Here is a 141,670-nt window from a genome sequence, read left to right as displayed (position 1 = left end):
TCGTATTTTCTCCCGTCGGTCTTTCTCCTCGCTCACCGGTGGACACCGCTATGGCTTGCGGGGCACTTCTTTTATCCGTGCTTGGCTTTACGGACTGGGCAGTTTTCTCACCTTCTGTAATAACTGCGCAAAATGGGAGATTTCGAGGTTTTCCAGAACTGCCCTCTACTCCCTGATATGTTCGTCATACACATCTCCACCAGTGTCCTTTCTTCCAATGGTCATAGTAGTCGAGTGCTATGTCCCTAAATCTCTTGATGTACTCCATCAAGTCTTCACCACTCCTTTGCTTAGTTGCTTGCAGCGTTACAAGTATCATCATTTCTTCTGCGTGGAAGTACTTGGTACAAAACACATCTACCATATTCCGTGTATAGCACTCATATTCCGTGTTGTTTGGACTTCGGAGGCATTTGCTTGCGAGGGCTCTTGTCCCTGAACTATTTCTCAACTCCCCAACGGAGTCGCCAATTTAATGTAGGGGCCTTTTTTATCGTGTTGGGCTAGGCCCCCCTTTGTGGTCGTAGGTCCAGTGTTCTGGGTTGCGGGAGTCGAGACCGGTCCAATTGAAACTCAACTTGGCCGGCTTGTGCACAAGCTAGGCCTCGTTTGCCAGGCGAGTGCTTGTGGCAGGCAGTGCTGTTTCAGAAAAGCTTGCGGCAGACAGACATAATTGATAAAAACAGAGCAAATTTATTCTGGAATGACCAGATAATTATTTTAACAACGAATGACCGAATGGTCCATAATCACAATAATATGAATAATTTTGACACATAAAGTAGTAAGAGCAAAATGAAAATGAAGATTAATCAATGAATAAAGGGATAAACTCAGTTGGTCCGCGGGGCAAGGTCAGGGAGGGAGAAAGCCTCTTCTCAAAAACGATTAACCTCCGAGGAAAAGGAAATTCCTGCCGTGGAAATTAATGGGTTTGAGGGAGGCGGACCTGAATAGACAATGCCCAGGACGATTCTAGAAGAGAGCAGGGATTTGAGAGGGAGAGAAGGGAAGGGACCTATTGGTGCATGCCACTAACACTCGCTCTTTTTCCCTCTTTCTTTCTTACTTTTCTAGTTCTTCTTAGTGATTTCCACAATGGTAGTTTTTAGTATTATACTCCTCTGTTTTTCTAAGTCTGTTACAGAGTGTTTTTTTTTTCCTTTCGTTCTTGTATTCTCTCTTGCTTGTTGTGTATCTTGTACACGGCAGAGGCTTCCTTTATAGTGCCTCCGTGACTGAATTTTACCATTCTACCCCCTAACCGTCTTTGTCTGGTCTGGGCGCACTCGCCGACCATTACTGTTCCGTCTGCGAGTTCCCTGTCACAGGCACAGACAACCTTTTGTCCGTTAGTCTGCCGGGCGCCTCTTCCTACCGTGGTGATATCTCTCTCTCTCTATCCCTCATGACATGCACCTATTGGTTCCTACTCAGCCTTGCCTTTTTGGGTGGTATGTCATCCCAACAGGACGTATCCCCAAAGAGCTTGAGCAGGAACCTCAAAACAGGCCTTCCCCTCTCCCCACCTCCAAACCATGCCCTCTTACCTCTGACCCACGACCCCACCACGTCCTGTATTGGCTAGGTTCAGGCTGGTGGTGCCTAGGCCTTGCGCGTGTGTATTTCTGAAATCTATCTGCTGTTCATGCATCTGCCGTGTGCTGGACACTTTGCTTGTATTGCATGTCGTCCCTTCTTGGCTCTTCCCTGGTTGTTACTCTGGTTTCCCACTCCCATAGGGTCTGGGCTTTACGAGTACTGGGCTTCGTGTTCTCTTCAGCCCAATTCTTTAATTGTCTTAGTTTCCCACCATGTTACTCAGCCTTTCCTGTCGCGGCGATTTGTTCCTGCTGGCCTCTTTTCAGGCATGCTGTTCCTTTCTTTCCCCAGTGGCTTAATATGGCCACTGGTGTTCTCGCTTGTGGGCTCCAATGTCCCTTTCTTTTCACTTGGGCCTATCTGGCCCATTTACTTCCTTTGACTTCCTTGGTCTATTTACTAACTTTGCATCCCATGGGCATTTACTAACTCAATTGGGCTTCCCAAAAAAAAAAAAAAAAAAAAAAAAAAAAAAAAAAAAAAAGGAAGGAGGCCCAATCCAGGAATACAGGCAGCAAATAGGAGTGGCAAGAATAGAATAAAACCATTAAACCCAAGCAGTAGGAATAATGAGTCACAGGTCCATAAAATAAATAAATGGCCTTTGAGGAAGCAAGTGGGCTCGAAAGGCCCGGAAAGAGAGAATAACAAGCCCATGGGCAGTGTATGATGTGAAAAAAAAAGTAAGAATGAGCCGCGGCAGGCTCCAAGTAATGTAAACAAAGAGAGTAGGGGATTGTTGGCAGCCCTACAAACCCCAAGGATGAGTATGAAGTAATTGGGCCGGGAAAGCCCAATGAAGTAAGTAAAAGCCCATGGGAACACAAAGTTAGGAAAATGGCCGAGGAAGCCCAAAGCAAGTAAATGGGCCAAGGAAGCCCAAAACAAGTAAATAGGCCGAGGATGCTCAAGGGGACACAGGAGCCCCTAAGAAAGGAAGCCCATGGTCATGCAAGGCCATTTGGGGAAGAGAAGTAAAGCGGTAAGTCTAAAAGTGGACCAGCAGGACCAAGTCATTACAGTAGGAATGACAGAATAATATGGCAGGACATGAAGGCAACCAAGAAATGGGTTAAAGGAAATGTAAAACCCAGTATCAAATGAAGCCCAGCCCCTAAAGGAAACAGTAAATTATGAAACGGCCCACGTAAAAGAACAAAGAAGCGCGGTAGACTGTGCAAACAAAGCTCTAGATTGCGGTAAACGCATGAGCAGCAGACAGATTTAAACATACATGACAGGAAAGCACGCGCAAAACCCAGGCACTACCAACTTATACCTAGCTAATATGGGACGTGGTGGGCTATGGGCTAGAGGTAAGAGGTAAAGGGGTGTGGTTTAGTGGTGGGGAGAGGGAAAAATATCTATTTCGCAGCTCCTACCCAAGCCCTTTTGGGAGGTACATCTTGCTGAGATGACAGACCATCCAAAAAAGGCAAAGTTGAGGGGGGGCCGTTAGGTGCATGCCATGAGGGAATGAGAGAAAAAAACATTTACACCGTGGTAGGAAAGAATGCCACGACGCACTAATAAAACAAAACAAACTTGCCTCCGTCTGGCAAGGGTAAGTGGTACACAGACGAACTCCTTGGTGGTTGGCAAGTACGCCCAGACTAGACAAAGGCGGTTAAGGGGTAAGGTGGTAAAATCCAGTCGCGGCAGGCCCTATAAAAGGACCCTTGCCGTGCCTTGTAGAGGGGATCGAAAAACAGAGTATTACAAAGTAAAAAAAAAAAAGAAGGAAAACAAAAAACAGAGGGAGATAATACAATAGGCATGCACCAGTAGGTCGATTTCCTTCTCTCCCCCTCGAAATCCTACTCTCTTTGCGATAAGTAAACAAAAGAGATTCCATTGGACACTAATCATTTAGGACCAGTTCCTTCAAAGTCGTTAATCCCCACGGCAGGACCTTTTTTCCTGGGAGATTAGTTTCATTGAGAGGAGGTGTTCTTCCTCTTTGATCTTTGCCCCCCCACGGACCCAAACTTGACTTACATTTATTTTTCGATTAACTCATATCATCACTTAATCCTTTATCTCTTTTGTAAAGTTATTGTTATAACTATCGTTGTCATTACTGTGATTGGTATAAGATAGAGATTACTTGGTTATTTTTTTCATTAAGAAAAGGTCACTATATTTTTGTTATTCTGCTATTGTTTTATCTGCCTGCCGTAAATTATTTGCAACAGCTTTGCCTGTAGTAAGTACGCTCCTGGCAGACGAGACTTAGTTTGTGCATAAGCCGGCCTAAAGTGAGTTACAGTTGGGCCAGTCTCAACTCTCCTACTCAGAATACTCGGGCCCATCACCGCAGGAGGCAGCCCAATCCAACCCGCGACGCAAAAAAGGCCCCTACAACAGAAAACAAAGAGAGATAATACAATGGGCTTGCACCTGTAGGTCAATTTCCTTCTCTCCCCCTCAAAATCTTACTCTCTTTGAGAAAAGTAATGAAAGGAGGATTCCTTTGGGCATTAATCATTTAGGTCCAGCTTCCTCAAAGTTATTAATCCCCATAGCAGGATCTTTTCCTAGTAGATTAGTTACATTGAGAGGAGACGTTCTTTCTCTTTGGTCTTTGCCTCTACAAACCTAAACTAGACTTGATATTTATTTTTTGATCAACACATATTATCACTTAATCCTTTATTTCTTTTGTAAAAGCTATTGTTATCACTGTGATTTTCATAAATAGAGATTACTTGGTCATTTTCCATTAAAAAAAGGTTACTGTATTTTGTTTTTCTGTTGTTATTATATCTGTCTGCCGTAACTCATTTGAAATAGTTCTGCCTACCACAAGTACACTCCTGGCAGATGAGGCTAGTTGTGCACAAGTCGGCCCAAATTGAGTTGCAGTTAGACTGATCTCAACTTTCCTACTTAGAATACTCGAGCCCATTACTGCAGGAGGCAGCTCAGCCCAATGCACAATACACAAAAAAGGCCCCTACAACATATAAATGATCAACTCAAGAAGCAACCATGCCCAAACCACAAATTAAATATTACTTAAGCATTACTAAAGGCATTCTAGGAACATTTTTGTTCAATTATTATATAAATCCTCTAGAACAATCCACATCAAACTTGAACACCAGACTGAAATATACCCACCATTAACCAGGGCCAATGTCAATTTCTACTTATAAAATGATTTTTACATACTCTCAATTTCTTCTTGTGCTCTTACACCCACTTTAACTTTTTTTTTTCTTTTTTTTTTTTTTTTTTTTTTTAAGAAAGTACCCACTTTGAACCTGCATTGTAAAATAACACAAACTAAACAATAGCGAAGTTTGTAAGCCAGCGACCCTACGAGCAAAGCCCTCAAGAAAAGAAGCATTACCCATTAAGATGACCAAATGCCACAAAGTTAAAAATAACGATTTACATGCTTTAAGGAATCGACAGCTTCACCAAATGCTATTTTTGAGAGGAATTTTCTATTTCGTTTAATGTTAATTGTTAAGGAAATCTTGTTGGAAATCATTCCAAATGAAAAACTTAGGGTATGTTTGATAACTGTTTTTTGCCCTTATTTTCTATTTTCAAAAACAATTTTTTATTTTTAAGATTAAAAAACTTGTTTGACAACACAAAATAAACATTGTAGAGGCCTTTTTTGTTATGTTGGGCTGGGCTACCTCCTGCGGTATTAGGCCCAAATGTTCTGAGTAAGGAAGTTGAGACCGGTCTAACTGCAACTCAACTTGGTTCGACTTATGTGCAAATTATGCCTTGTCTGCCAGGAATATGCTTACGACAGGCAGAGCTATTTTAGATGGGTTATGACAGGTAGACATGATAATGAAACAAAAAAGGAATACTTTGGCTTCTCAACTAAAGTAAACAATTAATCTTTAATTTAAAAGAGATGATCACAATAATGATAATTATTTTTAATAAAGACAATAAGTTAATAAATGGTCAGCTCATGGGTTAATCAAGAGAAGAATGAAATTAGAGCAAATCCAGTCTGCCGGACCAAGACCAGAGAGGGAAGAACACTTCTTCTTAACGCAATCAACCTTCTAGGGAAAATCCTGCCGTGGAAGTTAATTATTTTGAGGGAAGCAGATCTGAATGGTTGGTGCCCGGAGAAAAACCATTTTTTCTTGCTTTTGACAGAGAGCAGGATTTTGAGAGGGAGAAAGGAAAATCGACCTATTGGTGCATGCCTGCCGGTCTAACTCTCAGTTTTTTCCTTTCTTCTTTCTTTGTTTTTAGTTTTCCTCTTATCTTTTCTTTCTTTTCTTTTACACTTGTTTTCTATTTTGTGATTCCTCTCCCCAGATTCTTGCTACCTCCCCCCTCTGGGCACGGCAAGAGTCTCCTTATATAGTGCCTCCCATGACCAGATTTTACTATTTTAGCCCTTAACCACCTTTGTCTAGTCTGGGTATACTTGCCGACCACCACTGGTCCATCTATATGCCACTCTCCATTTCCAAACAAATGAGAGATGTTTTATTTATTAGTCTATCGTAGTACCATTTCCTGCCACGGTATGGGTGCTCTCTCTCTCTGTCCCTCATGGCATGCACCTAGCAGTTCCCCTTCAACCTTGCTTCTTTTGGGTGGTATGTCATTCTAGCAAGACGTACCCACCAAAAGAGCTTTGGCAGGAATTGCAGAATAGGTTTTTTCCCCTTTCCCCACCGCTAAACCATATCCTCTTACCTCTGACCCATGACCCAATCATATCCCATATTGGCTGGATACAGGCTGGTGGTGCCTAGGTCTTGGGTGTGCCTCCCTTTCATGTATGTCTAAAATCTATTTGTTTTTTATGCGTTTGTCGCGGTCTAGAGGCTTGCCTGCATAGTCTGCCGCCCTTTTTTGATATTTTATGTGGGTTGTTTTACAATTTCCCGCTCCTCTTAGGGGCTGGGCTTTATTTGATACTGGGTTTTATATTTCTTTCAGCCTATTCCTTGATTGCTATCATGTCCTACCATATCACTCTGTCATTCCTGTTATAATGACTCGATCCTGCTGGGCCTCTTCAAGCCTGTCGTTTATTCTTTACCTAGTAGCTTAGCATGGCCATGAGTTTTCTTACTTATGGGCTCCTGTGTCTATTTTATTTTCTCTTGGGCATCCTTGACCTATTTGCTTTTCTTGGGCTTCCTCAGCCCTTTTCTTAACTCTGTGTTCCCATGAGCTTTTACTAACTTCATTGGGTTTTCCCGGTTCAATTACCTCATACTCATCATACACTGCCCATGGGTTTATTATTCGCTATTTCTCTCTTTTCGGGCTCCTTTAAGCCCATTTACTTTCTCAAGACCCATTTATTTATTTTATGGACCTGTGATCCATTATTCCTGCCGCTTGGGTTTAATGGTTCTTATTTCTATCTATTTGCCAACTTCTTTTTGGTCTGTGTTGCTGGGCTCCCTCTTTCCTTTTTTTGGCTTCCAAAATGATCATCAACAGACATAAAATAAAAACTGTTCTCAAAACTCAATTTGTGAAGGAAATATAAAAACATACAAAATGATGTTTTCAGTTTCTAATTTTCAAAAATTAATGAAAACAACCATTTAATTGAATGAATCTATCACATTTAATTTAGTATTAGAGTTTAAATCTTAATAACAACATAATTTAGTATTTTCTAGTTCTTTTATTTAAAAAACTATTTTTTTTAATTTCAACTAACCAAACATATTTTTGGTCTCAAAAATACAAGGAAATTGTTTTTTTTTCTTTATATTACCAAAAACAAGTTTTTGAAAATAGAAAATAAAAACTGTTACCAAACATAACTTTAGCGTGCGTTTGGATTGGTCATTTTGCCCAATCTGCACATTCAGCGTTTTTTTAGTGGGTCTCATGAGTACTGTTCACGTACCAACAAACTCAACAAAACACAGATTTTTAGATAAATTTGGGTCCTATAGTACTATTCACACCTTTAAAAATTATTTTCCTACAATATTTCAACAATAAGTTTTCAGTTTTTAGCAAATAAACAATATCCAAACACACCTTTAAATCCATACAATTTCATGTTAACATCATGACTCTCTCATGCACCAAATGATACTTCTGATACCACCTTGGCTCCCCGTCGCTTGGCAATGTAAAGCCCTATGTGATGCATGAGCTCCTGCCGTGACAAACAAAACGACAATCAAGAAGGATCTCATAAAATACATAAGCAGGTCAGGTTTAAGTTTTGAAACTGACAATTGAATCTAAATCACTCGAAATTATGCACCTCTACATTATTGTTACCCAGACTGAACAAGAGATTGCAAAGTTCAACCACAAAAGGAAGAAGCGTCTATTTTGAAATAATTCTTTAATCACATATTCTTCTGACCACTACAACACGTCAGGCGGGTCCATAGTAGTCATCTCCATCAAAATCTATCTTTTTTATGACTAGCAATCCAAAGAAACCAATTTTTACTATTATTCTAACAGCTAATATTATGTTGTGTTCAATCTCAAACATGTCCCCCTGCCTATCAAAAATATTTTGATCTATAGCATCTCCTAATGGTTATGCCTAGAAATAGCCCTACTATAAGTCTCATCATCAGAACAAAAATAAAGCTACTTGTATCAAAGGAACCACATTTTTCTGAAAAACCATAGAGTAAACACTGAGGTAGGGAGAGAACTTGATGCCAACCCTTGATGCAAGCTTATCTGAACAGCTCTCCAGCACTTGAAATTTAGTTTACTAGTGTTGCAAAGGTTGTATGTAGAATCTCAAAACAATAACATCAATATAACCATCTTTTTTTTCCCCTGTTTGGTGGCTAAGCAACAAGAATATGATCAATTGCAAAGAAGGTTCAACAACTGAGGCATGATAATATCCAGGTTTAACTTCATCAATTGCATCAAAGTGCATGGTTTAACTATCATTTATTGGATAGTTTACTTACAGACCAAGATAACCATTATTACAGCTTGGTGAATTTCAAGCTCCTGTTTGCATTTTATATCTAAGCAATGAAATGAAAGATAACAATACACATAGATTCAGAAATAGTTGTACAAAACAACAATAAAGACAACCATGCCTTAGTCCCAAAACGTTGAGATAGGCTATGGATCCTCTACAAACTAATCAAGGTGGTCAAATATATTAGGGGACGTCCCAACTTGTATTTGTAGTGATTCATTTATAAGAGCATCTCCAATGGCTTCTTTAAAGCCAAATTTAGAGTATCAATCCCTCCAAAACCCACTCCAACAGCTTCTCTATCTCTATTTTTTAGAGTAGAGTTGCTACAGTGCTTCTTTATAAGCAGAGAACACTGTAGCTTTTACTATTCATCCTTCAAATATTTTTTTCTATTATAATAATCAGGTATTGAATAAAAAAAATGTTGGAAAATGTGTAGTTGTTAAAAAAAGAATAAAGAATTAATAAAGAAATAATATTTAAATGAGATAAAGAATGGGATAGAGAATCTGTTGGAAAATATATTTGAAAAAGTAGGAAGTTAAAGGTAAAAGTCACTGTTCATTCTTCAAACAGTACAAAAATTTAGAGAATCTGTTGAAGATGCTCTAATAAAGTGACTAAATTATATGTTGGGCATCAATCTACTGCAACCCCCATTCTTTTTTTGGCTTGGGACCGGCTGTGAATAAAATATATGTCATGCAGCAACTTGTTTCTTTATAAAACTATTATTTCCTTCCTCATTGAATATATAGATTAGATTGTCTTTTTATGTAAGTGCTTTACTAAACATACAGAAATTCCTAGGCCTAACAGCAAGCATTTACTATGAGATCCAAGTAACTAGGTCCTCCACATACAAGTTTGAATAGTTATAAGGATTTAAAAGAAACTCAAAAGTTTACTGCAAGCCAAAAGATAATTATATAAGTCAAACTACCTGTGGATGAGCAATAGCATCCTTCATTGTTTTGGCAACATGAATCGGACGATCAAAAGTGGCACATCCATTTGAATACACAATCACATCCTCCAAAGGAACAAGTAAACCCCGATTTCTTGCAGACAATGTTGAACACACAAAATCCAGCACACATACATCGGTGCATATCCCTACCACCAAAATCTCAACAAACAAGAAAAGTTACAAAATTAGTTTGATCGTTGCACTATTAATTGAAAGTATTACAGCTCATATACACACCACAAATTCCCTTTAATCATTCAAACAATTCAATCAAAGCAGATGATCTTTTGTGGGAACAGGAAAAGCCTACCTTTTTTATCTGGTTATTTCTCACCCAATCTATAAAGAAATTGGAGCCATCTTTTTCAATAGAACCGAGAAACCCATCAATGCAATCTTTGCATCTAAGTGTTACATTTGGTTCATTCTCTAACCATTGCAGGGCTGCAGATTATAGTAAGAAAGCAAAATGAGTAAGGAAATTCGTAAACCGTTCAAGGCAATGCAAATATGTTCAGCTAAAACAGGAAAAGTATAATAGCTAATGATAGGGATGGGAAAAAAAGAGAGAGAAAATCAAGTACCAGGAACCAGTCTGGCCTCATCTGTTCCGGCTATACAATGAGGTGGAAATGGAGGTTCAGGAATATCCGGGTGATGAGAATCAAGGAAAGCAAAAATAGGCCATTTCTTCTCACAGAAAACTCTGGCAAGTTTCACAGACTCATCCACCATCCCAGAAACTTGTTCATCAGGTTGTGTTGGAGCCTATACAAAAATTCAATTCCACACAATTATATTTGCATAATACATCCTACGAGTGCCAAGTCAAATATTAAGAATGTAAAACCATCCCACCATAGATATAAACACGGGAAAAATATATAAATAGCCAGTAAAAGTAAAGATTGTTCTTCATCTCATTCTTTTTACTATCTTCGTGGGGTAAAAAAAAAAATTCTTTCTTTTTCTTTTTCTTTTTCTTTTTCTTTTTTCTTTCAAAAAAAAAAAAACCTATAGGAATTGTAAATTTTCCAACAGAAAAGGCCAATTGAAATTAAAACCGCAAGAAATAATAACATAAACTTCAAAAAAAAAAAAAAAAAAAAAAAAACCGAATACGACAAGAAGATCTAACCAACGCATGTAGTATTAGTTTTCTGATGATATTCAACATCTCGACAAGACAAAGCGAACTCAAAAAAGGGTTGTTAATGAAATTAAGAACGAGGTATCATGTGATGTTTGGGACTGACTTGACTGTATTGTTGTTGTCATGATTGAAATCAAAGCCTCTAAATTACCAAATTGCCAGAGCCGACGGTGCAAAAGCCATTAACGATATCGACAAGGACGAGACCAGTCTTGACATCCTCAGACAAAACCAGAGATTCTTGATTCACTGGAAGTTCGTCCTTCAACAACTCTATCGTTGACGAAGCCATTTTCTCTCTCTTTTTTTATCGTGGCTATCTGATCAGTTTTCAATCTAAAAAGAGACAGACTCTCTATTTGTTTTGGTTTATTATTATCTGGGGAAATACCGTTTCGGCTTTGACCAATGGGTGCATACTTGGACTGTGCTGTAAAAGAGAGAAGAATAAGAATCACAATAATGGTTGGAAACAAACAATTCCGAAATGCCAATAAAATTGCTAGAGCTGTTGGATTCTCCATTATTTTATGGAACCCATTTGGATTTGATTGGGGGAAGAAGTCTAGAAGAAGTTGTGTTCTATCACTTCTATGAGAGTGAGTGATAACTACGCAAAATGTGTGCGTGGCTTGAAAAAAAAAAAAAAAGTATGGCCCACTTCAAAGTGAAGTACCTTACTATGTTGTCGATAGAGACAAAAAAGAAAAAAAAACAACTGAGATTTCATCAATCGATTGGCAAAACTAGTGGAAGCGATGTCCTCCTGGCATAGGTTATTAGTTTTGGGATGGGCTCCTCTCCCGTTCCTTTTTCTCCTGTTCCCTTCAGTTTTTAAATAAATGCATGACATCTGGCAAAGACTGAATCTAAGGATTATTATCAAGCCACGTAATATTTCCCAAATACTCCTTCACTCCTTCCATCATCTGCTTCCCACTAAAACTCTGCTTCCCGCGCTCAAAATTTTCACCAAAACCCATTCCGCTAAAACCTTTGAGCAACCCGCTAAAATATCTAACAATTGCAAAATCTTCCAGCCATTCGAATTCCGGCCCAGTAAAGAAGATTTGCTTTCTACTGAGTGTACCCAAGATAAATATCTTTACATCATTCCAACTCTAGTGAGAGCAATCCCCTGTCTAGTGAGACTACAAAACAGGGGAGAGAATCGTTTTTGATTTTAACAGCTCGACTGGAATTGAAAGTTCCGAATTCCAATAGGTGCTCAATCATTCTTTGCATTATTTATTTGTGTTTTTTTTCCCTCCGTAGTTTTTATACTCTTTTGCTAAGTCTTTAAGTGATCTCCTAACAAATAATTGAATTCCCTGTTTGATTTGGATTTGTTTTTCTTTTTGCTTCACTACTATTTTGCTTCAATATTTAGTAATGCAGCAAGTAAACATGGGTATTCAATTTCTTATTATTTGTTTTATTTTTATATCATTGACTGTTTTATCAACAACACTAACTTGTTTTGCTTTAATTTGGTTTTTGAATTTCTCTTTAGGTGCTCTTCTTTTCAAAGTTACTAGTCAGTATAATGCCTATAATTAGTGATGAACAAATATGCCCTGAAGGTGATAAAGAAAATGAAGATATTTATGCTAATATTATGCAGAATTCTGATTGTCAAGGGAAAATATCTGTTTGGAAAATGGAGTTTGACTCAGAAGAGCATGCTCACCAATGGTATAATGAATATGCTAAAGAAGTTGGATTTAGCATTCGAAAGCAATGGAAAAATGAGGATAGATTTAGTGGAGTAATATCAAGTAGAAGATTTGTCTGTTATAAGGAAGGCTATAGAAAAAAAGACAAGCGAGTGGATGTGAAAAAGCCGCGAAAAGAAACTAGAACTGGCTGCTTAGCAAGACTAACCATTTCTCTTCAAGCTAATGGAAAATATCGGGTCATTGATTTTGAATCAAATCACAATCATGAGTTAGTGGATAAGTCATGTGTACACATGTTGCCTTCTCAAAGAATTATTACTGATGTTCAAGCTATTGAAATTGAGTTGGCAGATAATTCAGGTATACCACCTAAACTGGCACATGAATTGATGAGTCGTCAAGTTGGAGGTAGAGAAAATCTTGGTTTTACTAAGCAAGATCATAAGAATTATTTGAGGACTAAGAGGAAAAGAGATTTGCAACAAGGTGAAGTCGGGGGTCTTTTGAATTATTTTCTTAGTCAAGTATCAGAAAATCCATCATTCTTTTTTCGAGTTCAATTGGATGTCGAAGACCAAATCACTAACATATTCTGGGCTGATGCTAAAATGATTTTCGACTATGGTATATATGGTGATGTGGTATTCTTTGACACAACTTACCGGACCAATAAAGAGTGTCGACCTTTTGGAGCATTTGTTGGAGTAAATCATCATTATCAGCTAGTTGTATTTGGGGCCTCTTTGTTATATGATGAAACTACTCAGTCATTTGAATGGCTATTTCATACATTTTTGGAGTGTATGTCCGGTAAAAAGCCAAAGACAATATTTACTGACCGAGATCCTGCAATGGCAAAGGCAATATCTTTAGTGATGCTAGAGACTTATCATAGACTGTGCTTATGGCATATTTATCAAAATGCTCTTAAAAATCTTAATCATCTATTTAAGAGCCAAAAAACCTTCAATGCTGTTTTTAGAAGTTGCATTTATGATGGTGAGTATGAAGAGGAGTTCATTAGTGCTTGGGAGAATATGTTGGAAAAATATGATCTTCAAGAAAATGAATGGTTGCAAGATCTATTTAAAGTGCGAGAAAAGTGGGCTATGGTGTATGGGAGAAATACCTTTTCTGCAGGTAAGAAAAGTACACAGCTTAGTGAGAGTTTCAACTCTCTTTTAAAAGATTATTTGAAGTCTGATTTGGACATAGTACAATTTTTCAAACATTTTCAAAGGGCTGTTGATGATGTCCGTTATAATGAAGTTCGTGCAAACTACGACATGAGCCAAAAAATTCCCACTTTGAAGGTCAATGTTCCTTTGCTGAGACATGCCAGAGATATCTACACAGGAGCTGTTTTTTCTATGTTCCAAGATGAGTTCGAAAAGTCATTGATGGTGGTTGTTGATACTTTTCATCAAAGTGGACTAGTTTCTACATATAAAATTCATAATTGTGAAGGTTCTAGGCAACATACAGTTACATCTTCAAATGGTTTGATTACATGTAGTTGTAAAAATTTTGAGTTTGTTGGAATTATATGTAGCCATATTTTGAAAGTACTAGATGAGATGAAGATTAAGTTGATGATTCCTGAACAATTCATATTGAAGAGATGGACCAAGAATGCAAGGGCTGGAATTGTCTTGGATATTCATGAGTGTGAGGTACAAAGTGACCCTAGGCTAGAAATGCGAGCTCGTTATAGAAATTTATGCACCACTTATGTTAGATTGATGGGTAAAGCTGCTGAATCTAAAGAGGCATCTGATTTCCTTCTAAGTCTTGCAGCTGAGTTAGATGCAAAACTAGAAGAATATTTAAAGATTGAATCCCCAAGTGAGACCCTTATGCCTTCCTCAACATCTTGTGAAAATCAGGTCGTCAAGAGCACATGTACCATACAAGCAAAAGGTTTAAAGAGAAGGGAAGTTTCACGTGGGAGAAAACGGTTGAAAGGTTGTCTTGAAAAGGGAAATAAAAAAAATAGAAGCAAAAAAATCCAAACTCTCACATCTGGCTTAACTCCTCCAACCACATGTTCCACCACCATGACATAAACCTCAGGTACTTATTGTGATTTTATATCCCATTGTTGAATTTGTCACTAGAATTGTGTGTGTGCAAGAAACTATTGCTCACTTGATACCACAACATAAATTTTCTCTTTAAAAAACATAACATTAAGAAAAAAAAATCAATATGGAATTGAATTTTTGGACTGTCTTAGATGCTACCATTCTTATAGTTTTACTCATTTAAGTGACTAATAAGAGGTTGGATGATTGCAGGGGAGGGAGTGATGCCCAAAACAAAATCCTTTTTTTGTACAGCCATGAGCTCCATCTCCTTCAACTTAGAAGCATATGCCATAGCTAAACTACTTGCATCCTCTGGCTACCTCAAGTTGTGATAGTTAATGTAGTGTGGATATTTGTAGATATTTGTAAAGGTATGGGTGGATATTTGTAGATATTTGTAAAAAGGCTTGTGATAATTGTAGGCTTGATATTTGTAGATATTTGTAAGTCACAGCCGGTGCGTATAATGCTGCAAGGGTGTGTGTGTAGGTGTGAAAGCTGTGTGTGAAAAGGGTGCAAGGGAGCGTGTATGTGTATGTGCACAGGTGGTGCATCTGTTGCTGTATGGGGGTGCGTCTGTAGCTGCATGGGGGTGCCGTGACTGAATTGTACTGCAGAATGGATTGTGCTGCTATTGTACTGCTATTGTGGACTGTTAGTTGGTTAGGCCAGGGTGTCAAGTCAGTTTTAAGCATGAGAAGTAATCTATTTTTGGCATTGCTTATAATATAGCTTTTGGAGAAATTTTTGTAGCATCCAAGTTGAAGAGATCAAATGACCCATTGTTCTCTTTCTTGTGTCTTGAGAGAAATTTCTTTAAAGTTTCTTGCAAAAATATTCCTTTTCTTATGCTCTCTTGGAAATTAATGGAGTATTGGCTATATCTTTAAGTAATTTTGTAATCAATTGCTTAACTCTTTAAGCCAATATGAGATAAGCAATTGTGTAGAGAAGTGTAATATTCCAGTTATTACGATGTGCTTATCTTGTAGCTCATGCAGCAAAGTATTTCCCAAGGCTTGCACTCAAAAAGAAAAGCAAATACAACATCACTGTCACAGTGATGACTCTAGAAAGGCACAATGAAGAAACTGCAAGATTCAAACAAAAAGTCTAATGCATTTGCAATTCTAGAAGCAAACAAGTTTTGTCAAATTGCTCCATGAAAATTTCCTGCAATTGATATTTTTATACCTATTCTATAATATCTCACGCAAGAATACAAAGAAAAAACAAATATAGAGAGACCCCATTTGTATTGAACTCCAACAAAAAAATTTCATTAATCAAGATAATGTACAATGGTTACATGAGCAGAAAATACAGAACAAGCCTTGCATTCACCCAACAAAAAAAAATGACCCTACAGCCTTGCATTCACCCTTGCTGATGAGGTACTTCTACAAAAAATACAAGCTACCACCAGCCTAAGCATTTTCACAAACACCTTTACAGCATTTCAAGGGTTACTATTGTTTCTCTTCACAAGTCGCTCAACTTAGTCCTCAAGGGTAATACATTTCAATCAGAGAAAGGAAGCTTTCAATACAATTGTTGTGCTACAAAGTAATGCAAAATGAAGGAAGTCATAAGTATACTCAAATTTTTGCCACATGTATTCCACCACTATCTTTTCATTCTCTATAGAAATCATTAATAATTTAACACAAACTGAAAAAGGAGCTCCAGCTTTAGCAAGAGATGACTTCTTTGATCAAATTTCTCCATTTCGGAAGAGCACACGATGCGAACGGTCTCCCCAATAGATTGATGAAAACTGGTTTCGGAAGAATTCACTATCTTAGATCTTCTCATTTCAAAAATTAAGGAAAGGAAAAAGTAAGAAATTTCGTGCAAGAGTGATGTTGAAGCTATATCAAAAATCTGAGAGAGACGGAGAGCAATATTACAAGATTTTAGCGGAAATGAGATGATGGAAGGCGTCAAGGAAAGCAGTGAATGAGTTTTAGTGGGAAGCAGATGATGGAAAGAGTCAAGGAGCATTTGTGAAATATGACGTGGCTTGATATTATCCTTAGATTCAGTCTTTGCCAGATGTCATGCATCTATTTAAAAACTGAAGGGAACGGGAGAAAAAAGAACGGGAGAGGAGCCCATCCCATTAGTTTTAATTTATTTTTTTGATGTGCATGTGTGGAGAAGAGAAAAAGAAGCGTGTCATGCTAATAAATTTTTTTTTTTTTTATAAGAGCTAATGGAAGCACTGGGGTAGTGATTCTTAATGCTGTAAAGGCACTTTGGGAAGAGAAATCTCTAGTGACACTGTTAATGATTGATTGATTGATTGATTGATTGAAGGTAGCACAATTGCACAGTTATAATATATGTTAAAAATAAAGTAAGCAAAGTAGAACCAACTAAGAAGTGTGTCATGCTAATGGATTTTTTTTTTTTTAATTTTTTTTTTTTATAAGAGCTAATGGAAGCACTGGGGTAGTGATTCTTAATGCTGTAAAGGCACTTGGGGAAGAGAAATCTCTAGTGACACTGTTAATGATTGATTGATTGATTGACTCAAGGAAGCACAATTGCACAGTTATAATATATGTTAAAAATAAAGTAAGTAAAGTAGAACCAGCCAAGAAGGCAGTTATAATCAAAGTAATTTAAAGTAAATAAAAGGCAGTAGGACCAACTAAGCAATATATATATTAAAGCAGTATAGAATCGTCCAAGATGGCAGTAACAAGTAGTATATTAAACTGAAAGCTGAAAATACTTGTTATTGAAAATAAAACAAAACATTTACAGTAGTAGTAGTTACAAGATCTCAACAGAACAAGTTAACAGTTACAATGTTTGGAACTAATTCTAGTTACAAGATTGTAGGGATAGTAGTATATTGAAGGTAGCACAATTGCACAGTTATAATATATGTTAAAAATAAAGTAAGCAAAGTAGAACCAACTAAGAAGTGTGTCATGCTAATGGATTTTTTTTTTTTTAATTTTTTTTTTTTTATAAGAGCTAATGGAAGCACTGGGGTAGTGATTCTTAATGCTGTAAAGGCACTTGGGGAAGAGAAATCTCTAGTGACACTGTTAATGATTGATTGATTGATTGACTCAAGGAAGCACAATTGCACAGTTATAATATATGTTAAAAATAAAGTAAGTAAAGTAGAACCAGCCAAGAAGGCAGTTATAATCAAAGTAATTTAAAGTAAATAAAAGGCAGTAGGACCAACTAAGCAATATATATATTAAAGCAGTATAGAATCGTCCAAGATGGCAGTAACAAGTAGTATATTAAACTGAAAGCTGAAAATACTTGTTATTGAAAATAAAACAAAACATTTACAGTAGTAGTAGTTACAAGATCTCAACAGAACAAGTTAACAGTTACAATGTTTGGAACTAATTCTAGTTACAAGATTGTAGGGATAGTAGTAGGAAATCCTAAGGTGGAAACAATGAACTCTCTCTCAAAGAAAGGCTCTAAGGTTTCTAAAAGAAAGAGTTCTGGGGAATTGAATTCTGAGTCAAAATAGGCAAAAATTTGAAGTGAATAGTACCATGAACAGTAAACAGTGAATAACAGCGAGTAGTGAACAGTACAATGAATAGTAAAAAGTGAAATTTTTGTTTTTGTCTTCAAAACATCCGTAGCAAAAGGCTTGTCCAATTCTTGTCGAAAGTAGTCTTGGAATACTCGAAAACATTATCATTATTGGAAAGTAGTCTTGGAACTTCATCATTATAGCATTGGCAAGGGTGTGAAATAATAGTAAGAAACCTTGTAGCATTTTGGCCGTTATGCAAGCCAGAAAATAGGGGAATCACTCCTTAGTCAGCTGCTAGATCAAGAGTAACATGACCAAATTGTTTCTGACTGTAAGAGTAACATGGGGAATGAACTTTATCAGTGGGAATCATCAAACTGGCGGGAATCTCTTGTCAAAACAATAGTGCTTTAACAGTAACAGTTTAGCATTATCAATGAGCTATAGAGTCTAATTAGTGATAGAAGTAGCAGTAGCCTGAGGAGGCCATTCATTTATAAGTGGAAGGATTATCGGATGGATAACCATCATACAAGTTCCCTGGGGAGTCATCATTACATTCATGCTCATGATAGATGGCATATTGATTGCAGAATCCGTAGTCCCAGAGTAAGAAACCTTCTTGCATCATTATGACCAAATCTTTCTAAATGATGTATGGTAGAAACATAAGGCCTAATACCGAAAACATAAATTCTATCCATGTTTCCTATGAAATGGTAATCTCTCCATAGGTCTTGGATAACATCAATAATTTCATTATTGAAATAATTTCTCCAACATTCTGCAAGTGAAGAAAAGGAAAGAATTTCCTTCATACCATTGTCCTTGGTGAGTGAAACCATTAATGAGAACGAGATGTTTTGAGGGCTGGACATTCATGCCGTTATCTCTTTAGAAACATAAGGGCTAGTAATCTTTTTAACAGCTTCTTGAATTATTTGCGGGAACTAGCTAATTTGATCATGGCTTGTCAACTTAAGGAGCCTGATGAAGCCATACTCAAACATTTGGGAAAGCCAGTGGGGATCCTTATCATCATCATCTGAACCATCCTCATAGTTGACTAGAAGGCCAGGAAATGGATGTTTCTTTTCATACACTTTGAGACTACTCCCAAAGTGTTCTTCCCAGTCTAGCTAAATAAAGACATTGTCACCTTCATCTAAATCATCAGGATCAGGAATAGTGGCTGTAACAAGTTTTTTGAAATATTTGAACCATAGGTTAAAAGACTTAAACACAGCCTTGCTTTCCAAAATATGAGATTGTATATCTGTTGGCAAGTTGACAATAGCACTTCTTAACAGAAATTGGGTTTTAAGACTCAATCTAGCATAATTAGTGCCCATTATAGTCTTTTTATTCATTGAATGGGTTTCCTCTTTGCCATAGAATTGACTAATGTAGGCTTCAAGATGGCTTCTAAAAGCCTCATTTTCTGAAACAATGTTATTTTTTGAAACAAAGTTGTTTTCTAAAACAAGGTTATTTTTTGAAACAAAGTTATTTTTTGAAACAAGGTTAGCATAGTGGCTCATATAAGCCTCATTTTGTGTAGTAAGATTAACAAGGTGGATCTCAAGTGCTTTGAGGGTTTTCTGAAACAGGGTGTGGCAATTTAGGGTAAAGGCCGCATAAAGGTTGTCAAGAATAAATTTAATAGAGTCTAGTAGTTCACTATAAATTCCATTATGAAATTGCAAATTTATGGATAAAACTTCTTGCAAAGCAATAACCATATCACTATTGGAATAAGTCACCTCTGCTAAGACAAATTCTTGAAGGGATGTTGATCCGCTGAGTTTTACCCCAGAAGATGTGCATTCATGCATTACCAAAGGTTGTTCCACTGGGAGCCTTTTGTCTTAAGAATGGCCCTGTGCAGGTGTTTTTTCCTTGTTTCTCCTCTCTGTCGAGGAAGCCATAATAATCCACTTAGTAGTGGTATAAGTAATATTAATATTCCACTTAATAGTGGTATTTCTCTTAATAGTGGCTCTGATACCACAGTTAGACGCGGCTTAGGTGGGCAGGCATACCTATCATTTCAAGGCGCCGCCACCCCACTTGGGCCGCCATCAGCACTGCCTTTAGAGCACATGCCGACAAAGGATCTAACCTAATACCACCACTATACACGCCAAGGCACCGATCATACAAGAGCTGTTCCTTAATCCCCATCAGGGACGTGTGAACTCTGACCACAGGACTACCCGATATAATAGTTACAAGATCTTAACAGAACAGGTTAATAGTTACAAAACTTGGAACTAGTTCTAGTTACAAGATTGTAGGGATAGTAGTAGAAAATCCTAAGGTGGAAACAAGGAACTCTCTCTCAAAGAAAGGCTCTAAGGTTTCTAAAAGAAAGGAGTTCAGGAGAATTGAATTATGAGTTAAACTTAAGGGACAACCCCCTTTAAATAGGCAAAAATTCAGAGTGAATAGTACCATGAACAGTAAAAGTGAATAGTAAACAGTACAATGAATAATAAAAAGTGAAATTTTTGCTTTTTATCTTCAAAACATCTGTAGCAAAAGGCTTGTCCAGTTCTTGCCGAAAGTAGTCTTGAAATACTTGGAAACATCATCATTATAGCATTGGAAAGTAATCTTGGAATATTTGAAAACATCATCAATATAGCATTGGTAGGGGTGTGAAATAATAGTAAGAAACCTTGTAGCATTTTGGCCGTTGTGCAGGCTAGACAAATAGGGAGAATCAAGCAATCAATCCTTTGCTAAATCATCAGCATCTTCTTCATCATGTCCAAACCACTCCTAATTGTAAGGGTAGTAAGGGTCTTTTGTAACAGAAGCTTCAGAGGACCGTTCATCTTCTGAATCAGCAGCTTCTTTTTCCTTTGAAATCATCTTGATGAGAGCATATAGAGCATCAGGATCCTTTCGAATTTCATCCAAAGGAGAACCCTTCTTTCTAGTCTTAACAGATGGTTTAACAATTTTAGTAGATGAGAAAGCAGGTGCATCAGCTAGTTCAGCTTTTTGCACTGGGGTAGTGATTCTTACATGTATAACAAAATCTAGTACAAATTTTATGTTTTACTTACGTCACAATCCTATGAAGTAGGTGTTGATAACATAATAACTTAAACATAAATAATTTATTATTATGTGCATATTTATATTATTTAGATAATTTATTTTAGGGGAAATTTTAATTTCATATCCTCAAAATTTTAAAATAACCAATTTTTTTTTAAATTTAAAAAAAAAATCATTATTCAAATATTTTTTTTTAAATTGTCTTAATGTAGATTTTTCTACACAAACAACTTCTCCCAAAGTATCATCGAAGTGGATCAAATGGATAAAAGTGGATCGAAATGAACTAAATTAGATGTTTTGAATGGCCTAAACATGAAGTAAATGTAAGCCAATCCATCACTTATATTAGAAAAAATATATTTAACATATAAACAAGCAACTCAAGAAGCAGTCATGCCCAAACCACAGATTAAATATAACGAAAGCATCACTAGAGCAAGGTTGTCAAAATCGGGATCCTACATAGGATTGTGAAAGGTAGGTGAGATCGTGGATCGTAGGATCAGACCATGGATTGTAAGATCCTACATTATTTGAGAAAAAAAACAAAAAAAATACACATTAGTATGTTAAATAATCACATAAATTATACATTCATTGATATAATTACCATATATCATTATATCCATTTGTAAGTATCATTTAAGGAGGCCGAAAACCTCAAAACATGACACTCTATTGTGATTTTTTTTTTTTATTTGGGTCCAACTGACACTCTCTACATTAGAGTGGAAAAACTTGATCCACTGGAATTTTATTTTTCATTTAGGTCCAACTGAGTCTTCTATCAAGTTAAAGAAGATTACAAGAAACTAAAGTCGTTTGGGATCGTCAAAATTGTAGGATCCTACAGATCTTGAACGATTGCAAAGACCCTTGAAAGATTCGGATCGTTTTGGGCAAGTGGGATCGTAAAATCGTAAAATTATAGAATTCAAATCGAGATTTGAAAAACCATGCACTAGAGGCATTCTAGGAATGTTTTTGTTCAATCATTATATAAACCCTCTAGAAGAATCCACACCAAACTCAAATACACCCACCACTGGGGCCAATGTCAATTTCTACTTATAAAATGATTTTTACATACTCTCAATTTCTTCTTGTGCTCTTACACCCACTTTGAACTCTTTTGTTTTTTTGTTTTTTTTTTTTTGTTGAGAAAGTCTCCACTTTGAACCTGCATTGTAAAATAATACAAACTATGCTAATGTTGTTCTAATTACATTATTTGTATTTTTTAAAAATACGTGTAGGTGAAAAAGTGTGTAAAAATACATGTAGTATTATTCAAAAACTAAAAACTCCTCTAATCACCTAAACAATAGAGAAGTTTGCAAGCCAACGACCCTACGATCAAAGCCCTCAAGAAAAGAAGCATTACCCATTAAGATGACCTCCAAAAAGAATTAAGAAAAACTCCCAATCTGATTTTGTTTGACCACAATTTGAGTACTCCATAAAGTGGACATTGTTCTAATTAAGAAATTTCCAGAAATTGCTAAAGTCAATCATGTACGGGTTCTCAGGATCCCATTGTGTTCCTTCCAACTTTCTGTGCCAACACGAAGCCAGTACAAGTTGCTTCTCTAGCTGCATATTGTCTCTCAGCATCCTTCAATTTCTGAAACATTACCAGAACTGAAAATTCTTAGAAATTAAGAAATCCAAATAATAAATACTGCCAAACGAGTGTGTCAAAAAATTTTCCCAAAGTATAAACTAATATACAGCAGGGACTACAAATTCTGCAAATTATTATGTTCCCTAAAGTTACCATGCAACAACATAAGTATTAATGAAAAAGTGAATATAATTTACTTAGCTTTTCCATTGTCCCCTGTTTCAATTAATATATACATAAACCAAATTCTAGCTCTATCTTTTACATATATCTAAACCCAGAACAGATAAGAATGTGTGGGGAAATTTTTGGACCAAATAGGATTATAGAAAATGGAAACTAATCAAATTTCTCATTTAGGAAGAGTAGTCAGGCTTGAACTCGAAATATCTTGAAATTAATACCATACATTAATAATAATACAACGGAAATATCTTGAAATATGTTAAAATAGAAATTATAAATTTCTAAAACCAAAGACAAAAAACAAAAGAAAAAGTCTTTCATCTCTTTGTCTCTCCATCTAAATTCTCACCTTTCTTTATCTTTTTTTATAAGTATTCTTTCATTCTTTGCAAGAGTTTCACAATGGTGGACGGTGTGCTGCGTGTGGGCATAGCAGCTTGAGGCTTGAGCTTCATCTGAGGTAACCTCTCTCTCTCTCTCTCTCCCCGAAATGGAAGACATGAAATGAGAGTAATGGTTTGTGATAAATCATAAATGTAGCCTTTTTACTCAATATTTCAATTTTCTTTAATCGGTACACTGCACAGCCGACATGCACATGGTTCACATCCCTAAACACTACTCGCATAGCTGACAACACACTGCACATAGCAGCACACACAGCCACATGGCCCACGGCTCCACGCACTAACACCAACTTCCGCAAGACTAAAACCGTTACTCACCCTATTACCCACGGTACAAACTGTAACACACGTAGGGATGAATAGTCTTCTTTTTTTCATTTTTTTTTTTACTTTACCAATTATTATAAGTTATCAGCTATCACACTGATTGATAATTTAATGATAATTTAACATGTATCATATGAACCCATCTTGTATAGAGTGATATTAATTTTGCATTTCAAAAAGTAAGATTAATAAATTTTAAATAAATAAATAAATAATTTAATAATAAATTATTACAAACAAAATTCTTGACTCCTATCTTTTTATTTCAAACAAAAATCAATAATAAATTATTGACGAGTGTATTTTTCTTTTAAAAATATATATTACAACTCATAATTATATATTTATAATTCTTAAGTCTATACTATTAGGTTTCTCAAAAAAAAAAAAAAAAATTCTATACTCTTAAAGTACTTGTTAATAAGACCATTACTTTAATAAATTAAATCAATGAATATCTAAAAATTACTTTACATAGAAGAAAATTCTATAAGTATCAATCCCCAAAGATTTATCCACCACACAGGTAGAGGAGCCAATAGTCAAGGGCCATTGGCGTGATAAATACTCTTATCAAATAGTCATGTACAAGCTTGGATGCATACAAAACATTTAAGGTAAATTGCAAATTACGCCCTTGAAATTTGAGAGTGTTTGAATTTAACACCCTAAAATTTCAAAATTTAAATTTTACTCCCTAAAATTTGGAAGTATTTGAATTTTATACTCACAAATTTTGAAACTTTAGGGTATAAAATCCAAACACTTCCAAACTTTAAGGAATAAAATCTAAAAACCTCTAAAATTTAGAAGATAAAATCCAAATTCTGAAACGTTGGGATATAAAATCCAAACACTCCTAAACTTTAGCGGGTGAAATTCAAATTATGAAATTTCAAGGTGTAAAATCCAAATACCACCAAACTTTAAGGGTTTAATTTGCTAAAGCATATGTAATCATGAACTATGTTCGAAAGTAGATAGTATAGATACAAAACTAGAAAGGATCCATCCACATAGAATCATTTGCCCTTCTTCTTGTCATCATGTGGGAGCTGTACACCCATGAGCCCAAGCAAATTGGAAGCAGGTCCGGGAAGCCCTTGTTGGGAAGAAAAGGAATCAAGAAAGCTCTTTACAAGGTTCACATCTACATCCACAGGAGTGAAATCCTCATCCATATCTTCTGTGGCATTTGATGTTCCCTGCATGCATTAACATTAAATCAAATTCATCATTTGAGCAGAACAGAAATTGAAATAAGAACAAGAAGGGAAACTCACATGCAAGCATAAATAGAATAGTGCATATCTAAGCAAACCGGACACTTATTACAGAAATTATCGAAATGTTTTTGCTTCAACCAATAATTAAACAAGTTGAATTTATTGGTTCATGTACAACCAATTGATGGAAATAATTAGATTCTAAATTATTTCCACCACATCTTTGCCACAGGAAAGTAAATTACCAGGAAAAGAAAACTGCCCAGATCAAAATCAATACAATATTCTTAACACACAAAGGACCTTCCAAAAAAAAGGTATCATATTTTTCTCCCAAATAGGCCATGAAAACAGTTTGAAAAGGTAGAAAGACTATTTATGATAGAAAAAACTCAGTAGTATACTCTCTTCATAGCAAGAATGAGAAATGTACCTCATCCTTCTTTGTTGCTTGCTCATTAGCACGAACAAAACTTTTTGCAATGCTGGTGGGCTTCAACTCTTCATTCATAGCATCAGAATAGGAATGCATGAAAGTATCCTTTTCTTCCTCATTATCCTCAGGAGGTTCCGCTATATCACTCTCATCTTCAGACTCATCTATAAATATCATCAATGTAATCATAAGCACCCCCCAACAAAACAGAAATGAAATGTGAACCTTTCATAATTTAATGACCTGCTCAAATGTTGAGTAAAAAACTTGGCTTATGTTTGCATACTAGATTAGAGGCATCAGTCACTTATGGTGAGCAAATTTTCAACAAATATTTTCTTTTGTTGTCAAGTTACATAAGCACCCAACAAGTTTTGAATCCATGACCTGACCCTCCATTTATTACTGTGCATTATGAGAGGAAGAGTTTCCATGGTTTGGACACAAGATAAATGCCTCCAATTACATAGATGCAAAAAAAAGACGGTCCAACCAATGGCCTTATGGATGGAGCCTGCTATTAGTTGGGCCTAAGGCCTAATCAATTAATGTCTAGGAATTGTTACATTTATTTACTTTATGTAATTGGCACATAATCCAAAACATAGACACGCACACAAAGAAGAAGGGGTGAAAAGAGAGGTCAAGCAGATTCAATAAGCCAAGTAACAAATATTATTAAAAAAAAAAATTATGTTCTTCAGAAGAGAATTATTGTAAAAAATAATGTATACAAGTAAATCATAAAGAACCGACAAACAAAGAGAGAAGACAAAAGTTTTACTGGCTATCATGAAAATCATTAATATAAACAATTTATACAACAAAAATCTGTCTAGTGAATAAAGATTGTGTATGACTTACCCAAATCAAAGTCCGATGACGAACCATCTTCTATATCAACATTACTGCCCACATCTTCAAAACCTTGACGCTTCATTACTGACTCCATGTCTTTAATGAAACGGTCAACATCAAGGTCCACTTCTTTTAGGTTCCTTCAAGAGACAGTTAACAAAACACGTTTAAATTCAATTGGTAAAATTGAAGTCTCTATCCTTCAAATATTTCACTCTTTTTAAAAATAAAAATAAAAAACCCACAGAATTGGACTTTATGACATCCGCTTTATAGTGATTTCTCTTTATCATTAAGCCAAGACTCCAATTAGTTTCTTTTGTAATTGGGCTGGATTCAAACTCAAGTCCCTATTTGACGACATGACACTTTACTGGTTAAGCTAAGTAGAACCTACTCCAAATATTTCATTCAACACAAAAAGTGCAGAGTAATGTTTCCTAACTCAAGAATGTTCAACTTAGGACAGTGGGAAGACAAAAAAGAACCCAGATCAGCTCACTCAAAACCACATCTGCAAGGTTGAGCTTGAGCATACAAGGAATTGCATGGGCTTCAAACCGAAAATTAAAATTGGCAGAGGCTTCAGTGGGAAAATTGGGAAAATAACCATGTCAAAAGCAACGAGATTAGCTAGAAGAATGAAAAAATCACAGCTAACTAATTGATATGCAGATTAGTAAGTGTTATTTAACCTGAATTCATGTGTGCATACAGTAAAGAAAGGAAAGGAGTTGAATTATGCACCCATGGCTGAATCTTTTATATTTACAACTATTCCTCCTCCCCCACCACCCACCAAAATAAAACAGCCAGGATGCCTATGAAAATGTATGCACATCGGCATGCACATTTATGAGAACTAAAATGTAAAATGTGCGAATAAATTTATGAATGAATGAGATGAATACAAAGGTATACCACATAAATACACACACACATACAAAGGTACACTAACCTGTTTTCAGGAACCTCAGCTCCCTTGTAGCTTGACACCTTATGGACAAAATCCTGCATGGTCTTAGCTATATCACCAAGACCAACCTCATCAACATTAGAACTGGACGAAGGACCCGTATCATCCTGGCCATTCTGTTTCTTTTTATGTTTTGAATTATAGAGGTCCATCTCCTTTTGTCTCTCAAGAAGTGCAGAGTTTAACTCGTCCTCTCCATTGTAAAGCCAGGAATCATCATCAGAAGGAGGAACTTCCTGACCACTAAATTCATCAGGTGAGTGTGGTAAAGCAAGAATCTCATCAATTCGTTTCACTGGAGCACTCAACATTTCACTGTGACAAAAATTTATACATTTGCAATAGTCACTAATGGTAAAAATAAAAACCTTACAGTGAACAATTTGATGAAAAAGAAAATATTTATCACTCCTATGTATAGGTCCACATAAAAAACACTGAAACATGTGCAGAATATTTGAAAACATTATGTACGTGAAGCATTATGATTTTGAATATATCTTGATGACAATTATATACCTGGTCCTTGAAAACAAAGAACTGTTCCGGTAATACTCTTCGGCATTGTGCATTAACCTCTGGTACTCTTTGGACCCTGGAAGCAGTCCTTGAAAGTATCCACTCCTCTCCAAACTCTCCTTATAGGCCTCCCAAGTGCATCCCTTCCCTTCCAAACCCTCTCGCTTTCTTAGCTGGTACATCATCTCTAACCCGCATGTGATTTTCAGTCCCAATTCGGCCTCTCCATATGCCACTTTATCACTCCTATTTGGCATTGGATAATTCTTTGGCGCCTGAAAGACCTGTTGAACCAATTGTGCATACATTGCCCTTGACATCTTCACTGCCACACAAACCAACTCTTCCTCTCTCCCTTTAGGTAAGAACTTTTCCATTTTTGCCGCGTACTTCATGGAATCGATGTCTCGATCATAGAAACCCTCCACCGCCAACGAAATCAAGCAAGGCTCGTGTTTCAATACTTGTGCCACCAACACCGGAACCCTAACCCTAACTTGATGCATATTCCTTTGAGCTCTCTCGGGATAATCCAATATCCGTTTCTTCACTGCAGACTGAATCGACTCTGATGCTCGCGATTCCTCACTGTGATTGATGATGAATCTCAACGAATCGGATAAGTTAGGGCTCGAAAGGCGGTCTTTGGGTATGATATGGATATGACCTTGGCGAATGAAGACACGGTTGAGACTGTTCTCAGGGTTGAGCCAGCGTGGGAGGTGGAAAGCGGCTTCAATGAGAAGAAACTCACCGTCAGTGTCCCATACTCGAATAGAGAGGGAAGGGAAGGTGGTAGAGATTTTGAAGAGGAGGAAGACGGTGAACCACTCATCATCAAGATTGTCACCAAAGCGGAGCTTGCCATGGAGGTGAGGGAGATGGGAGGAGCAGAGGCATGAGGGTTTAGGGAGGGAAGAGAGGGAGAGAGTGAAGGACTCATGCTGCCATAGGTAGTCAGTTGTGAAGGGAGATAGGGTTTGGAGGATTTGGAGGTGGAGGGATTGGAGAGGGGAGGAGAGTGAAGGTTCAGAGGTAGGGGTGGGATTGGAATTTAGAGTTAAGTCAGGGAATAGGGCATAGAAAACGGTGTCATCTGGAAGCCTCAAGTTCTTTTGGGAGAATATGTCTGAGAATGAAAGGTCGGATTCAGGAACTCCAGCCATGGTCTCTGGCTCACAGATTACTTAGTTCTTTGTACAGGTTGCTACTAGTTATTTCTTCTTCTGGATTGATGTCCCTATGAATCACAAATGATATAAATAAGGATCTTTTCCAAATGATACAACTAAAACCCCAAAGTCTAGGTGCAATGTACTAAATTTCAGAATCAAATAAAGAATCAAAGACACGCACACAAAAATAAAATACAAATAAAAACTCATGAGCAGCAAGCATACCGCATATAGTTGAAGCAAATCACAATGAAAGCATATCAATCATGGTTTATAATCAGTTTGTGCTAAAGATCACATTCAGACAAAACACACACTAATTCAACAAAATAAAATATATTTAAGTAGTGGCCACAAAAGGGGAAAAATCACAAATACTGAACTAAGATCACAAAAAATATGAGATCAATTGAGAGGGAAAATGTACCTGCCACTGCAATTACTAATACATATTTGCATTCAGAAAGTACTTAACAACATAAGCATGGTGAATGTAATGTTAGATAAAACTCAAACAATCCCAGATTGCATAAATGAAATCTATTTTGCTTATCTATCACATTGTATCACTTCTATCCAGCAGACATAAATAAAATCATTGAAAATTCAGCTATAAAGTAAATAAACAATTTTTGTAAAAATCCTTCCATATTTAAATTGATTTTTGTCTCCGGGAATTTAAATTATAAACCACGCATTTCTTCAAAGATATGAAATAAACATGGCCGTGCTCAATTTTTTAGCTAAATTATTAAGTCCAAATATTCAATGTGTAAAAATTGAACAGCAAGGGAAGGGGGAAACTCAAACAAATTCTATATTCTTCATTTCCTTTTATATATATATATATAGGTAATCAAGGATTTATTGCATAAAAAGTATATCGTGTTCACGTTGGTGAACACTCTATACTTAAAAACAAATACAAGTAACTCAAGAAGAGAATATATTCTTCATTTCCTAAATCATCTCAGTAACTAAACAAAGCCTAAAGCTAGTAAATAAAACCAATTCCTCAACAAGCAAACAGAGAAAGATGTTAGGGTCATATTTTTTGTAATTGGCTAATCCTTTGACAAAATACACTTCACTTGTAATTGGGTAGATCTAAGATGAGTTTAGTACTTCAAGAAACATGTTGTTCAAGTCAAGTATTAAAGACATGAAGATTGGTCAAAGAAACAAGTGAAGAAATGCTGCTTATTAATTCTCGACAGATAGGATATGGTGGTAAAAAGCAAACAGGAGGAACAACACACGGGCGATCTCCAGGAAGTGTTCGAAACACTAAGGCGACACAAGCTGCGCCTTAACGCCGAGAAGTGCGCGTTCGGAGTGGGGGCTGAAAAATTTCTAGGATACCTGATCACGAGCCGGGGAATAGAGGTCAATCCCGATCAAATCGAAGCAATAAAGAGACTGAAACCACCGAGCAATCCAAAGGAGGTACAGGTTTTAACCGGGATGCTGGCCGCACTTAACCGGTTCGTCTCCAAGTTTGCGGATCGTTGCCGCCCATTTTATCAGCTTTTGAAGAAGTGGACAGGGTTTTTATGGAGCGAAGAATGCAACAAGGCCTTTCGGGACTTGAAGGAGTACTTGGCCAGGGCACCCATGCTGGCCGCGCCCGAGCCGGGCGAAGATTTATTCATGTACTTGGCAGTGTCCGATCATGCTGTGAGTGCCGTGCTGTTGAAGGATGGGGGGATCCAGCAACCTATGTACTATATCAGCAAGACCCTGGTCGACGCTGAGAAGAGGTATTTGCCTCTGGAGAAGTTGGTTTTGGCCCTGATCCATGCCACAAGAAAGCTGCCGCACTACTTCCAAGCCCATACTGTCTATGTGTTAACCGAGTATCCTTTACAAGCACTTTTGAGAAGATCTGACTTCACAGGACGCATAGCCAAGTGGGGAACAAGGCTAGGGTCCTTTGACATACGGTACCGACCACGACATGCGGTGAAAGGGCAGGTCCTGGCCGACTTTGTCTGAGCCGGTGCCGGTATAGTCATATTCTCTCCCGAAGGGCTACGGCTGGAGCACTCTTTTAGGCTGGGGTTTAAAGCCTCCAACAATGAGGCCGAATATGAGGCCCTGCTCGCCGGATTGAGAACTGCATTGAAGCTTGGTGCCCGGAGCGTGGAAATACATTCAGATTCCCGCCTGCTATCGAGACTTAATTCGAAGCTCAATAGATAGCTCGACACCAGCTCGATCTATCAAGAATTACGATATCAAAATTTCCAAATCCGAAATCCGGCCCAAGCTTATGTGCATGTGTAGGATTTCTTTTCTCACAACCCTAGACATATATAAGACTTATTTTAATAGTCGTCATATACTGATACAGAGACCAAGAGACTTATTTTCCTCTATAAGAAGCTACTGCGTTTTGTACGCCATTAGGTTTTGTAACCAAGTGTTTCTTGATTTTCATTGTTGATGAAATAAAGAACTTTGTAGCCAACAACAACCATTCAAGTTGCTGGAGTTGGTTACGTACTAGGATCCGTACAAAGGAGTTAGTCACAAATTGAAGGTTTGTGCATCAAGGGAAAGAAAGCTACTACAAGATCAAGTCCAATTGGGTATTGGAGCGAAGGTTCAACTGTAGGTTGGTATTTCGGAATAAACCAGGGTAGTTGGTAAGATTCGTTTATAACCGTTTATATATAAATTAAATACTCATTACGCACCAAACTCATTTAATTTAATAACCCACCCATTTAACCTAACCCAAATGCCTCTAGTAACTACCAAAATGACCCAAATACCCTCTTGACCTCCAAAATTACCAATATGCCACTAGAATGTCCAAAATTACCCAAAAAACACTAAAATGTCAAAAATTACCAAAATATCCCCAAACAATAACACTTGATTAGTGACGAATAGCATTTTTTTCTTTTCCTAATGGGTAGATCAATAAGGCAATTTTTTTTTCCTTTTCTTTTCATGTACGTTACAATTTGTTTATTAAGATCACTGTTATTGAGGAAACAAATGAATCACTGTTATCCATTTAGTTCTCTTTTTCCTGATTTTGGTTTAGTATAGCTTCTGCATTTATAGACTTATTTTCCATTACTAGTTAAGGAGGCACATGCAACCCCTGTAGTGAAAAAAATTAAAATAGAGCTTTTATTTGAAGAAGCATAAAACCAAGTACTAAAAAATATATTTCATAAAATGCTAATCTCATTAATATAACAATTTTGATTGCACGCAAATTTAAAATAGCTATTGAACCAATGAATATCTATATTACTATGATTTCTAATAGTTAGAACTTATTTACTAAAGGCTAATAAGTTCTAAGAATAATAACAAACATTATCTTCCAAGTTTACAACCATAAGCAACTGAATTAAAATTTTGAAATAAATGATGCCATATGCTACAATTGATGCCCTTCATCAAATACCTACAAGTCTTCAACCATTCACAATAAAAATTTTGTTATACTTTCTTTTTTATGTTACAATTGATGCGTCTACCTACAATGTTTAGCTTAGTTTTTGATGAACACCCTTTTAAGCAAGAAAAGGAATAAAAAAGAACAAGATAACAAAATGAGTATATCCAAGGACAACGAACATGAAAACTACAACAACAACAACAACAACAACAAACGCAATACAACAGCTTCAAATATCTAAACTTAACAAACTAAGATTAACCATGTAAAAAAAAAAAATTATTTTAAACTCAGAATTTATCATTCAAGGCCCTAACCAAGCTCTAGCATTTATGTCTACACTAATTAATTCAATATATAAGTCTTTTGAAGGAAAAGCCAAAATTTGAATTAGTATCACTCAAATCATTATTATTTATGATACATGAACCCATGCCCAAAGAAAGCAGCCTGCAAATGCATACATAGAAATAATATTTCTTTCCTTGATCATGGCGAAAATATAATTGATCTTTATATCCAACCCTTATTTATAATACATGAAACTGTACAAAGGGAACAGCTAGCAAGCGTAACAACATTAAAGTTATTTATAATACATGCTAAAGTCATTGCATCAAGGAGTAACTTCTTATTGCACTATGATAGCTGAATTACTGGCATACAGTTTAAGCTTTATTAGCTGGTTAGCCTATTAAATTCAATTTATAAATTCTTAATCCAAAAGTTATTGTGCCAAATTCTTAGTTACAAAACTCTGAAACCAAAATAGGGTGGAAACAGACTAAACAAAATTTATGAATGGACATGCATATTGTATAATTCTTAATAATATTTCTCCCATCATCAAAAGTGAAATTTATCAAAAGATATCTATGAAAAAGTTACCTTGACCACCCACCCTAAGCGAATTGCACCTTTAGGTATTTTTGCTGCTCAAATTCTGCAATAATACAATGACCTCAGCATAAACTCATAAACTCATCTAGTCAACTCAATAAAAACACTAAATTAGACATAATTTATCACCCACATAATTTACTATACTTGAATCTCTAACCAACCACTCAAATTAAGTGAAGACAAGAAAACCTATAATTTCATAAGCATAGACATGAGTTTCAAATATTGCATCAAATTTGTTCTGTACAAACATATTCTCATGTGTCAAATTTCTACATTCATATTAGAATTCAATATCTTTGGGTTTATATCAGAACTCAATATCTTTGAGTTGATAATTGTGGACATTGCTGAGTTTCTCGCTGAAAACTCGGCCTTTTGCCTTTGTGAAAAGGTGAGTTTTGATAAAGTAAGTGTGGCTGGGTTTTAAAGGCTTTTTTTGCTCCCCCAAATGCTGGGTTTTTTTACCCAAATGGAAACAGAGAGTGCGCTTTTGTTGATTAAGAGCCTAGGTTATTTGATTTTCCATTTAAAAATATGGCAAATCAAAATCTCAAAACCCAAATAATAATTCTAACACATAAATACCTGAATTACACTTCCTCTAAATCTTAGATTTTTTTTTTTCTATCTCACCTTTTGATCTGTTTCTGCCTGACTTCTCTTGACCTGACATACAAAACCAAGAAGATGCCCATACTTGTCATTTCCATCCTCTTTCACCCCTCATCGACTATGTTGTTCCTTTACTGACTCACCCACTCTCTGCTATGCAGAGAAGTCCTCTCTCTCTCTCTCTCTCTCTCTCTCTCTCTCTCTGTGTGTGCGTTGTGCTTGTGGACCTGCATTTGTCTCTTCAGATGAAAATGAAACGCACTGTTTAGACTCACTAAAATACTAGAACTTGACCAAACCAAAAGCACTATTCCTAAGGCTATTCACTTTTTTTATGTAGTTAATAGAAATAGACATGCCCTCAACCGAACTTCTAGGCCAGTATATTACATATAATTAAAGAACTGGCATGATTGCAAATTATTAGATGGTATTTTAGCCAGATATAATGTTCATCTGTTCCTTTTCTTCACCAGATAGTTGGTTGAACAAAATCTAACCTAAAGAAATCCACCAGCAAACTCTAGAAAGGGCATTCATGCATTAAACTTCACAGAAAGGACTCAATTTTAAAGTTTGGCGAGCTTTGGTATGCTTTGCTTAAATGCCAAAAAAATTTCCCAGACCACTTTGGATCACAGTAGTGACACCTTATGCAGCAAGTAAAAACCTGATAGTTATCACTACAAAAGATAATTTTTCTAGGCCAAAGGACCACCATTATATATCATGGTGGTGGTAGGTAGCTTTTGGTGGCATTGACCCAAGAGAGTAGCAACAGCTGAAGCAACAAGTAGACAAGTATAAACGCTTATTATACACAATAAATAACAAAAATGGGGACCTATCTAATTGCCTCTCCCACATGCAAGTCAAAACAGAAACAGAAGTAATACAACGAACATAGAGCCATAGAGGGGCACCAGGCCACTAAGCACATGGATACAAAAAGGCCTAGCACTTTGATCGAGGACAATCAGCTCTCAAGGGTTGAATAAAAAAGAAAAAAAAAAAGAGAGAAGATCACAAATAAATAGAACCTTAGAATCAGCATCAAGGGTTTCTTGGAATGAGCACTAAGCAATGAAACAGAAAAAAAGAATTTAGAAATTGTCATCTACAGTGGTAAGGAATCAGCACCAAGCATGGGGATTTTCAGGACCTAAAGACAAAAATTTTGGACAAAAGCATATGTTTTAATAACACAAAACAGAACATAACTAGCACAGAACCAAGCAAAGTATTCTAGTCAAAATAAAGCAGCAAACAGTAATGCCAACATCCTCAATCACCACAGTTCTATTCACAGCTGCTTGACATAATCAAGCTCCTTCCAAAAACTTCAAGGTGTCCAAAAATACTGTAACACAGACAAAATAGAAAGACCAAAACTTTAAATTAAAGTACTAGAAGGAAAAAGCCCAAAACCAGGACAGTACCAATATCTTGGTGACATTTCTTAACATGACAGTGTAAATTACTAGTCCCATTCTCACTATCTGCCACAAAAGTTAGTACATTTTCTACACTTGACTCTTCAATGGCCATCATCATGTAAAGGTAATATTTCAAAATCATTCCACACTTCAGAAGTCCTACCCCTAGTTCTTTCATTTGAAACTGTTTGTTCAAATTCATCAATCCCCTCGGTTACAAACATGGCTCACCTTAAAAGATTAACAATCAAAATAGGTCATTCAATTGCGAATAAATTTACCTATGAAAAAAAAAAATTAAAGGTCAAATATAACATACATTGGATCTACCCACCACCGAACCAAGGGATTACCAAAAAAAAAAAAAAAGACCTATCCACTCTAAATGGCATCCTTTGCTACAATTTGCCGTGAACATATTGTGTTACTCTCGTAACCCAGAATGACAAGACTAACTGTTGCCAATGAAGATAATGAATCCTCCAAAACCAAAACATCTTCATACTAATAAACAAGAACAGCCACTAATTAAAGGGCATTTAAGCAAAATTTATTTGCTAAAACTTCCTCTAACAGCTTTCAATGAAACAAAATGCTAAGCCTCCAAGCCTCTATTCACTTTCAGAATCATCAGCACTAATATGACATTACATTCCAATAGCAATAGCAAGCCTATTTGAGTTCAGTCATCAATCACATGATAAAATTCTCAGATGGGTTTAGCATAAAAAATTTCCATTCAATTAATTCGCAACAAACTAGCAAAATTTGAAAACTAAAAAATAAATAAATATATACTAATCAAACTCACACAAAAGGTAATTTCTACAGAACCCAAAAGCCAAAAAGAGGAAAAGATCAAAGAAGCAAATCATCAAACACCTGAGCTGCACAATAAAGAAAATACATATACAAGAACCCATGCACAAAGAATTACATAGAGAGAGAGAGAGAGAGAGAGAGAGAGCCAATTTTTGAAAGAGACTTACACAAAGGGCAAGGGACAGTGCATCTTCGACAGGTTTAAAGCGGCGGTGGAACCGGCGACGGCGACGGCGAGATTCAGAGGGAGAGAGAGAGAGAGAGCAGAGAAGCAGAGAAGGTAGAGTCGGTGGAAGAAAAAGAAAGAGGCTACTGGCTTCTTCTATCGCTTTCGCGAATGTTGGGGTTTTTTTTTAAATCTCTCTGTGGAACGCTGTCGTTTACTTACTACAATATTTTATTTTTTTCTACATGACGGTTGTCGGTTGTGGACGCTGCAAACAGAGTGGCTGGAGCTGAGCTGCTGCTGCTGCATACTTTAAAGTGACACGTGTTCAGGCTGTGAATGAAATTTCTCCATCTTACTATGCGTCTGGGTTAGGATGAAATTTCACTATTTATAAGTTCTCCAATACTATTTTAATTAATTTTTACTTTTGTTTACAGTATTTTCAACAATAATTTTTTAGTTTTAGCAAAATAAGCAATATTCAAACACACTTTTAGGCAAACCCCATTAGACTAAAAAAAACTAATAACTTATTTGGATGAAGGGGGAGTAGAGTAGAGGAGGGGAGAGTAAGTTAAATTACCTTATTTTGTTGTATTTTAAGGAAGGAAGGGGAGGGATTTTGAGGGGTTCTAATTACTTTAAACCCCTTATTTTTAATTCTCCAAATTGGAGAGATTTGGAGGGAGAGCAGAGTATAAAAATACTTAACCAAATGAATTACCAAATTTACCTTTACTACATTAACAAAATTACAAATTATAAAAATGCTAATTATTTTCTTTCCCTTTACTTAATTTTAAAAATATCCAAATACGGTGAACGATAACCATTCTCCTCTACTCTCTTTCCTACTACTCTCCTCCCCTCTACTTTCCTCTCCCTCCAAACTTCCAAACATAACATAAAACTCATCTTTCCCTATCATTAGATTCAATCTTATCTTCTGTTGAGATCCAAAATATCACAAATATTGAAATCTAAAACTAAAGGAGCCCTTAAAGATAAGCAAAGCCCCAATCCGCTAGCCAAAGCCCACTTAAAATGAGTAAGAAGAGGCCCAAACCCATGAATGGGCAAGTTTTGGGCCTTAGAAAAAGAATAAAAATGAAAAAGAAAGCTTAACCCAACCTTTGTAAGGAGAGTTACCTGAGGAGCCCAAAAATGAATTGGACCAGGATATCTTAGGATTGCCAAAACCATAAGATCCTTGGAAAATGCAGGAAAGGATCAGCTGGGACTTTGACAGCTTAAGAGTGCATGCTCGTGGACACAAAGAACGAAGATTGACATGTCCCATCAACCACCTATGGCTCAAAAAAAGGCTAATGACTTAGAAATCAGCACTTAATAAAAAGAAGCCCGGTACCTTGGGGAACGCAGGAGGGTGAACCATGAAAGAAGGTAGTGAGGATCTTTCAACTTAACAGGGAGGAATCTACTTATTTAGAGAAAATTACAAAAGGAGAAGTAGCCAAAAGGTGGGTCTGAAAATGAGCATCTAGAACTTTTGGGAAGAGAGAATTAAAAGTCAGCCCTTAGGACCCCCTAAAAGAGGAAGATCAGCTAGGGACTTTTTGGGGGGGAAATCTCAAAAGGAGAATATAGTAAGAAAATAAGGAAGGAACCAGCCACCAATACTGTTGACACAACATTGTTCTGGTACTCAAGACAGTAAATGGAGGGAATCAATGGTATATCAAAAACCCTAAGAAGATACTATAAAAGGGGATGAAGCCATCAACAAAAAACATTCAGCAATAGCTAATCAGAGCTAAAAGAGCCTTTGAAAGGCTTCTTTAAAATTCAAAAAGGGAGAAAAGAAATAAAACACCATGAGGGATCTTGAGATAGGTACTAGAGGATACACTTGGATTCAAGAGCATTCAAACCTCACAAGTCTTAGAAGTCTACAAATAGCTATCTAAGAAGGATCCAATGTATTTAAACTCAAAATAATGAAATGTCATTTATTTTCTGAGGATCTCTGACGTCCTTATTTGCTTTTTCTGTATTTCTTTATTGTTCCTTAACCGTTTGCTTTGCAATATATAGATATATATATATATATATATTTACATGTATGAATATGTATGTGTTGTAGGATTCATATTTTATGCACAACTTGGTTGGTAATCAGCCTAACATAGCTGCGACGAACCAAACCTAGTCCACCAAACAACAAATACAAAACTCTTTTGGGGCCTAGGTTCCTTGATTCCACTTGGGCTTGGGTACTGCCCAAAATTAGAACCCACATCTTCTAACTCTGTCTTACAACATGCTCTCACTAACGACCCACCTGACTGTGTTTATCACGATGGGCTATGGGTTTAATATGGGTAGGTCACAGGTGGGTTGACTATGGGTTTTCTAAGTTTTGAGAAGAACAAAGGAGGAGGAAGAGAGAGAGGGATCTAGGCTTGGTTTTTGGATGAAGGAGAGAGAGAGAGCAAATGTTAACGCCATTTGTCATCTCAAATGAATTAACAGGTCATGTGTGTTGCATATGACCACTAGACATGTGTCACTTTAATATTTTGCCACCTAACCTGTATGCAACAGCTCCAGCAAACCTATATGCAATGTAGCAAATCAAATCCTTGTCCATTTGTGGAAATCGAGTTCAGACTTCAGAGTAAAAATTGACTAAATATGTAAATTAAATTTGAAATAATGTTTAAGATTGGACCCTTATTCAAAGCTCAATGGGTTCGTTTGTGTCGTTTAAGAAGTTGAGAAACTAGGATGCTTTTTGTCAGCTAAAAAGTAAGAAAAATGCTGAAATTTTTTTTTTATATAATTTTTTTGGCCAAACATTATGTTTTTGCTCCCCTAAAAAAATTACTGAGAAACCTTCACCCAAACTTTTTAAAAAAAAATTATAAACATTACGTCAAATTAGAGCTTGAAACTCAAATAGCAAAGATAACAAGATGTAAGTCACGTGCTCTCATGCTCTCGTGCATGTGGAAGCAACAAGAGTCTTGTAAGGTTTTAACCTTTGCAAGAAGTTAGTGGTCTCCCTCTGGTGAGGTCTTTTTGAAAAAAATTAAAGGATAGAAGGTGAGCTAGAAGCATTCTGGAAAAAGCTATCCCTTATTGAAGAAGAGGATGAGCAAGTGGTGTTTGGTAACAATAGCACAAAAGCAGCAAGGGAGTTAGGCAGAAACTGCTTAGGGATGAAAGTGCTATCACGAAGAAGCATCTCACTGGATGCAATAAGAAAGAACCTGAGAATGGTGTGGAAACCAAATAAAAGTATGTAGGTTTCCAAGCTAGAGAATGAGCTATTCATGGTGGAGTTCGAGGACAAAAGAGACAAGAAGGAAATCATGGAGATGCGACCTTGAAGCTACAACAAACAATTGATTATGTTACATGAATTTGAAGGGGAGCAAACACCAAAGGAAGTGGTCCTAAAATGGTCTCCTTTGTGGATTCAGATACATAATCTACCACTAAAAAGCAGAACGAGGGAAACAAGGTATTCAATCAGTGCAACAATTAGGGAAGTGGTAGAGGTGGATGTTGCAGAGAATGGAGTGCAATGGGGGAAGTGCCTGAGAGTCCGAGTGCTGGTGGATGTTACAAGAAGATTAATTCGAGGAAAGAGGGTCACCATCGAAGAAGGGGAAGGAAGGTGGGTTCAGTTTAAATATGAGAGACTTCCAAATTTTTGTCATCATTGTGGGCTATTAGACCATAACATGAAAGACTATACTGAGGTGGAAAAGAGGGGCGACCAAACTAAGGCAAAGGAGCTTTAGTATGGTGCTTGGTTAAGAGGGGAGGTACTAAGAAAGCCTGTGAGAGAGATAGATTAAATAGGGAGAAGGGGTCCAACGGATAAGTTCAAAGAACCTAACCAAGGGAGTAGTGCTCGGATGGAAGTGGTAGTACAGCGGGCCGGCGGCTAGTTGGTGGAGAAAAACCAACCCGAGGAAAGGCTGAAGGGGGAAAGCGGGAAGTTAAAGCCAAAGATTCCAATCCACAAAGGTGCAGACAAGCAGAAAATGCCAAACGAGACAGATGAGGTGGTACAGGGCAGTGTGCTTAAACATGAAAGGGAAAAGGTCAACTAGGCATAGAAGTCACCAAAAATCACTTTGCCTGTCCTAGGATACAAACATGTATTGGAAAAAGAGTCACATGGAAAAGGAGAGGACAAGATGCAATGGGAGACTATGACACCACGGCAGGAGGGTCCTAGTTTTGTTTTTAATGCAGGCCAAACAACTAGAGAGCAGCAGGGAAAGGAAAACTCAATAAGATAGAAGCTGTCCAAGGCCCAATGGCTATGTTATACAAGGAAGATGTGGGCTGGGTTGCTGAGTGTTTAGGCCCAATGAGTGGGCACTAGAAGCGAAAGGCAAGGCAGAGTCGGTCTAACAATTTAAATAAGCAACGAAGCCCAAGTGATGTCAAGCCTATAATCCAAAGCAAGGCAAAACGTGAGAGCTTGGTTCCATTGCAGGAGTTAGAATCAAATGTCACTGAGGCAAAATGCAGAAAAGGGTGTAAAGAGGGCAGAGTATTAGGAAAAAAGAACACTAACATGGATGGCGGAGTGGCGACAACTGCAACGCAACGCCGCCGAACTCAATGAGCCTTCTAGCATGGAATTTTCGGGGTCTTGGATCACCCCCGGTGATTCGAACTTTCACTGATGAGGTGAGAATGAAGAATCTGATCCTGGTCTTTCTATCTAAGACCAAAGCAAGTTTAAGCAAGATGAAGGGGTTTCAAAACAAAATAAAATACACGAAGGGGATTGTTGTGCCTAGCGATGGAAAAAGTTGAGGCCTAGTTATGATTTGGAAGAAAGGAACAGAGATAAGGCTGAAGAGTTGCTCCAATTCTCACATAGACGTCGTGGTGGAAGGCGAGGTAGATCAAGCTCCATGGAGAGCAACTGGTTTTTATGGCCAACCTAAATCGGGTAACAGAAAAATTTCTTAGAGTCTTTTAGAAGCTTTGAATAAACAATGTGATATGCCTTGGGTTGTTTGTGGAGATTTTAATGAAATAATCCATGCCGATAAAAAGTTAGGATGGCTTGATAAAGATGCAACACAGATGTGGGATTTTAGGGAATGTTTAAGCAGGTGTGGCTAATTAGATTTAGGATTTGTGGGGCAGAGGTATACTTGGTGTAATGGAAGATTAGGGGAGCAGAGGACACTAATCAGGTTAGACAAAGTAGTAGCGAATGAAGCGTGGAGATGTATGTTTTCGGAGGCTAGTGTTCACCATTTGGCTATGTCGGTGTCGGATCATTGTATGATTGTGTTGTATCTGAAGAGGAAAAATCCAATAAGACCAGTGAAGCGAAGATTTACGTTTGAAGCTATGTGGGCCCATGGTGAAAGGTGTAGGTAGATTATTGAGGATGCATGGGATCCCCTCCGAGACGATACTAATTTCCAAATCCATGAGAGAATGAAGAGCTGCCAAGACTATTTACAAAGTTGGAATAGGGAGGTATTCAACAATGTCAACAAAACTTTAAGAGCAAAATAGAAGCGATTATAAGAGATTGATGCTCTAAATATACTACATGAGACTGCTAAGGAGATAAAGAGTTTGAGGAAAGAAATTAATGAAATACTGATAAAGGAAGAAGTGATGTGGAGCCAAAGATAAAGAGTTTGAGGAAAGAAATTAATGAAATACTGAAATTTTTTCACGCAACAGCAACACAGAGACAGAGGAAAAATAGAATTGAAGACTTTTGGGGAGTAGATGGGCAGTGGCAAGAAGAGAAAGAAAGGGTTGAGGAAATCATTTTGGAGTATTTTGAAAAAATTTATAGCACAGAGCATACCTGTGAGTATGAAGTAAAGGTTGAAGATGTTGAAAGTTGTATCACACAGGATATGAACAAATCTTTACTTGAGACCTTCCGAGTGGAGGAAATCAACTGTGCCCTCAATCAAATGTATCCAACAAAGTCCCTCAGCCCTAACGGTATGTCCCCTTTATTCTATCAGAAATACTGGGAGATAATAGGTCCTTATGTGACAAAGTGTGTTTTGCAAATTCTAAATTATGGTAGATTACCTTGTGTGTTGAATGAGACATGTATATGCCTAATCCCGAAAGTGCAATGTCCTCAGAAAATTATGCAATTCAGGCCAATCAGCTTGTGCGATGTAATATATAAGATAGTGTCCAAAGTTTTAGCTAACAGGCTGAAAAGAATACTACCAAAGGTTACAGGGAATGCTTAGAGTGCCTTTGTTCTAGGGAGACACATCACTGACAATGTTTTTGCCGCCTTCGAGACTATGCACAGTATAAAATTGAAAAGGAAAAGGAAAAAAAGGTGATGCCTATCAAGCTTGATATTAGCAAGGCATACAATATAGTTAAGTGGAAGTATTTAGAAGGGGTGATGAGGAGAATGGGCTTTCAGGAGAAGTGGATCTAACTTTCCATGATGTGCGTGAGAACAATATCTTACTCCATTCTTATTAATGGTGAACTGAAAGGATGAATCATTCCTACAAAGGGGTTGCATCAAGGGGACCCTATCTCACCCTACCTTTTTTTGTTGTGTGTGGAAAGGTTGTCAGCCATGCTTCGTAGGGAAGTTAGAATGGGGAGGATAAAGGGGTATCAGTGTGTCGAGGAGCACCTCAAATATCCCATTTATTCTTCGCCAATGATAGCATAATTTTTTGTAGAGCAACATTAGAAGAGGCCAATTGAGTGAGCCAAATGTTAAAGGAGTATGAGAGGGAGTCCGGGCAAAAGCTGAATAAAGAGAAAACATCTCTCTTTTTCAGCAAAAATACTAGGAGTGAAGTGATGGAATGGGTGAAGGATCTATTTAGGGCGCAAATTATTAGACAACATGAGAAATATCTTGGATTGCCACCACTGGTGGGAAGGGGAAAAAAGAAAGCTTTCAACCGAATAAAAGACCAAGTGGGAAAAAGAATTGCGGGGTGGAAAGGCAAGTTGCTTTGAAAGGTGGGAAAGGAAATGCTCATTAAGGCGGTGGTGCAAGCCACCCTAATGTACATGATGAGTTGTTTCAGGATTCCAGATGCTTTGTGTAAGGGGCTAAACTTCATGGTTAGAAATTTTTGGTGGGAGCAGAAGGAAAATGAGAGGAAGATGGCTTGGGTTTCATGGGAAAAGATGTGCCAAAGGAAAGCGGAGGGAGGGCTAGGCTTTAAAAATCTTAAAGTTTTTAATTTAGCGCTTTTAGCCAAACAAGGGTGGCAGGTCTTTCAAAATCCAGATTCTCTGTTGCATAGAGTACTAAAGGCAAAGTACTTCAAAAGCACAAGCTTTTTGGAAGCTTAATTAGGAAACAACCCCTCTTACACGTGGAGAAGTTTGATGGAAGCCAAAAGTATTGTGGAGAGAGGAATTAGGTGAAGCATTGGTAATGGGAGAAGTGTAAATGTTTGGAGAGATAAATGGCTTCCTACCCCTGAATCCTTTAAGGTAATTAGCCCAAAGAGTTAGGGGTCCATGGTGGAGAGGGTTGAGCACTTGCTTGACAGTGACAGAAGGGCTTAGGACATCAATAAGGTGAGAACTACTTTTCTTCCTTTTGAATCAGAGACTGTTTTGGGGATCTTGCTTGCTCACTCCCAAGTGCAAGAGATCGTAGTAATATAATTCTCGGAATACTGAGGTCAAACCACAAGGAGCAGAATAAATTCAAAGACAATATAATTAGATAACAATTTGGGTGAAGAAGAAAAGTAATTTTACTTGGTGATTGTTAACAAGAATAAGAATAAAAACTAATTTAAATCAATAATGTGAATACTAAGGCATCGGGGTGCTTCCCTATATCGATATGAGATTCTTTGTGATCTAAGAAAATATATATTTCATAATTGATTGTTCTTATACAATTAAAAACTTATGATTCGGTTGAACTGAGAGAATTCAAGAACGCATGATAACCTTGATTAATAATGCGATTAGAAAAGTTTTCAGAAAAACCCATTCACTTTAAAACCTGATTTCTATTTGAAACTATTAGAAATTTATCTAAACAATAAGAAAAACATGATTGAACTTATTGAAAGCATGGAAGAACTAATACATCAAAAGAAATCTAATTGAACAATCAAATATGTCGTTGATAAAATCCTAGAAAGAATCACATTGAATATTCATACCATATAGAAGAAACATAACTCCTAGCCCTAGCAAAGAGTTTAGGCTACTATTAGAGAAAGGAAAATACAAGGTTTTCTCTACCAAAATTCATTCTACACAGCCTCCCCTAATAAAACTTTTACTATTTTAATTTCCGTTCGAGTTTACAGCAGTAACTTGTGAGTTAATTTCAGCCTAACAAAATTGAGAATTTTGAAAAACTCAAAACTGGAAAGTTGTAGATATTTAAGTCACGGTTCCAACCCATCTAGCCTTGTGTTAATTGGATTTTTGAGGAGAGAGATACGCCCAAAATACTAATCAGTGCTCAAATCAGATTTTTCCTTTTCAGATTTTGCCTTTTTGATTTCTTTCCTTATTTGAAGCTTCCAATCATGTTAGATGATCCAAGCACTCCAGCTGCACCTCCTTAGACATTTGGACATGGTCCTTTAGCTCCACTTTAATTCTAGTTTGGCCTCCATTCTCTCACAAATTCTTGTAAACTCATCTTTCTTACATGATTTCCTGAAAGTAGAAAATTACATACAATGAATAGCATCTTATTCAAGAAATTATGTAAAGATAAATAATAGGGACTAATACAAATCATGACTTATTTATACAAATTAAGCATAGTAATAAGGAGATAACGCCCACATAAATATAAAACAAGTACACATTTTAAGGCGTTATCAAATCTTGATCAGCCCGAGCCTTCCCAATGACTCTAGGATTTGGGCATGGACAAGCAATGGGCTATTCACTGTCAAAAGTGCGTATGGAGTAGCACTAAAAGTGTTAAAGGACAACAAAGAGAAAGAAGACAGTGGAGAGTGCTCGGACACATCAAGAATGGGTGAGGTTTGGAAGTCCATATGAAGGCTCAAATGAATAGCATCTTATTCAAGAAATTATGTAAAGATAAATAATAGGGACTAATACAAATCATGACTTATTTATACAAATTAAGCATAGTAATAAGGAGATAACGCCCACATAAATATAAAACAAGTATACATTTTAAGGCGTTATCAAATCTTGATCAGCCCGAGCCTTCCCAATGACTCTAGGATTTGGGCATGGACAAGCAATGGGCTATTCACTGTCAAAGTGCGTATGGAGTAGCACTAAAAGTGTTAAAGGACAACAAAGAGAAAGAAGACAGTGGAGAGTGCTCGGACACATCAAGAATGGGTGAGGTTTGGAAGTCCATATGAAGGCTCAAATGCCCAGGTAAAATTAAGCATTTCCTTTGGAGGGCATGCAAAAGTATTCTGCCCACCAATTACTGCCTAGCTAGAAGAAAAGTGTCAAAATGGGATGGATGTGCTTGGTGTGGTAAGAAGGAATCTTTGAGCCATGTGTTATGGGATTGCAAGGCAGTTGCTGAGGTTTGGAAGGAATCGGGATTCAACCTTCCTAGGTGGAAGAATAATCATAGGGATTTTATTGACGTGTTTTGGAAGTTAAAAGAGGAAGCAAGAGATATAGATTGGGCTATGTTTGCAATAATGGCATGGAGCATTTGAAGTAACAGAAACCGATACAAGCACGAGGGGAAGTTCAAGCTTGCAAAGATATTAGTCAGCGATGTGGCTAGGTATGTTGAGGAATTTAGACAAGGCTTCACTTCAAATTCAACCATTCCTAAGCAGCCCCTTCGGCTTGGATCCCAAAGGCACCCTCCAGATGCTGGTTGGTATAAAGTAAATGGTGATGCAGCAGTTTTTAAATAGGCAAGCTGTTGTGGAGTGGGTGTAGTAGTTAGAAATGAAGAAGGTTGCTTGATAGGGGCAATGAGCAAAAAGCTCCCTTTTCCTTTGGGGCCTCTAGAAGCAGAGGCGAGGGCAGTGGAGGAGGGAATTCCATTAGCAAGGGACCTTGGCCTTAATGAAGTTGTCATCGAAGGAGACGCAAAGATTGTAATGAGTGCACTCGCGAACTTAGACCCCCTGCATACCCCCTCCGCAATTCAAAAAGTAATGGAAGGGGTGAAGTTCAGGCCGTAGGCTTTCAAGTCATGGCAGACCCGACATGTTCACAGAAGCTGTAATGTGGCAGCTCATATGCTTGCAAAGCATGCTTGTAATGTTTCAGATAGCTTAATTTTGGCGGAGAATACTCCCTCAATGATTCCAACACACATCTGTATGGACATATCAAATTTGGGTTTATCTATCAATTAATGAAAGTTTACTAGTATTGACTATCAAAAATAAATAAATAAATAAAGAACTTGAAACTCAAGTTTCACTTCTAAACTTGAGTTAAAAAAAATGTGCTATATAATTAAAGTTTGTCAAATAAATATTAGACAAAAATAAATAAAGGAGTAAAAAGGTAATAAGGTTATACCACCAGTCCACCAGGTAGAGAGAACCTGGTTGCAGCGAAATAAAAACTCCATATTTTCAACGGTCCAGATTAATCCTTATCACCATTTATTTCTGTAAAGCTAAAAGCTAATCCCATCTCAGCAAAGTGCAAACATCGACAACAATAATTCTGTCCCTTTTTCTTTCCGAGAGAGACACACAAACACAAAACCAGAATTGTTTGATCAAAACCCACCTAGTATATCGCTTTGATTTTGATTTTCACGATGTGTTACGGTCAGCACCAAGCTTTTTCTCGGGACAGCCTAAGCTCCTCCGCTAGGCAACAACCACCTGCGACTGAAAACAACAACAACAACAACAATGCGGAGGATGTTGTGGACAATCTGAGGGACCGGCTCGCCGACACTGAGGCTCGGCTGGCTCGCGCCAGGGCTCGTGAAGCCGAGCTGAGCCAACGGCTCGAAGAAATGAAGCGCTTCGTCTCTGTAATGGAGATCCTCGAGACTTACCTCAAACGACGATTCCGTGAGCAACAAGACCACGTTGATCGTCTCTTCAAATCTCTACCTAAAGACTATACTGAGGTGGAAAAGAGGGGCGACCAAACTAAGGCAAAGGAGCTTTAGTATGGTGCTTGGTTAAGAGGGGAGGTACTAAGAAAGCCTGTGAGAGAGATAGATTAAATAGGGAGAAGGGGTCCAATGGATAAGTTCAAAGAACCTAACCAAGGGAGTAGTGCTCGGATGGAAGTGGTAGTACAGCGGGCCGGCGGCTAGTTGGTGGAGAAAAACCAACCCGAGGAAAGGCTGAAGGGGGAGAGCGGGAAGTTAAAGCCAAAGATTCCAATCCACAAAGGTGCAGACAAGCAGAAAATGCCAAACGAGACAGATGAGGTGGTACAGGGCAGTGTGCTTAAACATGAAAGGGAAAAGGTCAGCTAGGCATAGAAGTCACCAAAAATCACTTTGCCTGTCCTAGGATACAAACATGTATTGGAAAAAGAGTCACATGGAAAAGGAGAGGACAAGATGCAATGGGAGACTATGACACCACGGCAGGAGGGTCCTAGTTTTGTTTTTAATGCAGGCCAAACAACTAGGGAGCAGCAGGGAAAGGAAAACTCAATAAGATAGAAGCTGTCCAAGGCCCAATGGCTATGTTATACAAGGAAGATGTGGGCTGGGTTGCTGAGTGTTTAGGCCCAATGAGTGGGCACTAGAAGCGAAAGGCAAGGCAGAGTCGGTCTAACAATTTAAATAAGCAACGAAGCCCAAGTGATGTCAAGCCTATAATCCAAAGCAAGGCAAAACGTGAGAGCTTGGTTCCATTGCAGGAGTTAGAATCAAATGTCACTGAGGCAAAATGCAGAAAAGGGTGTAAAGAGGGCAGAGTATTAGGAAAAAAGAACACTAACATGGATGGCGGAGTGGCGACAACTGCAACGCAATGCCGCCGAACTCAATGAGCCTTCTAGCATGGAATTTTCGGGGTCTTGGATCACCCCCGGTGATTCGAACTTTCACTGATGAGGTGAGAATGAAGAATCTGATCCTGGTCTTTCTATCTAAGACCAAAGCAAGTTTAAGCAAGATGAAGGGGTTTCAAAACAAAATAAAATACACGGAGGGGATTGTTGTGCCTAGCGATGGAAAAAGTTGAGGCCTAGTTATGATTTGGAAGAAAGGAACAGAGATAAGGCTGAAGAGTTGCTCCAATTCTCACATAGACGTCGTGGTGGAAGGCGAGGTAGATCAAGCTCCATGGAGAGCAACTGGTTTTTATGGCCAACCTAAATCGGGTAACAGAAAAATTTCTTGGAGTCTTTTAGAAGCTTTGAATAAACAATGTGATATGCCTTGGGTTGTTTGTGGAGATTTTAATGAAATAATCCATGCCGATAAAAAGTTAGGATGGCTTGATAAAGATGCAACACAGATGTGGGATTTTAGGGAATGTTTAAGCAGGTGTGGCTAATTAGATTTAGGATTTGTGGGGCAGAGGTATACTTGGTGTAATGGAAGATTAGGGGAGCAGAGGACACTAATCAGGTTAGACAAAGTAGTAGCGAATGAAGCGTGGAGATGTATGTTTTCGGAGGCTAGTGTTCACCATTTGGCTATGTCGGTGTCGGATCATTGTATGATTGTGTTGTATCTGAAGAGGAAAAATCCAATAAGACCAGTGAAGCGAAGATTTACGTTTGAAGCTATGTGGGCCCATGGTGAAAGGTGTAGGTAGATTATTGAGGATGCATGGGATCCCCTCCGAGACGATACTAATTTCCAAATCCATGAGAGAATGAAGAGCTGCCAAGACTATTTACAAAGTTGGAATAGGGAGGTATTCAACAATGTCAACAAAACTTTAAGAGCAAAATAGAAGCGATTATAAGAGATTGATGCTCTAAATATACTACATGAGACTGCTAAGGAGATAAAGAGTTTGAGGAAAGAAATTAATGAAATACTGATAAAGGAAGAAGTGATGTGGAGCCAAAGATAAAGAGTTTGAGGAAAGAAATTAATGAAATACTGAAATTTTTTCACGCAACAGCAACACAGAGACAGAGGAAAAATAGAATTGAAGACTTTTGGGGAGTAGATGGGCAGTGGCAAGAAGAGAAAGAAAGGGTTGAGGAAATCATTTTGGAGTATTTTGAAAAAATTTATAGCACAGAGCATCCCTGTGAGTATGAAGTAAAGGTTGAAGATGTTGAAAGTTGTATCACACAGGATATGAACAAATCTTTACTTGAGACCTTCCGAGTGGAGGAAATCAACTGTGCCCTCAATCAAATGTATCCAACAAAGTCCCTCGGCCCTAACGGTATGTCCCCTTTATTCTATCAGAAATACTGGGAGATAATAGGTCCTTATGTGACAAAGTGTGTTTTGCAAATTCTAAATTATGGTAGATTACCTTGTGTGTTGAATGAGACATGTATATGCCTAATCCCGAAAGTGCAATGTCCTCAGAAAATTATGCAATTCAGGCCAATCAGCTTGTGCGATGTAATATATAAGATAGTGTCCAAAGTTTTAGCTAACAGGCTGAAAAGAATACTACCAAAGGTTACAGGGAATGCTTAGAGTGCCTTTGTTCTAGGGAGACACATCACTGACAATGTTTTTGCCGCCTTCGAGACTATGCACAGTATAAAATTGAAAAGGAAAAGGAAAAAAAGGTGATGCCTATCAAGCTTGATATTAGCAAGGCATACAATATAGTTAAGTGGAAGTATTTAGAAGGGGTGATGAGGAGAATGGGCTTTCAGGAGAAGTGGATCTAACTTTCCATGATGTGCGTGAGAACAATATCTTACTCCATTCTTATTAATGGTGAACTGAAAGGATGAATCATTCCTACAAAGGGGTTGCATCAAGGGGACCCTATCTCACCCTACCTTTTTTTGTTGTGTGTGGAAAGGTTGTCAGCCATGCTTCGTAGGGAAGTTAGAATGGGGAGGATAAAGGGGTATCAGTGTGTCGAGGAGCACCTCAAATATCCCATTTATTCTTCGCCAATGATAGCATAATTTTTTGTAGAGCAACATTAGAAGAGGCCAATTGAGTGAGCCAAATGTTAAAGGAGTATGAGAGGGAGTCCGGGCAAAAGCTGAATAAAGAGAAAACATCTCTCTTTTTCAGCAAAAATACTAGGAGTGAAGTGATGGAATGGGTGAAGGATCTATTTAGGGCGCAAATTATTAGACAACATGAGAAATATCTTGGATTGCCACCACTGGTGGGAAGGGGAAAAAAGAAAGCTTTCAACCGAATAAAAGACCAAGTGGGAAAAAGAATTGCGGGGTGGAAAGGCAAGTTGCTTTGAAAGGTGGGAAAGGAAATGCTCATTAAGGCGGTGGTGCAAGCCACCCTAATGTACATGATGAGTTGTTTCAGGATTCCAGATGCTTTGTGTAAGGGGCTAAACTTCATGGTTAGAAATTTTTGGTGGGAGCAGAAGGAAAATGAGAGGAAGATGGCTTGGGTTTCATGGGAAAAGATGTGCCAAAGGAAAGCGGAGGGAGGGCTAGGCTTTAAAAATCTTAAAGTTTTTAATTTAGCGCTTTTAGCCAAACAAGGGTGGCAGGTCTTTCAAAATCCAGATTCTCTGTTGCATAGAGTACTAAAGGCAAAGTACTTCAAAAGCACAAGCTTTTTGGAAGCTTAATTAGGAAACAACCCCTCTTACACGTGGAGAAGTTTGATGGAAGCCAAAAGTATTGTGGAGAGAGGAATTAGGTGAAGCATTGGTAATGGGAGAAGTGTAAATGTTTGGAGAGATAAATGGCTTCCTACCCCTGAATCCTTTAAGGTAATTAGCCCAAAGAGTTAGGGGTCCATGGTGGAGAGGGTTGAGCACTTGCTTGACAGTGACAGAAGGGCTTAGGACATCAATAAGGTGAGAACTACTTTTCTTCCTTTTGAATCAGAGACTGTTTTGGGGATCTTGCTTGCTCACTCCCAAGTGCAAGAGATCGTAGTAATATAATTCTCGGAATACTGAGGTCAAACCACAAGGAGCAGAATAAATTCAAAGACAATATAATTAGATAACAATTTGGGTGAAGAAGAAAAGTAATTTTACTTGGTGATTGTTAACAAGAATAAGAATAAAAACTAATTTAAATCAATAATGTGAATACTAAGGCATCGGGGTGCTTCCCTATATCGATATGAGATTCTTTGTGATCTAAGAAAATATATATTTCATAATTGATTGTTCTTATACAATTAAAAACTTATGATTCGGTTGAACTGAGAGAATTCAAGAACGCATGATAACCTTGATTAATAATGCGATTAGAAAAGTTTTCAGAAAAACCCATTCACTTTAAAACCTGATTTCTATTTGAAACTATTAGAAATTTATCTAAACAATAAGAAAAACATGATTGAACTTATTGAAAGCATGGAAGAACTAATACATCAAAAGAAATCTAATTGAACAATCAAATATGTCGTTGATAAAATCCTAGAAAGAATCACATTGAATATTCATACCATATAGAAGAAACATAACTCCTAGGCCTAGCAAAGAGTTTAGGCTACTATTAGAGAAAGGAAAATACAAGGTTTTCTCTACCAAAATTCATTCTACACAGCCTCCCCTAATAAAACTTTTACTATTTTAATTTCCATCCGAGTTTACAACAGTAACATGTGAGTTAATTTCAGCCTAACAAAATTGAGAATTTTGAAAAACTCAAAACTGAAAAGTTGTAGATATTTAAGTCACGGTTCCAACCCATCTAGCCTTGTGTTAATTGGATTTTTGAGGAGAGAGATACGCCCAAAATACTAATCAGTGCTCAAATCAGATTTTTCCTTTTCAGATTTTGCCTTTTTGATTTCTTTCCTTATTTGAAGCTTCCAATCATGTTAGATGATCCAAGCACTCCAGCTGCACCTCCTTAGACATTTGGACATGGTCCTTTAGCTCCACTTTAATTCTAGTTTGGCCTCCATTCTCTCACAAATTCTTGTAAACTCATCTTTCTTACATGATTTCCTGAAAGTAGAAAATTACATACAATGAATAGCATCTTATTCAAGAAATTATGTAAAGATAAATAATAGGGACTAATACAAATCATGACTTATTTATACAAATTAAGCATAGTAATAAGGAGATAACGCCCACATAAATATAAAACAAGTATACATTTTAAGGCGTTATCAAATCTTGATCAGCCCGAGCCTTCCCAATGACTCTAGGATTTGGGCATGGACAAGCAATGGGCTATTCACTGTCAAAGTGCGTATGGAGTAGCACTAAAAGTGTTAAAGGACAACAAAGAGAAAGAAGACAGTGGAGAGTGCTCGGACACATCAAGAATGGGTGAGGTTTGGAAGTCCATATGAAGGCTCAAATGCCCAGGTAAAATTAAGCATTTCCTTTGGAGGGCATGCAAAAATATTCTGCCCACCAATTACTGCCTAGCTAGAAGAAAAGTGTCAAAATGGGATGGATGTGCTTGGTGTGGTAAGAAGGAATCTTTGAGCCATGTGTTATGGGATTGCAAGGCAGTTGCTGAGGTTTGGAAGGAATCGGGATTCAACCTTCCTAGGTGGAAGAATAATCATAGGGACTTTATTGACGTGTTTTGGAAGTTAAAAGAGGAAGCAAGAGATATAGATTGGGCTATGTTTGCAATAATGGCATGGAGCATTTGGAGTAATAGAAACCGATACAAGCACGAGGGGAAGTTCAAGCTTGCGAAGATATTAGTCAGCGATGTGGCTAGGTATGTTGAGGAATTTAGACAAGGCTTCACTTCAAATTCAACCATTCCTAACCAGCCCCTTCGGCTTGGATCCCAAAGGCACTCTCCAGATGCTGGTTGGTATAAAGTAAATGGTGATGCAGCAGTTTTTAAATAGGCAAGCTGTTGTGGAGTGGGTGTAGTAGTTAGAAATGAAGAAGGTTGCTTGATGGGGGCAATGAGCAAAAAGCTCCCTTTTCCTTTGGGGCCTCTAGAAGCAGAGGCGAGGGCAGTGGAGGAGGGAATTCCATTAGCAAGGGACCTTGGCCTTAATGAAGTTGTCATCGAAGGAGACGCAAAGATTGTAATGAGTGCACTCGCGAACTTAGACCCCCTGCATACCCCCTCTGCAATTCAAAAAGTAATGGAAGGGGTGAAGTTCAGGCCGTAGGCTTTCAAGTCATGGCAGACCCGACATGTTCACAGAAGCTGTAATGTGGCAGCTCATATGCTTGCAAAGCATGCTTGTAATGTTTCAGATAGCTTAATTTTGGTGGAGAATACTCCCTCAATGATTCCAACACAGATCTGTATGGACATATCAAATTTGGGTTTATCTCTCAATTAATGAAAGTTTACTAGTATTGACTATCAAAAATAAATAAATAAATAAAGAGCTTGAAACTCAAGTTTCACTTCTAAACTCGAGTTAAAAAAAATGTGCTATATAATTAAAGTTTGTCAAATAAATATTAGACAAAAATAAATAAAGGAGTAAAAAGGTAATAAGGTTATACCACCAGTCCACCAGGTAGAGAGAACCTGGTTGCAGCGAAATAAAAACTCCATATTTTCAACGGTCCAGATTAATCCTTATCACCATTTATTTCTGTAAAGCTAAAAGCTAATCCCATCTCAGCAAAGTGCAAACATCGACAACAATAATTCTGTCCCTTTTTCTTTCCGAGAGAGACACACAAACACAAAACCAGAATTGTTTGATCAAAACCCACCTAGTATATCGCTTTGATTTTGATTTTCACGATGTGTTACGGTCAGCACCAAGCTTTTTCTCGGGACAGCCTAAGCTCCTCCGCTAGGCAACAACCACCTGCGACTGAAAACAACAACAACAACAACAATGCGGAGGATGTTGTGGACAATCTGAGGGACCGGCTCGCCGACACTGAGGCTCGGCTGGCTCGCGCCAGGGCTCGTGAAGCCGAGCTGAGCCAACGGCTCGAAGAAATGAAGCGCTTCGTCTCTGTAATGGAGATCCTCGAGACTTACCTCAAACGACGATTCCGTGAGCAACAAGACCACGTTGATCGTCTCTTCAAATCTCTACCCGCATAACAAAAAATATATATATTTACTAACGCAGAACATCCTCTCCTCGGTGATACTATCTTTTTTCTTTAAAACCCATTTACCAGATTCGCTTGTCTATACATGTTTCTTTGTTTCTTTGACTATGTTGTTTGTGATTTTATCTAAGAAATGGTTTCATAGTTCTATAAATAGTTACTCGTTATCAATGCTGTGCAGAATTTTAGAGAAATTTCGGTTTCTGTTGTTTAGTTGCTGATTCTGGTTAATCCAGGAGTTGGAATTTAGCTGAAATGTATTGGAAGGTGAGCAAATTTGATATTCTTTCAGGTTCTATATGCTTAATGTTAGATCAAATGATCAAATTCATCACTTTCTAAAAGCTTATATTTTTGGGACAATCGGTAATTTATCATGGTATCAGATAGCTGCATATGCTATAGAGTGTTAGATAAAATGATTAAATTCACTATTTTCTAAAAGCTTGAACTTTTTGGACAATCGGTAATTTATCACTTGATATACTATATGGACTGCCCTGGATGGTAGATACGATTGTGTGTATTAAACATGTTGCTTATGTGAAATTACTAGTATTTGAAAATTTTCTGTAAATAGATGTTTCACCTACCAATATGTTAAGATGGGAAGGTTATGGTTAGGTAAGGAGTAAAGGAACTAGTTTAGAAATATCAGCATAGCCACCATTCAGTTATCTTGGCTGAAGAGAAATTTGGTTGTGTTCATTGGGTTTTAGGTGGAGTGTTAAAGTAAATAAATGCATCAATCTTTGTCAATTGGGGTTTTATTGTAGTTAATTACAATGTGTGTGGAACAAAAGTCAAAGATATGGGAAGATGCAAACTTGTACCACTGGTTTCTATGATTTAAGTTGGAAATCTTCATCAATTGAGGCAATAAAGTTGACAGCTACTTCCCAACTTACCAGCATTATACGTTTAATAGTGACTGTAATGGTGGCTACTTCCCAACTTACCAGCATTATACGTTTAATAGTGACTGTAGTTTCACCATTATCAAGCATAGAGCCACAAAGCATCTCTCTGTGGAACAAGACCAGCACCAGTAGAAGGGAATTGTGCCAGGGAAATTTCCTAATCTAGACGTGGATATTAGTGCTTTAAATATTTGTACCTTATTTGCAGAGGCTCAAAAATTTTTAAGTTGTGAGATACTTTCTCATTAGAGTGTTGTAAAATATAGGAATTGGCTGGATATAAGGATGTTGGAAGGCCTTTCCGTGGTATGCTATTGCAAAGAAATTTGGGTTATGCTATATAAACTGGTGTTGCACGGAAAACTTGTAAAGCAAGCTCAAGGAAACAAGGGTCGTGCCATGTGATGTATGTAGTTGGGAGACCACATCATTTTGAGGCTTGATTGAAAGTAACATACTGGATTATATTTATATTGGACCATGGGACTAAGTTTTAAGTAAATATTCGATGATATTTTTACTTTGTAGCCTTTTCACAGAGTAGGTGCTCAATGATGCCGGTGCAATTGAAATTTTCTAATTTATTAGGCATTCCCTTGGTGGCCATTGTTGAATCTGAACATAAATTCAATGGTTTGATTTGATTTTTTAGGTTGGTAACACCAGACATGCACAAGTATGAGTTTTTTAAAATTTGGTCTTTGCTCTCACCTTGAATGTTATATTGCAATTTCAATTTTTATCTAAAATTTCTTGAGCATTTGTTTTGGAAGATCGGATGATAGTGAATGATTGGATTGTATTCGATCCTGGGAGTCATTTGAAACAATACTATATAGAAAATTAAGCTTCCATCGTGTTTTACCGTGTCAATCTTTATATATTTGTTGGATCCCTGATTTCAAAGAACAAGCCTCTTGTGAAAGAGATGGTGATCAATGATTCTGGTGTTGCTAGAATTCTCCAATTTATGTGTAAGAAGGATGGGAGGATGTCGATCACTCATGGGTATGCTAGAGAGTTGTGGTCTCTAGTGCTATATTTGTTTGGGGTGTAGTGGGTTATGCCCAACAGAGTTATTGATTTGCTAAACATAGGGTGACATTTGGAATGTTTATACTCTGAATGTTATGTGGACTATTTGGAGAGAGTGTAGACAATAGAGCTTTCAAAGGTCTTGAATGGACTATGATGGATCTTAAGATGATCCTTTTGCAAACTTTGTTTGACTGGATGGCTGTTTTACTTTCTTACTCAACTTTGTTATAATGCATTGATTTTTGTAACTTCTCTTGTTTTTTGATGCCATCTAGCTACACATCTGGTGTGCTCATCTTTTTCAATAAAATTTCCTTACAAAAAAAGAATCTCAATTTATTGAAAATTCTGCTAGCAGTTCTCACTGATTCTGAAATTAGTCTTAAGCGTTGATTTTTATGTATTAGAAATGGAAACAGGGTTATGGCAACTTAGCATACTCAGGGATCAGTGATTAGTTTAAGATTAAGGGGATATTACTTCTAATTGTGGAGAAAGAATTATTCACATTTAAGGAAAACAATGATGCAAACATTCTTCTTCTTTATTCATTGTTGAATTGGACTTTGCTTGGAGCAGTGAAAGTCATTAGTTCTTAAATTTGGAAAATCAACGACATGCAAATGTTCCAGAAAAGGGCACTCCAATGAAGTTTAGTTGCTGTAGGTCAAAATGATGCATTTTTGTTTTTTAAAGAATGTTTTTCAAATTTTTTTTTTTTTTTGAAGTTTTGGGAAAATAAAGAATTTATTAGGAAGATCAATTCGAGAGGTTAGATGTCATAACTGAATAATTTTGGTGGGTATTTGAATCCATCAACTGCTTCTCTGTTTTCTCTGTTTGTTCATCAGAGACTTTTAAGTGGACTAGAAGTCAAGGCACATGACACTGTTTAGTGCTAGGCAACTATTTAACAAATCCTCTAAATACTTTTATTATTCAGTGTTAATTACTGAAATTAACCATTTATACATACAGTTATTAAATTTGTTCCGTTTATTATTATTTTTTTTTTAGTTGTAATATTTCGTATTATATTGAACTCCAATTTCCATTGCCCACCTGAGTCACCTGACCAGAGATATAGTGGGGCATGGGACTTCTACTATATGAAGAAGAAGCTATCAAACTAGAAACCCAGCAATAATAACCCCAAAGCACACCAATGTAATGAACAACAGGCAACAACACACAATCTTTGCCTTTTGCCATTACATAGGGAGACAGAGGTTGTGAATTTGTAACCAGCTCCTAAGTTGAGTGGCTGATGGACTTTCAAAGGTGTCTTCTGTTCAAGCTTTGGAGGTGAGAAAGAAACAGTTTGGAAGTGGGAAGAAGAAGAATCATCATCTACTCGTTTGACTACCACCAACAACACAATGGCTACGTTTAACCATAGTTATGATAAAAGTTGTTTAAGCAAGAATAACAAAAAATGTAGAATATTTTGTGATAGTAAGGTAAAAAAAAAAAAAGGGTAAGGACTTGTCTGTTATGTTCATCACAAAATTCAAGAAAAATATTTTAGTGGAGTGTCATTTTTTAAAATCTCAAGTAAAGTTTATTCATAATTGAAATGACTTTAAGAGACATTTGAAATTTTGTCTAAAGGATCATCAAGTATGTTGTTTACTAAAATGATAAGTTTCTTGAAATAAGCTTATTGATTTAATTATGGTCCAAATTTTAGGAGATTAAAATAATAATTAAAAGTATATGGATTAAATTGTGATAAGGCCAAACTATAAAGGTAAATTGTAATATATATATATATATATATTCTCAACCAACACTAAGTGATTTTGGTTAATGTGGATGTTTAGGACTTTTTATAAGAGCACTAAAAAACATATTTTTCTATATTTTAAAATTTAATAATTATAACAATAGGAAATGAAAATTTGAATCCTAATCGTCTCTGTTGAAAACACTACAAAATATCAATTAAATTATAGTGCTCTATATTTAAAGGGCTTGAAACAGAGTTATGCTATGCTTGTATAACCTTGATCTCATTTTGGGTATTTACTTTTCTTTTTTATTTCAAGGGAGAAAAAAAAAATCAAAAGCGAAATGATGGAAGAAAACTAGAAAAAAAAAACGTTGTATTTTTGTAAGATTATTGCGATGCTTCAAATTTAAGACAACCAACTAGCGCAATGGGGTAGTAATGATTAAGACAAAGAACCAATTTGTCAAAGAGACATTCATGCCCTGGAAGTCCGATTCTAGGTTGCAAGTCTAAGATGCAGAGGAAACTCAAAGAATTGCCTAAGCTGAGTCAGGGCCTTATGATACATATATAAAATAGAGTAATGCTACATATACAAACTATTTTACAACATTTTTACAAACTACTTATGTGAGTTTATTAGGGATGGCAATTTTTACCCGATCCGTAGGTACCCGGCCGGCCCGACCCTAATGGGCCGGGTTTTACCCGGTCCGATTAGAAATTGGGTCGGGTATGGATTAAAAAAAAAAAAAAAACCAAGGCGGGTCCGGGTCGGGTCTGTGTAAAAAAAAAAAAAGGGTATGGACTTGTCTGTTATGTTCATCACAAAATTCAAGAAAAATATTTTAGTGGAGTGTCATTTTTTAAAATCTCAAGTAAAGTTTATTCATAATTGAAATGACTTTAAGAGACATTTGAAATTTTGTCTAAAGGATCATCAAGTATGTTGTTTACTAAAATGATAAGTTTCTTGAAATAAGCTTATTGATTTAATTATGGTCCAAATTTTAGGAGATTAAAATAATAATTAAAAGTATATGGATTAAATTGTGATAAGGCCAAACTATAATAGATAAATATATATATATATATATATATATATATTCTCAACCAACACTAAGTGATTTTGGTTAATGTGGATGTTTAGGACTTTTTATAAGAGCACTAAAAAACATATTTTTCTATATTTTAAAATTTAATAATTATAACAATAGGAAATGAAAATTTGAATCCTAATCGTCTCTGTTGAAAACACTACAAAATATCAATTAAATTATAGTGCTCTATATTTAAAGGGCTTGAAACAGGGTTATGCTATGCTTGTATAACCTTGATCTCATTTTGGGTATTTACTTTTCTTTTTTATTTCAAGGGAGAAAAAAAAAATCAAAAGCGAAATGATGGAAGAAAACTAGAAAAGAAAACTTTGTATTTTTGTAAGATTATTGCGATGCTTCAAATTTAAGACAACCAACTAGCGCAATGGGGCAGTAATGATTAAGACAAAGAACCAATTTGTCAAAGAGACATTCATGCCCTGGAAGTCCGATTCTAGGCTGCAAGTCTAAAAGATGTAAAGGAAACTCAAAGAATTGCCTAAGCTGAGTCAGGGCCTCATGATACATATATAAAATAGAGTAATGTTACATATACAAACTATTTTACAACATTTTTACAAACTACTTATGTGAGTTTAGTATTTTTCAAGTAGTTATTACAAGTAAAAATGTAATGTTAGTGATGGGCCCATATTAAAACTAGTAAAAATTTGCCATATCAACAGTTTTTAAAAATATTGTAAAATAGTTTGTGTCTGTAGTATTACTTTATAAAATAATTAGATTGTTATATAACAAACATATCAATCAGGAGAAAACCTTTTTTTTTTTTTTTTCAAAAAACCTATCCAAAGTAAGGACAAGACTTCTGTCCAATTCATCAGTACATTAGCCCTGTTAAAATATGGACAAGTGATAAATAATTGCCACATATTTACATCTCAACCAGTCTGGTGCATTGAACTCAACCCTTGCTTCCAAAGTAAAAAGGTGAGCCGACGTTATTTATTATTGACCAAAAATAAAAGAGTTGGCGGCAAGGAAAAAAATAAGTTCATTTATTTTATATGATCTCATTACCAAAGTTCAAACTTTCCTAACGTTCCAAGGTTGAGTCAATTCCCTTTGGATTTATGCGTTAAAAAGGAGGAAAAACTTTAATTTCTTGAAGAGACCCTAGCAATGGAGATGTAAGTGATTTTTCAACCACTTTATTGTTCTTCGTAATTTATATGGATAGCAATGACCAACCTCTTAGACTTGTCCCTCAATCCTCATCATCAGCATCTTAATAATATATTGCTATACAAGTCGGCAAAGACAACCAAGCATCTCATCTCTTTCTCATTAGTCCAAGACGGAATAATTTGCATTGCATGAATCCTTAAGCCAATTGTATTAAATTACGTTTCAATCTTGTAATTTTTTTTTAAAGCTAGAAGGTCCAAAGTGAATATGACAGAATGAAACTGGCTTTGAAATTTCTTTTTCTAATCAATTCTCTTGGGACCCATTAACTGTGCCAATAATGTGCCTCCCCTTCAGTTGTACTAGTTTTGCTGTCGGTATTCACACTCATATTGTGTACTGAATCCACTCTATGAGTTTCATAGTAATTCTAGCAAAAAGTAACTTAAAATGTAAGAAAACCTTTCCATATGGTTTTAGGCCATTAAGCTTGTTTAAGAGGAGGGGTTAGAATATAAAAATGAAGAGAAGTGAGTAACAAGGTTGATAATAGGATGGGTGGAGAGTAACTTTTTGGATCGGATCGAATCGAGGATCATTCTTCTTTACATAAAAAGTAGGAATTTGAAAAATAGAAGAATCATCATTTCATTTAAATTGAAAAACAAAACATTTCAAATTGACTACATTTAAAATAGTTTACATTTTTTGTTACAATTTTATGATATGAATCACGATTTTTAATAGCTTTTAAGGAAGGGAAGAGAATGAAATGATTTATATTTCTTGTTTCAATTGTTTCATAGTTTCTTGTATCTTATTTGTTAAAAGTGACATAAATTGATAAAAATTCAAATAAAAAACAAGTTTTTTTTTTTTTTTTTTTTGAAGAGAAGTGAGTAACAAGGTTGATAATAGGATGGGTGGAGAGTAACTTTTTGGATCGGATCGAATCGAGGATCATTCTTCTTTACATAAAAAGTAGGAATTTGAAAAATAGAAGAATCATCATTTCATTTAAATTGAAAAACAAAACATTTCAAATTGACTACATTTAAAATAGTTTACATTTTTTGTTACAATTTTATGATATGAATCACGATTTTTAATAGCTTTTAAGGAAGGGAAGAGAATGAAATGATTTATATTTCTTGTTTCAATTGTTTCATAGTTTCTTGTATCTTATTTGTTAAAAGTGACATAAATTGATAAAAATTCAAATAAAAAACAAGTTTTTTTTTTTTTTTTTTGAGAAAAATGTGAGACAATACAAAAAGTAAGAAGCTATAAGTTTCCAACCAAATAGAACAAAATGTTTATTTTTATCCCAATTAAAAAGTAAATGTTTTTAAGCGTCCATTTAGTACTTCTTGTAATTTTTGGAAACCTATTTGTTAAGGTGAGAAAAAAAGAGTTAGCTCATTTTATTTTATTTATAAAAAAGGATAATTTTGTTAATTTCTTGGGAAAATGAACTTTTTGCAAGGAAAATTCATATAACTTAAATTTATTTTTTCTTCTAAACTAGTTTGGAAGAGTATTTATTCGACCCGTTTTGTTGCAATTTATAAAGAAAAGTACTACATTTATAATACTTTTACAACAAATTATAGGTGATAAATTGCTACTAATTCTAATTTGAATGCAGCACTTAAATTACTTTTTTACTCACTTATAACAACAAATAACAATCTATCACTTAAAACTTGTTGTGAAAATACTGTGATAGCATTTCTCATTCATAAAATTATCTACTTGTATTAAGTAATAGAACTAAACATATACTTGAAATTTTTTCTTTCAAACCTGTTAAAAAGTAAACTTTTTATTTTTTTCTTTTTTAAGAAAAGCCAAAATTAAAAAAAAAAAGAAAAAAAAAAAGAAAAAAAAAAAGGTGAGGAAAAGAAAAAAGCCTGACAGTTTACTTTTTATCATCTTAAAATCATAATTGCAATACTATGTGCAAGGGCAAGTATGGAGTCTATGGACAATGTGCAGTCTTTCAGCTGTTAATTTTATCCTCTCAACGGGCAAGAAAAGGGGACATTACCGTAATTTCAAACTGAAAGCAGCTTGCGAGCGGCAAGGACAAGGACAAAAGAATCAAAAAGGTTCACGACCTCATTTCAACAACAACAAGAAGCAACAATCAAAATTCAAAAGCCTCACTCTCACTCTTTCTTTCACTCCCATTACCATAATAATAATATCTCTTTCTAACTCTTTTCCTGTTTCGGTTATCAAATAATAATAATAATAATGGCGCTAATAAAAGTAATCTAATCTCACTTACACATTTCCTATCCAATCCTCACTCTTTGCTTTGCGTCTACTCTCTCCCTCACACCCACACCCACACAATTTTCTTTTTTATGCTTTATAGAGTAACGGAGTGGGTTTAATTCCTGGAAAGCTGGTAATACCCATTTGAGAAAAATGAAAAAGAACGCTAAAATGGAAGCTGGGTCGAGTTCACAATTCCCAGACAAGCCGGATAGAGTGAAGGGTGCTTCCATTTCCTCCAGGCTTGGGTCCATGTTTCCAAAGATCGAGCCTTTTGTGCCAAGAATCGATCACGACCCGAATGACCTGAGATCTTGGGCCAAAAGAACTGGCTTTGTCTCTGATTACTCTGGAGAGACCAGGGCCAGTGCTAGTGACAAGAATGATAGTGCTGGGTTTGATTTGGAGAGAGGTTTTGATCATAGAAACGGTGGTGGGTCGTCTCCCAAAATCGAGATCGACCCGATTCTGGGCCGGACTAGGCCGAACCAGGGGATTGAGATTGAACCGCAGAATCAGAGGAGGAGGAAGCGAGATAAGCCTGTCTTGGGGGATAAAGAAGATGAAAGGAAAGTTGGTTTGAATGGAGTTAATGGGAATGTGAATGGAGTTAATGGGAATGGGAATGGAAATGAAGTCCCAGTAGTTACTCCTTCAGCTGCTGAGGCAAAGAAAGAGGAAGAAGTAGCCCAAAGAGAGGCGAAAATCGAAGTGTATCCAGAACTTGAAGAAGAAGCTCATGGAGGAGGGTGGCGCTTGCCTTCGGAAATGAAATGTGGGCTCAGAGAGAATCCTGGCTTTGGTTAGTAATTTAGTATTGTTTTCACTTTCTTTTTTTCTTTTCTTTTTCTTTTGAATTATGTTGGTGCTGTGTTTGGTTGGTATATATGGAGTTGCAGTTTGGTGGAAGAATTGGTTAAATAATTAAATTAACCATATCCTAATAGCTTAACCTATTGGAACAATCGATAATTTAATATGATATCAGTGCATGAGATTTTAAGTTTGATCATTATCTCCTCTTCTTTAACTCCCATTTAAATTACCACGTGTTGGCCTCACTTATTAAACAGTAGTTTTGGCCCACAGGTGAGAAGGAGTGGTAAAAATATTGATTAAATGGTTAAATTAATCATATTCTAATAGCTTAAGCTATTGAGACAATCGGTAATTTAACATAATTACTACTTACTTGGTAATAAGGTTGATGTTTAATACTTGATACAACAATGCAGTGAGGCAGCTAGAGTGTCCATTCCTATCTTGTATAAGTATATAACAGCAGAAGCTGAGAGTAAGAATCCAAATTAGAGTCTAATTGCACTCCAGTTTTGTGGCAAGTGTCATTTTAATTTTCCTATTATTTGATGGAAATAGTTTCTATATATTAAATACACTCCAATTATATGCCAAGTGAAAAGAATAAATGTGGTGGACCTTGATTAGTCTGTTGAGGATTCATATCCGACCACAAAATTTGGTACTAAGTCTTGTTATTGTATTTGGCTTGGAGATGAAATCTTATTTTTAAATTGTTAGAGCCAAGGCTGAAAATTGTTAGATCAAGCTAAATTTGTAATTGTACGGGAATTCCTATGTAGTTTAGAGAAAGACCTAATTAAGAAGTTAAAAAACAATTTCTGGCAATTCCTATGTAGCCTGTGGATCCCTCTCTCTCTCTCTCTCTTGCATGTCCCCCCCCCCAAAAAAAAAAAACTGTTATTTCCCTTTTAACATCTTAGGAAGGTTTGAATTGCCATTCTTCAAATCCTGTTGGAGTGACTTGCTAGAGTTGAGTTTTTTCCTGACTCTTATCTGGTTGCTTAACTGCAGTACCATTAATGTATTATGGCCTCCAGCACTATCTATCTTTGGCTGGTTCACTAATATTCATCCCCTTGATAATTGTACCAGCAATGGGTGGAACAGATGTAAGAATCTCTACTATTATCCCTCTAACATCTTGTGGAATTAAATAAGTTGAAGTTACTAATTTTTTTTCTTCATGAACTATAACAGAAGGATACTGCTAATGTGATTTCAACAGTGCTGCTGGTTTCTGGTATTACGACAATACTGCACTCCTACTTTGGCACGAGACTTCCTTTAGTTCAAGGGAGCTCATTTGTATTTCTGGCGCCAGCATTAGTAATCATAAATGCGAAGGAGTATCGAAATCTTACAGAACATGTAAGTTCATAAAAATTAATAAACTTTTCATATTCTAATCAGCTGTAAGCTTATATAGCATTGCCAGATATGGTATCTCTGGCACCAGCATTAGTGATCATAAATACTAAGGAGTATTAAATTCTTACTGAACATGTAAGTTCATAACAATAATCAACATTTCATTCTATCAGATGTAAGCTTATATAGCTTTTCCAGGAATACCTTGAACATTCTATATTCCTGATAAATCTTTTGCAGTTATAGGAGATTTACATGACAGTGATAAACATTTTGGTTGGATGGGAATGGCTAGCATCACTGTGATGATTTTTCTGTTAAATCATTTTTGCATATCCATTGATGATTTTTCTTGCATGTCAAACGAATCAGAGATTTTTTAGTCCTTGAAAGGATGCCACTTTATTTTGATATGAACTCATCATTTAGTTTCAATACATTATTTAACTGCAGAAATTCAGGCACATAATGAGGGAATTACAAGGGGCAATAATTGTTGGTTCAATATTTCAGAGCATTTTGGGATTTAGTGGTTTGATGTCCCTGTTTTTGAGGTAAATCAAAAGGCCGATTGTGATATCTTTTTTGTGCTCATCTCAATATTTAATGCTTATGTAAAATGAAATTCACACACATAAAAATTCTTGTGCAAACTTTCTAAGTGCTGTTTTCATGCTTCTTAGGTTGGGTTTCTTTTCTTCTTATCTGATTATGACAATGTAATAAAGCACTTGTTAGAATGTAAATTCTTGCACGTTTAGCTTCCTTTTCACATGGAAAGATATCTTGGTTCTTCATAGTTACTATGATGCCATGTGGTTGTAGTAAATAGAAATTTTGATGAAAAAAATATCAATAATGCATCATTAGCTTTCTACTACATTCTCTTTGTAGGGTGCATTAATAATTTTTCAAATTTCCATTTAAGAATTAAAATTTTACTTCAACACTCAAGGTCTGCCAGATCGAGTATCCATGCAATTTGGACCTTGCCTTGTGTGCTCATGTATATAACAATAACTTGCAGGTTGATTAACCCAGTTGTGGTTGCACCAACTGTTGCTGCTGTAGGTTTAGCATTTTTTAGCTATGGGTTTCCACAGGCTGGTGGTTGTGTGGAAATCAGTATTCCACATATAGTATTGCTTCTTATATTTGCCCTGGTAAGTGATTTTCAACTGATTTAGATCATTCTGTTAAGTATGTCTATATATTTTATAGTTCTATCCTTAGTACTTGCCAAAATTGTTCCAAATATCAACCATATAGAAGAAGTTAAGGGCCCACTTCTTCTTAATTCATTTAAATGCTTTTGTAAAGTGTTCAAATCATTTACTGTTGCACTTTTGTTGTTTGTTTAGTACCTTCGAGGAATATCCATCTTTGGGCATCGTGTATTTCGAATTTATGCGGTATGCTTCTTACCTTTCACTATTATATCTCATGTTGGGAGAATATATTAGTGATTTAAATATATACCTAGTTTTTATATATAGAATATATTGGTGGTTTAAATCTATAGCAAGTTTGTATATGTGCTTTAAATATCAATCATTGCATACTCTATCTTTTATAAGATAGGTTGGTCCATGTCATAACAATAAATTTAGATACTGTAATAAAAACGTAATTAACCCATCCATGCTTCCAAGAAGCCTTGTTGTAAACCTTATATATTTCCTTAGTTGATGAGGGTCCATAGCCGACCCCAATTTAAGGGGGCATTAGGGCTTAGTTGGATTGAGCTTTAGTTGATGAGGTACTTTAAATGTTTTTTGTTTGTTGAATGCGGGTATCATTAATTAATCTTACTGAAATATCTCAATCATTGCAGGTTCCCCTGAGTGTTATGATTATATGGACATATGCCTTCTTTTTGACAGCTGGCGGAGCCTACAATTACAAAGGCTGCAGCCCTGACATTCCCAGTTCAAATGTCTTAATAGATGCATGCAAAAAGCATGCATATACTATGAAGCATTGCAGAACTGATGTTTCAAATGCATGGAGAACTGCTGAGTGGGTCAGAGTTCCCTACCCTTTACAATGGGGTATCCCTATCTTCCATTTAAGGACTTCCATGATAATGATCATAGTGTCACTGGTTGCATCAGTGGATTCGGTAGGTTGCTTATATTCAGTGCACACAAAATAAGTAAATATTTTTTTTTTGTTGTTGTTGTTTTTTCCCCCCTGCAGTCCTCACAATTCATGCCCATGAGGCACAAAGTGCCACATTTTACAGAGGGCTTTCTCACTGTAGGAGAACAGTGCTATGTTTTGAATTGCTAAGCCATCTCTTTTATGGAAATTATGGAAGTGCCAAATGTGGCATGACTTCCTGTAGTCATGAAACTCTTGTGACTTCATTTGTTGAAGAAAGTAGAATATTAGAGCTTGCAAAAGCACTATTATTTAATTTATTTTTTTATTTTTTCATGCAAGAGCACTAAATAAACATGGAGATGGAATTACTATTTTGATACTGACGTGGTGCAACAACCAAACCAGGTTGGAACCTATCACTCCGCATCTTTGCAGATTAATTCAAAGCCCCCAACTCCAGGAATTGTGAGCAGAGGAATTGCGTTGGAGGGCTTATGCAGTATATTGGCAGGACTTTGGGGTTCGGGAACTGGATCAACAACCTTGACAGAAAATGCGTATACCATTGACATGACAAAGGTGGCTAATAGAAGGGCAGTGGAAGTTGGTGCTGGTTTCTTGATCCTCTTCTCCTTCGTAGGTAAGCATCCTAAATCTAAGAAAACCCAATATTGAGACTGAAATCCTTCTATATGTGCATGTTCATGAGACCTACAGATGGTCATGATATGTCCAGATTAAGTCCAAGCCAATCTGTCAGGTTTGATACCTGAAAGTATAGGAGTTTTCGTTATTCTTAGTTGGATTCTATATTTTAATTCTCTTTGTTGACTAATGTAACTTGGTTATTATCATCCATGAGTGGTTTCTTTTGGTTAAATTACACTCACCTCTCTCAAAGTTAAGGGAAATATCAAAAACCTCCTATTTTCATTAAGACAACCCATTGAGTTTTTGATACTGTATTAATATATCCCCTACAACCATTTGTGTCATTATAAATTGAGTCAAAATACACATTTTTGAAATTGAAATCTCATCCAAAATTACTTCAAATAGTGTGTACTAACCAAGCTGATTATATGATAAAGAAAAACAAAATAAAGTAATAACCTCGGTGGCTAGTGTAATTTAAGAAAAAAGGAGGGTGTCTTGGCATTTCTCCAAACCTCAAGGGAGGTTAGTTTCATTTATCCTAATCTTTTTTAGCTTTAATTAGGTTTAATTGCATTAATTTCTTTACTTCTATTTGATAGGAAAAGTGGGTGCACTTCTTGCTTCTATACCACTGGCAATGGCTGCTTCCATATTGTGCTTCATGTGGGCCCTTATTGTGGCATTGGGTCTGTCAACTTTGCAGTACGGTCAAACAACAAGTTTTAGAAACATTGCAATAGTTGGTATTTCATTGTTCCTTGGGTTATCTATCCCTGCCTATTTCCAACAGTATCAACCTATATCCAGCTTGATACTGCCAAGTTATTTCGTTCCTTATGCAGCAGCATCAAATGGACCTGCCCACACTGGGAGTCAAACAGTAAGTTGCTCTTACATTTTGCTTAACATAGTTTTAAGCGCACAACTTCATTTAAAGCATAGTCATTTGAATCAGCTTCCCTTCCCATTCAAAAGGAAAAAAGGGAGGAACTTCGATCAAAAGTGAATATTTAAACTTTGAGGTCATAAAGTTATCTATATAACTGAGCTTATGACTTTCAAGGGTTTAACATCATGTTATATAACATGATATGAGCAATTTCATGCTGACTGGATTATTGGAATACTCAGACATTAGGAAATACGAAAAGCAATTCTAATAATCTGCATTTTTGGCCAAAATAAATTTGATGTTAAAGATGGTGAACTAATATTTTCTGATAAAATCCTTCCAATAGGTATGTAAAATGTAAAAGATATATTTGACATAACTCTAATCACTGTAACCTTATATTGAAGGAAGAAAATAGGAGCTTTTCTTGACTATTATTCACTTATTGAATTTTTGAATGTCATTTCTTGTTTCCTTTGTTCCTTATGATAAAGAAGAGCTAATCTGTCATTATCTTCATTGGGTATGTTTCAGCTTGATTTTGCAATAAATGCACTTATGTCTTTGAACATGGTGGTGACGTTCTTGGTGGCATTTGTACTAGACAACACCGTCCCAGGCAGCCGGCAAGAGAGGGGGGTGTATATATGGTCACGTCCTGAAGAAGTTGCGAGTGACACATATTTCCTCTCGGACTATGCTCTTCCAAAAAGAGTTGCCAAATGGTTTCGTTGGGCAAAATGTTTGGGGGTGTGATTAGCAGACAATAGGATTAGCAGCCACTATTAGGAGATTTCTCTGCTTAAATACCACTTCCTAGATTTTTTTCTTTGGGGTGGGAAAACAGTGGAGATACAGTATAGCTGAAATGAAGAAATCGTCTAGTTCAGTATACATAGCAATAGTTTTTTTCTACACGGAATTTGAAATTTCCTATTTTATCAAATCAATAAAAATGTGAAATTGCTTGTTATAATTGAGACAAACAAGGATGATTCCAAATTATATCAGTAGTAAAATATTCTTTCTAAGAGCTATTTTTGTACCCTTTTAAAGTTTTGTTTCCCTCTTGTTTCTACATTGAATCTAAGAAAATTGGTCTTATGGTCCATCTTAATACTTAAACCAATCAAAATAGTGACTTTAAAAAGTTGGTAAATCAAAGTAACACTATATATCTGAGAAGTTAATTACTTACACTCTGAAGCCTTAAACACGCGTACTCTTTCTCTTGAACGACATCAGGTCATAGACCATTTAGAAGTGGAAAAGAATGAACAAAGCTCAATTTGCTCTTACTTTGTACAAATTAAATACAAAACAAATCATTGTACTGATGAACCTCTTCTTGATGTTTTATTTTGCCAATCCTGAATGAGGGAACGAAGGGTGCGATTAGGAGTAAGGTTGGTGTGAATGAGGCGCAAGTTTGTCATGGGTGAAGTATCATGCCCTGTTGATAGCCATTCACTTATGGCTTCTAGCTCGTATGAAAATCCATCTGCTGCCACATGTGGGTCCTTCATTATATCCTGCACCCAAATACATATGGATCTCATTTATCAAATACAATGGATATATATGGGTTGATTGAAGCATTATTACTTTCTTATTTTTCCCAATATCCATCCTACCAAACCTCCTAATTTGACATAATAATAATAATAATAAAATTCCAACTTTGGGTCTTTACTCTTTACCAAGTAAGTTCATTATTTGATTCTCAAAAAAAAAAAAAAAGTTAAGTTCATTATTTCATTTTATTTTTTTTAAGGATAAAACTTAGATCCAATACTCCTATGCACTAGACTTGATACAATGCGAACGCATGATAATATATGCAAACATGTGATAACATGTGTCCGTATCGTATCGAATTCAATGCACTGAAGTGTATCATATTGGATTTAGTGCATTGAATTGTTAAAAGTCATGAGTCATGCTATGTCCTTTTGAAGTGAGTGGCAACACTATGAAAGTGTGTGAAATCTTCGGTGAAATTTTCAGTGCTTGTAGGGGAAAAGCGGGCCCAAGTTAGGCCCAAACATTGTCCCAAGTTCTTTAGTCTTTATGTACTATATGTTGAAATTGGTTTGGAAAATGGGTTAAGAGGCGAACCTGAAATATGGGGCAAATGAAAACTCTGGGTACATCGTCTGTATCATCGTCATTACTCACTACCTGAGGCCCACCTCTTGCCATTAGAGCATCAGCCCTATTCTTAATTTTATTAAGATTTTCCATTACTCTTGAAATGTTCAAATCAGTATTGGGCTCACAATCAATGGACAAACACCTCAAAGCTAAGCCCGCAAATTCCTCTGCCAAATCCAAAGGCCAATCTCCGGAAGTTTCGTCCACATTCTGGACCAGGGCTGCCTTATCCAATGTCATTGCCTGCTCAACAAGCCCAGCCCAATTTTTCCCAGTCAGTAGCTCACACATTACAACCCCAAAAGCCCGAATGTCCAATCCCACATCGGATACATATTCATCATGGTCTTCTTGTGAGAACTCATAACCACTGATCTTTGCCACATGATTTCGATCAAGGAGGATACTGGATGTTGAAAGGTGGCCATGAACCATGGGCCTGGGCTGAATCAAGTGAAGGAAACTTAAGCCTAAGCAAACTTGGACCGCAACGCGGATCCGGTCATGCCATCGAAGGGCCCGACTTCTTGTCCTAAAGCTACTTCCATGGGAGGAAAATAACATGTCTCGTAGGCTACCATTGTGCATGTATTCAAACACCATGCATTTTAGCTCCAAACAAAAACCGACCATGGCTACCAAATTTGGGTGTCGGATATGGCCAAGCAGATTCACCTACACATAAGGAGTCGATCGATCTCAGTCAAATTAACAAATCATAGAAGAAGAAAAAAAATGTATAGATTTTCTAGAAACTTTCTAAAAATAAAAAATGGATAACATACATCAATATCATATATTTACTATAATAAGATAAAATTTATATCCCATAAATAGTAGTTGCACGAAATGGATGTCCTCTAGACGGGGAAGAAACGTCATGAAACAAATTTCTCACAATATGAGATATCCATGCATGTGAGAGAAATGTCTTATAATATTGTCTCATGACTCTCATCCTTATTACTGAGAACCATTCTGCAAACTATTAGTTATCAAACATGTTTATACAGTATATCTCTAATCATTGACCTCAACATTGCAGCCCTGTTGATTCATTGAATAAGATCCTTTTTTTTTTTTCTTTTCTTTTCAAAGTTTCATCTTGGAGAACTCTGAAAGAATTATTCTTTCGGTAAGCTCTGACCACTATGTTACATCTTTTAGAAAAACAACAAAAATTGCGGCTTGACTTTGCAAATTCCTTTTTATTGATTATTGGTTTGAATTTTCTACCAAAGTGATGGGTGTAAATTCTTACTCTACAGTACTGCTACCTAAGATTGTGACATGTTTGAATATCGTTGTGACTAATCTATAGTCAATTAATGTAATCATCATCCAATTTTAATTTGATTCAATTCGAAATTTTCAAACACTACAGTACAAGTGATCTAATTGGTGTAATAACCTATTACTAAATAGAGTTAATTCAATCGACAACATTAATTTGGAATGTATTTGTTGACAGACTGCCATCTTTGATGCTTTCTTAATTACTGGAGAAATCTAAATATATAGCATTGGTCAATAGAGAGAGAAATAAAGAAAAAAGAAAAGGAAAAATGAGGACCCATATATCATATCTACAACAAAACACAAGAAATCAACTATAGCTAATCCATGGTCAATAAAATCATACTGCCATTAAGGACCTCGGGATGGTAGATATTTATAAAAATATTAAATATTATAATATAGTTAAAATAAGCAGATTCATGGTAGAGCCGTAGAGTCATAAAATGCTACCAAACAGCAATCGATTGGAAATGACACAAATTTCTACTGTATAGTTTATTGCTTGGCTTCGGGTAACAAATTTTTAGTCATAACAATACAATAGTTTGTAAGACACTATTTTTCCTTTTATTCTCATTTCTCAGTTTTATGTAAAAGCCATATCAAAGTCATCTGATCTTAAGCATAAATAATAACCGCCTGTGTCAGTTCTCAAAAGGTCAACTATAAATAATTTAGTATTGTTATGTTTTAAGTTCAAAATTACTAATACTCTATTGTAATAAAAATTATATTGATTTCTTACATGAATATAATTTACTTTGACTGAAATTCTATTACCAAATTTTTAATAAGTTTAAAATAGTAAAATGCTACTCCAATTAAAATTCTATTACAGAAAATTTCTAGAATTTTATTTTTAAAAAGTTTCATTTTTAATATACGTAATTTTAATAATTTAATATATATTTTTATTTAAATTATAGAAATTGGGTATTACATATCATGCTTGCATGGTATAGTTTAAGGTAAGTATTATATGTTGTAGGAACAGGACATGCTTTTGCTATGTGATACACTACAAGAACATATAAACTTTTAATATACTTTTTTAAAGAAATTAAAGTTATGGTTTTGATAAAAATTCAATAACCAAATTTTAATTAGTCTAAAAGATGTTTTATTATTTATTGTAATTGTTGTATAATTTAAATTATAACTTTTGGTTTTAATAAATTATTAAACCTACACAATCCTAAAGGGCTGGTCTAATGGTTCCTAAAGTCTCATGATATCTATGAGTTAACCTTTACCTAATATTTTGAGGTTGTCTCCAAAGAAATTCCTCTCCGTAATTATTTGGTCTGCGTTTGTGAAATGAGAGGACTATACACACTTAAAGGAATAATCAAACCCTCCAAGGACTTTGGACACCCTCGTTAGCAAAACAAAATAAAATAATTCTCAAAGTTAGATGATGTGCTTTTGGCACATAACACTTTAAACTATTTTTTGTTCTTTAATTTGTACAATTTATTTTATTGTCTAGTTTAAATTAAATTAAATTAAATTATAGAAATATTTTATTTCATTTGGTTTTTAATTAATCTGTGCATCATACAAGTATATTCCTAATGCAACAATGTTATATAATAAAAGTTATATGTTATACATTGTGGTTGCGCTAAGTGAGCGTAATTTTCCCATGCGCAGACAATCTTTTATTATGAAAATAGTTTGTTCTAGGTAAAACAAGCTATAAAATAATTTAGATGTTTAAGCGTGCATTTGGACTTTGATCAACCATTTTAATATTGCTTGAAAGATTTTTTTTTTTTTTTTATTTCCCCCTTTTTTTTTTTTTTGAGTAAAATAATTTTCCCAATTAATTTAAGAAAGAAAGGGAACAAGTCTGCTTACCCAAAAATAATGCAACAAGTCCATATATATTTCATTTAATGTCGTGAATAATATACTAAAACATTTTAGCCTATTTTTTTAAAATCATATTTAGTTATAATCAATTTAAGTCAAACACCACAAGTAAATCCATATTTAAAGATATCAAATAATATGTAACACTTATCCAGAGTTTATTAAATTTTAGCAACCGATTCAAATCAATTGTTTTGCACTAATCGTATTTGATCAATATTTTTTACATTGCTTGAGAGTTGAAACCAATTAACTTAAGGATTATATAGAATGAAGATATTATTATATATTTTCTTATTTTTCTTTAATGTAATTTATAAATTTCTTGCATCTATTTACACAATGTATTCTTTTATACAATGAATAATGAATTTGCTTGTCACACGTACACGGTTATCCTGCTTGTTGTTCCTAAAATAAGCTCTAAAAAAAAGGGGTGTGCTTGGTTAGGGGAAAATGTTCCTACTTTGTCCTTCATACTTTCAAAAACCAAAGATTTTTGGCCTAAAAGCAAGCGATTTGAAGAGGTGTTCACTGTTTATTTTATATTTGAGAAAGCACACTTCATTATATTTTAAGATACAAAACACCTGGATAGAAGAAAAAAAAAATACTATTTTTTTATGACATAGTCTCTTTTATTTTTTTGGCTGAATTTTATGACATAGTCCAATGAAAGTTATGACAGCTACAAAAGACAATTTCTAGGCATAGAGATGAATCATGAATAAGACATTGTATTAAAAAGAAGTGAATGTTACCTTAGCATGGAAAACTTCGTCTGATAGTTCAGCTGATGAGTTGAGTGTTTTGATTGCAACTGTGCCATGTTTCATGCGCCCTCTATACACATAGCTCCAATCTCCTCCAGATTTCAATCTCAAACTCTCTGAAAACTCATGAGTGGCTGATCTGATCTCTTCAATTGTGTACTCCCTATAACCACAACTCAATTCATTCACTTTTGCAACCATGCTAATTGCATCTTTTTCTCTGCAAAACTCAATCCTCCTGTTAAGCACATCTCTCTGTCTCCTCAATTCCTCGATGTCCCTAACCATCTCGCCCCTTGTCCTTACCGCCTTTTCTAGCTGAGCCTCGGCATGAGTTTTTGCCAATGTAGAAATTTGGAGCTTGTTAGAAAGCTCGTTTTGGAGTTCCACAACTGAACCTAGCCTACTCTTGCTTTCTTCAATGTCACTTACTACTTCACTCATGTGTTCTTTTTCGGCCTCTAATTCTTTCTCCATCTCCATTCGCATTTTAACCTCTTCCTTTATCCAAGCTTCAAGTTCTTCAGTCTACATAACATGAAGGATGTTATTTATTTATTTTTTTTCCTTTATGAGGAAAGCAAACTATAATAAGAAAAGAGAAATGCTTTGTCAAATAGGAACCTTAGAACTAATATATTACCCGCTGACTGCATAAAGAAAGGATCCATTGAGCTTTTGAATGCTTTTCAACGTTTTCCTTAGCTTCTTTTCTCTTCAATTGGACTGTTTGCTGAGCTTCACTAATTTTTCTTCTTAGAGATTCAATTTTTTCTGCGAGACACTGATAGTGTACCATTTTTTTTTAGTATTAGAAAATCAGTATAACCATGAAATGCTATTGAAAGTCGAAACTAATAATAAAAATAATTTATATGATTATGAAGAAAACAAAGTATACATTTCCTGTAAAGACCAAAAGGGAGAGGATAAAAGGAGAGAGAAAGAGACTTCAAATATTAATTTTGGTTTAGAAGTTTCTTAGTATCATAACAAAGGGGCGGGCATCAAAGAACAAAGCATGAATTTGTAAATATCATCCAAAATGCCAAAGGTTTTGTAGTTCAACTAACACTCTCTAGTGTTTTCCACATTGTTATAACTATCGAATTATCAACCAAAAAAAATATATATATCTAAGATGCAAAAGAATCATTCATGACAATAATGTAGGCAAATATCATCCAAGATTGAAAAAGAATAATTCATGAGAATAATGTAGGCAAATCATTTGCTTTTTATTTTTTTTTATTGGAAAGGTAATTAAAAAATTACTAATTCTAAGTAAAAATTTAATATTTTGCATACATATACAAAGAAGATAATATAGCAGCAGCACATGATTTGATATGATAAAGATTAAGCAACTAATTAAGCAGAAAGAGTTTAATTTCTTGACTTTTCACAAAAAGGCAAAAAGAAAAGAAAAAAAAAACATGGAACTAGTTTGTTTAGCTCATAAGAGAAAAAAATAAATCAAAGAATAGACCATAACAGGGACCCCAGTTTTTAGGGACAGGTAACACATTTGAAAATGACAGTGGTACCCTAGCATCCAGATCCTATCAATATCACATGGCTAGTATAGTCAAAAGAAGGATAAGCCGAGTAAAATTTTCATCGCTGCAAAAAAGCGAAGTGGACTTGTCGAACGAAGACATCAGATTCTTTACAACCACTCCAAGTCCAATCTAGAACAAGAACAATTTTATTTTTTATAAATAAAAATAGTTGCAATTATAGCCACATATTGCAAAATAAAAAATAAAAAAATATATATGATATTTTAGAATTACCAGATTAGAATCAGTGTATTCCGGCAGATCTGACTCCGTTGGACTATTGTTGCCTTGATCATGATTATTATCTTCATCCAAATCTGACGCCACCAAAAGCTGGAAATAACTTTCAATTTCTTCGACATGGGTTTCCCACTGATTTTGTGAATTGCGCGTGTCCAAATCTATTGAGGAAGTGGGTGAGAGACGAGAATTTCTTTTTGAGGAATGAGCTGAAGGATCAGTAAAAATCTTTTCTATCCAATCTTTGAAAGAAGCTTTGTCTTTCACTTTTCCTACCACAACTCCCTGATCATCTTCCATGATTCCTTCATCATTTTGTCCTTTGAGGAACACTTGCTTTCCTCCACAGATTATGTAAAACTCGCAAAAATCAGGCTTGTTTTGAAAAACGTAGAATGACCCACTAATCGTGCTCTTTGATTTCCTATAGATACAAAGATGTATGATTGAATTAAACCACTGAAGTCATCTAAATCAACCAAATCCATCTAACTAGTACATAGAAGTAGTACATACCAGGATGAGGACTTCATGAATGTAAACCCCATGACTAATTTGGTTATTTGGAGTTCAGAAATCAAATCAAGAATGAGTTTCTGAATAGGTTCATCATTTTTCTTGACTTTCAATATCTCAGCCTTTACCTAAAAAGAAAAGGAAGATTTCTGAGAAGTATTAACTGGAGGTAAATATATAGTAACAAGATCCAAAAATATCAGCAACCATTACAGAAGCATAAAAACCCGAACCTTGCCACAGAAAGTTATGTACTTGGAAAGAAACTTGTCAATCTTTTCCTGCTCAAACTTCTTTAAAACTTCCAGTTTTTCTTCACTTACAGCACTAGCAGGAAGCTTGCCAACTGAAACATAAACATGAAACTAGTAAAACCCAATTGAAAACGCAAAGCATAACTTAAAAGTCAAATTGAATAACTTACATGGGGTGTAAACATATTCCTTGGAAATGTTGTAAGTAACATGGAGAATAACGATGGAGATTGGATGAGAACTCCATTTTCTAAGCGTCCACTCTAAGGTCTTGAATCCATCTTGTAGATCATTTCCAACAGCAACATAGACCTTCTCTGCTGGAGTATTATCCATTGGTTACTTGCTATGACCCTTCAAATTTGCTGGAAAAACAAGAAAAATCTGACTTAATTATCTATTGAGTTTAGACAATTCCAGCGAGACCCATCACCGGAAAAGGACTTGAAAAGTTGTTGAGGTAAGCAAATCAGTGTAAAACGTGTTGAAGGAAGGAATAAAAGTGTAAATTTTGTGGAAAGTGATGAAGAGTAGGCAGCTGTGGATTGAATTCCTAAAAATAGAGGTACTTGTGAAGATTTCAATGGGACATGGGAAATTTTTATGTCTGTTTAAGAAAGTAGGAGTAGCACGGCCTCGGTTGGACTTTTTTGTATGGTCTAGCATGAAAAGCAAGGTTGGGTTGGGTCCTCATTCTCGCTTAATTGGGTTGGGTCCCCATTCTCGCTTACTAAATGGAATATCTTTGCCAGTCTCAGCCTTGAATCTTCTTGGTATTTTCATAAGCAAGGATGGTTCGGTCCAAGTTCTTTGTTTTTATGTCCTTTGGTTGCTGAATAAGTAAATTGAGATGATTAGCATAAGGAGCTATTTTCAGGCTGGTTAAAGTAAACAAGCTAAGACAGGACTAGAAGTACATGTTTAGGACTGTTCATTTATTATACAAAGTCAAGTTCAAACTTAGGACCAAATTAAATTATATGTCGAAGTTAATTTTGTTTTTTTTCTTTTTTTTTTTCTTTTGAATAAGCTCAAAATTTTGTTTATCAAATATTTGATTAATTTATTATTTTTTCATGTATATTAAGTAACGACTAAAATTGTTTACCTAGCTATAAATCTGTGCTAATAATTAATAACTAAATTAGAGGTGAAATTAAATTGTTTGAGTTAATTGAATATAATTGTAGGGATAAGGGCCCAAAATTATATATTGGACCTTGGGCCTTATCCGAGGACGTGGGCATGTCCGAGGAGAGATAAATAGTTATGAGATATTCCAGTTTAGAGTCTCTTAAATAGGAAAAGGGGTAGAAGGCGGTCCAAGGAGGAATTCCTACTTGGCTATGACAAATATGGCTCAGATATATATTTCAACGATAAATGTGACCTTCATAGAAGTTCCAGTGATAGGGACATGCCTCACGAACATACGAGAATGAGGGGAAACCAAAAATATCTAAAGGAAAACTACTACCACCACATTAAATGCACTGCAGCTACTTTTCTGACCGCGTTTATGTGGAGAAGAATCTTAAACAGTGCTGCATTGACTACCACGACTCACAAAAAGCCAGAATGGGTGTCGAATAAGACAGACACTCGAGTAAGGGCTCAAATGATCAACAAGTGTAAGGTCGAGATGGCTTAAAGAGAGATATATAATGCAAGAGACTCTCCATGAGAAGGGGATCAGAAAAATAGAGAGGGAGAGAGAGTACTGTAGCAATCAAAATTATATTTGTACCCCATTGTTATTGATTTATATAAAAAATATCTCCTTGGACAGTGGATAGATTCAGCTCTATTTTCCTTGTTTGTGCTTGATCATCTTTTAAATTCATACTAGTCGTTGTCAAATTCATTAGAGCCTAGTTCTCCAACCCACTCTCTACAAATTTATTGCACTGGGCTCACTGGACCAAGATCCTATACATCTTTGGGCTTGGGCTGCAAAACGTGTCCTTACAATTGGCACCGTCTGTGGGAAGAATTTGTGTGATAGTGAGTGCAATGGTCAACTATGGTAGGTTTAGGTCCACACCAAGCAAAGTCCATAGCATCCCAACACGAAAATCCCTTTGCCAACCTCGAACGCAAGCGGGATAGAGAAGGCATCTTACACACCACACATACTGGTAAAAGTCATTCTTGAGTTGGGAGTCACGTCTCACAAGAGCAAAACAATAGAACCATGCAAAGGGAGATTGACGATTTAAAGAAGAAGCTGCGCCATGCACAACAAAAACGAACTCCCTTTAGTTCTAACATCTCCTCCAATGATGAAGAGGATGCTAGTTATAGGCAAAGATCAAGAACTCCACCAAGCGAGTCTTTCTCCTACGATGAAGAACATCATCACAAGTGAAGATACAAGAGCTCACCTCGTAAAGGTTTAGGAAACGACGCTATGAGTAAGGCGTTGAATCAAATCTCTAAATCACCTTTCATGCACAAGATAGAGAGGGCAAACTTCCTCAGCGATTCCATCAGCCCACGTTCACCATTTACAATGGTCGAACAGACTCTGTAGAACATGTGAGCCAATTCAACTAGAGGATGGCTGTCCACTCTAAGGACGAGGCTTTGATGTGCAAAGTATTTCCCTCTAGTTTAGGACCTGTGGCAATGAGATGGTTCGAAAGTTTGAGGGCTAATTCCATAGATTCCTTTAAGGAGCTCACCCGGGCCTTTAGCTCTCGCTTTATCACGTGTAGTAGGGTACCTCGGCCCTTAGACTTACTACTGTCCTTATCCATGCGAGAGGGGGAGACCTTGAAAACGTACTCGGACAGATATTGAGAGATGTACAATGAGATAGATGGTGACATTGATGACGTGGCCATCAGTACTTTTAAGGTCGGCCTCCCTGCTGGGCACAGTTTAAGGAAATCTCTAATTGGCAAGCCTATTACTAGTGTGATTCAACTCATGGACCGGATTGATAAGTACAAGAGGGTTGAGGAAGACCAACAGCAAGGGAAAGGTAAAGTGAAGGTTATCCCTCAGGAGAGGAGGGATTTCAGGTCGGACCGATTCAACAATAATCGACCTCGGAGAGATTTCGCTAGATAGTTAAGGTCTGCTAATACTCAGACAATTAATATGGTGTTCCGAGAACCGATGCATCAGGTTCTGGAAAAGATTAAGAATGAGTTGTTCTTTAAATGGCTAAATAAGATGGCAGGAAATCCCATAAGACGTAACCGAAGCCTTTATTGCCACTACCATCAAGACCAGGGACACACTACGGAGGATTGCAGGAATTTGTGAGACCATTTCGACTAGTTGGTCCGAGAAGGAAAGTTAAAACAGCTGTTGCACCGGGGCTTTTGTAGGGATGAGGGCCCAAAATTATATATTGGGCTTTGGGCCTTATCTGAGGACATGGGCATGTCCGAGAAGGGATATATAGTTATGAGAGATTCCAGTTTAGAGTCTCATAAATAGGAAAAAGGGAAGAAGACGGTTTGAGGAGGAGTTTCTCCTTGGCTATGAAAAATATGGCTCAGATATATATTCCAACGATGAACGTGACCTTTATAGAAGTTCCAATAATAGGGACATGCCTCATGAACATACAAGAAGGAAGGAAAACCAAAAATATCTAAAGAAAAACTACGACCACCGCATTAAATGCACTGCAGTTACTTTTTTGGTCGCATTTATGTGAAGAAGACCCTTGAACAGTGCTGCTTTGGCTACCATGACTCACAGAAAGTCAAAGAGGGTGTCGGATGGGACATACACTTGAGTAAGGGCTCAAATGATCAAAAAGTGTAAGGTCGAGATGGCTCAAAGAAAGATATATAATGCAAGAAATCCTCCATGAGAAGGGGATCGGAAAAATAGAGAGAGAGTACTGTAGCAATCAAAATTGTATTTGTATCCCATTGTTATTGATTTATATAAAAAAAAAAAATATATCCTCTAATAGTGGATAGATTCAGCTCTATTTTCCTCATTCGTGCTTGATCATCTTTTAAATCCATACTAGCTGTTGTCAAATTTATTAGGGCCTAGTTCTCCAACCCACTTTCTACAAATTTATTGTACTGAACTCACTAGGCCAAGATCTCATACATCTTTGGGCTTGGGCTACAAAACGTGTCCTTACACTAATGATTTTCATTTATAAACTTAAAAAAAAAATAATAATAATAAAAAAAAAAAAACTTCACTAATATTGAATGGTAAATTGTAAATTACACCCCTAAAATTTAAAAGTATTTGGATTTTACACCCTCAAATTTCAAAATTTAGATTTTACTCCTTGAAGTTTGGAGGTAGTTGGATTTTACACTCTGATATTTCAAAATTTGGATTTTATCCCATAAAGTTTGGAGGTGTTTGGATTTTACACCCCAAATTTTGAAACTTCAGGGTGTAAAATCTAAACACCCCCAAAATTTATAAAGTAAAATCCAAAAACCCCTAAAATATGGGATAAAATATAAATTCTAAAATATCAAAGTGCAAAATCCAAACACTCTCAAACTTAGGGGGTAAAACTCAAATTTTAAAATTTCAAGTGTAAAATTCAAATACTTCTAAATTTTAGGAATGTAATTTGCAATTTACCCAACATTGAATTATTAAAAGTTATGTAGAATTTTTACTACAAAAATAGACTATTTATTTTATCAATAAATAATAATTTGATATCGTATGAAATTATTTATAAGCTTAGACAATCCAATTTTAAATATACACAATTATATTTTTATAATTGTATAATATAAACTTATAATATTATGTATACTTAAATATAGTCATGATATATATAAGGACAAAGTTTGGCAACAAACTTAGTTGTAGCTTAAAACTACAACTTCACTTAATATCTTTTTATTGGATGTAAATTTTGACAAATCCACCATTGAATTACATTTTTTTATTATATTCTCCATGATTGCAAAATTTTAAAAAAATCAACAATTAATAGGTATGTCATCAATCACGTGTTTAAATTTCAAGTTTTTGTAATATAATATTATGCATAAAAAATAAATTTATGGATTGAATAGTAAATAACATTTGGTGGATTTGTCAAACATAGGATAATGTCTCACTTAATACTTGTTACTAGATGCGATGTTCGATTATTAGAATTTTTTTAATAATCAAAACATAGGATTAAGTTTGTCTCATTTGGTAAATAAACAAGCACAAAGAAGTTATTTTTCTTGTCAAGTCTAAGTTATTTATAAACAACTTATTTCCTTTACAATTTTAACTGTATATATTCACTTGATCAGAAATTCTCACACTTTTATTGGGAAGTGTTTTAATCTTTGAAGACATAAATAACTTAAATCTTTACTCACTATAATGTGAGACAGTTGATTATTCATATTAAATCAAGTGTTTATTATATGCAAAAGTCTATTTGGACTTTGGATAATGTAAGACGTCAAGGTAATGGGGTGGCTCATGCCTTGGCTTGAAGAGCGAAAACGACACTTCCTTTACTAGTCTGAATGGAAACTATACCACTAAACATTCACAGTAGCTTTGTAAAAAAATTTACTTCATAGTTTGAGTAAAAGTTCGCAATTTTGATTCTTAAAATAATAATAGTAACTCTCACGTTTAGTTCTTCTTCCTCAATGGACATTGTCTCAAGTAATTTATTATTCAAGGAGAAATTTGGATAAGAACTTCACAAATATATAAAATTAATGATAGGAGTCTATGCATTAATTCCTTTTAGGATGGTAGCTCAGAGCTTTAGGATCCGTTTGGTTAGGCATTTTGGGAGATTAAATTAACGTTTTTAAAACTCACAACTCTGTTTTGCAACTACAATTTCTCATAACTTTTTTAAATGCTTATTTTAAACTCAAAACACAGTTTTCCAACAACTTATACAAACGCATCATTACCAGAAATCGTACTTATCTTTATTTTTATTTTTATTTTTAAAAACTCATCTAATTATTTGGGGTGTATATGGGGTTATACACCTAACAAATTTGTTTTTATCAATCACCTAACAAGATTCTATATATACTTTTACTGTTTTTTTTTTTTTTTTTTTTTATGGGTACTTTTACTGTTCTTAAATAAATTAAAAGTCACGTGTTTAAATTTCAAGTTTTTGTAATATAATATTATGCATAAAAAATAAATTTATGGATTGAATAGTAAATAACATTTGGTGGATTTGTCAAACATAGGATAATGTCTCACTTAATACTTGTTACTAGATGCGATGTTCGATTATTAGAATTTTTTTAATAATCAAAACATAGGATTAAGTTTGTCTCATTTGGTAAATAAACAAGCACAAAGAAGTTATTTTTCTTGTCAAGTCTAAGTTATTTATAAACAACTTATTTCCTTTACAATTTTAACTGTATATATTCACTTGATGAGAAATTCTCACACTTTTATTGGGAAGTGTTTTAATCTTTGAAGACATAAATAACTTAAATCTTTACTCACTATAATGTGAGACAGTTGATTATTCATATTAAATCAAGTGTTTATTATATGCAAAAGTCTATTTGGACTTTGGATAATGTAAGACGTCAAGGTAATGGGGTGGCTCATGCCTTGGCTTGAAGAGCGAAAACGACACTTCCTTTACTAGTCTGAATGGAAACTATGCCACTAAACATTCACAGTAGCTTTGTACAAAAATTTACTTCATAGTTTGAGTAAAAGTTCGCAATTTTGATTCTTAAAATAATAATAGTAACTCTCACGTTTAGTTCTTCTTCCTCAATGGACATTGTCTCAAGTAATTTATTATTCAAGGAGAAATTTGGATAATAACTTCACAAATATATAAAATTAATGATAGGAGTCTATGCATTAATTCCTTTTAGGATGGTAGCTCAGAGCTTTAGGATCCGTTTGGTTAGGCATTTTGGGAGATTAAATTAACGTTTTTAAAACTCACAACTCTGTTTTGCAACTACAATTTCTCATAACTTTTTTAAATGCTTATTTTAAACTCAAAACACAGTTTTCCAACAACTTATACAAACGCATCATTACCAGAAATCGTACTTATCTTTATTTTTATTTTTATTTTTAAAAACTCATCTAATTATTTGGGGTGTATATGGGGTTATACACCTAACAAATTTGTTTTTATCAATCACCTAACAAGATTCTATATATACTTTTTTTTTTTTTTTTTTTTTTTTTATGGGTACTTTTACTGTTCTTAAATAAATTAAAAGTAGACATTATTTCATAATTGATAAATTGGGACAAAAGCAGTGAAACTAGAAACCCAAATCAACCTAGAACTTAACTACTAGACAAAAATGTAGAAAGAAAATTGGGTTATATATATACTTGTATTCCTAGAAGTATACAACCAGAATCAGTTAATTACTATGCAGACAACCCATCCGGAGGAATTATATATTATTTTGACATCTCAAATATTAATACTAAGACTAGGACAATCTTCAGCAAGTACATTTTAAAAGAGTAAAAGGGAGACAGATGTCTCAACTCTATCATCCTGTGCTCCACAAAGAAAAAACAAGTTAATCCTGTAGGAATTGAGGTGGTTCTATGAGACTGGGAAGTTGATTTATGTATTGTTGGTGATTGGGTTATTGATGGGTACTTTTGGAGTATACTCCCTCCCTCTCATATAGGGGTGGGTCTTATCCACCATGGGGCCCACCCTTATTTGAGAAGGAGAGGGTATACTTCCAGACTACCTAATAAATTTCATTATTGGTAAAGGAGTTGTACTGGCAAATAATTATAGTTGAATCTAATTCTTTTTATATATATACAAGATATAAATTCTACTATAGGCCCTTGCTCCCTACACTCGACAAGTATTTATACTTGTAAAGTTACTATCGCGCTAAAAATCCGCGGTGGGTTAGTTGAATATAATTATAAAGAGCAAGACTTAGATACAGTACTTAGACGTTGTTATTTCGGTTGCCTTCTTAAGATTTTGCTATGTGAATTTTTTCTCATTAGATGGAAATATATTTTTCAATGAAGTCTCTGCATGGCTGAATTTTAAAAGGAAAACGTAAGAAACAACACTTAAGATACTGTATCTAAATTTTGTCCAATTATAAAGTGTGTCTTGAACTCTTCTTCTTTAATTTGAAAACTTTCTATTAGTGGTCCTTAATTAATACACATGACCGTTGCTCCCCTTCCAAAACAAAAATAAAATAATTTTTTATTGACAAAAAAATCCTAAAAATAGAAGATTCTAAAAAAGCTAATAATTAAATCCTTTGGTTCGATTTCATATTTCTTATTCTTGAATGAACAAAATACTTTGCACCTATTTTGGTGCAGGCGGAGCCACAAAGGGATTGTCTGTTTTTGTTGGCAGAGCAAGTCTACAAATTCTGCTACTTGTTAGAAAAATGGACTCATCATGTAAATTATTCTTGTTGCCTCTTTTTAGTGTGCCAAATACAGCAAGGCTGGAGTACTGCTGTAATACGTGGCTTATTATTAAAAGATGGAATTTGATTGATTCAAATCTTTTATTTTACAACATCAAAGAAATTTCTTATGTAATTCTTATGCATCTTGTCTATCTTTTGAGAAAGCTGCTAATATTATTGAAACTATAGATGAAATTGGTCCCCATCACGATCCCAATCTATCTAGAGCCCGAGATTTGTTAAGCTCCCAAGCGATCACAAAAGTTCTTAACAAATCAGTCACGGCATCTCTATTTTGCTTATTAATCATTACGTGATGTCGTGTCGTGTGGTGATTGATTGGTGAGCCATCGTTGAGGATCATGCAAGATTCGTGACTGCTGACTCCAAACATGTCCTTTTTTCTTCTTTTATGCTGGTACTACTTTGAATGCTTTTCTGTTTATGACGTTTTGATCGTTCGCAATTTATATTCTTGTAAAACCTTTATGGTAGATTAAACCAAATTGGGGGTGTAGCTCATATGGTAGAGCGCTCGCTTCGCATGCGAGAGGCACGGGGTTCGATTCCCCGCACCTCCATTTTTTCCTATTTTCCTTTTGTTTTTCATTTTTCGGCCCAAAAAGGACAAAATATAGTAGAGCTTGAATTCGGGGTCCAAATTTCAAGCAAGCTTTGGCCCAATATACATGAATTAGGACTTTGGAATACAGAGGTTGGAAAGTTGTCTGGTCTTGTAGGCCTGGGCCGATACCTGATTGGATTATTCTCCCCAAAGATAAAATAGGAAAAACTTGAACCAACTACTTCATTTTTCACCATGAATGTCAAGGACTATCCATTTTGATGTGAATCAAATTACTCCTTCTGCAAACTTGTTTCTTCGTTAAGGGCACGTTCTAAACAGTAATTACATAGGAATAAAAATAGATATTATAAGAAATATAAAATACTGTAATGTAATCCTTATTACTATTCATTTGTTTTGTGACAACACAATAATAGAACCCAGAAAACAATGAAATGAAAGCATTTTAAATCAAACTTAAGATATTTTAGGAAATATCTTACTCATATAATTATATTTTCTAAAAAATAATATTTTTTAAATTTGAAAGAGAGATTAGTTATTTTTTATGATTTTTTATTTTCATAATTGTTATGTGCATATGTAAAGTTTTTTTTTTTTTTGAGTGTGCATATGTAAAGTTTTTTTTTTTTTGAGATAAAAATAGAAAAAGTTTGTTTATTTATAAATATATTAATTGTATAAATTATTATACCTACTAATAAATAATTATTACATCCGTTATAGAGATGATTAGTTATTCTTCGTTTTAAAGAATAGTCATTCATAAGGAATAATTATTCTCTGTAATAAAAACATAATCAAATTACTAAATAACTAAATCATAGAAATAACTATTACATTACAGTGCCTATACAGTCTACCAAACACACCCTAAAATTTTATTCATCGTCATTAACATTTACTATCTCTTCTTGTTCTTTTTATTTTAATAATTAGAAAAAAAACATTTCTTCTTAGTATTTTAGTTTATTGGACTTATAACAATAATGACAAAAATAAAAAAATAATAATTATATTGTCAATTAATATCTTATTCATAGTATAAAAATTAAATTTGTAAATATTAAAGTGAAGTGTAAGTGTGTACTATGTAGTCTAAATTTTGTAGGAAAAAGAGAGGAAAAAAAACTGATGAATATGTTATTTTATTAGGCTAACTTAAGTAACCTAATAATTTTGTGTTAAAAACAAGTCTAACAACTTGTTAGATGAAAATAAAAGTACAAATTTTAACAAAAAATCATTTTAAAGCATTTGTCTATGTATCGTACGATTTTATGATACAATATGATACGAACACTGTATCATACGATTTGTAAGTACTTATGATACAAAACTTTTTACTCACAATATGTATCATATGATACGATACGTATCGCGTATCGTACGATACTAACAACAATAGCACCATCTCTAATGGCTTCTCATTGTAGCTACAAGTTTGGATTTTAATTTTTTGATGATCTGGGTCCAATTTAATGATGATTTTGATTTACCTTTCTGATTCTACTAGCTTAATCGGCTAAATCCAACCCTAAACATCAGTTAACAGGTTTCCAAAATGATTTTCAAAATCAAAATTGTTTTATTTTCCCCAAACTAACAACTAATATCAAGTTTCATGTATTATTCTTGATGCATACATGATGTTATAGGACATATGCCCCTAAACTATTCAAATATTCAATTTATACTACATTGCACAATATAATAAGAGATAGTCAAAATGATGTAGTAAATACTGTTGGGCTTCATAGGGTGTCTAACATATTTCCCTTGTGTAATTAAACACTCAAGTACGCGTTTCTTGTTCGAGACTTGATTTGACCTATTTTAAGATCTTTAGAACTATATTTAAGGGGAAGAAAGTAAAACCAATTTAAATTTTAGGTGATCAATCACACTTTAAAGAAATTCATATGATTGGTTGTGGCTCCATACACTATTGACTATACACATGGTCACACTCGTACAAGTACAATTAGTTTTATCTAATCGGATTACACATTCTCACACGCTAAAAAATGTTAAAACCTATAAGAGAGAGAGAGAGAGAGAGAGAGAGAGAGAAGACCCCCTAGTCTTCATTCCCCACGAGTAGGTAGGGATGGGCCCAAACTTTGGCACCTAAGTCATACTCTCATGTAAGAAGGGTTGGGGAGTTTGATTTGTATGTGTATGTGTGTGCGCATGCATGTGTGCAGGAGTCTAATCCTGATATGAAGCGTTTTTGACTTTTTTCTTATATGATTCTTCATAAACTCTATTTTGACTCATTTTTTATAGTTGTGGGGGGAAAAACCCAACCATATGTAGTGGGCCTAAAGCCCAATATAAAGGTTATTGTATGTCTGAAGAGGCTAAAATTGTTGAGAGGTACTTCACATGAAAGAAGGATATTTGGGAGCGAAGAAAATCTGTCCGAAGAGAGCATCAATGTTTCGAAGAGATCATTCTCCTCGGATGTAAAGATTCTTGGTCATATAAATATATGGGGGGTTCGAATGAGTTTACTAATGACTGCAGCAGTCTAGATAAGTTTTGGACACGTTTGGAGATAAGAAGGATGAAGAAATATCTAAAAGGAAAAGCTGCCACCACCGTATTAAATGCACTGCAGCAACTTTTCTGACCGCATTTATGTGAAGAAGACCCTTGAACAATATAACCTTAGCTACCGCCATTCATAAAAAGCTGAGGAAGATATATGACATGACATGCACTCAAGTAGGGACCTAAATGAAGAACAAGTGGACGATGGGGATGATGGGGGAGGATGCTATATAAAGAAGAAGGGCTCCTAATAAGATGGGAGGAAAAAGAAAGGGGGGACTGTAGCCTTAAGAACTGTAACCAGTATTCAATTTATCATAAGTCTCTTCGGACTTCAGTTTATTTGATCTTTACGTGTATTTTTATGCAGGTTTATACTTGGATGTTGTGATCAACCGTTGTGAGCTCCACAGTCAACCTAACTCTTTCATCCACACTCTAAAAATTTATTGTTTTGGGCTTGGGCCACAAATCCTAACCCTACAATAGTTATAAAAAATTTAAACTTGTAATTTTTTCTTTTTAGTAATTGTTATTTATTATTAAGCTAAGATATCAATTAAATTTTTGTGTAAGTGGAATTTGAACTTAAAACCTTTGTTCAACAATAAGTAATTTTACTATTTCACTAGGTTTACATATCAAGTGATATTGAGAAATGTTGAGTCATGGATCTTTTACTTTGTACTGTATAACTTATATAATGGACGCCAGCTTGAACCTCAGTCAAACAAGATCCCAAAATGCGCAGTTCATACCATCAAAAGTGAAATTATTCTATTGATCATAGCAATGACAAGGGAAAGAAGAAAAAAGTGGTAAAAAATAATGAAAAGAAAGTCGAACATTTAACACACCATCATGTTAATATATGTCGGGACAGGAGAATGCACGTGCGTCACCGAAATAATCGAGATGCATTCGAATTAAAAGATGGAGTGCACGTGCCTTTCCAGTCAAAGGTCAAAAGCTAGTAGTGATTAATTACACGAGTCTATGCTCCTAAAAATATCTTTATTCTTTAACAAAGGAGGAAGAAGCCAAAGATAAGAACGATGAATAGGCTCTATTTGTGGGAATCTGCTCCCCCGTACCGTCGACATTTTTTAATTTTTTACTAAACCGACAATTATATAAACTTAAGATTTGGCTCCGGTCCAGTGTTTCGATTGCACTGAAACTTGTTGCGATAATAATGTATTTCATCATTTTAGTAGGTTTAGTGCACTAAATATTGGACTAGTCTTTTTTTCATATACATAAATTTTTAAGATTTGGCTTGAATCTAGTGTTTCCATTACACTGATTTTTTTACGATGATGGTGAGTATTATCATCTCAATTGATCTAATGCACTAAAGCATTGAATCAATCTTTTCCCTACATAAACCTATAATTACGTAACTAGCATCTTATTTGCATATAAAATCATATAAAATTTTCATGTTAAATGCGAAATATATGGGGATTAGTTTCACCAATAATGGTGAGTTCTGTCTCTAAAAGATAATGAACATTGCCAAGAGTTATTCAACGGAGATCGCACGCTGTTCATAATTGAGGAATAAGATCGTACGTGTTTCGTTGATATAGTAAATGTTGATGAATTTGAGCATATATAATCTAAGAGACGTGTACTTAGAGCTAAAATCTTATTTATTTATACGTTACTCAGTACACATTCCCTTTGTCTGGCTCTTGCACGTGTGATGTCACATGCCGTTTCAAAAGGATGTACAAGCAGGTAAGCAAAGGTGTAAGACTTGGTCTAGCAACTTGCACGGATTGCTTTTGATCGAAAAAAGAAGTAGAAGAAAAGATTAAAAAAAAATAAAAAATAAAAAATAAAGGCAAGTATAATAGAATTAGATATAAATAAAATTTTTATAATTTATGGTTTAAATATAGAATAGAAAATTATTATACATAATTAGCGTAGTAAAATGTAAAATTATATTGTCTCAAAAAAAAAAATGTAAAATTATAAGTGTCAAAATTTTGTGACAAAATTTTATTGATCATAAATTTGATAATTATGATAATTATTAATAAACATTTATGATGATTATGTTTGTATATGGAATTAACTATTCTATTATTATTATTATTATTATTATTATTATTATTATTATACAAGATATAATTTCTACTCTAGCCTAATCTAAGTGTATATCTGTGTGAAGCTCTCTGTTGGAGACTTGAATCCCAGTCTTTACCCCCCGCATCCCACAAGCACTTATACTTGTGGAGTGACCATTGCACCAAGAGTGCACGGTGAACTATTCTATTATTTTAAAGAAAACATGACATGACAAAAATCTAATTGAGGGATAAATATATAACATAATTTAAATAAATTTAAAAGAGATGGGTTCAAGTTAAATTTGGTGTAACTTTCCTAGAGTTACACCTTGCTTAGGACTTAGATTTCAAATAGATCTAATGGTTAAAAAATGCATTATTAAATTTTATTACTTATGACATCCTTACCTAATTAAATGCAAATTTTTTTCTCCAATTATTTATTGCTTTCCAAATTCCTCGTCATTAAGGGGCACATCTTTAACATGATTTTTTTATTATGAAAAAATTAGAATTTTTTAAAATCTTTAATGTGTTTAGAGAGAGAGAGAGAGAGAGGGAATGAAACAATAGCATCATTAATGTGTTTTTTTTTTTTTTTTGTAAGAAAAGAAACTATCAAAATCTTATCCTTGGTGTTAGTGATTAGAAATTGTTTTTAATTCAAACTCCTCTTCTCTACAAATTAATTCTAATATTTTCATATTTATATATATATATATATATAAAACACATTAGTGTTTAAGTCTCTCTCTCTCTCTCTCATTAATTTAGATGGTGTGGCAAGCAATAAATTTTTAATGATGACATAGATTGTTGACCTTTTTTAACCATTAAATCTTATATAAATTTACAGTTTAAAAATGGTGTTATTCTTGTGAAGTTACAACAGGTGTAACTTAAACATTAACGTGTAGCTCAATTAGTAAAGTCTCTGATGGTTACATAAGAGATTTGAGATTCAATCCCACCTACACTAAAAACTTATTAGTATCTTGGTCTGATAATAAGGAATTATAATTAGGAGTAGACGCTATAGGTTGAAACTCTCTAAAAAAAATATGTAACTTAAACTAATCTTAATTTAAAAATATATTTTATAATAATATCATTAAAATAATGATGCCTTAGAAGCTTATGTGGAAAAATATTATGAATCTATGATATCATAATTTGATAATTATAGTAATTCTTAATATGCATTTATTCTTATTATGTTTGTATATGGAACTAATTATTTAATCATTTCAAATAAAATATATGACATGGAAAAAATCAACTTGAGGATTTAAATGTAAAGTATAATTTAAAATCAATTCGCAATTATATATTAGAATAGTGACATGTAAAATTATCAAGTCTCAAAAACTTAAGTGAAAAAATATTATGAGGCCAATAAAAATCAAACGTCATTTAACCTAACAACATACATTTACATACGAAACTCTACACCAAAATATGTCCATTACATTAAGTGATAATTAATGCAATAAAAATCAATATAGTGATATTATACACGATATTGAATTTATAAGTTAAAAGTTGTTGCAATAATAACTAAAAATTTGTACGTTATTGCCTCAACATTATTTTGTTGCAATAATATATATATATATGCTATGGGCGCCCTAATATTGCATTGGATTTTTTTTTTTGGCAATAAATTAAAACAAATATATCACTCCAATAATTCGATACCCAGTAACAAAAATCTTGAAATGGTAGTTTTTTTTTCTTTTCTTTTTTTTAATCCAATAAATTAATTGTTGCAAGAATTGGATACCAATTATTTATTTTTGTAAATTATTGTGCAATCTATTGCAACAACGGGAAATTATTGTGCAATCCTGGAGTATCATAAATGCGTATTCTCTCATCTCACATGAATGATAGGTCCTACTAATTAAATTCATTGTAGGACCCACCATTTATGTGAGAGGAGAGAGTACGCATTTATACTACTTCGGGAGTACCTAATAATTTTTCTGTAACAATAGTTGAAAGTGATTGATGCAATCATAACAAACCATGTCATTAGTTGTGAAAAATATTGTGTGATTGATAGTATTACTCTTTCACCAAACACTTACAGAAAGTTCTGTCATAGCCATTCTATATATACTGCATTGACTGTAGTATATATTCAAGTTAAAAGCTTTCACTAGGAGAGACTAGCCTACCATCAAATTCTAAGAAACTCCTCAAATCACACTAAAATAAGGAGATTTATACTCTAGGAATAAGAATCCATAATTTTAAAACTAGACCGGACTGAATGGTTCAACCAGTTCAATTGGAAACTGAGCACTATTTTGATCTGATAAAAACACCTAAAATTGGTATAAACTGGGTAAACTCGGAACCAAGATCAAAACTGGTTCTTTGACCATACCGATTCTTTAAACTATGCAAGAACGTCGCTTGACTATGTCAAGTACTTCCAACCAGGGGATGGCATACACAACAAGGGGTTCATATGTATCTTATTTCATGCAAAGGGGACAACATTAAAAGAATAGTTCGTAAGCAAAATTAATTGGAGAATATTATCAACATTAGCTAAAAAAAAAAAAGTTATGATGATGTAATAGTCATACAAAATGTAATATAAAAATAAACTATAATATATTATTCATACCTAGGTTAATTTACTTAGTTTCCTTCATACTATTCTTCATAACCAATAATCAATTCAAATGATTAATCTAAAGTTTAAATACGTATTTCAAAATTTCAAAATAAAGAAAAAAAATGTAAAAGTGTTAAAAGTATAACAATGTAATTGAAAATTTAAATATTGCTTCACTACATTGTGTTTAAAAATTTATACAATTCAACTTTTTATTTTTTTCCATTATTCTAATTAATTTAAATTTGAGTTGAACCTTTGTATTATAGCAAGTGCCTTCTACCAATAGTAACAAGTAGTGGGTTTGAGTTTGGAAACCAACATTCAAAGAAAAAAAAAATTTGGGGAAAAGACTATTTACCATAACATCTTCCAGACCTCACAAAAATGTGAGAGTTTTGTGCACTGTGTACGAAATTTTATATGTGTAATCTCTTGTAATGTGTAGACCCCATATTTATATGAGTATCGGTATATTATGGGACGTTTGATGCATATATGAGAAATTCATTAAAAAGAAAAGATGCGTATATAGGAAGTGGACTTGGCTTGGAACTAGAGTTCCAACACACTAGTCCTATCAAAATAATGACACGTGGCTAAAAGTGATGCACATCACCATTTTTGGAGAAACTTTGGTTACAGTTGTCTTTTGCTTTTATGCGGATATTCTTTTGTAACGTGCTGATCTCATTGTTATATTGAAACGGATATATTATGAGAAGGTTGATGCATATATGAGAAGTTCATCCAAAAAAATAGATACGTATATGGAAAGTGTGACTTTGCTTGAAATTAGTGCTTCAGTGCACTGAATCTGTTAAAATGATGACGTGTAGCCAAAAGTTGACGTGCATCACCATTTTGAGAGAAACTTAGATTATCTCAGCGTTTTACCTTTTTTGATGTGTCTTATCTAAGTGCATTAGAATATTGGGCGCAAACTTCACCCTTTGTTTCCTCTAAAAAAAACAAAAAAAAAAAGTCACACCCTTTGAAAAGTATAGGCCCGTTTGGTAAGAATTTTTTTACCTCATAACCCTAGTAATAAGTTTTTTTTTTTTTTGGAAGGGAACCCTAGTGATAAGTTGATTGTAAATTTGAATTGGAAATGAATGTGAGGAGGCCCACATGAAAATCCGACCCACTATGGCAGTCCAAGTAGGAAAGCTGCATGTATGACAAGTGTGAAGAAATCTGAACTGTGTGATAAAATAGGAGGAAGGGACATAAATGTAAAACAAAGAAGAAGAAAAGAGAAAACCGAAACGAAACTAGGCAAAGTCTCCAATTTGCGCTAGCCCGGATCTTTCGCGACCTTGTTTCAGACAAAATTTCTTCTGCGCAGTGCCAAAAGTCACTTCCCTTAATATATACACATTTTTTAATTACTGCTACTCTTCTATCTACCTATTTAATTACTATTATACTATACTAGTATTACTATTAATCTCCCTCTTTTTCTCTCCTCTCTCTCTATCTATCTCTGATTTCTTTGAGAAATTCATTCACTCACTTTCTCAGGCTCTCTCTCTCTTTCCTCTCTAGTTTTACGCCGGTTAGCAGCAGAAACCGCTCGTCTTTCCCATTTATAAGCCTACACCTGCTTTTCATTCTCACACACTCGTTCTCAAAGCATCAAATAGTCCCTACTTTCACTTTAACAGTACTCTTCTCTCTCCCTAGATTCTCTCTCTCTCTCTCTCTCTCTCTAAAGTGAAAGTTTCATTTTTTGACGCTTCTTTGAATCCTAGAAAATGGGTTTGCATGCATTGTGTTGCTAAGGACCTTTTTTCACTCACCTATTTAGCTACCTAGCAGTACTGTTGAAGCTTGTCAATATCTCTGTCAAAACGGGTTTACACTGATTTTGGCTTCGTGATTATCGTACTCAACTGTGTATTTATTTTTTGATCCTATATGAGGAACATTTAGTAACGGTTGGGCTGAGGTAATTTCAGTTTCGTGGTTCAAAGTTAGTTTCATTTTGTTTTTTTCTTTCCTAATAAAAATATTTTTATTCATATATATATATATTTATATACAATGTTCCGTGCTTGCTTGTGCTGCAGATTTAAGAGAAACCAAACAGAAAGCAAAAAAGAAAAGAAAAGAAAGAAGAAGATTATAAAAGTAAAAAGAAATAATGGGTCCTTCAACGAACTGGTTGTCTTTCTCACTGTCTCCGATGGAAATGCTGAGGTCCTCTGAGTCTCAGTTCATGAGCTATGAGAACTCCTCCACTGACTCTCCTCACTACTTGATCGATAACTTCTATACCAACGGTAAAAATCCAAACTTTTTTTGTTTCAGTATTTATAAGAACCTTAAGTCCAGTTTGGTTGCTGAGAAGTTGCAGGAAAAGGATATACATGTTGATATTTTTGTGGAAAGTATATACAAAAAAATATGCTTCCTGTTATGGGTTTCGCAAAGTTTTTATTTTTATTTTTTGATTTTCTCAACGGTCAAGAGGAACGATTTTTAGTGTCCAATACTTCGCCTGATGAGCTCACCGTATTTCTAATCTGCAAATCACTGACTCAAATCTCACTTGAGCCACGTAAAAAGAAACCCCAACTTTTTCTGGACATCTGTTTGGTTGCTAAGAAACTTGAGAGAAACAGTTCAAAATATGGTCTTGAATCTTTGTTGTGTGTTTTTTCCCGGTTTTCAAAAATTACTGTGCCTGACATGTATAACTGAGCTATAGATATAGAATAGGATTGGATTATACTCAGTTGAAAGCAATGATATTGTTCTGTCAGTTTATCCGTAGGGATAAATCTACTAGTATAGAAGAAATCGATAGGTATAATCATTTTTCATAGCTGAGTAAATGACAAACTCTGGGTCGAGTTACTAGGTTGACTCGCTTCTTATGCATGCTACTGAGTTTTCCTTTACATTTTTGTTGTAGGCTGGGCAAACCAAAATGAAGTCAAAGAAGGTGAAGCACAAAACCTTGGCGATTCATCTTTTCTTACGAGTTTGATTGACCCACAAATCCAAAACCAACAAGTTATTCCAAAGCTTGAAGATTTTCTGGGTGACTCGTCGTCTATGGTTCGGTACTCGGATAGCCAAACCGAGACCCAGGACTCGTCCCTGACCCAAATCTATGACCGGGGTTCAGCGTACTTCAACGAGCCACAAGATCTCAAAACAATAACTGGGTTTCAGGCCTTTTCTACTAACTCAGGCTCAGAAGTGGATGACTCGGCCTCAATTGCTAGGACTCAGCTCGCATGTGCCGAGTTTGGGGGTCAATCGATTGAGTCAGCTGGGACCGAGTTGGGCTTCTCAAACTGTGCCAATGTCACCGGAGGAGCTTTGTCACTAGGGGTCACTCAGACTCAGACTCAGAGCTCTGAGCAAAAGCCCATTGTTTCGGTTGAGTCTGATGGCACTAAAAAGATTGCTGATACTTTTGGTCAGCGAACTTCGATCTACAGAGGAGTCACCAGGTAGTACCCCTACTCAATCCCACAATTGTTTTTTGCTATTATTATTTGGTTTGTGCATGTATACTTGTTAATAATGTGATTGTTTGACTAAATGTAACTCAAGCTATTGTGTGTGAAAAATGTTAGTTTAGATTGGGCTTTGATTAATCTTGATTAATATAAGTGTCATTGTAATGAGAGAGAACAAAGTCTCAGAGAGTAGTTTCTAAATTTTTGACTCATATTTGTTTTTTACATTGATGCAGACACAGGTGGACAGGTAGATATGAAGCGCATCTATGGGACAACAGCTGTAGAAGAGAGGGACAGGCTAGAAAAGGGCGTCAAGGTCCACACCATTTCTCTTTTTCTCTCTCTCTCTTTATATATATATATAAATATTAATTCAATAAAATCTTTACTAAGTTATTATGATACATTTTAATAAAGGTTACATTTAAGTGTAACGCTAATGTCTTCGGGAGAAGCAAGTACTGCTATACAGTAATTGTTAAGAAAAGAAATAAAAGAAACAAAAAATAATCTAAATACTGTAGCACTGAAAAGAAGTTTGAAAGCATTAAATAATTCAAGAAGCATTAATGGGATCTCTGTGTGGTCACCTGGTCGATGAGGCTACTTCATCATGTCTTTTAATGACTGACTGATAGTATATGCATGTACAATATGGGTACTGAGTTTTTTTTCGATTGCTGTTCAGAAATTTCCCTTTCTTTCTTTCTTCCCTTCAATTGATTTGATCAGATGTGCCGCCATTTTGTTTATTTCTGATGTTAACTTTAGTGCTTCTCATGGCTTTCTCTCTCTTCACACCTGGGGTCGTACCTATTAGCAAAGGTTAAAAATTTTGATGCGACTCCCATCTATCACCAAACGTTACAGAATTCAATGATTCTGAACTAGTCTGATATCTTAAGAGTTGGCTTTAACTTTTGCTTTTGCTTTCTTGCATCCATCACAGCAAGTCTGGGTTTGACCATTGCACCCATTTCAAATTTGAACTCAAAACTAAAGTGCACACTCCACCCCACTATTATCGCCGAAATTGATTGAATGTCGGTCTTTGGGTAGAGCTGATAATGTGGGCTATGATTCTGAGTCTCTGATTCATACATAATAATATAGCCAACGGGAAAAGTTTTGGACATGGTTTGTATAGATCTTTAATATATTCTTATATCTTTTATGTTTGTAAAACTTTTAGAAAATCAAAGATTAATAAGTTATGTTATTAATAAATCAATTAATGTTTAAATTTTAAGTTTTTTTTAAAATAAAATATAACATTATGCATAAAAAATAAATATATAGATCAAATAGTAAGTAAATTTTTATGCATGATAAGAATATAAAGAACATGCAAACTCAAACTTAATCAGAAAATTTTTCTTAAAAAAAAAAAAAAAACTACCAGATGAGTTCAATGGAAATAAAAATGAAAAGTAAAAATTAAACTACTCTCTCGTCTCTCTTACTGTGTATGAGACTTTGAGTTCAATATATATTATGTGGGCCATATGCAGTGTGAAACAGAGAAAAGAAGTAAAGTCTAGCTGCCTGGTTACACAAAGCATTAACGTTTTAATGTGGTGAAAGTTTGTCAGAAATCTCATCAAGATTACTGAAAAGGTCTATTATTGAGTTCCCAAAAGTTGGTTTATTGATCAGTGATTGGGAGTTTGAGATAAGTTTGGCTTGTATCATAGCAAATAGTTTTGTTATAGAATAAAAGTGCTATCATTTATTAAAGCATATGTACATTTCAGGAAAAAAAAGAAAAAGAACAGAGAGAAAATGACGTTTCACTGTAGATTGAAAATTAGCCATTATTTACTCAAAAATTGAACTCATGTCCTTTGAGCGCATGCATTGGCATGCGCATTGTTCTTTTTATAGTACAGTTTTCTAAAATATCTTCAGTCAGAAAAATTTTGACCACACTAGTAATTAACTTGAAATTCTTGCTTTACGTTTTGCATGTAACTTCGGATCTTGCACGTACATGTGGATATTGCTCATCCTTTGAATTTGTTCTACAGTCTACTTGGGTAAGAACTTTTCCTTATTATTTTTTTGTTCATTAATTTGCTTTTGAAACTGTATTGATCTAATTGTGGTTTAGGATTCCATAATATTAATTAATATAGTTGATTATAATGTTGTGCATTGGATATACTATCAGGTGGATATGACAAGGAAGATAAGGCAGCGAGAGCTTATGATTTGGCCGCCCTCAAATATTGGGGTCCCACTGCAACCACCAACTTCCCTGTAAGATAGACATATATAATCATGATTCCTTTTGTTTCTGCATGAAAAACTACGTAGCCTTGCTTAAAACTAGAACATTGAACTTAATTCACTCACCAAATTGGCTACTCCCTTTTAGGTTTCAAATTACACCAAAGAATTGGAAGAGATGAAACATGTGACAAAGCAAGAATTCATTGCTTCTCTGAGAAGGTAAACTTAATACCACCTTTAGGTTTTTTAGCCTTATCTGCAAATGGTTGAGAAGTTTATTTATATATCTTTCTCCCCTCTATGTTACAGGAAGAGTAGCGGTTTTTCAAGGGGAGCCTCTATATACAGGGGTGTAACAAGGTCTAGACATTTATGTGCAATTGAAATCTCTGTTCTTTGATGATATTGCTACTACAACTAATTTTTGTTTCTTGAGGCTATATGAAGTGCTTTTCTTTTTTTGGTCATTCTGTTTTATTTAATACCATGTAGTATATAGCTACTAATGAGTTGTGTATTACTTCGATATTCCAGGCATCATCAACAGGGAAGATGGCAAGCAAGGATAGGCCGAGTTGCTGGGAACAAAGATCTTTACCTTGGAACCTTTGGTAAATATGAGTTTAATTTCAGCTACAAGAATAGAAGTGATGGTCAATTAACTTCTTTGCTTTTATAAAAAAAATAATAATAACAATAATAACTTCTTTGCAGTCATGATTGTAGTCCAATTTCTTTTTGGAGAATTGGTGCCTGAGATATATCCTGGCTAAAATTGGACTGATTTGTTTAATTCCTTGGTCATACCAAAAAAAAAAAAAACAAAAAAAGAATAAAATGGTTTATGTCTGAAAAATGACTCGACTTTATTTGTTTTTGTTGAATGATGGCAGCCACCGAAGAGGAAGCAGCCGAGGCCTATGATATTGCAGCCATAAAGTTCAGGGGTGCAAATGCTGTAACCAATTTTGAGATGAACAGGTATGATGTGGAAGCTATTGCCAAGAGTTCTCTGCCCATTGGAGGGGCGGCTAAGCGCTTGAAGCTCTCACTAGAATCAGAGCAGAAACCGGTAATAACCCACAATCAGCAGCCCCAGAGTAGCAGCGGCAGCAACAGTAGCATCAATTTTGCTGCAATTCAGTCTCTTCCGGCCATACCTTGCGGAATTCCAATGGATGCTTCGACAGCAGCACTCTACCATCACAACCTCTTCCAGCACTTTCAATCCAATAACATCATCACTACTTCAAACTCCCCAGGTTCTTCAAGCATTGCAACTCCAATGAATATATATCATCACCCACAAGCTGAGTATTTCTTATGGCCTCACCAGCCTTATTGACAACGTGACCCAATGTTGATCACTTCCCTGATAGTGCCAAATTTCCAGCCAATTAACAATACCAGAAAACAAGCTCTAGTTGTGGCATTTTCCGGAAGCTGACCAACATCTGACCCTCTCACAGTTATACTCTCTCTAATTCACCTCTTAACCTGGGAAAAGAGGAAAGGCAGGAGGTTTTTTGTTCTGATGGCTAAAGTTCTAGTTACAGTAGCTAGGAAAGATGGATTTTGTAATTAACTTTGCTTCAATGCTTAGAATGTTACAGTGGTTGGAGAAAAATACTTTTGAATGGGGGATCCATCCATGTAATTGCAAAAAAGAAGAAGAAAAGTTTTTAATTTTGTTACTACTGTCCATGTCAGCATTTTATGAGCCTTATTCATCTCCAAATTCCTTTTGTTTTGAGTTGGTCCTCTTGAATTATTGTTGGTCAAAGTAAGAATCATAGATGTTGGATAGACTAAGTATAAGAATCATAGATGTTGGATAGACTAAGTATTAAGTAATTAAGCATAGCGACAACATTTCATATTTCATGTGCTAACCCGACCTCTTGTTGGAGACCTGGGCTTTTTTAACCCCCAATCCCTTCTTCCAAGAAAAAATATGATCTATTATGGAAGGACCTATAGGCTGTAACTACTAGGGTACTAGGGAGGGATAGCTTTTTAAAATTTTGAATTTTAAAATTATTCCCCATTATAATATATACTAGTGATGTTATAGCAACAAATTTTACTGCATAAACTATACCTCAATTTGTAAGTTTTTGTAATAAAATGTATAGTAACTTTAACATTTTCATGTGTATAATTCTTTATATTAAATAAAACTTTGACTTAATAAAGTTTGTTGTGACAAGCTTGAGCTGGTTGGCCTTGGTTTGAGGAATAGCTCTTTCCACTAGCTTCTGTCGCTCTATTCCACTACATTCTCCAGTATTTAAAGGGGATTTTTATGCAAGTACACTCTATCCAGCCAAAAAGAAAAATTATAAAGATCGAGCGATGTGTGTTTGTTTGACCAACGTTAAAATGCCAACATCGCCTTCTTCTTTTTTTTTTTTTGCAACTGTTGAGACTGATAGGCCACAAACTGAATGACCCCTTGTGATAAAACCAATTAATTAATTAGTCAAGTTTTTAATTAATCAATTTATCATGCAATTGTGTGGAAGCACAAACAAATTACCAAAAACTAGATATGCAGCGGAAATTAAATAACACGGTGATTTGTTTACGAATGGGGAAAAACCTCACGGCAAAAACTCCACCGGGTGATTTTCAGGTCACCACTCCCGAAACTCCACTATTATCAAATCAAGCAGTTACAAGTAAATGAATCCCAAGTACCTTACCAACCTACAGTTGAACCCTTACCTCAATACCCAATTGGACTTGATCTGTAGCGACAGTTCTCACCTTTGATGCATGGCTCCCAAGTACGTGACTAACCAATGTGCGGATCCCAGTACGCGATTTCAGAACACCAACTTAGGAAGAAAGGTTGGCTGCAAAGTTCTTCAGTTCATTCTTTATGATGAATAGCAGGAAGATGCTTGGTTACAAAACCCTACGGTGCAAATACACAGTAACTTCTTGAAGGAAGATGAACTAGGTCAAGAACTTCGTCTTTTGATCACAATTTGCTTGAACAGGGATTGCTCAATGATATTGCAACTTGTGTCATACTTGACGGCTCTTAAAACAATCCTTTTATATGTTTAAGGTTTGAAGAAAAAAAGTCCCAAAAACATATTCACGGATCCCAAGAAAATCAGATTGGAAATCTGAATTTTTAAATCTCGACAGATAGCAGGTGTCGAGGTAGCTGTCGAGCAGGTATCGAACTTTAATGAAATTGCACTTCAGCTTGCTTTTTCTTGGACAGACTTGATGACTTCAACACTTAACCTTGAAACCTTGTTTCTTGAAGTATTAAAAACACCTAGAACTACCCAATTACAAGTAGAGTGCGTTTTGTCAAAGGATTAGCCAATTTACATAAATAAGTAACATATGTTCTTAACAAGTGAAAACATATATGTCCTAACAGAGACTTGGAGAGGCAAGTTGATATTGGTTTACAAAGGAAGTTATGTCTATGGTGGTCTCCTGTAAAAGATGTGCTAACCACAATTTTGTTTACCTCGATAAGTTGTAAAAAAAATGTTTTTGAAATTTATTGTTTGTAAAACATTGTTGTTTTACGATATCAGTGTTGTGTGAATATATATGCATTATTATAACTATGATTTTTTTCCCCAAAAAATTAAAAGTTAGATTATTTGAAATAAATGTGAGTAAAAAAATAGCATGAGACTCTCAAATAGTAGATAATTTAAGGAAAAAGCCAACTTATAATCGATTGCCAAACACATGCTTCATATCATTGAGTTGGATTGAGGATATAATATTCTATAATGGTGACTTTATGATCCGTTTGAATTGAGGAGTAGAGTAGGGTTGATCGAAAATTAGCCAAATATTCGGCCAATTTTACTTTACTCTCCCTCTCTCATTCCTCAATTCAAACTAGCCATTAGGCTTTTGTTTGGTTGGGAATGGAAAAGCGGGGGACAAAATTTTTTTAGTTTTCTCTTATATGTTTGGTTGGGAGTAGAAGGATGAAAAACTTTTTTGTTTGGTTGAAACGAAAAATAAGATAATAGAAAATTGTGTTAATATAAATTTACTCTCATGCTCCTTTACATAAAACAAAACAAAACAAAAAGCACTTCTCAATCTCAACCAAATCCTTTACATAAAACAAAACAAAACAAAAAGCACTCCTCAATCTCGACCAAACAAGGGCGGTATTCAAAATTCACTTTATTTTTGTCATCTCTTTTTTGATCTCCTGAAAATCACCCAAACCAAATGGGGCTTTAGGTCATATATTATGTTCATTTACTTTTCTCCAAAAAAAAAAAAAAAAAACTTTCGGAGCAAGGATTTTATCAGTCAAACGTAGTTCTTGCTTTATCTAATGCCTCTAATATTATACCAATGCATATATGTTTTACCAATCCAATAAAGAAGTTCATTGACACCACTCTTCTTCTGTTACACCAAACATACTAATACTTGAGTCTTACTTCCCCCTCCCCTGTGTGTTAACTTCTAATCTAACTAAATTTTCTCCAAAAAAAAAAAAAAAAAAAAACTAATACTTGAGAATATAGCATATTACTAGTCAGGTACTAGAAAGATGGCAAGATGCAGCTATATTTTTTTTTTCGAATTCCAGCAGATTCGATTCCCCCCACTGGGCATAATGTAGCTCGGCCCAATCCATTTGAGCACACATGAAAAATTAAAAACATTTTACTACGCCGATGGCCCTTGCCTATCGGCTCCTCCTTCCTTGTGGCGGTTAAACCCTTGGGGATTGAACCCCACAGAATTTTCTTATATGTAAAGTATTTTTTAGATATTTGTTGATTTAGTTTATTAAAGTAATGGTTTTATTAACAAGTGCTCCATTGGCATAGGCTTAAGAATTATAAATATATAATTATGAGTTGTGTTGGTGGTCTAAGGACTGAGGAGGATTGGACCAGGGAATAATTTGCTTAGTCCAAGCCCAAAGGGACAAATGTGCTCCGAGGATTTCATCCACCCGAGGATGGAAACAGAATCAAGACGACTGGCATCTTGTGATGTTCCAGTGTAAGGAGAAGGGTTAGCAACGGAGGCAAGGACGATATGAGGAAGTTTCCTGGAAGGAACACTTTTCTCATTTGCATTGAATGCCCTGCATCAACCTTATTAGTTGCATTAATGAGGAAATGACCCATGAACAATAATTTCATAGCTAGCAGCCCTTTCCACCACCTTCAGCAGAGTTTTGATGGAACAAGTATCCTTAGGAATGCTTGGAGGCATATAAGTGGAGGGCTAGGATGCAAAGAAGGGTAATATAAAAGGAAGGGAGTCTCCCAGAAATTAAGGATGGACATTTTCTCTAAGAAATAGAAAACGAGAAAGTGAACAATGTATTATCTAGTGTAGAACTTAAACAGAATATATGTATAAGAAACTAATCCTCGGACTTGCTCGAGGAGAGTTTTTTTTTTTTTTTTCATTCTCTACTTGTGTTGTACCTCTCGGCCATTCTAGGCTCTTCGGTCTTAGAGTTGGATTTTGCTTAGAATTGCACTTGAAGTATTTCCCACTCTCTAAAGAAATTCTATTGTTTGGGTTTGGTTTGAAGAACAAGGTACTACTGTTCTTAGTGGGCTTTGGCTTTTATTTTTTGAATACTTACAAGTTGTAATATGCATATATTTAAAAGAAAAATACACTCGTCAATAATTCATTATTAATTTTTTTTTAAAATAAAAAGATAGGAGTTAGTATTTCATTGGTTTGCACTTTGCACCCAAAATTAAATTTGTTATATGTTGTTTTCTTGACACGTGTACAATTCACTTTTATTTTTGGGAAGTGTATAAAAATATTATTCAATAGAACCATTTAAAAATTGATGCGATATTTATTGTTAGCATGCTCTTATTGAACCATATTAACGTAGCATTTTGGTTTATTTGGTTTGTTGGGTCTTAGTTTAGTCTATTAGATTAGTTCAGTCCATTTTGGTCTAATCAATTCACTTACGTCCATTTGGTCCACATCGGCGATACTTTGGGTGGAGAGGTTTGTGTAGAAACACAAACTATTTCATTGAGTCATGTTTGTAGATTCTTAATAACATTACATATTTTTTATATTGTTAATTTTTTTTTTTTTTTTAAATACAAGTGATGGATTAGTATGTTGCCTTATCAAAAATTTCTTGAATACTAATAACAAAAGAGATTAATTAGAATGACTAATTAATAATTAGCTAAAAATTTACAAGTTCTAAAAACATAGTCAAGAAATTTACAAGGAATAATCTGACAAGGTAGGGATTTTCCAGCAGCGGAATGGCATGCTGAGAAAGAGAGTGTTAGAGAGAGAGAATTTAGGTTAAGAATAAGATTGGTAGAGCAAGCAATAATTAGTAGGAACACAATGTAACCAACGCACTCTGAGTGCTCATCATCATATGATCCTAGCGCCGAACTGCTTTGCGAGCCTCCTTGTTTCAATTCCGATTCTGATTTTATACCCAAAAAAAAAAAAATGTTTAGTGAAATAAAGAAGAAGAAGGAAACAAACGGATCAAAACAGAGAAGAAAAACGTATCAGACCGCCGCTTGAAAAATTCATTTGCAAAGGGAGAGAGGAGAGAATATTTTGAAATTTCTTAGTGTGGAGAGATTTTGAAATTTCTTTGGCGGTAAGGCTGGTGATATATATATTTGCTTTTTTTGGACATTGCAGTTGAGGATGTTAGAAAAAATTGAGGATGTTAAAATATCTACATCTCATGGTTTTTTTTTTTTTTTTGAAAATGCATTATTTCTCATGTTTAATTTTAAAAAAAAAGTAATAGTATAATTTTTTTTTTAATAGTTTATATAATTTAAAAAAAAATAATAATAGTATATAAAATTATTTCATATAAAAAAAATTATAAAAATAGGAAAAAGAAAGAAGAGAAAGTTTAACGAGAATCAGTCAGTTTAACCATGAAAACTGAAAATCAGGCTAGTTTAACCGGTTATGAGCAGATTATGTTGAAATTCAAAACTACGCCATTTTGGGTTTTTTGTAATAGTTTGTCAAATATAATTCTGCAAATTCCGCAAGTGCTTTCAATTGCTAATAGCTAGTCTTGGTATCTAATTGAACTCTCTATGCATGAGTCATGTAGGGGACGGAATTGGATGATTGAAGGCACTCAAAGAACTCGAATGTTGAGTGTTGAGGGGAAAATTGATGCTTTGAAATAAAATATGGAGGAGCCAAGCCAAAACTCAATGATGGGCTCTTGTGATGATGTCCAAAGGCTTTTGGTGTCGTGATAAGCCTATCCAAGCAAGAAATAAAGACTGCACTTTGACAAAACAGCAACAAAAGCCCAATAAAGCCGCTGCCTAAGTTGAACCTGCTACTAGTTCAACTAATGCTGAAGCACTTCCACCTAAACCTAATGATAAAGCCAAGGTGAGTGAGATAATTGTTGGTTGTGGTAATAATAGGAAAAAGTCTACTGCTTGGGATCATTTTGAAAAAATACAAATTAGTGAGGGACATTTTAAGGTTGTTTGCAATTATTACCAAAAAACTTATCATGCTAATAGTAAGGGGCATGGTACTACTAATTTATTGAATCATGTGCCAAATTGTGTTAAGAATCCTAATAAAAATGCATTTAAAGGGCAACAAACCTTAGCGTTTGAACCCAAAATGGATGGGGAGGAAGGGTTTTAACTTGTACCAACAACCTTTATTGTCTAGGCTTCTAGAAAGGCACTTGCTGAAATAATTATAATAGATGAGTTGCCTTTTAGGTTTGTTGAAGGGTATGGGTTTCAAAAATATTCAACAACTTTACAACCTAAGTTGCGAATTAGGGATATCCCATCTCATCAAACTGTGGCTAGGGATGTGATTGGCATTTATGGTGTTGGGAGAGAGAAACTAAGGGAAAACTTGAAAGGTTGTAGGGTGTGCCTTGCTACAGACACATGGACTAGTATTCAAAATTTGAATTATATGTCCCTCACATGTTATTTTATTGATGATGATTGGAACTTGTATAAAAGAATTCTAAATTTTTGTCAAGTTGAAGACCATAGGGGGGAGACTATAGGTAGAAAGATTGAGATGTGTTTGCGTGAGTGGGGTGTTGATGGCATATTCACCTTGACAGTGGATAATGCTTCCTCTAATTGTGCTACCATTAGAATTTTACAAATAGTAACTAAAGATTGGAAAGGGATTGTTTTAGAACATGATTTCTTGCACACGAGGTGTTGTGCACATATCCTAAATCTGATTGTGGGGGATGGTTTGAAAGAAATTGTTGAGTCCATTGCTAGGGTGTGTAAAGCGGTGAGGTGTGTGAAGTCTTCACCAAATAGAAATCAAACTTTTAGGAGTTTTATGGAGAGATTAGGTATTGAATCCAAGTGTTTACCATGTCTAGATGTACCTACTAGGTGGAACTCTACCTACCTCATGGTAGATACTACTGAAAATGTTGAAAAAGTGTTCCTAAGAATGGACTTTTGAGGATGATAGTTATTCTTCATACTTTATGAACAAGGAAAATTGTGGTGGTTTGGGATCTCCTAGTGGGTTTGATTTTCAAAATTGTAGGACATTTGTGGGTTTCTTGAAACTTTTTTACAATGCAACAAAGAAGTTCTCCAGACTTTGTATGTTACTTCAAATACCTTCTTTGATGAGATATTTGTGATTCAAGAGAATATTGCTCATTTAATTAAATCTCAAAATCATCTCTTGAAAAACATGGCAACTAAAATGGAAGCTAAATTTGAAAAGTATTGGGGGAAAGGGGATAAAATTAATCATCTTTTGTATGTGGCTGTGGTTCTTGATCCAAGAAAGAAAATGAGGTTTTTGAAGTTTTCTTTTTCTGAAATTTATGGGGATGAAGTGGCTGATGAGATGGTTGATTTAGTGAGGAAGACCATGGATAGGTTGTATGATTATTAATCTTGTGTTGATTCACCAAATGTGGTAGCACCAAGTGGGAGTGAGAGGATACACATAGAAGGTGATACAATTGGTTGTACCGATCCATATGCGATGGTTAATTCTCGACATGAGCGTTTCTTAGAGGCTGAGAAGTCTATAGGGTGTAGCAATGAGTTTGAAAAATATTTGGCTGAAAATTGTGAGAGTAAAAGGGATTTAAAATTTGAGATTTTAGGGTGGTGGAAAGCCAATTTAGACAGGTACCAAGTGCTGTCCAAAGTGGCCAAAGATGTGCTGGCTATACCTGTTTCTACGGTTGCTTTTGAATCAGTATTTAGTACCGTAGAGCGCATACTTGATCCATTTCGAAGTTCACTCTCCCCTCATGGTTCAAAATCTTATGTGTGCTCAAAATTGGTTGAAGGCCTATGTCCCAGTTTCTTTTCGCAAATCAAAGGACAAGATGGAGGCCTTGGAGGATGAATTTCATGACTTAGGTAATACGTTTAACTTCCAAACTTTTTGTCTATTAAGTGTTATTAAATGTGTCATATACTTGAGCAAAATTTAATCTATTGCCTTAATTTTTTCTTTTCTAGTTTTGAATCAGACAACAACAACAGCAAGTTTTAGTTCTTGCTCAAGCAAAGGTGGTACTTGTACCACAATTAGTATTGATGAATGATCACTGACTGGGTATGTTTCTGCCCTTGTAATTTTTGTTGATATTGGTTACTTCCCTTTCGGTCATTTTGTAGCTTTTGTTCTTTGTCTTTATGTATTATTGATAAATATTTTTTCCCCTTGTATTGTAGGAGGAAGGAAGGTCGCATTTTGTATAGGAGGCAGTTTTTTGGATATATTTTGGAAACTTTTTTGGATTGATGTATAGCTTTTCTAACTATACATGAACTCTTGCTTTTAGGAAGGAAAATTTAGCATCTATTTAGGCTTTCCTTTCTATAAGTTATGGACTTGTTTACTATAGATAATAGAGTAGTTCTTCACTGCTTTAGGAAAGCTATTTTTTGGAAATACTTATAGTATTTCATAATTGTAACTAATTATATATACTGCTAGGAATATTACCTATTGCCTTGGTGGTTTACAACCTTACAGACTTGTGCGTAACTACCTTTTCTATTGCCTCTATGGCTTACTATATATATAGATATATAATTATGAAGATGTTCTAGTATTTGTAGCAATGCTTGCTATGTGGTTCTGAAAATTTACTTGATGCATGGAATGGTTGGCAGGTTTAATATGTGTTCAGATTGACTTTTATATGCTCGAGTTGCCTAAGCCTAGTGTCTAGGTCCATAGGCTTAGGCAATTTTGAAAATATTTGTTACTTGTATTGTGTGGATGATTAACAAGTGGTAAAAAAAAATGGTATTTTGTGTGTTTTTATTTGATTGATATTTGCTCAGGTTTTACATGCTATCGATGTTTAACAGATGGTAAAAAATGGTATTTTGTGTGTTTTTATTTATTTGCTATTGTGCCCAGGTTTTATTGTGTATTTTTTTGTTCCCGGATGTCAATACGTGGGTATTGGGAAGTATAAATTTGGACTGATATTACTTCAAGCAGATTTTGAAGGCCCAATTTAAAGGGTACTGGCCTACTAGGAAATATTAATTTGGATAGATATTGTTTCAAGCAGAGCTTGAAGGCCCATTTTAAAAGAAATGAAGTAAAAAAGAGGCCCAATTTGATATGAAAAGATTCAAAAACTTTTAAATCCTTATAATTTAGAAAGCCCAATAATTTTGGCCAAAAAGGCGGAAAAAAATTAAATCCATGAAAATCTACAAATTTGGCCTAATCTATGGTCCAAACCCGCCAAACTGTTGAATCCGACCCGCCCTAACTATGGCTGTCCATGGGTCGGGCCGGTCAACCCGACCTTATCGGGTGGGAAATATTTTGACCCGCAACTGACCCGAATAACATTTCTGATCAATCGGGTCGGGTTGTATTGATTTTTGTGTGAGAATCAATCGGTTTCGGGTTTTCCAATATCGTCGGATTTTGGCCGAAATTTGGCTGGATCTTGTTAGAGCTAGCCGAATCTAACAAGATTTGGCCAATAACTCGCTGGATCTATGGGAATATGGTTGAGGCTTGGCCGAGTTAGAGTTTGGCTTATTGGAGTTTGGTCGAGTTTGAGTAGATCTGGGCTAGCTTCGCTGGATTTAAGCACATCTGAGTGAGGATTTGAGTAGATCTGAGTAAAGGAAGGCCAAACGTGGCCGGATTGGAGCTGAGAAGTGCCATATCGTCGCTAGATTTCGGCTATCTTTGAGGTTTTGTCGGGCGGGTCGAGTAGCTTGGGTTTTTAAGCACAAAACCCGCCAGTCGACCAGTCAGAGTCAAGTTCTGAAGGTTGGGAACCGTCAATGACTTGTCGGAGGTGTCAATCCCGTTGTGACGGGTCGGTTTCGGTCAAGTTGGTCGGTTTCGGCATTTTCGGTTTGCCTGGACAGCCCTAGCCCTAACTGATGACCCGAATCGACGGGTTCGACTCGTATGTTTGGTTGAGTGTGGGTCAATTTTCCAGTGACCTGACCCAATCGGGTGAAGTGCGGGTCAGGCTCGAACCCGGGCCGACTTGACCTGTGGACAGCCCTAATGAAAGGTTAGGATTTTAAGAATTTTATGTGGTAGAGTACTCTAAGAAATCTAAAAGATCTTGATCCACTGGGCATGACCCATGCATTTGAGCACACATGCAAATCCAGACGAAATAAGATTTCAGTAGTAAATTGTAATTTTTAGGCCTCAAAATTATTGTCCACATATAAACTTTGAAAATCAAAAAGGTTGAAAAAATTTAACTAACATTGCCCTTTTAAGTCTTAAAGGGATCCACAATGCTTCTTTTTTAAGAAGTGAATGAATAATGGTAAAGACTTTTTAACTTTAATATTCCAAGTTAGGTGGAATAAACCTGAGTTTGGCTGGATGAAGCTTAACACAAAGAGCTCTTCATTAGGCAATCCGAGAATGGCTAGTGGAGAGGGCTTAATTCGAGATCGTAGAGGGAGTTGGGTTAAGGGTTTCACCCGTTCCATAGGGGTGGTATCTCCTGTAGATGCCAAGGTTTGGGCTCTTAGAGATGGTTTAAGGCTTTGTATTAGTTTAAATCTCTTGGTTGTTGAAATAGAGCTTGATGCTAAAGTTGTGCTTGGTTGGATTACTAAAGAATTTAATAGCAATTTACATCATGTGTCTCTTATCTTAGATTGCAGGACTCTTATTATCCAAATTCTTCAAGTGAGGATGAGGCATTGTTAGAGCATCAGCATCTGGAATTGCAAATGCCATATCTAAACTTAATTTAGCATTTTTCCCTAAAAAACCTTCCACATCCGGAATTGTAAACACTAACTATTGCAAAAAAATTTGCAATAGTGCTACAGTGGAATTCTAAAGGTTGAATTGCACTGTAGCATAATTCTAAAAAAAAAAAAGCTAATATTTTATTCTTGCTTTTCTCTCTCATCACATAGTCTGCCATCTTTCTCTATCTTTCTGTCTCTCACTCACTTTCCTCTCTTTCTTCCTCCTCTCTACAATCAACGGAGCTCCACCGTGATGATCAACCTATAGGTAAGTGCCAACGAAGCTCCACGAATCATCCACCGTGATCATTCATGTGATCATCTTTTTTTCCTCTCTATCTTCCCTTTTATCAAGCCTCCATGGTGGAGATATGGCATGGGACTCATGGATTGGTGGCTGGGTTTCATCTTCCGTGGTGTGGGTTTCATTTTCGGTAGCTGGGTTTCATTTTTGATGGTATGGGTTTCATGGATCAATGGATGGGTTTCATTTTTGGTGGTGTGGGTGGCTGGGTTTCATCATTCCTTGGTTTGGTGGTTGTGGTTCTTGTGGGTTGGTGGCAGTTGCGGTGGATTGGCAATCGGCGATCAGCGTGGGTTTTGGCTGTGGGTTTGGCCGGTGCTAGAGGTTAAGGGAGAAAGAGAGGTTGGTGGCTCTCTCAGTGATGGGTTTTGGCTGTGGGTTTGGCCGTAGGTATGGGTATGGCGTTGGTGTTTTTTTTTTTATTTTTAATGTTTTTTTATGGTGGTGGTGGATTTGTGATTGATGTGGTGGTGGTGGTGGTGAGGGTTGCCATGGTGGTGGTGATTTTTGGTGGCTGTGGGTGATGTTCATGGGTGGATATATTATTTTATTGTGTAGAAATAAGAGAGAAAGAATAAATAATGTGTTGTATTGTAAATGATGGTAATTGAGGGATATATTATTTTATTGTGTAGAAATATTATTTGAATGAGTAGAATAAGAAAATAAAAGTTGGGATACTGGAGGTATCATAAAATAGTATGATATAATATAAAGTGACTTTTTAGAATGGTAAAATAAAATAAAATTGAAATTTTGAAATTTCGAAATGCTGATGCTCTTATGGTGAAGCAAATAAATGTATGAATACTTTGGCTAGAATGAGATCATCTTCAAGCCAAGATTTTATGCTTTTTTATAGTTTGCTTGTGCTTGTAGATTTATATAAGCTTTATTTTATGACGCTTTTGCTTTGTATTGTGAGAGGTACTATCGACCTTCTTACGCTGGCTTTGTTTAGCTTCTTTTAAAGCATTGCAGTTTTAGCAAAAACAAGAAAAGAAAAAGAGACTAACTTTAATACTAACAGGGAAAAATCTGAACATCTGAAAGATAAGATTGAACATCCGCTTGGCAAAAAAAATAGCCACGTAACTAAATAATTTGAGAAGAGAATTTTTGATAGTATTTTTAGGAAAAACTAAATATTTGGCCAAAAAAAAAAAAGCCAGTATTTCTATTTCACTCATCAAATTCAAATACACAGTTTCTACTTTCTATACAAAAATTAGGGAAAAAAAAAGTAGTGTTATAGTTCGCAAATTACAAAAGGCGAAAGTTTATCCCAAAAAAAAAAAAAAAAAAAAAAAAAAAGTCAAATTACAAAAGGCGAAAGTTTATCAAAAAAAAAAAAAAAAAACAAAAGGCGAAGGCAATTTGTGTTGTAGCAACCCAAGTTCATGGTCCCGAGCGACTGAACCCCTGACGAGCCGCGACGAACCCAGGCTCGACCCTCAAGGCCTCTTGGAAAGCCTCCCTAGCCTCTTCTCTCATTCCTTTCCGTTCGTAACACTCTCCCAACAAACAAAACGCCGTCGCTTTGTCACTAATCCCACCCAGCCTCACCGCCTCGACCAAATCGTCCACGGCCGAGTCAACTCGCCGCTTCCGGTTCATGGCCAGCTTCAACTCGGCCCTCGTCACGAGGGCGTCCCCACGCGCGCTCTCGTAGAGCGACTTCACGCGCGGCGGCGACAGGGCTAGGTCTAGGGATCGAATCGCGGAGGCCGTGTGGCCCATGAGGTGCAGAGCGTGAGCTTTGAGGAGGTGAAGGGTTGGGTCCTTTGGAGAGAGAGAGAGGGCTTTCTCGGCTTCGATGAGAGCGGACTTGGCGTGGGCCTGGGATTGGGCCCGGTGGTGCGTGGATCGGGCCCGAGCGAGGAGGTGGGACCCTTGGACGAAGTGGCGGTTGGTGTGGAGAGCGGCTCGGTTCTTTGTTCGGAGCTTGTTTAGAGCTTGTCTTGGGAGTTTGTGAACTGCGATGAACATTGCTAGGGTTAGGAGTAGCAAAGCCAATTGGATCACAGTCTCAGTCGCCATTACCGTGTCCGTTTTCTCTCTTCTCGAAGTTGACTTAAATTGCGATCATCTGGATTGTTCGTATCGATTCGAGGGGGACAACAATGGTATATCCTGAAATTTGGGCCAAGGCTCTAACTGGGATCGGTAAAGCTAATTTTGCAAACACAGTTCCGTCCAAAAAATCATGAGATGATATTAGAAGCTTTACTTCCAAAAGTGAAATGTTCCCTTGATCATTTTCACAATATTATTAAAACAAATTATAAGTGGTAAGTTATTATTAGTTTTAATTTAAATTTTAAATTTATAATTAAAGTGACTTTTTTTGTCTACTAATAACAACTTGTTATTTATAATTTGTTATAAAAATATTATGAACATAACATTTCTTATTAATTAATAAATATTGTAAATTGTAAATTACACCCCTAAATTTTGGGTGTTTGAATTTTACACAGTGAAATTTCAGAATTTATAATTTACCTCATGAAATTTGAGATTATTTGGATTTTATATCATTACATTTAAGAATTTGAATTTTATTATCTGAAGTTTGGGGTGTTGGGATTTTACAGCCTCAAATACTAAAATTTTAGAGAGTAAAATCCAAACACCCTAAAATTTAGAGGTTAAAATTTAAATTCTGAAATATTAAGGTGTAAAATCCAAACATTTCCAAACTTGAGGGTAAAATTCAAATTCTAAAATTTTAAGGTGTAAAATCTAAACACTTTCAAATTTTAGAATGTAAAATTCAAATTCTGAAATTACAGGATATAAAATCTAAATACCTCCAAACTCAAAGGGTGTAATTTGTAATTTACCCTAATTAATATGTTTTAGTCACATAACTAATATATGTGTAAATGCATTTTTAGTCGCTACATTTTGACCTTATTTCTATTTTGGTCCCTACATTTTGTTTTTACTACTTTTAGTCCCTAAACCAATTAACATCTGACATTTAGGTCTTTTCCGTCACCCACCTAACGGCAAAAGCTGATGTGGCTGATTGTAGAATAATATATATATATATAAACCATATCAGAAAAAATAAATAAAAATTGTAAGGTCAAGATTTATGGCCCAAGCCCAAAAGATGTGGGATGTGAGCCTAACGAGCCCAGTACAATGAATTTGTAGAGAGTGAGTGAAAAAGTTAGGCTATTTGTGAATTAAACAACGGTTAATAAAGATTTAAAATATAAATAAACACAAAAACACACTTGAAACTTGATTAAATTGGTGTCCAAATAGATAAATTATTGTTCTTGAAAGCTAATACAATCCTTAGAATTACAGTAAATCTTTCTCTCCCTTTTATTTCTCTTTTCTCTGATCCCTCTCCTATGGGGGATCTTTTACATTATATAGTTTCCTTTCAAACTATTTTGATCGTACACTTGTTAATCATTTAAGCCTTCAATCGAATATATGTCCCATCAGATGTCTTCTTTAGCTCTCTGTGAACGGTGGTGGTTGAGATTGTACTGTTCAGAGGTTTTCTCCACATAAATGCGGCCAGAAAAGTTGCTGCAGTGCATTTAATGTGGTGGTAGCAGCTTTTCCTTTAGATATTTTCCAATAATTGACCCCTCTTCAGACGTACTCACATCCTCAAATGGGCTCAAGGCCCAATATACGAACTTGGGCTTTTATCCCCCACAATAGCCCCTCAAAATTTTATTTTTTCCCTCGCATCCGAGGAGAAAAAATGGGATTTTGATTTGCCACAGAAATAAGGGCTAGAAATGTAAAAATACCTGAGTTTACAAGTGTGGGATCATAGATTTAGACGCTTCATCATTGCTATTGACGTTTCGAAATTCGCGAAGCGTCATTAATTACTCCAAGCGACGCTATGTCTTTGGCATCCAATGGTGAATCCTTGATCCAACGAACGACATTTTTCTTCAGGGTTTGGGCGGGATAACTCCCACTCATTTTTTGGTCCATGTATAAAGCCTTAAAGGAGATCATTTTTTCTTTACTTCACAATTTCTCTAACTCTCCAACAAACTCAAGCATTTAAACTCACAAAGATTTTCAAATCATCAGTCTTATTTCGTTAAAAATCCTTGAGAATCCTTCTGAGGATTTCAAGGATCACTTTCTAACCCAGTCTGTGTAAGTTCCAATTTCTTTGAACCCTTCTTTCTCTCCTCGGCCAGCTTCCTCGGCCTTCAAATTCTCATTTCCCAGTTGTTGTTCTTAGTGTTTCCCTTTTTTTGCTTATTCGAAATGGATAGATTTAAGTATTTAGTGGATAGTCCTGCCTTGATAGAGATATTTAAAGAAACGTATCACATACCACAAGACGTAAACCTGCGGTATTGTCCCTCGGAAGGACTAGCAATTGATCGAAGGGTGGGAGAACTCATAATTCCTATTATAGCTTTCATAGAAGGGGGAATGATTCTCCCTATGGGTTCCATTACAAGAGATTACCTTCGTAATCATAGGATTTGTCTTGATTAGTGTGCACCTAACGTCTTTAGGATCCAAGGTGCATTTGATGCTTTGAATCAGCATTTAGGCTTAGGGCTCACCTGGCTTGACGTAGTCCATATGTATGAGTGTCATAGACAAAAGGGTGCGAGATTTTACCTTAAATCCCGATCCGACATCGTTAGGCTCATCTCCTTTCTTCCTAAGTCTAACAAGGGAATGAAAGACGACTATCTGTTTGTCTCAGGAGGATGGCATGATGGTCTTCATTGCCTAACCCAACCAGGAGAGCCAGGTGGGATATCTTAGACTTAGGTTCCCTTACAATAGATTTAGGGTCTTCATCATTAGCGTTGTTTTTCTTCTCTTTGTATTAGTGTTTTACCTTAAGTTTCTGATTATGCTTAGTTTTGTTGTGGTGTTAATAGATAAAAGACACATAGCTCCTCGGCTCAGCCTGACTAACGTTGCCGCGCTTAACTATCTACTAAGATCGGAGATTTTTGTAAGTGAAGACGGACAACTTCAGGCCGTCCATCTTATTCTGGATTTTAAGCCTCTCTCGGATGCGTTTCAAGTGGTCGGCAACGCTATAAGGCAGGGAGACTATCGGATAAACCAGATAGATGTATCTCAGCCTAATTTTTTAGCTTCGTTCGATCTTCCCCTCGTACCACATCTAGTCCCACAGGGTGTACCACTGTTCATCTCTCTAGTTCAACAGAGCCGTCGTAGCAGGGGAAAAAGTTGCTTCCTCGACCTCTTCACTAGAGGAACAGATTGACAAGTTCCGTTTTGAAGAAGAGGCATTTAGGGAGGTTCAGATAATTCCCTTCTCAGACATCGAGGAAGAGACTGATAGTCATTCCAACGTCTATGCCCCTATTTTAATAATTGCCCTTCCAGACGACTCTTCGAAAGAGGAAGAAGGAATGACTTTGAATACAGGGAGCAAAAGCCTAAGGGACCTCATGAAGGCAATGAACAAAGCACCTGAGCCCAAAGAAACCAATAAGTCCCAGCCCACTGTTAATCTTCCCCCACCCCCTCCTCAGCTTCCTGCTGACCTTGGCCTAAGGCCAATCCCTGAGCTGAAGAAGAAAAGGCCTAATGTAGCTCTTGAGGAAGGTGAGGTGGAACCCTAAAATGGAAATAAACAACAGAAAGTGGTCAAGGACCAACAGAACAAAAGGGCTTTGTCTGTTAAAAGTCGAGAGGACTCTCTTGCCGTTGATGTGCGCCGAGGACCGCGCATTTGGTCCCCTAAGTTGGAGTTGGATGGTGCCCTCCTCCCTTGGGACACCTCAGTTAGGAATTATCAAGGGGGCATGCAGGTCTTATTACTGAGGCCCTAGAACAACCCCTTCTCCTACCAAAGGATATGGATGCTTACAGGCGCTTTAGCTGGCACGAACTCTTCCTACCCCTGAAGAGGGACCTGGCCATGGTAAATGATTTGATCTGCTTCTCTAAGTAAGCCATTGGTCATTTTTATTTATCCCTTTCCTTTGTTTTATATTAACTTTTTCCATTTTGTTACGTAGATTACCCAACAAGTTTATGTGGCCGAAGAATGGAATAAAGACGCCTGCAATGAAGCCAAGGCGGAGGCCTATTCTCGATCCGAGATTGAGAAATATTTGGGTACTTTTAAGGAAGATTACGCTAAGCTATCCAAGCAGCTAAAAGAGGCGATAAGGGCTAGGGACAATCTTGATGTAGGCCTCAAGAATGCTGAAAAACAGGCCGAAGATCAATGCCAGCAGTTGCACATGACTAAAATTAATCTGGAGACAGAGAGGCAAATGGTGAAGGATCTTTGAGCCGAGCTTCAGAAGGCTAGGGAAGTTGCCCAATTGGCCAAGGAGGCGGCCGAGACTGAGAAGCAAGCAGCATATAAGCTTGGGGTAGAGGAGACTCAGGCCATACTCATAGAGGAGCTCTCTGCAGTATGTAGGGACTACTGTGACATATCTTGGGATAAAGCCCTTGATGCTGTTGGGGTCCCTGCAGATTCTGACTTGAGGCGACCTGGGAGTGTCTACTACGACCCTAAAATTTGGGAACTCCCAGGTCTTGATCCCTCTCATTCCAAACAACTTCTAGAGGCATCGAACAGCCCTTGGTCGGCCAAGTCCTTCCTGCCCTCCTTGAAGCTCCTAAGGAGTCTAATCAAGCTGATGGTCAAGGCAAGAAAGCTGAGGATCTTCAAGACAAGGGTAAGGGCCTGGGTAAGAAGAAAACTCCTTCTGAACCTAAGGACCAAGTCCCAGATGTTGCTGCCACCCAGTCCAGCTAGACTATAGACCCCTTAGTCTCCAAGACGAAGGTTTAGATATTAGGACCTTAATTGTTTTTTATTTTTTTATTTTTTTTTATTGTTGTTGTTTTGGTGTTGTAAGGAACTGAAAGATACTATCTTTTTGATCAATGAAAGCGTTCTTCTTTTACTTTCTACATTTTCATTGCACACCTTATAAAGTTCATTGTTATTGCAAATAATGTTGATCTGTAACTACTTTAATCTGAGCAGGCTCAACAACAATATCTTGCTAATGATGCAGATAGCTTAGTTAAATACTGGTAAAAATTGGATCATATAAGAATTGTTAATGATCTTAGTAAGCAATGAAAGGTATAAAGGTTTCATATATTCTCTAATACCTAATTAAATTATTAAAGACTTTACCTGAATTGAGTTATGTACAACACTTACAAAGGACACCATTGAGCGTTAATTTTAAACCAAGTATATGATCCGAGAGGTCTAACATAAGTTAGGGTCCGCTTAAATGCTTGTAAAAGTTGTATTGGATTGTTAACTAGCTCATGTCATTTGGTCCAAGGATTTCAAGTGTGATTGAGTAAGTTTAAAAACTTACAAGAACTGTAATGGAGTGTTAACTAACCCATATCATCTGGTCCGAGGATTTCAGGCATGATTGGATTTAAGTTTAAACATTTAAAAGAATTGTATTGAAGTGTTAACTAACCCATATCATCTGGCTCGAGGACTTCAGGCATTATTGGATTTAAGTTTAAACACTTATAAGAATTGTAATGAAGTGTTAACTAACCCATATCATTTGGTCTGAGGACTTAAAGCATGATTGGATTTAAGTTTAAACACTTATAAGAATTGTAATGAAGTGTTAACTAATCCATATCATCTGGTCTGAGAACTTCAGGCATGATTGGATTTAAATTTAAACATTTATAAGAACTGTGATAGAGTGTTAATTAACCCATATCATCTGGTCTTAGGACTTCAGACATGATTGAATTTAAATTTAAACACTTATAAGAATTGTAATGGAGTGTTAATTAACCCATATCATCTAGTCTGAGGACTTCAGGCATGATTGGATTTAAGTTTAAACACAGATAAGAATTGTAATGGAGTGTTAATTAACCCATATCATCTTGTCCAAGGACTTCAGGCATGATTGGATTTAAATTTAAACACTTATAAGCATTGTAATGACAGGAAATACAAAACCTTTATGTAATAGATGAACATATTGATCAGGGAAAAAACTCATTTAATAATAATGTCTTTTGAGGTTGTTTACATTCCATGGACGTGATATCACATTACCATTTAAGTCTTATAAAAAATACGCCCTAATGCCAACCCCTAATGTAATATGGTATGACCCTTCCCAATTGAGTCCTAATTTTCCACAAGCTGGGTTCTTTGCAGTGCCCACAATTTTCCTTAACATGAGATTATCAGGTGTTAAAGGCCTTAGCTTTATGTTGGCGTCATAACCCTGTCTGAACTTTTGTTGGTAATATGCCAATTGGACCATTGCGTTTTCCCTCCTCTCTTCGATCAGATCCAAACTCTTTTCTAGTTGCTCATTATTGCTACTTGAACTGAATGAACTAGTTCTTAACGCTGGGAAACCAGTATCCAGTGGGATAACAGCTTCAGCCCTATAAGTTATTGAAAAGGGGGTCTCCCCAGTAGACTTACGAGGCGTAGTTCTATAAGTCAAGAGGACATGTGGCAGTTACTCCACCTATTTGCCCTTTACGCCATCTAGTCTTTTCTTTAGTCCATTTAGTATGACCTTGTTAACAGCTTCCGCTTGCCCATTCCCTTGGGGATAAGCAGGGGTAGAGTATCTGTTCGTGATTCCCAATTCGCAACAATAACTTCTAAACGCTTTGCTGTCAAACTGAAGGTCGTTGTTCAAGACGAGAGTATGAGGAATCCCAAACTGAGTGACAATATTTTTCCAGACAAATTTCTTTGTGTCCACGTCTCTGATATTAGCTAGGGGTTCAGTTTCAACCCATTTGGTAAAATAATTTGTGCTGACTAGAAGATACTTCTTGTTTCTTACTGCTTTAGCGAATGGACTCATGATATCTAAGCCCCATTGAGCGAATGGCCACGGGCTGGATAATGGATTAAGGATTCCACCCAGTTGGTGTATGTTCGGTGTAAACCATTGACACTGATCGCACCTTTTAACATATTCATGGGCCTCCTTCGACATGTTTGGCCACCAATAGCCTTGGGTAATGGCTCTATGTGCCAAGGATTTGCCTCTAGTATGACTTCCATTGATTCCTTCATGTAATTCCTTGAGGAGTGATTCAACTGTTTCAGGATGTATACTCAACAAAAATGGCCCTAAAAGGGAACGCTTGTATAATTTCTGGTTCTCGGATAGCCAGAATCTAGTAGCCGTCCTCCGAACTTTGTCAGCTTCTAACTTTTCTTCAGGCAAAGTATCCTCTTTCAAGAATTGAATTATTAGGTCCACCCAACTTGGCTCAGCTCTAATTTGATGGACTCGGATTGCCTCTCTTCTTATCTCTATGGGTTTGTGTAAGTCCTCAATGAGGATAACTCGAGGCAGATTCTGTGCTGAGGAGGTTGCAAGCGTGGCTAGAGAATCGGCATGTGCATTGCCATTTTTAGGGATGTGCAGCAAGTTAAAAGATTCGAATTCCGATTGCAAACATTTAACTTAGCTCAAGTACTCTTGCATTCTTTCATCTTTCGCCTCAAATTCCCCTTTTACTTGGTCGACAACTGGTCTTGAGTCCGAGAACACTTCCATTGACTTTCCTCCCATTCTTTGAACCATTGCCATTCCCATTAGTAGAGCTTCATTTTCAACCTCATTATTTGTGGCCGTGAAGATCAGTCTTAATGACTTTTCAATAACAATTTCCTTAGGGGATATTAGCACTAACCGCACTCCGGAACCTTTTTGAATTGCTGCACCGTTAACATACACCTCCTAGAATGAGGGGCCTTGTTGAGAGATCATGCCAACTGATTTTTCATCGATGTTCTGTGTTGGTTTCAATTCTTCTAACGAAGGCTCAGTGAACTCGACCACCAGATCCGTGAGGACTTATCCCTTTGTAGAGGTATGGGGCATATACTCGATGTCAAAAGCCTCTAGAACTGTACCCCATTTAGCTATCCTCCCTGTGTAGTTAGCACTTCGGAGTATGATTTTAAGCAGAAGTTGGGTAAGAACAACAACCGTATGTGCTTGAAAATAATGAGGCAGCTTCTGTGTACTAAGCACTATTGCCGGGATGGCTTTCTCTAGTGGCGGATAACGAATCTTGGCCTCATGTATTGACTTACTCACATAATAAACTGGCCTTTGTACACCACGATCCACTCGTACCAACACCAAACTTACCACATAAGGGGCTACAGCAATGTAAGCAAACATGACTTCATCTAACTCAGGACTGGACATGATTGGTGGCCGAGCTAGATAGTCTTTAAGTTGTTGGAAAGCTAAAGCACATTCTTCAGTCCACTCAAATCCTTTCCACTTATTGATCAGTAAGAAGAAAGGCCTACACCTATTCGTTGATCGAGAGATAAATTAGTTCAAAGCGGTAGCCATTCCAGTTAATTTCTGGACTTTGGGATTCTGAGGTGGTTGTAAATTGTTGATGGCCTTTATCTGGTCGGGTTGACCTCAATTCCCCTGTGAGTTACCATATAGCCCAAGAATTTGCCTGACCCCATGCCAAACGAGCATTTGGAAGCGTTTAGACGCAACTTGTACCTTCTAAAAACACCAAAAATGTTTCCAAGATCCTTCACACGCTTAGAAACAACCTTACTTTTCACCACCATGTCATCTATGTAAATCTCAATACTCTTACCCAAATGTGGCTTAAACATTCTCGTCCTCATTCTTTGGTAGATGGATCCCACGTTTTTCAAGCCAAATGACATCACTTTGTACTGGTAGTTCCTAATAGGGGTGACAAAAGCAGTGTTCTCCTGATCATCCGGGGTTAAAGGTATTTGGTGATAACTTTGAAACACATCCAGGAAACTCATCCGAGGATGGCTAATAGTGGCATCCACTAGCTGGTCTATTTTGGGCATAGGGAATGGATCCTGAAGGCAAGCCTTATTTAAGTCCGTGAAATCTACGCACACTCGCCATTTCCTATTCTTCTTTTTCACCACCGCAGTATTCGCTAGCCACTCGGGATAAAACACTTCTTTAATAGCTCAGCTTGTTTGAGTTTCGTTACTTCCTCTCGTACTACATCAGCGTGCTCCTTGAATGGGCGCCGAGGCGGCTGTTTCCTAAGGGTGATCAATGGGTTGACCTTTAGGTGGTGACATATGAATTCTGGATCCACCCCCGGGGCTTCATAAGCATTTCGGCAAATACATCAATGTTTCTTCTAAGGAATTCTATTAGCTCTTCCTTCTCTAGAAGATGTAACAAAGATTTAACTTGGAAGAAGTTCTCCGGATCGTCTCCGATAGCAACTTTTACCAAATCTTCACACCTAGCCTCCTCGGCTGAATCATCGATGGGCAATTTCAGAGGTTTTAACTGCTATAAATCCCTTCCAGCATGGGCCAAGGACTCAGCCTCAGGCTTATGTTGAATGACAGCCACTAAGCATTGCCTGGCCATAGATTGATCTCTCAAAATTTCATTAATCTGGCCTTCAGATGGATACTTGACCTTCTGATGCAGAGTAGAGGAAACAGCCCCTAGCATATGCAGCTAGGGTCTGGCCACGATTGCAGTATAGGGTGAATACGCGTCTACGACAACGAAATCTACCTCTACTACTTCTAGACCAGTCTGCATAGGAAGTTGTATTTGGTCTTTCGGGACAACAACTTTTCCGTCGAAACTCACCAGGGCGAAACTATAGGGCGTTTAAGTCTTCAGGTTTCAAGTTTGATTCCCTATAGAGATCAGGGTACATTATCTAACCTCCACTGCCTTGGTCTACCATTACCCTCTTCACATCATACCCTTCAATTCTGAGGGTGATTACCAAAGCGTCGTCATGGGGTTGTATGGTTCCAATATTTTCCTCATCCGAGAAGCCTAGGATTGGTGGAATATCCATTTTAGCCCTCTTCGAATCTTGATTAATATCTCCTGTGGATAGATGGGCTACGGACATTACCCTGGACGGGCTGGATCTTGTTCTCCCTGGTGCAGCGAAGTTGACATTGATATTTTCCAAGGAGGTCTTGAAGAAACATCTCTTTGAGATTCTAAGCTTGCCTGGCTCCTCTGGCCACTGGAATAATGGAGGAGTTGTTTTAACTTGCCCTCGTGGACAAGCTGGTCCAAGTGATCCCAAAGACTTCTATAATTTTCTGTGATATGCCCATGATCCTGATGGTATTGGCAATAGAGGTTATGATTACGTCTTTCAGGATTTCCCATCATCTTATTCGGTCGTTTGAAGAACGGTTCATTCTTAATCTTTTCTAAAACTTGATACACTGGTTCTTGGAACACGGCGTTGATTGCTTGAAGATTCGCCAACCTTGATTGTCCCACAAAATCGCTCTGTGGTCTATTGTTACTGTAAAGATCTGACCTGAAATCCCTCCTCTCCTGAGGGATAACTTTATCCTTCCTTTTCCCCTGCTGTTGATCCTCTTCAACCTTTTTATACTTATCAATCCTGTCCATCAGTTGACGTACACTGGTGACAGGTTTTTCAGTCAGAGATTTTCACAAACCATGGTTAGTGGGGAGGCCGAGCTTAAATGTACTGAGGGCCACTTCATCAAAAATGTCATCCATCTCATTAAACATCTCCAGTACCTATTTGAATACGTTTTCAGAATCTCACCCTCTTGCATGTTCAAGGATAACAGGGAAGCCAAGGGCCGAGCGACTCTACGACATGTGACAAAACAGAAACCAAATGCTTGAGTGAGCTCTTTGAAGGAGCTTATAGAATCTGCTCTCAAGCTGTCAAACCACCTTATTGCAACTGGTCCCAGACTGGAGGGAAAAACCTTACACATCAAAATTTCATCCTTGGAATGGATAGCCATCATTTGGTTGAAATGGCTCACATGTTCCACAGGGTCTGTTCGACCATTATAGATAGTGAATGTTGGTTGATGAAAATGACGTGGAAGTCTTGCCTCTTCAATCTTACGCGTGAAAGGCGATCTAGAGATTTGGTTCAGGGCCTTGCTCATAATGTCATTCTCTACACTTCCACGTGATGGGCTTCGAGGCTGCCGTTTACGATAATGTTCATCTTCATAGGAAAAAGATTCATTAGGTGGGGTTCGAGACCTTCGCCTATAATTAACATCTTGTTCGTCATCAAAATTGTCATCAGAGTTTGAAGAAGTTCGCCTCTTTGAGTGGCGTAACTCCCTTTTTAACTGATCAATCTCTAGTTGCATGTTCTTATTATTCTCTGCATGAGACATATGACTTCCACCTTGAGGTTGGTTTCTGTCAGTATGTGTGGTATGCACACTACTTTCACGATCATCTATCTGCTCTAAATTGAGAAAATGATCAACGTGTTGGGATGTCCTGGATTCTGCTGGTTGTGGTACTGGTTCTGCCATTGTTTGATCTCACTCTTGCTCAAGCTCTTCCCACAGATGTGGGATGTGAGTCCAACGAGCCCAATATAATGAATTTGTAGAGAGCGGGTGAAGGAGCTGAGCTATTTGTGAATTAAAAAATGGTTAATTAAGATTTAAAAGATGAATAAGCGCAAAAACACACTTGAAACTTGATTAAATTGGTTTCTAAGGAAATAAATTATTGTTCTTGAAAGCTAATACAATCCTTAGAGCTACAGTAAATCTTTCTCTCCCTTCTATTTCTCTTTTCTCTGATCCCTCTCTTATGAGGGATTTTTTACATTATATAGTTTCCTTTCAAACCATCTTGATCGTACACTTGTTAATCATCTAAGCCTTTAATCGAGTATATGTCCCATCAGACATCTTCTTTGGCTCTTTGTGAATGGTGGTAGTTGAGATTGCACTGTTCAGGGATCTTCTCAACATAAATGCAGCCAGAAAAGTTGTTGCAGTGCATTTAATGCGGTGGTAGCATCTTTTTCTTGAGATATTTCTATATTCTTATCATCTTTATACGTGCCTGAAGTTCATCCTTATCGTTGGAACTTCCTGGAAGGTCACCTAAATCGCCCAAGTACTTGCTTGACCGATATTCATCGTATCCGAAAAGGATACACTCCTCAAACTATATTCTCCTATCCTTTCCTTATGTGACTCTTCACTCTGGGGCATTTCCCAATAATTTACCCCTCCTCGAACGTACTCCCATCCTCAAATAGGGCCCAAGGCCCAATATACGAACTTGGGCTTTTATCCCCATAAAAATAATTAAAATAAACTTATGAGGATTAAAAAAAATAAAATTCTTTTTTTTTTAATTATATTTTTGGAAGATGTGTTCTTCACTAGAACATGATTGTTCATGTTCTTCATTGCCTAGAAAATTTTATTTACTTATTTGCTGAATCTTGAGGTCCTTGTTCCAACTACCAATATAGCAACTACTATCAGGCCTTCCATGCTTCTGATCGGAGCTCCACGACCCACGGTAGGTGTCCTCGTCGGATCCGATGAAAGTACCCAACCCTTCCATTCGACCCGACTTGAAGTCCCCCTTGTAGGTCGCCCCAGATGGCCACAAGAATTTGCCCTTTCCGTACGCTTTGCCATGTCACCACTCGCCTTCGTACATGCACCTGTCCGTCCACAAGTGTTAGGTTCTAAAGATTTAGGAATTTATGTATTTAGAACTCTAATGTGTAATGTTGGCAAATCATGATCAAAACATGTTGTTTAGTCTTGTTTAGGCTTGCTCAAAGTTGTGCGTTTATGTAAAGTTGGAATCGAGTGGCTGTAGAAAGTATTAATGACTTTCGGCCTGTCTCGATCGATCGAAACTTAGACTCGATCGATCGAATATCGGACAGAACTTTTTTTCTGCAGAATTTCCAACTCAGCCCAAGCCCATTAAGGATTAGAGTTTCAGATCTAATTCTCCTAGTATATAAAGAAAACCCTAGCCATGTTTTGGAGTGCAGTCCGAGTTGCTCTGGTGGTATTATTGCTTATATTTTGCGGTTTGTGTGAATCTCTTGTAAGATCCTTGAGGAGCTTTCTTTCACATAAACTTGGGGTTTTTAAGGTAGAGATATTATCAACACCTTGATGATCAACTAAGTTACTGCCATTGGAGCTTAAAGAAACACAAGCGGGGAGTGCTTGTATCTTGTGGAGAATCCAAGAAAGAAGAAGTCCGTGGATTCGGAGCTTGCATGTGGTCGTGTCAGTAAGTTCTACTGATAGGTAGCATTAGGAAGTCGAGTGCGGGTGCTTGTAAGTCCTTTTGTGTTCTTTATATTTCCACTGCTTTATATCTTGATATGATTATTTGATTGTGTTAACCTAGATTTGCATAATTTGACTAAGTTAATCACTTGGCTAATAAACTAGGTTAATCCAATTGTTGTGTTTTAAGGGGTCTAAAAACCAAACAACAAGTACTTCCTAAATCCGTGCGGCGCGTTCCCTGACAAACCCTCGATGTATGCAGTGGCACACTCCAATGGTGGGGTTGTGGCTTATGATTTTTGTTGATCTGAGTTTTCGCCTTGTTCAAATCTGGGTTGGTGAGGAGGCTTAAGGTTCGATCAAGGGGATTTTTTGATAGAAAGAGTTTGAGGTGTGCTGGGTTAATGGTTTTGTGGGTATTTTGTTCAAATTTAGGTGGAAGTTGTGTTTGATTTTCTGGGTTTGTGCGTGAAATTTCTGGGTTTGGTGTTGGTGAGGATAGTTGTGGTCAGTTGGTTTCTTTAAAGATTTTGGGTTTGTTGTTAGTGTGGAATGTGGATAGTTGTTTGTAGGTTATTTCTGGCTTTTTGAGTGTTTGATTTGTTGGGTTTGTGTTTTGATGATTGCTAGATTTTGTCTCCAAATTGGATCTGATTTTGTGTTTCTAATTTGGATTTGTGGGTTTCCAACTTGGAGATTGGTGTTGACTTTGTGAACAAAGAGGATGCAAGTCTGTTGATTTTGATTGGTGTCCATTGGGTTCAAATTTCTGTGTTCAGTTTCTAGGTTCAATTTTTGATATATAGATTTGTTGATATTGGTTGATTATTGTTTGAATTGGATTTTGAATTTTAATGTGCTAAGAACATAAAGAACAAGAAAATACAAGAAAAACCGAGAAAAGAGCAGAGAAAAGAATTTTAATTCTAAAGAAAATACAAGAAAAACAGAGAAAAGAAAATAAAACAATGATTAATTTGCTAAGAACATGAAGAACTTGAACAGTCATGTTTTGGGAAGAAGAATAGGAACATGTCTTCCGAAATATTAATGAAAAGAATAGAAAATTTTATTTTAATTATTTTATTTTATTTTTTAAAATCAAGTTTAGAATTTTAATTTAATTATTTTTCTGACAAGACTTTTTTTAATATTTAAAATTCTAATGTGGCATGGGTGATGAATGCCACAATGGATTTTTAATAATATTTTAATTCCACCGTCAACCACGTTAGCTTTTGCCGTTAGGTGAGTGATGAAAATGACCTAAATGTCAGACATTAATTAGTTTAAGGACTAAAAGTGGTAAAAACAAAATATAGGGACCAAAATAGAAATAGGGTCAAAATGTAGGGACTAAAAGTGCATTTACACCACTAATATATTTTTAAAATTAACTTAACGGCAAGAGACCCCCTAATTATCTAAAACTCGATGCTATTACAATAGTTTGCTTGTTTTTAAAATTGAGTATTGTAAAGACTTTAATGACTTAATTAGTACCTTCTCTTTCTGTTTCTATAGAAATGTCCTCGTCCTCGAGGCACTCTTGAGGATGTAATTTGATTTTGCGATTGGATTGTGAGTCTGTACTTAACAGAGGAATTTTATCAAATGGTGCTTGTGTTTCACTAATTTGAAGACAGCAACATAAATATCGCGACTCTTGAACTATATTATCATTAATGAGGATTTCGACTTACACGAATAATAACTAATCTTGAGGTTTATGCTGTTTCATCATTTATTAATCCCTATGCTGTAAATAGCTTTCTTGCAGTAACGTAAGCAAACGACCACACTATTCAGCTTAATACTATTCTATAGAGGAAATATAAGGAAGAATATGAGTGCCTCATTTCTGAAATCTGACCATTATTTATCCTTGAGGCTCAACTGTTACGGTATTACCAACAGTTTCTCTAAGCCACATTTTTGTCCTGACCTCAATTCTTTGGGAAATTCATATGTTTGATGTGTTATCATTCGTTTCTTGATTTTAGAAGTAGTTACTGAATTGTGCTATTATTCAAATTTTTTAAGGAAAAACTCTAGCAACGTATCTAAACTCACATCTAAATCTGTTATAAGTGTGTGTCAATTGATGCATCAAATTAATATTTTCACTGGGTACCATGATGGTCCCATGTGTAAGTATTATTATAATTTAATCACAAGTTGACACCATATATGCTGTCAAATTAGATATGAACTTGGATTTGTGTTTAGGCTGACCGTTTGTAATTTTATAACCACCGGAGTTAATTGTACTACCATTCGTCATATGTTTAATTTGCGTGTCACATCACCATATGCCATCTGTTTTAAAATTTTATTTTTAGAAAAAACAGGAAACGACTACTAGTACTAGAAATTAAATTTGTCAACATTGTTTCTCAAAAAAGAAAAAAAATTGTCAACATTATTGCAATAATATACATACATACCGAGTACTAGTTTATACAAACAGGAAATTGAAGCTGAAACCTGAAACGCATTCAAACTTTTAAGCAAATTGTTGGATTTCCAATTTTGGAAATTGCAATAGAAAACACCCTGTACACAAATTGTTTTTCCCTATAGTTTCTCGTGGAGAGTTTTTCCCAGTAATCGTGTGCTCTATAGGTTTAGGACAGACAACGATGCTTAATGTTGAAAGCCTGAGGAAACATACTAGTAGCTGGTGAAAAAAACTTCACCCACGGAACTGCTGGGCCATACAATTTTATAAGTCTCACAAAAACAGTCCACAGGAAGGAACTCTTGCAGCTGCAGCAGAAGTGACAATAGAACAGAATTTGAGGATTAATTACTCCATCACAAGTTGCCTGTGACGATTGAGGTCGTTGAGATAGTTTGTGCAAGTATAATCTTCCAGGTCACTAGCACTGAAAAGGTGTGATCTGGCTTCTGTAAACTTTTGCTTCAGTTCAAGAGGTCCATCATCAGCCTTTAGTAGCTGCACAAGCTGCAGTCCACAACTTTGCATCAGTAATCAAATCTTGCAGCTTGATCATGAGGAAGTTAAAATTAACCTGATACAGAAAAGATGGCATATTTTCATACCCGGTTCATGTCAGGACGCATGGAAGGTAAGTGGTGGATGCACATTGAAGCCATGTACATAGCGCGTCTCATCTCACTAACATCATATGCATCTCCCAACCGAGGATCTGCTAATTCCTTAATATTATTCGTGTCCAGCAGCGGTTTTGCCTGTACACCACCAAAAACAAAATGAGTAGTCATTTATCTTTGTCAAAAGTATTTCATACAAAGATATTATCAAATAGGAAACACAAAGGCCAAATATTGCAGCCTAAGGACCTTAGGCTGCAATATTTGGGCTTAGGCTAAGGTAGACAATCAGTCTTGGTGCCCTCAAAATGTTTTATGAACGAATTTTGTATCCTGACAAAAGTTTCAGCACAAACAAAACCATACCCAGATGACAAGGCTTTGTCTACTTGAATCAACAGCACGGCGGCCAGTTATGATCTCCAGTAATAAGACTCCAAATGCAAATACATCAGTTTTCTCATCAACAATCCCATGCATAAAGTATTCTGGGGCCAAATACCTGAAGTTCATAAAAAAATTTGTAAGCCCAGATGACTATAAACTTTTGAAATGAGAAACGCTTCTAACAAATTATTGAAAATGATGCTTAACCCGAATGTGCCCTCAATAGGGAAAACAACATGGTGAGCCCATTTTTCTGGCAGCCACTTTGCGAGTCCAAAATCAGAAATCTGCAAGTTATAGGCGAAATCACAAACTTCAACTTATCCCATTTTAGGGACTACATTATACATAAATGTCAAATTTAGCCCTTGAGAAGTAGCAAATATACCTGAGCATCGAAATCTTGGGTGAGTAATACATTGGAGGCTTTGATGTCTCTGTGAATAATTCGCCTGCTGCATTTGTGATGGAGATATTGCAATCCTTCCGCCACCCCTACAGCCACCTTAAACCTTATCTTCCACTCCAGACACTCAGATGAACCTGAAATGTTGAATGTCTCTTCATCAGCCAAATAAACCTATAAGCATTGGCTTACTTTGTTTTTCTTATAACTAAACTAGTTCATTCATGGTCACATTTTATACAATCCTTCTCAAACATCTGTTGCCATCAAACTGCTCTAAGTCTTAGTGGTTCCAAAGGAAGAATTCCCATCACTTCAAGCTTTGCCTAGTAGAGAAGCAGAGATGCAGCAGATGTGGCAGAAACACATATTGCTATTTATTTTCACATTATGTGGACTAAAAACAATCATACAAGTAGAAAGGAACAGAAACATCAAAGTAAAGAGATTGAGACAGCACCGAATAACAGAGAAGCAAGGCTGCCGTGCGGGGAATATTGAAGGACAAGATGCAGACCACCATCTATTCCGAAACCAAGCAATCGAGCAGCATTGGGATGGTCTATGTGCGCAATAATTCCAACCTCAGACAAGAATTCGCGTATTCTATCCTCATCTTTCTTCTCTTTCTTTGTTATCTTTTTAACTGCTACAACTTCACCATCAGATAAGCACCCTTTGTACACCTCTGCATGCCCCCCTTTTCCAATCAAGTTCTCTATCAAAGTTTGATGAACAAATTAGAACCATAGTACAATATAATAATAAATAGACACTGACAATTTAACTAGAAATTTTGTAAATATTCAATATGATTGGATTGAGATTGTTGTTAGATCATTGACTACAACTAGTCATACGAGTGTGAAAAAAGCTTGTCAACAACCCATTGATTGATTTATATTTCCGCAATTAACGGCATAAAGTTGGACTGCAGAGAAACTAAGACCGACTGAAGATTAATATGTAATTCCAAATTCAGAGACTAACGGAGAAAATCTTAGGAAAACGACTTGCTGCTTGGACTTATACTTACACCAGAAAAACCTGTAAAAACAAGAGCATGTCTTGGAAACTGGACTATACTAATGTAGACAACATTAGTCATAAATACGCACAATTCAGAATAAATCCAACAAATTCAGCACTAACATATAAAATTAAAAATCTGTACTTGTCAACTAAACCAATCACAACCCAAGTTAAGGCGTTTTTCATGGAACTTTTTTTCAAATGGCAAAGTCTTTCTAAGCTGTTTGAAATACGAACCCATTTGACGACTTGTTCATTATCAGAAGCAGTTAACAGTCAACTGTCTCAACTTTACTGCCACGCGTGGGTCAATCAGTTCTGTTCCACAAATGACTTTTATTTTTCCATTCAATAAAAATTGGGCCAAGGGGTCAGCTCCCAAAGAAAAGTTTATTGGGCCGGTCCCAGTAAGTGGCGGCTAGTTGACTAGTTCACAATTTCTTTAGTCAACATTGCAGTAGTTAATACTTGATAGTTGATAGGTTCCCACCCTTTTGTTTCATTTTTGAGGTTCTATCTAGGACCATTTACAAGCCATACTGCATTCAACTAGCTAGGATTACATGGTTTTTGAATGAACTAGGATTATATAGTTAAGTAATGCTATATATAAATTGAATGTTTGAACTTTAAAACATCCCATAAGATGTCATGTACAGCCTTTTTTTGGTAGGTACAATGTCACGTACAAGCTATAGAGATTAAAAAGAGACTATTACTTCATTTTAGTCAACCGGGATGGACTCTAATATTTAGACTTAAATGACGAAATGTGAATATTAATTAAATTAATTTTGATTAATAATGGCCTAAAGGCTAACTAATGAGGAGAAAAAAAGAAACTTTACTACCAAGTGCTAACAATGCATCTGTCACTACAAGAGTTTCACTTTCACTACCTACTAAAGTTCTCCACTAATCAAATCTTATTTGAATTTTTTTCTCACTTAAAGCATCCTGAGCATATGACCATCTCTCTGATCACTTGCGAATAATTATTTTTGGTTTCACCTTAAAAATTTCACTGTAAGAATCTATTTTTGCATTATAAACTTTAGTTATTTTATTAAAAAAAGAAAAAAAAATGTTACATAGTAAATTATGGTTGGTGGACTTCAAATACAAGCAAAATGAGATAAGGGATTGATTCCTTGTCTATCATCAATATAACTAAATAAGTGGGGGCATGTGAATCATCTATTAGTAATAAGTCCACTAACATGATTTAAAAAAAAAAATCATAATAATAATTAGTCCACTAATAAGATTTCTCAATCGATTAGGTTGAGTAGGTTTAAGCTCTAATATTTAGATATTTAGAAAAAAGAAAAAAAAGAAAAAAAAAAGAAAAAAGACAAGGAAAGTAAAAGTAGAGGGAAAAATGTTTTACCAGAGCTAAAATTGTCTGTAGCAGCCGCAAGTTCCGCAAAATCAAAGTTCCTCCAAGAAGGTTTGGGTATGGGAATCTCATGATTCTCACCGCATTCAATTCCGTCCTCGGCGCTTCGAATCCTAGCCAATTTCCTCCTCAGATAATTCTTCCTCGAAAGATCATAGCTCGCAGTGAAAGAAGATATGGTTGATAACCTTCTCATCGATTTCTTCTTCAAACCATCGATCACAGACTTCCACTGCGACCCACCACCATGGCTCTGACTCTGACTCTGACTCTGACCCACCATAGATTTCTGGCTCGTTGGAGAAACACAAGAAGATGAGCTAAAACTACTGCTACTCCCACTGTGGTCTGAGTCATTACCCCCCATAATAGGAATGTCCAATACAGCTCTTGGGGACGAGTCATCTTCTTCTGCTTCTGGGTTTTGCTTTGTTTCTCCTTTGCTAGTCTCTGTGTAAGCCATAACATATTGAAAAACAAAAAAAAATGAAACGTTTTTTCTTCAACAAAGCCAATAATTTACTTCATAATTGTGGTATTAAATGAAAAGCTACTTTTTCTCAGCAAAGACAAAAGAGATAACGTTGAAATTAATTCAAATAAAAGCCAAATTTACCTTCTTCAACAGACATGGTTTAAGGTTTTTTTTTTTTTGCTTTGGTTCCTTGGATTTTCCAAAGCTTTAACCAATTGGGTCAAAACCCAGAACTACAAGCTTGAAAACATGAGGCTCATAAGGAAAACATTAAAAAAAAAAAAAAAAAAAAAAACTAAGAAGAAAGGAAGCAGTGGAGCAAAAGAGAGAAGAGCGTTAACAACAGAAGGGTATATCTTAGGGAAGTGGTTATTCTCTGAAGGTTCAGAGACTTGAAAAGCAAGCGAAAACCAGCACTTGGATGATTGGAATATATGCTATATATATACACATACACTGTTAATTTTTTTTTTGATTTTTGGATATGTTTTACTATATTGTATTGTTTTGTAGCTAGTAGAGTTGTTGATGTCGTTGTGGTGACGCAATCTCGACCGTTGCTTTGGAAATCGTGATTTTAGGCGTGACTAACGCTCGTTTAAATGCGCAGGAGGAGGAATTCCGAATTTATATAACTAAGGGTAGTTTGGGGACTCAGTCACTAACAGTCAGAAAAGATTTTTTTTACGTGTTCATAAATCAGTTTTTTATTTTTTTTTTATTTTAAGCATAAGACGTGGTAGATTTTATATGGATAGAATCACGTTTGTACGATGGAGAGGAGAAAATAATGGCATTTTTTTACTTAAATAAAAAAATATTTTTTTACAACACTAGCCAAAATGAGTGTAGCACAATTATATAAATAATGTTAGATATACAAACTATTTTATAAATTTTTTTTATAATTTACTGATGTGGCGAATGATTAATAGTAAAAAAAAAAAATTGATATTAATCATAAGTTTAGATGAAAATCAATAAGAGGTTAGCCACATCAGTATTTTGTAAAAATGTTATAAAATAGTTTGTGCATGTAGCATTACTTCCATTACATCATAAAAGAATGCTAACAAAGGAAATAAAATCAAAACTATTAACTATCCCTAAGCAAAGTAATGTCATAAATCATTTAAATCTTTGTTTTTATTTTTGTTTTTGTTTTAAATGTTTAGTATTTGATGCTGAACATGGGGTGTTCCCATGTCCGTACGAATATCGGTTGCCCAAAATGCGAAGGCTAATGACTTTTTATTGAGGCAACCAAAAGAAACAAGGTATATTGCCAAAAAAAGTTTTGGATCTTTCTAGGATTTTTCAAAGCAATCTATTACTAAATTTTCTTTGACGTGTCGGTACGAAAAAGTTTCGCGGATTTTTGGGAACTAAAATAAATAGTAGAAATTTCAAATTAAAAAGCAATTTTGCTATTTGCAAAAGCCAAAAGGAGGTTTGTAAACTGCGTAAGTAAAATTGAATATAGTATTCTAAAATGGGAAAAGTTAACGGTACATTTATGTTATTGGCTTAAAAACTATTTTTAAAAATTTTTTATTAAAAAAAAAGTAATTAATTTTTTTTGACAACTTTTTGTATTTTTCATGAAAATGATATTAAAATTTTTTTTATAAAATTGAGGGGCATTTTTTTTTTTTTGCTAACACTTGAGGATTATTAAACATATAGTAGTAAATTCCTTCTATAGCACATGAGATATGAAATTTGGGTAATAAATGGGACCGTCCTGAATGCTATTATACTATTTGCTTTCACTTTGTGATGAGTTGAGGACACTACATGTTTCTATCTTTTCTTTTTATTAATTTTGTGACGAACTTAAAATGCCAAATTATGATCATATTGAATAATGAGCGCATGCTAGAAGAAAAACACTTTCATGAAGTCTTCTAATCATGGAGATGAGACAAGAAAACAATGCATTTCAGAGCCAATAAAAGTGTTCGCTTCTATCTGGAATAAAACTGGCAAGGCAACAAGGATGCTTTCTTACAGAAACTTGTCTTAGAAATAGCATCAAATTGAGAGTTCATATCTAAAACATGGAAAATTATTAGGTACTCCCGGAGTATTATAATATTCCGGGAGTACACAATAATTTCTCCTAAAACATGAATACTCTCAAACAAAGTCATATATTTTGTTTAGTCAAACATAATTTTCATGTGTTTCAGAATCAATTAGTTCAATAGATAAAATCTCTTATTATCTTACCATATATATATATATATATATATATAATTCACACGTGGGCTCTATCTAAACATATCCTGAGATTTGAGCTAATACCAATCAAGTTCAAGACTTTTCAAAACTGGACAATTTTGTCCTAAAAGCCATCCTAGTCTCTAAACAGTTAGTTATTTTTTTCTCAACTGTTTTAGGAACTAAGTTAGTTTTAGGAACTAAATTGGTCAGTTTTGAAAATTCTTGGACTTAGTTGACATTAGCCTATGGGTATATTAGTGGAATTTACCCTATAGTTTAATATGTGACATGCATAAGTAACAAAATAATAAAAATTGAAAACACTTGTCAAAAAGTAATAAAAATAGAAAATGTGTTGGGTTCAAGTTACATCGGATGTAACTTTAAGCAATGTTATATCACCCAATATTTTTTTAATTGGATACGAATTTTGACAAATTCACCGTTAAATTACATTATTTTCATATATTCTTCATCCTTTCAAAATTTCAAAGTGATCAAATATCAATAGCTATGTCATTTATCAATCGTTTAAATTCAAGATTTTGTAGCTTAAACTTTAAAATAATGCATAAAATATAAGCTTATGAATCGAATGGTAAATAATATCCGATTAACATGAAAATTGGCTTGCATATTAGGAATATATAGAACATGTAATACAATAGTGTGATTTTCAAAATATGAATTCAATAACAAGTTTTAAGTAGTGTAATATTGCTTAGAGTTACATCAAGTGTAATTTGAATCCAACTCATAGAAAATATATAAAGATAATATGTGATCATGTTGGTGTTAATCAATTTAATTGGAAAATTGTGATAGAATTAAATCTTCCTTAACCTTTCTCACGCTAAAGAATAAGGATCAAAGAGTAAGAAAAGATTACCTCCATTCTCTAATTTATTGATTCAACAATGAATTAAAAATAATGCATTTGATCCCTGGCAAAAAGGCCAATGAAGAAATGAATGCTTAATTACAAGTGAGAAATTCCCTATTATCCTCTACTTAATTGTATTATTATTAAAATTTCTCAACTCGCAGGATTTGAACTACCCCTAAACTAAAATACATGATACACCAATTAAAAGCAAGATTACTCTATCATACTACATTGATAGAAAACGCATGGGTATACCAAACGAGAATCGATCAAACCGTCATGTGCACCAAAGTTAATTATTACCATTGGTTTTGAATAAATATTGATAAAAAAATTGTTTGAATGTAGAAGTAAGGATGATTTTAGTCCAAACAAGCTTTAATTTGGTAAACTATTTAACAAGAGTTAACCCCCAATGCACCTTTTCAATGTTGATGTGACGAAGATTTAGACCAGATTGATCATTAACCAAAATTTTGACGGAAAGTCACATTATCATTATGTTCTAAAAGTAATTAATAATTTTTCTCTAAAACTGAAGTATCTTCGATTTTGGTTTTATGTATATATAAAAGAAGAGTAACTTTGGATACTGAAGTAGTTGTAACCCGAACCAAGCTGCTGCTGCTATCGCAAGCAAAATGTAGTATAAAATGTTAAGTGGAGAATGGTTATTGTTAAGTGGGTGAACTAAACCCGTTAGTGTGACAGCAACGTTTATAATATACTAGTTCTTCTAGCACATAAAAATCACAAAACCCAAACTCACCAACGTCACCAAAGTCATCAAGGTCACTTCAGTTAGGGAAGTGCGTTTTAACTGAATTCGCATTGACATCTTTAAACTTTAGTATAACAGAGATTTCGAGGGACCCTTTTGTACATTTGTAGGGAGCCAAGGAGTGGACCTCAAAAACTAAAAAAATATAAATCTTGCTGCAACTTTCACTTAGACCTACTTCAAACCAGTTTTGGTGCTCCAAATTCAAGATTGGGGCACCAACCGAGAATAGTCCAATAGAGATTAGAGAGAGAGAGAGAGAGAGAGAGAGAGACTGTTATATCAATGACAATGTGGGAAGAAGATATCTGCATATTTGGGGATGATAACAATGTGGGTTAGTTAAGGTATTCACACGCCCCAAAAGGCATGGCCCAAAAACAAATAAAAGGTGGTGTGCCCCAAAGCCAATTTAAGATGGATCAGTTGTCCACAACCTAATGATAAACAACAAAAATAGCTCACTGACCATTTAGCAAACATGTGGAGATCATGCACACTGCGACGTGCAAAACAGGACAACTGGGAATAGTGAAATGTTTTTTTGGAGTAATTGGAACTTGTGAAAGCTCCACCAAATACCGACGGGAGAAAAGGAAATGTGCATAGGTTTAGTGTTTCGGATAAGGCCTGCCTGGAACCAATCATATTTTTGGATTTCATGATCGAAATTTACCAGAGTAATTGTTGAATCCAAAGTTGAGTTGATTGAGAATTGATCTGAATTGATGGCCTATCAATTTAGATTAACAAGATCTGATGTGGTCTAGTAGAGGTTGGTCTGACAGCCATTGTCCCGAATCTTCTCTTAATGTGTTAATAAAAGAGAAACTGCACTAAACCCACGTTTTGCATTTTTGAATAGTTCGAGTAGTGGTGTTCCAACAAATTTGTTGTCTCTATGATGATGAGTATTATCAAGGCTTTGGTGGTATAGATTGTATTATCTATTATCGTCATGTGTATTGTGGTTGATGAGTCCACCCTAGAAACTCAATTTTTTATTCAGCAAAAAAAAAAAAAAAAAAGTGTGTTGTATTTGCGTCACTTTCATTAAGCCATCTGACGCTCGATTTGAGTTTCCAAAAAATAAAATTCTTGGTGAAGGGTGTTATTATATTCCTACAAGAACTATGCTTCTAGATTAAAAAGAAAAACTTTCTCCAAAAAAAAAAAAAGAATAAAACGAAAATTACAGAGTCTAGATGTTAGGGCAATTTGAATACCACAAAGATGGAATAATAAACGTTTTTATGGCTGGTATTCCAATTGGAAATACAATTCTAGTCTAGAGATGTTTTATCTTATAAATTAAAATTGTCAAAATTTAGACTAGATAAATGACAGAGTAAAGTGATGGATCTGAAAGCCACATGCTTTCAAATTTAGAAGGCTTGGCTATCCTTTGTAATGTATTGTTTTGTAACCAACAAGATGATGAATGGGTGCGGGGTAGATCATGGACCTTGGGTTCCACAATTGGACCAAGTATATTTTGGGCTCGTAAATAATCCTAAGTACATTAAACTACGATTATCCATACAATTTTTTTAAAGACTTAGGCCCAGTGAAGATTTAAAGGAGACGCCCAAAATTTGTCCTCATAGCTCAATAGGTCATTAAAGTCTCCCAACAAAACCAATCGGAGTACATTTTGGGCCGCTAACTCCTTTAAACAATTAAACGAGTCCATAAGCATTTTCTAGTATTTTTTTTTTTTTTGGTAAAACCAGATCATAACATTAAAACTAAGCAGGAACAAGTCTGTTACAAAAAGAAGCCTCCTTATCAGCAAGGAGGAGGTCAGCCACCACAGGCAGTGGATATAGAAAAAAGACAAAATTAGAAATAGAGCTCTCCCAAATTTTGCCAGTATGTCTCCACGTTGATTAGCCTCATGGAATGTATACACAACCTTCTTGTTGGGAATGACATCTAGCAGCTTCCTACAATCAGATAGCAAAGGTTCTATTAAAAGGTTTGCCTTATTATTATTCATTAGCAAAACAATGCTTAAGGCGTATTTTCTAGTATTAAATGAAGGAGAAGCATAACTTCTTTTTAAGGAGAGACAGATATGGCAGTAAGTAAAAATGGGTTCGGGTCAAGGTAACACGAGCGTGGATTCACCGCTCATTAGCTAATATAACTTCTACATATATATTATTCTAGTTTGGAAGCAACTTACCTAATTCTTTGTCTTATGTGATTTGTTGAAGATATCATAGAAAAAAAGCCCGCTTTTTTTTTTTTGCTAAAAATAATATAGAAAAAAGTAGAGTGAGATTTGCAAGAAGGTAACTGTGTAGTGGAATTTTGAGCAAAAATCATATAGAGGGTGAAATTTTAAGCAAAAATCATATAGAGGGACCCGCAATAAGTTAACTGTTGTTGACTTTTAAGCAAAAACATTAGGTGGTGGAACCTACAAACAATAGCCATGGCTGTTTAGAGAATAAGCTAACTTAAAGCAAAAAAGAAAAAAGATAAGCTGCTTTCTTTGAGACCAACGTGAAATCCGCAAACAGTTCGTAAATTAAGCAAAATAGCAACTGAAAAGGGGTTCCAAACGCACACGGAATATCCTTTCATGTCCAAGTAATGAGTACAAGTAAAGCCCAACCTCTCAATCACTCAAGTAACTATTTTGCTAGTATCCTAGTTTCCGCAATCGTTGTAATTACAAGATGATGAATGCGAATCAATTCTCGAGTGCTAGAGTGAAATCGACTGTTTCCAACTCTATAGTTCTAGGTTGCAATCTTCATTGATAAGGATGTTTGGTGTTGTGGATTCAAAGGGATATTGAGACTCCCCATCATTGAAATTGGTCATCTTCTCATCCTAAGATGGTCATTTATTGGCATAATGTGAAACCATAAGGCTCCAGATTTATGAGCCCTAATAGTGACGTATGGACCGTATGGTAGGTTTTAGGTAGAGAAATGAGTTATATACAACATTTCTCTTTCTTATTCTAAATATAAATTGACTTGACCAAGACCTAAGAATCAATAGATTGTTGATGGGAGAGGTGGATTGAGTAAGGCTTGAAGGTCGTATTAAGAGGGTTGTAAAGATACCTCATTGGAGAGCCCTTGGGATTTATGACATTTGGGTGAAGAGATCTCAATATAATCATTCGGTGCCTTGCATGCAAAGATGGACGATATAAACTGTTCTAAGATGAGTTTGACTTGGTGTGAGTCATAGTTACTAGGAGGGTTTGAGCATCCGACATAATTAGGGGCTCTAGATGGAGGGGAATGTGAAGAAAAGCCATTGGTTCGATCATACTCGGAAGGAAGGTTGATAACAAAGATGTTTGGAGTTAGGGAATGGAGATTAGGATTGTTGTTCATTTCTTGTGAGAGGGGTTATGTATGGACACTATAAAGGGTTGAAGGTTTTTGCTTAAAGAGGGATTTTTTTTTTTTTTTTTTCCAAAAAAAAAAAAAAAAGATTAAAAAGAAAATTACAGAGTCTAGATGTTAGGGCAATTTGAATACCACAAAGATGGAATAATAAACGTTTTTATGGCTGGTATTCCAATTGGAAATACAATTCTAGTCTAGAGATGTTTTATCTTATAAATTAAAATTGTCAAAATTTAGACTAGATAAATGAGAGAGTAAAATGATGGATCTGAAAGCCACATGCTTTCAAATTTAGAAGGCTTGGATATCCTTTGTAATGTATTGTTTTGTAACCGACAAGATGATTGATGATGAATGGGTGCGGGGTAGATCATGGACCTTGGGTTCCACAATTGGACCAAGTATATTTTGGGCTCGTAAATAATCCTAAGTACATTAAACTACGATTATCCATACAATTTTTTAAAGACTTAGGCCCAGTGAAGATTTAAAGGTTGACGCCCAAAATTCGTCCTCATAGCTCAATAGGTCATTAAAGTCTCCCAACAAAACCAATGGGAGTACATTTTGGGCCGCTAACTCCTTTAAACAATTAAACGAGTCCATAAGCATTTTCTAGTATTTTTTTTGGGGTAAAACCAGATCATAGCATTAAAACTAAGCAGGAACAAGTCTGATACAAAAAAAAAGCCTCCTTATCAGCAAGGAGGAGGTCAGCCACCATAGGCAGTGGATATAGAAAAACGACAAAATTAGAAATAGAGCTCTCCCAAATTTTGCCAGTATGTCTCCACATTGATTAGCCTCACGGAATGTGTACACAACCCTCTTGTTGGGAATGACATCTAGTAGCTTCCTGTAATCAAATAGCAAAAGTTCCATTAAAAGGTTTGCTTTATTATTATTCATTAGCAAAACAATGCTTCAGGCGTATTTTCTAGTATTAAATGAAGGAGAAGCATAACTTCTTTTTAAGGAGAGGCATATATGGCAGTAAGTAAAAATGGGCTTGGGTCAAGGTAACACGAGCATGGATTCACCGCTCATTAGCTAATATAACTTCTACATATATATTATTCTAGTTTGGAAGCAACTTACCTAATTCTTTGTCATG

The 141,670-nt window shown here is 35.7% G+C and overlaps 9 protein-coding genes, 1 long non-coding RNA gene and 1 other non-coding gene across 12 annotated transcripts; 5 read left to right on the top strand and 6 right to left on the bottom strand.

Annotated features, from left to right (window-relative positions):
• Positions 1 to 7,476: 7,476 nt before the first annotated feature.
• On the bottom strand, positions 7,477 to 11,234 carry LOC112018189 (nicotinamidase 1). The gene is made up of 5 exons (XM_024050706.2): positions 10,814 to 11,234; positions 10,094 to 10,277; positions 9,820 to 9,953; positions 9,483 to 9,668; positions 7,477 to 7,726 (listed from the first exon to the last, which is right to left on the bottom strand). The coding sequence occupies exons 1-5, from the start codon at positions 10,952 to 10,954 to the stop codon at positions 7,646 to 7,648; spliced, it is 726 nt and encodes a 241-aa protein (XP_023906474.2). The 5' UTR covers positions 10,955 to 11,234; the 3' UTR covers positions 7,477 to 7,645.
• Positions 11,235 to 12,208: 974 nt separating this feature from the next.
• On the top strand, positions 12,209 to 15,545 carry LOC112017982 (protein FAR1-RELATED SEQUENCE 5-like). The gene is made up of 2 exons (XM_065760834.1): positions 12,209 to 14,306; positions 15,421 to 15,545. Exons 1-2 carry the CDS (start codon positions 12,209 to 12,211, stop codon positions 15,543 to 15,545), a joined length of 2,223 nt encoding a protein of 740 aa, XP_065616906.1.
• Positions 15,546 to 22,052: 6,507 nt separating this feature from the next.
• On the bottom strand, positions 22,053 to 23,519 carry LOC136062126 (uncharacterized). The gene is made up of 2 exons (XR_010623955.1): positions 23,183 to 23,519; positions 22,053 to 22,647 (listed from the first exon to the last, which is right to left on the bottom strand). It is a non-coding gene; the product is annotated as an uncharacterized LOC136062126 (long non-coding RNA).
• A 459-nt stretch (positions 23,520 to 23,978) lies between these two features.
• Positions 23,979 to 36,319, bottom strand: LOC112018258 (protein ecdysoneless homolog). 2 transcript variants are annotated; one of them, XM_024050779.2, is made up of 7 exons: positions 36,122 to 36,319; positions 33,067 to 33,121; positions 27,583 to 28,822; positions 27,046 to 27,378; positions 26,094 to 26,227; positions 25,227 to 25,393; positions 23,979 to 24,772 (listed from the first exon to the last, which is right to left on the bottom strand). In XM_024050779.2, exons 3-7 carry the CDS (start codon positions 28,746 to 28,748, stop codon positions 24,590 to 24,592), a joined length of 1,983 nt encoding a protein of 660 aa, XP_023906547.2. In that variant the 5' UTR covers positions 28,749 to 28,822; positions 33,067 to 33,121; positions 36,122 to 36,319; the 3' UTR covers positions 23,979 to 24,589. The 2 variants fall into 2 exon arrangements, with proteins under 2 accessions (XP_023906547.2, XP_023906551.2); XM_024050783.2 differs by lacking the exon at positions 33,067 to 33,121.
• A 17,277-nt stretch (positions 36,320 to 53,596) lies between these two features.
• On the top strand, positions 53,597 to 54,341 carry LOC136062122 (protein SKIP34). The gene has a single exon (XM_065760831.1). The coding sequence runs from the start codon at positions 53,848 to 53,850 to the stop codon at positions 54,157 to 54,159; it is 312 nt and encodes a 103-aa protein (XP_065616903.1). The 5' UTR covers positions 53,597 to 53,847; the 3' UTR covers positions 54,160 to 54,341.
• Positions 54,342 to 62,244: 7,903 nt separating this feature from the next.
• Positions 62,245 to 69,270, top strand: LOC112018305 (nucleobase-ascorbate transporter 11). Its single transcript, XM_024050820.2, has 10 exons — positions 62,245 to 63,194; positions 64,226 to 64,323; positions 64,412 to 64,582; positions 65,036 to 65,136; positions 65,610 to 65,745; positions 65,944 to 65,994; positions 66,417 to 66,704; positions 67,094 to 67,328; positions 67,945 to 68,225; positions 68,772 to 69,270. Exons 1-10 carry the CDS (start codon positions 62,546 to 62,548, stop codon positions 68,991 to 68,993), a joined length of 2,232 nt encoding a protein of 743 aa, XP_023906588.2. The 5' UTR covers positions 62,245 to 62,545; the 3' UTR covers positions 68,994 to 69,270.
• Positions 69,271 to 69,392: 122 nt separating this feature from the next.
• LOC112017968 (putative U-box domain-containing protein 50) lies at positions 69,393 to 77,700 on the bottom strand. Its single transcript, XM_065760828.1, has 8 exons — positions 77,081 to 77,700; positions 76,890 to 77,002; positions 76,657 to 76,784; positions 76,135 to 76,564; positions 74,982 to 75,122; positions 74,327 to 74,866; positions 70,356 to 71,066; positions 69,393 to 69,769 (listed from the first exon to the last, which is right to left on the bottom strand). The coding sequence occupies exons 1-8, from the start codon at positions 77,244 to 77,246 to the stop codon at positions 69,563 to 69,565; spliced, it is 2,436 nt and encodes an 811-aa protein (XP_065616900.1). The 5' UTR covers positions 77,247 to 77,700; the 3' UTR covers positions 69,393 to 69,562.
• An 8,108-nt stretch (positions 77,701 to 85,808) lies between these two features.
• On the top strand, positions 85,809 to 85,881 carry TRNAA-CGC (transfer RNA alanine (anticodon CGC)). Its single transcript has one exon. It is a non-coding gene; the product is annotated as a tRNA-Ala (tRNA).
• An 8,522-nt stretch (positions 85,882 to 94,403) lies between these two features.
• On the top strand, positions 94,404 to 100,563 carry LOC112018242 (AP2-like ethylene-responsive transcription factor AIL6). The gene is made up of 10 exons (XM_024050760.2): positions 94,404 to 95,106; positions 95,228 to 95,440; positions 96,076 to 96,622; positions 96,868 to 96,950; positions 98,662 to 98,670; positions 98,805 to 98,893; positions 99,012 to 99,085; positions 99,176 to 99,226; positions 99,401 to 99,477; positions 99,760 to 100,563. Exons 2-10 carry the CDS (start codon positions 95,302 to 95,304, stop codon positions 100,209 to 100,211), a joined length of 1,521 nt encoding a protein of 506 aa, XP_023906528.1. The 5' UTR covers positions 94,404 to 95,106; positions 95,228 to 95,301; the 3' UTR covers positions 100,212 to 100,563.
• A 12,183-nt stretch (positions 100,564 to 112,746) lies between these two features.
• Positions 112,747 to 113,685, bottom strand: LOC112018341 (uncharacterized). The gene has a single exon (XM_024050865.2). It carries the CDS (start codon positions 113,462 to 113,464, stop codon positions 112,823 to 112,825), a length of 642 nt encoding a protein of 213 aa, XP_023906633.1. The 5' UTR covers positions 113,465 to 113,685; the 3' UTR covers positions 112,747 to 112,822.
• Positions 113,686 to 128,883: 15,198 nt separating this feature from the next.
• LOC112018252 (receptor-like cytosolic serine/threonine-protein kinase RBK1) lies at positions 128,884 to 133,570 on the bottom strand. The gene is made up of 8 exons (XM_024050768.2): positions 133,428 to 133,570; positions 132,803 to 133,261; positions 130,841 to 131,098; positions 130,363 to 130,517; positions 130,182 to 130,261; positions 129,954 to 130,089; positions 129,576 to 129,725; positions 128,884 to 129,477 (listed from the first exon to the last, which is right to left on the bottom strand). Exons 1-8 carry the CDS (start codon positions 133,441 to 133,443, stop codon positions 129,319 to 129,321), a joined length of 1,413 nt encoding a protein of 470 aa, XP_023906536.2. The 5' UTR covers positions 133,444 to 133,570; the 3' UTR covers positions 128,884 to 129,318.
• Between the last annotated feature and the right edge of the window lie 8,100 nt (positions 133,571 to 141,670).

The sequence above is a fragment of the Quercus suber genome, unplaced genomic scaffold, assembly GCF_002906115.3.
Source record: "Quercus suber isolate HL8 unplaced genomic scaffold, Cork oak 2.0 scaffold_383, whole genome shotgun sequence".
Taxonomy (NCBI): Eukaryota; Viridiplantae; Streptophyta; class Magnoliopsida; order Fagales; family Fagaceae; genus Quercus; species Quercus suber.
The sequence above is the reverse complement of the archived record's forward strand: the minus strand, read 5'-3'. Positions and strand labels throughout refer to the sequence as shown.

Bases quoted from the DNA above. Each gene is read 5' to 3' on its own strand.
- LOC112018305 (XM_024050820.2), top strand. From the start codon at position 62,546: ATGAAAAAGAACGCTAAAATGGAAGCTGGGTCGAGTTCACAATTCCCA. The intron at 66,705-67,093 runs GTAGGTTGCTTA...CAACCAAACCAG, and splicing joins TGGTTGCATCAGTGGATTCG to GTTGGAACCTATCACTCCGC. The intron at 67,329-67,944 runs GTAAGCATCCTA...TCTATTTGATAG, and splicing joins GATCCTCTTCTCCTTCGTAG to GAAAAGTGGGTGCACTTCTT.
- LOC112018242 (XM_024050760.2), top strand. From the start codon at position 95,302: ATGGGTCCTTCAACGAACTGGTTGTCTTTCTCACTGTCTCCGATGGAA. The intron at 99,227-99,400 runs GTCTAGACATTT...TCGATATTCCAG, and splicing joins ATATACAGGGGTGTAACAAG to GCATCATCAACAGGGAAGAT. The intron at 99,478-99,759 runs GTAAATATGAGT...GAATGATGGCAG, and splicing joins TCTTTACCTTGGAACCTTTG to CCACCGAAGAGGAAGCAGCC.
- LOC112018258 (XM_024050779.2), bottom strand. From the start codon at position 28,748: ATGGCTGGAGTTCCTGAATCCGACCTTTCATTCTCAGACATATTCTCC. The intron at 25,394-26,093 runs GTAAGTCATACA...TGATATTTATAG, and splicing joins GTCATCGGACTTTGATTTGG to ATGAGTCTGAAGATGAGAGT. The intron at 24,773-25,226 runs GTACATTTCTCA...TAATGCATGCAG, and splicing joins AAGCAACAAAGAAGGATGAG to GGAACATCAAATGCCACAGA.
- LOC112017982 (XM_065760834.1), top strand. From the start codon at position 12,209: ATGCCTATAATTAGTGATGAACAAATATGCCCTGAAGGTGATAAAGAA. The intron at 14,307-15,420 runs GTTGTCTTGAAA...CTTATCTTGTAG, and splicing joins TGGGAGAAAACGGTTGAAAG to CTCATGCAGCAAAGTATTTC.
- LOC112017968 (XM_065760828.1), bottom strand. From the start codon at position 77,246: ATGGATAATACTCCAGCAGAGAAGGTCTATGTTGCTGTTGGAAATGAT. The intron at 71,067-74,326 runs GTAACATTCACT...CCTTATGTGTAG, and splicing joins ACGAAGTTTTCCATGCTAAG to GTGAATCTGCTTGGCCATAT. The intron at 69,770-70,355 runs GTTCGCCTCTTA...ATTTGGGTGCAG, and splicing joins TCATTTGCCCCATATTTCAG to GATATAATGAAGGACCCACA.
- LOC112018189 (XM_024050706.2), bottom strand. From the start codon at position 10,954: ATGGCTTCGTCAACGATAGAGTTGTTGAAGGACGAACTTCCAGTGAAT. The intron at 10,278-10,813 runs GTAATTTAGAGG...ATTTTTGTATAG, and splicing joins CCGTCGGCTCTGGCAATTTG to GCTCCAACACAACCTGATGA. The intron at 9,954-10,093 runs GTACTTGATTTT...TATAATCTGCAG, and splicing joins TGAGGCCAGACTGGTTCCTG to CCCTGCAATGGTTAGAGAAT.
- LOC112018341 (XM_024050865.2), bottom strand. From the start codon at position 113,464: ATGGCGACTGAGACTGTGATCCAATTGGCTTTGCTACTCCTAACCCTA.
- LOC112018252 (XM_024050768.2), bottom strand. The intron at 131,099-132,802 runs GTAAAACATTTT...AAACTTTGATAG, and splicing joins TACAGACAATTTTAGCTCTG to AGAACTTGATTGGAAAAGGG. The intron at 129,478-129,575 runs GTATGAAAATAT...TGTGGACTGCAG, and splicing joins TGCGTCCTGACATGAACCGG to CTTGTGCAGCTACTAAAGGC.
- LOC136062122 (XM_065760831.1), top strand. From the start codon at position 53,848: ATGTGTTACGGTCAGCACCAAGCTTTTTCTCGGGACAGCCTAAGCTCC.